This window comes from Heteronotia binoei, chromosome 12 (assembly GCF_032191835.1).
Source record: "Heteronotia binoei isolate CCM8104 ecotype False Entrance Well chromosome 12, APGP_CSIRO_Hbin_v1, whole genome shotgun sequence".
Taxonomy (NCBI): Eukaryota; Metazoa; Chordata; class Lepidosauria; order Squamata; family Gekkonidae; genus Heteronotia; species Heteronotia binoei.
Genome location: NC_083234.1, coordinates 55,539,873 through 55,664,277, shown reverse-complemented (window position 1 = coordinate 55,664,277; position 124,405 = coordinate 55,539,873). Strand labels below are relative to the sequence as shown.

At 45.5% G+C, this 124,405-nt stretch overlaps 4 protein-coding genes across 5 annotated transcripts; 3 read left to right on the top strand and 1 right to left on the bottom strand.

The window, feature by feature from the left end:
• Nucleotides 1–630: 630 nt before the first annotated feature.
• Nucleotides 631–1,367, top strand: NRARP (NOTCH regulated ankyrin repeat protein). Its single transcript, XM_060250808.1, has one exon. The coding sequence runs from the start codon at nucleotides 893–895 to the stop codon at nucleotides 1,241–1,243; it is 351 nt and encodes a 116-aa protein (XP_060106791.1). The 5' UTR covers nucleotides 631–892; the 3' UTR covers nucleotides 1,244–1,367.
• Nucleotides 1,368–27,801: 26,434 nt separating this feature from the next.
• Nucleotides 27,802–46,150, bottom strand: AMBP (alpha-1-microglobulin/bikunin precursor). Its single transcript, XM_060251500.1, has 10 exons — nucleotides 45,926–46,150; nucleotides 42,992–43,134; nucleotides 41,249–41,325; nucleotides 38,996–39,109; nucleotides 37,968–38,069; nucleotides 36,578–36,615; nucleotides 36,256–36,337; nucleotides 34,321–34,488; nucleotides 33,286–33,450; nucleotides 27,802–27,940 (listed from the first exon to the last, which is right to left on the bottom strand). Exons 1-10 carry the CDS (start codon nucleotides 46,040–46,042, stop codon nucleotides 27,897–27,899), a joined length of 1,050 nt encoding a protein of 349 aa, XP_060107483.1. The 5' UTR covers nucleotides 46,043–46,150; the 3' UTR covers nucleotides 27,802–27,896.
• A 4,418-nt stretch (nucleotides 46,151–50,568) lies between these two features.
• CCDC183 (coiled-coil domain containing 183) lies at nucleotides 50,569–71,199 on the top strand. Its single transcript, XM_060251403.1, has 14 exons — nucleotides 50,569–50,712; nucleotides 52,173–52,294; nucleotides 56,156–56,233; nucleotides 58,232–58,399; nucleotides 61,047–61,151; nucleotides 61,615–61,737; nucleotides 62,235–62,363; nucleotides 62,638–62,698; nucleotides 64,055–64,155; nucleotides 65,666–65,826; nucleotides 66,410–66,575; nucleotides 69,172–69,300; nucleotides 70,083–70,179; nucleotides 70,999–71,199. The coding sequence occupies exons 1-14, from the start codon at nucleotides 50,643–50,645 to the stop codon at nucleotides 71,130–71,132; spliced, it is 1,644 nt and encodes a 547-aa protein (XP_060107386.1). The 5' UTR covers nucleotides 50,569–50,642; the 3' UTR covers nucleotides 71,133–71,199.
• Nucleotides 71,200–74,509: 3,310 nt separating this feature from the next.
• Nucleotides 74,510–122,602, top strand: RABL6 (RAB, member RAS oncogene family like 6). Of its 2 annotated transcripts, XM_060251692.1 has the most exons (16): nucleotides 74,510–74,877; nucleotides 86,794–86,928; nucleotides 87,557–87,604; nucleotides 88,320–88,349; nucleotides 90,719–90,771; nucleotides 93,716–93,807; nucleotides 95,108–95,248; nucleotides 99,841–99,946; nucleotides 104,270–104,373; nucleotides 106,082–106,434; nucleotides 109,607–109,766; nucleotides 112,238–112,450; nucleotides 113,515–113,863; nucleotides 115,545–115,713; nucleotides 116,428–116,480; nucleotides 120,583–122,602. In XM_060251692.1, the coding sequence occupies exons 1-16, from the start codon at nucleotides 74,748–74,750 to the stop codon at nucleotides 120,784–120,786; spliced, it is 2,340 nt and encodes a 779-aa protein (XP_060107675.1). In that variant the 5' UTR covers nucleotides 74,510–74,747; the 3' UTR covers nucleotides 120,787–122,602. The 2 variants fall into 2 exon arrangements, with proteins under 2 accessions (XP_060107675.1, XP_060107676.1); XM_060251693.1 differs by lacking the exon at nucleotides 88,320–88,349 and having other exon boundaries at nucleotides 74,511–74,877.
• Nucleotides 122,603–124,405: the final 1,803 nt, after the last annotated feature.

The window sequence follows — 124,405 nt, the reverse complement described above, 5'->3', positions numbered from 1 at the left end:
TAAAGCTTTTGGAGCACTAGGAAAGCAATGTGCTTGCCCGCAGGACAAATCAACACAATCCGAAATGCAGCTCAAACGTACCCATGGATCGGGACCGCCCCCTGCGCCTTTTGGTCACCCCCTCCTTTCTCCTCCAACCGCATTCCCTTTTTCTTCTACGAGTAAAAGCATTTATTTACTCAGAAGTAAACCCCATGGAGTGCAAAGGGAATTTACTGCCTAGGATTGCAAGACGAAGGAAATAGCCTCGGCGCAATCGTGGGTTTTGGGGGGTGGGGAAATAATATTTATTTAAATGAAGGAACCCGCGGGAGAGAAATCTGCATTCCAACACACAAACTCCGAGCAATGGGAAAGAGGGGACGAGAGGCCACCCCCCCCCCCCCGCGGCCATCTCAACGTTCCATCGCGCTCTCAGCTACTTTCCCCCGTGGAGCAGCAGCCAATCAGCGCCTCCCCCCTCCCCGCGCCTCCTTTAGAGCGGCGGGGAAGCGTCACAGCCTGGCCATTGTTATGCAAATCGAGCGGGCCGCCTAAAAGGCGCCCCCGTGGGCATTCCCTGCTCAGTCGGTCGAAGCCGCGGCTCGGCAGGGGTGAGGAGACGCGCCGGAACCTTGAGAGCAGCCCGGAAGAGGGGCGCCGAGCCCCGAGGGACGGGCTGCGCCGCGGCTAGGTCTCGCCCGGCTCCCGCCCCTTAGTCCAGACGCGCGCCCCTCGCGGGGGTCCTGTCTCGGATGCGGCAAGGCGGCCGCGGAGCGCCGCGCCGTCGGGGGTCTTTCTCGCCCGGCGCGTCCCTCCCGCGGCGCTCGGCTCGTGAGCCAACAGCCCCCTGCCGCCTCTCGGCCGCCCTGGCCGCCAGCTCTTCCATGCGGGTGCCCGCCCGGGGCCGGCCATGAGCCAGACGGAGCTGTCCACCTGCGCGGCGCCCGCCCCGCCGAGCCAGCGCGTCTTCCAGGAGGCGGTGCGCAAGGGCAACACCAAAGAGCTCCAGTCCCTGCTGCAGAACATGACCAACTGCGAGTTCAACGTCAACTCCTTCGGGCCCGAGGGCCAGACGGCGCTTCACCAGTCGGTCATCGACGGCAACCTGGAACTGGTCAAGCTGCTGGTCAAGTTCGGCGCCGACATCCGGCTGGCCAACCGCGACGGCTGGAGCGCCCTCCACATCGCCGCCTTTGGGGGCCACCAGGACATCGTCCTCTACCTGATCACCAAGGCCAAATATTCCTCGGGCAGCCGGTGATGCCCGCCTGCCGGGGCAGGGATGGGGCGGAGGGGGCTGCGGGACTCGACCAGACGAGGCCGGCCGGCCCATCGGGCTGTTCCGGTGAAGGCGACGTGCCGCTGGGGCCGCCGAAGAACATGGAAGGGCTGCTGCGGGCGTTCGCATTTGGCGCTCTCTCCGCCGCCTCTTCGGACCGGGGCCTCTTGACCTTGCCTGCCGAGCTGTGAACAGAACGTGCGCCCTGACTCTTGGCTTCGTCTCCCGCCCCCCGCAGGCCTCCCTGTCTGGCCCGGGGAGCGGGGGTCTGTTCTTTTGGCGTCTCCGAGCAAGAGAAGGCAGAGATCCAAGGCGAAGACGGAGGGTGCGGAGAGGGGGGGGGGCTGTTCACTCGAGGCGGTGGGGGGAGACTTGGGGGGGGGGGCTCTTGCGAGATCCAATCCGATCTGTCGTGTTCCAGCGCACACACACAAAAAGACCTCAAACGTGCAGGTTTTGTAGGCATCAGCCAACAGGAGCTGGAGAGTGGGGGCAAAGGAGGGGAGAGGCCGCCCCCTGGCACAATTCCACATCCCCCCCCTTCCAGGACACTTGGGCTGCAAGTTGTACGCCCCTTCTCTCCCCCCCACCCCCGTCGTTGCTGCCTTAATGTTGTAGAGGGGTTGATTCTTAAGGAAATTTCAAAGCTGCTTGGAATCTTTTAATTATTTTTTTTTTTTGCGAGACGAGATGTGGGGACTTGCAGAGATTTATTGGGGAGTGTTTACTTGCTTTGGGGGGAGGGGAAAAGTTTTCATGTCTCATGAGGTTTTGGTCTACTGTAAAAAGAAACAAAATTCCCCCTCCTTTTTTGTTTTGGGTTTTTTTTTCCATCTACCTCGGTTGTTCCACAGTATTTGCTTTGTTTCGGTCGAGGAACTGGTCAGGTGCTTTAAGACATGTTCCTGCACACACACACACACACACTATCTTATTTTGACACCCCTGCCCCCCATGCCCTGCCTCCCTAATCTTAGTGTTGACTACTTGACACGCCCTCTTTTGAACAAGATGACAATTGTTCGACCCCCTCAGGGGGCTGGGTGGGACACTTTCCAGCACTCTTTCACGGTGTCTGTCAATAATTCTTGAATTTTGACTGGTTTCTGGACAGGAAATCTCAAGATTTCCTCCTTTCGGGGAGGGGTAATTCCCTCCCTTCCAAATTGTATTTAATTATTGCTATCTTGTCAGATCACCTTAAGAATTCAAGAAAAGGCCTTTTTTTTGTCAGTGATGACTTTTGGCAAGGCCCTTTCAAAAGTGGAGGGGGGGGGGGAAAGACCTGGAAATCTGTTGAATAGAACACATATGCCCCCTGCTGTCCGGAAGGAGAACTTCAAGAGAGAGGGGGGGAAACTACTGAAAGATCCAGAATTTAACTTTTTAATGCACAATTTAACTTCCAGTCCATTCTACAGAGTGAAAGAGGAAGGGGGGGGGGGAGAGGAAAGTGACTTGCCTGTGTAATTTCGATGCTGCTCTGAATCTGATGTGGCGCATGCACACAGACAACCCCGTAAATGCAGAGGCATTTGACTGCCTTCTTGCAGTGGCTTTCCCATTGGCATTTTGTTTCTGCAGTTGTCTCCTCCTTCCTTTTTGTATGCACTAAAGATATATTTTTTTACCACTGCCATATCTCCTGCATTCCCCTTTCCTCTGCTTCTTGCCCCACAAATAGCCATTAAACCTTTGAAAAGAGCGTGGCCCTCTGTGTTTGGGTTGTGTGTTTTTTAACTATTTATCTTGTACGTGTGCGCGCGAATGTATAAATATATATTTGTGAACCTGATGGGTTTTTTGTTTGAAAGGATTTTTGAGTGGTTTGGAAATACAGTTGGGGGGATCTGAATTATGCATTTTTAAAAAAAAAAAAACCCTAAAACTGTAATTTCTACAATTTCCCGTTGCACTGATCTTTTTTCCTGCTATTTCATTTGCAACACCCCTCTGTCATATCTGAGATTCTGCTTGTCTTTCAGTTGTTTCCTTGTTTTGTTTAATGCTGTAAACTTTACAAGGTTTTGTGTGCGCTTTTGCAAGACTTCTTTTGTGGACTTGGTAGTGTGGTCTTGACCACTTGCAGAGAGTGCGCCTGTTTTTTTTTAGCATCTTAGGCAGGGGAGAAATAATCTTTTTTTCTGGTTTCTTATGATAGTTGCACATAATTTCTTTTTACTATTAAATGGATTTGCCACAAATGTCATAACATTTATGACATGATATTTTTAAAAAAGTAGGTCTTAGAAATCCAAGATCTGAGGATAGGTCCTTTGCAAAAGATCTTGGTTCAAAACCCAGTTTTCTAAATGAAACCCTCCCAGGAGTGTTTTGTAAAGATGTTAACACATATTTATATTTTTGTAAAGAAAAAAATATGAAGACTGTGAAGCCTTTGGGGTGAAATGAAATATGGATTGTTTTTGTTTTTCCTTGACAAAGGGGCTCCCCCCCCCTTCCCTAGCTGTTTGGGGAATCTCTGGAGCCCCACAGTGAAAATGGGGAGGCGGATGTACAGCTGGGTAAGGGAGGAGTCTTGCTCTGGAACTGGGCAAGTCTGAATTGGTGGGGGTTTTGTTTGTTGGTTTATTTTGCCTTAATTGATCCCCACACCTTCCCAAGCTGCTGCCTGAATTAATATGATCTTAAGTATATTTGCTTGTGTATAAAGGCCACTGGATTCAGTGGCATTACTCACTAGTAAGTGCACTTAGGATTGCAGCCTTAGTCCATAGGGTTTACATTTTTCTATGCAACCCCACAAGACCTCCATAGGCGGCTGTCCCCCCCCCGCCCCCAATCTTGAGAAAAAGGAATTAATTGTTTGGCTTGGAGTACTGCTGTGACCATTCATGCCAAAATGGAGTGCCTCTTTGAGTGACACAAGAGGTGTCTCTTTTATTTCTTTGCATGATAGGGCTGTGTTCAGCAGTTTCTTAAAAGAACATTTTTCTCCAAGAATATATTTGATGTCGTTGAAATAAGCAGACATTGGAAGCTGGTTTATGGATTGCTCCAGAGGAGTCTCTCTGTAGATGTTTTACCCCCCAATCCCCCCTCTAGATGGCAAATACCTTTTTTAATTATGTTAATTAATTTGTTAAGAATGTTAGGCTTATATTGAAGCTGTATGTGGGTCACTGTATGATCACTTTTTAACTGGATAAAGTCTGTACAGATGGCGTTTTTCCTGAGTATATGATAGCATTGCGTAGCCCCAAGGTGAGAAATTTATAAATAAAATTTTTTCATTGATCTTTTTATATTAAAAAAGAGTTGCCTTGTGTTTCTTCCTTTTGCTTTTTTGTTTTCCAGAGTCTGCAATTGTGCGCCTACTTTGGTGAGAATAAAGTACATCTAGCACACTGGAACTTAACTCTGAAAGGATCTGCATGAGATTGCATTGGAAATCCCCCAAGCAGTTTTGGGCTTCCTTCCTTGCATGCCCCAGGGTGTTTTTGTGGCTTACTCCCGAGTAGGTGCATCTAGGATTGCAGGATCTCAATTTTACAAGTGTGTGAGTAGGAAGGAAACAGTTTTGTTTTTAAAACTAAAAAGCCCAAAGAGGGAACATGACCGCCATTTATACAATTATGAGTGGTGTAGATAGGCGATTGCCCCCTGATTAGAAATCAAAAGCTGCACACAAGAGACTTCAAAGGAGGAGGGGGAATAGAATTTCATACAGCGTGAAAATAACACTGTAGAACTCTGTTGCCACAAATGGTGACGAAGGCTCTTAGTTGACACAGATTTAAAAAAAAAAAACCAATTTGGCAAATGTCTGCTGGTAGTTCTGGTCCATAATAATTAAATGGAACCTCTGCGAAGCAGACAAGCCGAAGTGTCTTGAACTGGAATCCTGATCAGATCAAGCAAGGCAATTTATATTTCCATGTGTGCATGTACACACAGATGATTGGAGTGAAACAGTTTACATCACTGTGCAATGCTGACCTTGTGGCACAGTTGCCCATAGTGAAGCCTTGAAATGATCCTTGGTAGTGGGGGAGAGAATGAACTGGTGCACCCATTCCTGACTCACCCGAAGCAGGAGTTTTTTTCTTGCAGCTGCATAGCATGTGCACATTCAAGGGGAGCAGCTTCACCTACACCAGTATCTTGTTTCCAACTGGCTAGCCAGCTGCCCTGGAACTGCCTTAATGCAGGGCGCAGAGGCCAAAGCCTCTCGCCTATGGTGTGTGTGTGTGGCTTTTTATTTAGCTAATCCGTCTCTAAGCTCTTGGAGGATTGGCTACATTAGGGGTGTGTGGCCTAACATGCAAAGGAGCTCCTGCTAGAATTCCACCCCTGCCTGGAATGCATCCCTACACTTAAGAATCTTTTCTAGCTCCTTTGTGGCTGCCCTCCCCAGTCTCAATCTCCTGATTTCTTGGTTGCAGTCTCCTTTTTGGGTGATGATGAAGCCAAGGAACAGAAAATCCTGATCCATATTTGGAGATAACGCTGCTTCTGGGAGGTCCTATTTTGTCATTGGTGGAAAACTACAGATTGGGGGGTGGAAAAACTCAACCTATTTCTGCCTACTGTCCAACCATTAAAAGCCACAGCAAGAACCAAGAAAGTGGTAACTCTTTTGAGGAAAGGCGCTTGGCCTTAGTGTCCTTCTGAAATATTGTTCATTTTGCCTTTTTGTTAAGCAAAATGTGAGGCAAGGGACTGCAGATGAGACGCACAAACCTAGTAAATCTTACGACTGTGATTCAGCCTAGTCCCCAACTGAATGCCGCAATGCATAGAGTAGCCAATTGTAAGCAAATAGGGAAGGATGCCATAGAGATGAAATGGTGGCAGTGAAGCAGAGTGACTCTTTTAATGCACTCTCTGCCTCTGCTCTGACAATGGCAGCTTTAAATTGGTATCTGGAAGTTGGGGCTCCTCAATCTCTGATATGTACAAACAAGATACTTTGGGGCTTCCTCACTGACCCCCTTGCCTACAGGACTTGCTGGGCATCTTGTTCCTTTCTGGGTGCTGGGTTCAAAATTATTAGCTCCTCCCATCTTTTGGTCAGTCCAGGTAGGTCCATCTTGTCCTGATTGCTGTGTTTTCCCCAAAGGAGCCATGGCAGAGCATCTCCTTAGCATGCAGAAGGTCCTAGGTTCAAGCTCTGACTTCCAATTAAAAGGATCAGGTTGTAAGTGGGAGACCCTGACTGGAGATCCTGAAGAACAACTCTGAGTAGACAGTACTGATCTTGATGGGCCAATGGTCTGATTCAGTATAAGGCAGGGATGGTCAAACTTGCTTAATATAAGAGCCGCATAGAATAAACATCAGATGTTTGAGAGCCACAAGACATGAACATCAGATGTTTGAGGGAAGGAAGGAAATCAATCAGATGGGGAGGGAGGGGTGGCAAGGATGCAACTTTAACTTGAATGCATTCTCCAAGCCGCTGGCTGGCTTGGCAAAATAATTTAAAATGACAAATGCCTTCTCCAAGCTGGCCAAAGGGTAGTGGGAGCTTTGAGAGCCGCACAATATGTGGGAAAGAGCCACATGTGGCTCCCAAGCCACAGTTTGGCCACTCCTGGTATAAGGAAACTTCATATGTGTGAACTCTTGAAATGGAGGGCTGGTGTCTGAAATTCCCTCTCCCCTGTACTTGCTGGCTTGTGATGTCTGGCTTATGGGTAGGACTCTGCAAAGAACCAAAATGGGCTCAGGGTAGAACTACCATCTAAGCTTCCTTCTGTTGACCTCCTGTCCATTCTGATTGGTACCTTTCTAAACAGGATGAAACAAATCTATGCTTGATACTGGATTCGCTCTAATAATCCTGGTAGTGTAAATTAATCACTACAATGAGCACACACCACAAGCATAATACAGTCAGACTCAAATCTACTCTTCATCCTTGAATTAGGGCAACTAGTTCTGAATGTTTGCTGGCTGGCAAACATTAAGTTCCTACCTGCCACATGTCAAAGTTGAATGATGGAATCAAGCCTCACTGCGTTATGTTTGTGGCACCTGAGTTCCTGATGCAGTGTGAGCTACAGCAGAATATTCATGTACTGATCAGGGGACTGCTATCCAGTTTAGCTGCTCATCTGCCAATGTCTGCAATCCAGCTGTCTTTCAGCAAAAACGAGGCCATTTGGCTAAAACAAATTCCATGTAATCCTGCTTTTTTGCAGAGTTGGTGGGAATACAGGAAGTAGAAAGAGGTACCAGGGAGAAGGAAGCTGTGAGGGTTGGGCAGCCACCGGCAAAAAGGAAGTGAAGGACTGAGGAATGGGTCTCTGAGGGTAGGGCACTTGAAGGCAGCTTGAGGAAAAGAAGATGAACTGATTATCTTTTTTAACAACCCACTTTGTAAAGTCAATCCAGTTCTGCTCCCTTGTAAACAGAATGGGGATCTGAATGATCCCCACCCTCTCATAGGTTCCCCAAGCCTCCTACCACAACTTTCCTGCTGCTCCTTCCCCTTCTCTGAAGCTCACTTGCATACAGCAGTGGCAGAATGGGCTTGCTGGAGGCCTCAGCACCTGGAACCCTGCAATGGCAGGAGCCCTGGAGGAATGACATTTCCTTGGCAACTGAGCTGATGTCATTGCAAAGTTCAAAGCACCATGGAGAAAGTGAGCAAAACCTTGCCACTGCTGGGCAGTGGGGAAGAAATGGGCTGGCTTCCGTGGTGAGAATCCCCTGGTGCTGGCGCTGGCATGCTTATTATGAGGCATCCAAAGTCTGTACGAGTTTGGGTTTCATTTGTAATCCAATAGGCCGAGGGAGCCTATTATTATAGCCAGCCAGCCAGCCACCCACCCCAACTTCAGTGCTGTGGCTCCCATCATCTTGTTCAGCTGGTGGCAAAAGTATGCTGACAAGATGCTCTGTGTTGCCCAAATCCTTAAACGTTCTCTCTGGTTAACTTGCAAAGGAGCTCAAGCCTTGGCTAGAGCTCTGCCCTGGGTTAGCGGCACAGGTTTAGCAAGGCTGTTGGCTTGTGGAATAGCTATCTGGCTAGCACAACAACTGGCAATAAGGCAATGAGAACTGTCTGGTGTGGGCACTGGAACAAAGAGCAACTTGCTTAATCCAGGAAGCAAAGCAGTCACCAAACAGAATCCAGTTTGTAATCCAGCTGGCAAAGTCTAGTAACTAGTCTTGAGAGCACACTGCTAAAACTTTTGCAAAGGAGAGAATGCATCTCCACAGAAATGGGCACGCTAAAGAATATGCCAGAGGAGCTTTATTCCTCTGTTAAATTGGAATTAGTACAGTATTCGGAAAGTTCTTTGGCAGGCCAAGTGGCTCAGAAGCTGTACATGTAATTTTCTTGCTTTGTTGGCATTTTATAAATGTTTTGCTCACTCAAGCTATCAATTTACTGGCATCAAACTCTGGAATATATTACCTGGGACAATGTGGTCTGGTATATGGTGTTATAATACAGTTGGAAAGACTGGCATTTGCAACCCTGTTTCTCCCTGAATCTGACTTGGTGAGACTGAACCATTCACCCTCATTTAGTCTAACAGACCTTGCAGGTGTGTTAGGGATGAAGCTAAAGTGGAGGCTGGGGAGACCATCTGTGTGGCTCTGAGATCTCTTAACAGATACAAGAATCTGTTGTAATCCGCCCTGAGCTCATTTGTGGGGTAGGGTGGAATATAAATCTACCTTAAATAAATAAATAAATTTTAGTTTGGGCAGGGGATGGACAAAAGGAAGCATTTTCCAGGCTATTTAGTTTAACATGGAATTCACTGCCATAATTTAAAAGGTGACCACCATCCACTCAGCGGACTGAAGATGCAAAGGGTGTTGGACAGAGGCACTGAAGATGGGTTAGTGAATTAGCCATGATAGCTAAAAGGAACCTTGTTGTTCAGAGGCACTCTGTCTCTGAAGGTGAGGATTCTGGAACACCCTGCTGACCACTGTTGGAAGCAGAATGGCCTGATCCAACAAGGCCATTCTTGCTCTCTAGTCTCTTTGCTATCATAACTTATAATGGGATTAATGCCTGTGTGCCATGATATTGGCAGGAAGCCTTTTCTGGACCTCAAGGTAAAAAGGTAAAGGTAGTCCCCTGTGCAACGTTGGTTTCACATTTTCACAGCAGACTTTTTACGGGGTGGTTTCCCATTGCCTTCCCCAGTCATCTACACTTTTCCCCCAGCAAGCTGGGTACTCATTTTGCCGACCTCGGAAGGATGGAAGGCTGAGTCAACCTCGAGCCGGCTACAAGTACAAATGCAGAAATTTTTTTATCCCCAATCTTCAGTCTGATTTTAAGATACTAGTGAAGAGCTTTCCTTCCACCCTTCCTACCCTATGGTGAAGGAAGTTTCTAATCTTGTTTTATACCAGGAATAACCAAACCCTAAACAGATTAAAGGCTGTAATTCTCTAAAAAAATGTTTGGGTTATTTTCGTCACCAAAATCTTGGCTTTCTGTTGTATGCTCAGCCAGTTGTGCGTTTTTTGCCTCTCAGGCTGAGTTTCATTGTCCGCTGGCTGCCTAATGTCGCTGCAGCCAAAACCCATGGAAGAATTTGGAACTTCTCAAGTGTTTCCTTCAATTGTCTCAGGGTTTTGTTTGCACAACTGACTCCAAAACAGATGGATCAGTCACCTTTTAGGCCAGGGAGGGGGAAATGGTAAAGCAAGAGAGGTGGGAACAATTTCATTTCATGTTGGGTGCGCCTTCATTCCTCAAGAGCTTGAATTTTAAAAAAAATGGATGGGAGGGGAAGGAACTCAATGAAGGTGGGTGGAATTTGAATTTCTGGGGGCTTTTAATGCTGTAAGCAATGAGTGTGAAAGACAGAGAGAAGCTGGCAGACTGTTGGAGAGGCAGGGACCCTCTTTTCAACATTCAGGGCATTTGTAAAAGCTTGTTGTGAAATTGATAACATGTCTTTAGAACACCCATCAAGTACTGCTCAGAATCTTTTAATTGTTGTCATTTTTGGAAATCCACCCACCCACATATATTTGAGCGCAGGTCAAGAATGGCCAACTGATGGTTTACAAGCCAAATCCAGCCCTTAAAATAAATGATTTTTGGCTTCTATTCCTGTTGCCCTGACATTTTTACCTAATTTGAAATGTGGTATAGCAGCAGTTTTGCTTGTCAGTTAACTTAGAAAGCAAAATCAAGCTAAGAGAGAGAGGAAAGGAAAGAAAAGGTCCCCTGTGCAAGCACCAGTTGTTTCTGACTCTGGGGTGACGTTGCTTTCACAATATTTTCACAGCAGACTTTTTATGGGGTGGTTTGCCATTGCCTTCCCCAGTCCCCCTCCCCCCCCCCCCCCGCTACCTGAAAACCCAGCTTTCACGGGGCATCAAACTCAGGTCATGAGCAGAGCTTAGGACTGCAGTACTGCAGTACTGCAGCTTTAATACTCTGTGCCACGGGGCTCTTTGTGAGAGAGAGCGGTGGGGGGGGGGAATCTGGTGATGGGTGGGAAGCATTAGGTGGTCTTTATGATTCTTTTAATTCTACAACTCCCACAATCAGGAGTGTCAACTGCCCAGGTTGGTGTCCATGTGGAAGCAGTAACTCCTCCCCCATTCTGTCTGCCACCTTTCTGCTTATTGTCTACATCTGGCTTTCAATTCCTCCTGACTCCCTGTGAATCACCCCCAAGCAAAGAAGCCAGAAAGCTCGGCTGATTTGTCTTCCTGGGCACTCATAGGGCCTAGTGTTTTTTACAGGAACAATGAATGAGACCTTCTGGGGTGACCTGGGTGACTACAGGCAAGGCCTGTTCTCTCAGCCAGGGCCCACCCTCATCAACAATTATAAAGGGATCATGAAAATACTGGCCTGCCTTCCAGGGCTGTTGCAGGAATGGCTAAGTGAAGGTCTGTAAAGCATTCTGAACATCCTCAAGCGTTACCAAACCGTCTTGTTATTTATTTGTAAGACACAAATAATATACATGGACACATTCAAAAGGCGAATGGACTTATTTTCAAAGGCTGATTTACAGCATTACTTCAGGGATCCTTTCCTCCTACCGTTCATGGTCCCTGGCTCAGCCTACTCCAAGATCCCCTTTCCTGCAGTGGGGAGGGGAAGGGGGGAGGCTTCACTTTACACTTCCATATGCGCTTCCTAAGGTCAGATTTCCCTGGGCTCCTTTTCCCCCACCCTCCCCTCTCCGATATTTCTCCTTCCGTCTGCTTTCTCTCCCCTGAGGTAGGCCTGCCCTGGCCCTGCACCCATTGGGAGCCCCCTCTTGTTTCATTCAAAACTGCATTGACATCTTTTCAGCTTCCCTCCCCCTTCCCATTCATTGCCTCTGCCCCCCCTCCCCGGTTTTCTTTAAAGCTATCCTCTCATTCATTCCCAGGACGTCTCTGCTCTCCCCCGCCCTGGTCCCTCGACTACCCACCCTCTCTCAAGAAGCAGCTGGTATGCTAATGAACGCCAGGCAGAAAGGGACAGACCATGAAAGGGGGGGGGGATAGAAAAAGAGGGGCCCCGTGCCCTCCACATGCTAAATAAATCTATGCCAGGAGTAGCAGCTCCGAACAAAGAGCCGTCCCGCCCCCCCCTCTCCCGCCTTCCCTTCTTCCCCGGCACCCAAATCCCACCACCTTTTCACATTTAAATCTATTAAACAGGGGAGCAAAGGAGCTCCCCGGTATTCATAGCGTTGCATTAAAAAGGAGAAGTGGGGGCGGGGGGGAACCTCTTTCTGTCCATCTCCAGGCCAAATAAGGCACTAGGAAAGGCGCTGCGGCTGCAAGGGGCTCCCCCGGGCCTTTCACACCGGCGCAGGAGCAAGGACGACTGTGGTGGAATTTGCAAAACGTTCCGGTTCTCCGGCTGCCACGCTGGGCGGACAAAGAAGGCCCCCGCAGGGAGATTATCTGACTTCACCTGGGCGGCCTAAGAATGCTCGCCTTCAGGTGGGACCCAGGAATCCCCTGGAATTACAGCTCATCTCCAGGTTACAGAGATCAGTTCTCCTGGAGTCCTGGAGGAAAAGGATGCTTTGGAGGGTGGACTTTGTGGCATTGGTCCCCGCGGAGGTCCCCGTTTTCTCCAGGCTCCATCTCCAAATATCCAAGAGTCTCTCAGCCTGGACCTTCCAACCAATGTTCCCTCTAGACTGGGTATAATGGAGAATTGATCTGTGGGTATCTGTGGCTCGGGGTGGGGGGGAGGCTGTTTTTTTAGGTAGAAGCACCAAATTTTCAGTGTAGCATTTGGTGCCTCTCCTTAAAAAATCCTCCAAATTTCAAAAAGGTTGGACCAGGGGGTCCTATTCTGTGAGCCCCCAAAGAAGGTGCCCCCATCCCCCATTATTTCCAATGAAGGGAAGGCATTTAAAAGGCGTGTGGTCCCTTTAAATGTGATGGTCAGAACTCCCTTCAGAGTTCAATCATGCTTGTCGCAACTTGGCTCTTGGCCCCACCCACAAAGTCTCCAGATATTTCCTGAGTCGGACCTGGCAACCCTACACCCTCCTCAGACTCCACCCCCAAAATTCCATGGTGGGAGCTCAGCAGGCCAGGCCTACCCTGGGGAAAGGATTCCCTTACAGTAAAAGGTCACAAAACTGCTTTGCACAATATGGCCTCTTCGTGCCTGTACAACAATAAAAATGCCTTGTGCTTTCAGACTACTTAAGTATTGGGCACAGGCTGAGGGAATGTATCCAGCTGGTGGCTAATAGTGGAGATTTACCAGCAGAACCAGAAGCTATTAACAGCTGGCAGAAATGCAATCTGTCTGTGCAATAAAAATTCACCAAATTTGGGGGCTGATGCAAATCTGGGGAATCCTGACTGTGAAAAACCCGGGGTGTTTCAAGGGAAGCTGAAGAAGTCTTCATAAACTTTTGAGATGTCACAGAAGGCCTTTGCATATCTCTGGGCTCCTGTACTGAAAAATGGGATTTTGCGCTTTCATAATAAGTCCTGTGCTGCTGAGGTTCAAAAGCTGCACACGAGAGAGACGTAGTTGCTGTGACGCATGTTTGGGCTTCTTTGTTATCTCTGGTCCAACAGAATCAGTGAGCAGTTCTCATCCATTGAGGCGAGGTTACGCTGGAGCAGGAGGTGCTTCAGAAGAACCAAAGACACATCTCTTTTGGGTCTTCAGGGCATACCAATTCATACCTCTATCATAGGAGGATGGTTGGCTTGCACCTCCTGACATTCTGTGATTGCCCTTCCTATATGGCAGCCATTTTATGGCAGCCCCCACTCTCAGAATTCAACACTTGACAAAAAAAAAAATTAAAAAGCCAGCTTGGGACCAAAGAAGAAGGCCAGCAGAGAGTCAGCGGCAAGCCTCTCACACTCATACTTGACTGACCTTGATAGTTTTTAGGTGCCAGGTTAAAGCTGCCTGCTCATACAAACCTTTCACTGAGTTGATTTGCATAGCTTCCATTAGGTGCTTTGTTAGCAGCAAACTTTATTTGCATGTATTTTTTTTCCTAATTATTTACCTTGGAGTCTGTATTGAAAATTGTTTGCTATGAGTGTATTTCTAAAGCAATTGCAGTGACTAGCCATGATAATGAAGTGATAACTAAGTGGTAGTACACCTCTGAATATTAGTGTGTGTGTGTGTTGCAAGGGGTACAGAAAAAAGAAAGGCAAATTTCATCCATTCCATTTGTAGACTCCCTCGTGGCACCTGGCCAGTCCTGAAAGCAGGATCCTGGCATAAATGGACTGTGATCTGATCAAGCAGGTCTCTTCTTAATAGAATAACTTTAAGCTACAAAACACAGACTAAAAGTTGACTACTACCTGGGCCATGAAATTTGCAATCGTTTCAGGACCCCATCTGAGGCCTTGCCCCCTCTCCCTCTTGAGTGATTAAATTTGACTTTTCCCCTCTGCAAAATAAGGACATATATGTAGATGTACATACTTTATCTAGAAAAGACAATACTTCTATATAGTGCTTTGTTCCAATCACCTTGCATAAGTTAACTTGTTGGAATCATTAAAGCAACCTTGCAAGGAAGACCAGTATGATTACTGCTGAAATCTTGCAGATGGAAGGCTGGGGAAGAAAAATTGCCAGTTGCTTAAGACCACCAGTGTGAGTTCATGGCACAGGTGACTCTCAGACCAATGACTTAAAGAATTTAGGCAGAACCCTGCTGACTGCAACCATGGGTCCATCTAATCCAGCATCCTGTTTCCTGTAATGGCCAGTCAGATGTCTCAAGGAAGTCCATTAAGGTGTCCCCCTGCTCTTGCCTCAAGTAACGGCCACTGACCATGGGTCCATCTAATCCAGCATCCTGTTTCCTGTAATGGCCAGTCAGATGTCTCAAGGAAGTCCATTAAGGTGTCCCCCTGCTCTTGCCTCAAGTAACGGCCACTGACCATGGGTCCATCTAATCCAGCATCCTGTTTCCTGTAATGGCCAGTCAGATGTCTCAAGGAAGTCCATTAAGGTGTCCCCCTGCTCTTGCCTCAAGTAACGGCCACTGACCATGGATGTTCCATTTAGCATACATTAACTAATAATCTTCATGAATTTCCTTGGCATCTTTTTAAAGCCACCCAAGCCATTAACTAGCACCACATCTTGCAGTAGTGAATTCCATAATTATGCCATGTTTGAAAAGTCTTACCTTTGTCTATATGAGTCACTAAGACTGGGGTGGCCAAACATAGCACAGTGGCACGTGTGGCTCTTTCACACCTATTGTGTGACTCTCAAAGCCCCCGCTTGCCCTGTCAGCCAGATTGGAGAAGGCATTTGTCTCTAAATCACTTCTTCATGCCGTGCCAGCCAGCAGCTTGGGGAATGCATTTAAAGTTGCTTTTTTCCATCTCTCCCTCCCCCCATCTATTTGCTTTCCTTCCTTCCTTGTGGCTCTCAAACATCTGACGTTCATGTCTTGTGGCTCTCAAACGTCTGATGTTTATCTTATGTTTATTCTATGTGGCTCTTACGTTAGGCAAGTTTGGCCACCCCTGCACTAAGATATATTCGATACATGAAGAACACTGCAGGAATTGCTGATGTAATCCAAGAGAATCTTTTTATTGCCCTCTTTTGTATCTAGACATTATACATGGATTCATCCTGTTTTTATCTTCTAACAGTTCCATGAGTTAAGAAATGTAGAAAGAGGGTGACTTGACGAATGTCTTTATGACTGAGCAGTTCTGGATTCACACCCAAGTTTGCCTGATATGATTCCTAAAATCTGAGCCAGTGTAGTGGGGAGGTTAACATGTCAGGCTGGGCAGACCCATGTTCAATTTTCCACTTATCTATGAAGTTCACTAAGAAGAACAGTCTGAAGACAACCTGGATGCACCCACAGTCCAAGCATTGGCACCTTATTGACTACATTCTGGTGCACCAGAGAGACCTTCGAGATGTCTTACACACCCGAGTAATGCCCAGTGCAGAATGTCATACGGATCATCGTCTTGTACGCTGCAATCTCCGTCTTCACTTTAAATCTACACCCAGGAGAGGCGGTATCCCCCGGAGGAAGTTTCAGGTTGGCAGCCTTCAGTCAGCCGAAGTTAGAGCTGCCTTCCAGGCAAAACTCCAGACAAGAATTGAGGGCCCCAGTTGCCTCACAGATCCTTCTCCAGAAGCACTCTGGGAACACCTAAAAACTACCATCCTGTTGACCTCTGAAGAAGTCCTCGGGTTCTCCACAAGGAAGAACAAGGACTGGTTTGACGAGAACAATCAAGAGATCCAAGAATTACTGGTGAAAAAGAGATCTGCCTACCAAGCACATCTTGCTCAGCCCTCCTGTCCCGGGAAAAAAAGCAACCTCCAGCGCAAGCTTCGAGACATTCAGAACGAGTGGTGGACCAAGCTTGCAGAGAGAACCCAGCTGTGTACAGACACTGGTGATTTAAGAGGGTTCTACGAAGCCCTGAAGGCAGTATATGGCCCATCATATCAGGCTCAGAGTCCCTTGCGTAGTGCAGACGGCCAAGTGCTCCTCACAGACAAGGCATCCATACTGAACCGGTGGTCGGAGTATTTTCAGGTTCTCTTCAGTGCCAACCGCGTAGTTCAAGATTCAGCAATCCACCTCACCCCACTTCAACCAGTGAAAACAGAGTTGGATGAGATCCCCACCCTAGAAGAGACTGTTAAAGCCATCAAGCAACTGAAAAGTGGCAAGGCAGCGGGAGTTGATGGAATCCCACCAGAGATGGGGGCATAGTACTACATAGCACACTTCACAAAGCATGGGGGCATAGTACTACATAGCACACTTCACAAAGTACTTGTCACCTGCTGGGAACAAGGCAAACTACCACAGGACTTTCGCAATGCAATCATCATTACTCTACATAAGAACAAAGGGGAAAAGTCAAATTGCTCCAACTACCGGGGGATAACCCTGCTCTCCATCGCAGGCAAAATCCTTGCTAGAATACTCCTGAACAGACCGGTGCCCACCATTGCAGAAGAACTCCTCCCAGAGAGCCAGTGTGGCTTCAGAGCTAACAGGAGCACCACCGACATGGTATTTGTTCTCAGGCAGCTCCAAGCGAAATGCAGGGAACAGAACAAGGGTCTATATGTGACTTTTGTCGACCTTACCAAAGCTTTTGATACCGTTAGCAGGAACGGCCTGTGGCAAATCTTGGAACGTTTAGGATGTCTCCCAAGGTTCCTCAGTATGGTCATCCAGCTACATGAAGACCAGCGAGGCCAAGTTAGACACTGCAACGATCTCTCGGATCCCTTCCCAATAGGCACAGGTGTAAAGCAAGGCTGTGTTCTCGCGCCAACTTTCTTTACGATCTTCTTTAGCATGATGCTTCAAAGAGCCGCAATAGATTTAGATGATGACGATGGTGTCTACATCCGCTATCGCATCGATGGCAGCCTGTTCAACCTGAGGCGACTAAAGGCCCACTCCAAGACAATGGAAAAACTTATCCGAGAGCTACTGTTTGCTGATGATGCTGCACTCGTCTCCCACTCAGTATCAGCTCTGCAGCATATGACGTCCTGCTTTGCAGAGGCTGCCAAGCTATTCGGCCTAGAAGTTAGTCTGAAGAAGACAGAAGTTCTCCACCAGCCTGCACCCCAGGAAGATTATCACCCTCCTTGCATCACTGTGGGTGAATCAGTTTTGAAGACAGTCCAGCAATTCCGCTACCTGGGGTGCATCATCTCCTCAGACGCCAAGATCGACAAGGAGATTGACAATAGACTGGCAAAGGCAAACCGTGCATTTGGCCGACTGCATAAAAGAGTGTGGAGCAACAAGCATCTGAAAAAGGGCACAAAGATCAATGTTTACAAAGCGGTTGTGATGACAACCCTCATCTATGGCTCTGAATCGTGGGTATTATACCGTCATCATCTGCGACTCCTTGAGCGCTTTCATCAGCGCTGCCTTCGCACCATCCTCAACATCCACTGGAGCGACTTTGTGACCAACACTGAAGTCCTCAAGCGGGCGGAGGTTACAAGCATCGAGGCATTGCTGTTGAAGACGCAGCTGCGCTGGGCAGGGCATATCTCCAGGATGGAAAACCACCGCCTTCCCAAGATTGCCCTGTATGGCAAACTTTCCACTGGCCATCGAAATAGAGGGGCACCAAAGAAGAGGTTCAAGGATTCCTTGAAGAAATCCCTTGGTACCTGTTGCATTAACCATCACCAGTGGTCTGACCTAGCCTCAGATCGCAAAGCATGGAGGCACACCATCCACCAGGCTGTCTCTTCCTTTGAGAACACACGCATAGCTGGTCTTGAGGACAAAAGGAGGAAGAATCGTACTGCTACAGCACCAACCCCAAATCAGACTTTCCCCTGCAGCCACTGTGGCCGGACCTGCCTGTCCCGCATTGGTCTTGTCAGCCACCAGCGAGCCTGCAGCAGACGTGGACTACTGCACCTTTCTTAAATCTTCGTTTGTGAAGTCAAGCCGAGGGAGAGATGAAGCTCACTTGGGGATTCTTAGACCAGACCCCCTCTGTCATTCTAACCTGCTTCAAAGTGTTGTTGTAGGGATAAAATGGGGAAAGGGAAAACTGTCAAGCCAATCTTATTCAAGAAGAAGAAGAGATTGGATTTATACCCCACTCTTCACTTGGAGTCTCTGAGCAGTCTACAAATCTCCTTTCCCTTCTTCTCCCCACAACAGATGCTATGTGAGGTAGGTGGGGCTGAGAGAGCTCTTTTGAGAGCAGCTCTTGAGAAAACAGCTATTTCAAGAACTGTGACTGACCCAAGGTCACTCAGCAGATGCATGTGAAGGAGTGGGGAATCAAACTTGGTTCTCCCAAATAAGAGTCCATGCACTTAACCACTACACCAAACTGGCAATCACTATAAAACAGCCTATAGGCCATACACTATAAAACACAATTTAAGGCAGGGGTATTGAACTGATTTGTTATGAGGGCATAACATGACATGACATAAATGGAACCTTGTCAGGCCAGGCCATGTCAAGCTGGGCCGTATGTGTATCTATTTATTTTATTCCATTTATATCCCGCCCTCCCCGCCGAGGCGGGCTCAGGGTGGCTTACATAGACATGTATATGCATGAGTAGACATAATGGTACAACATTAAAACCATAAAACATAAGAGTAATATAAAACATAAAATGCATAAAAATATTTTAAGATTAGGTAGCAGAGATATAAACTTAATGAAAAACACAATTAATTTAAAAAAACAAAACAAAACAAATAAAACATACTTAAAACATTAGCTCTTGTTGGTCTTAAAGGTGCTTTCTTTGCATCTCTCCCATCCAAGGAACTGGGCAAAGGAAGCTCTGGTTCTTTCCTTCCTTCCCCAGGGGACCAGGAAGAGGGGAAGCCTCAGCCAATAGAAGGAAGAGAGGTTTGGCTCAGTAGCTCTGCTGTACGATTGAGAGAGCCTGGCAAAGCAAGCTCCCCCCCCTTCCTCCCCAAGAGAGGAGCCACAACCAATGGAGAAAATAGAGGCTTTGCTCTGTAGCTCCTGTGCAATTGAGCAAGCCTTGCAAAGCAAGCTATGATGCTGAAGGAAATGAGAGAGGGAGAAGGAAGCAGATGACAGCCAGTTGCTTGAGGGCCTGATAGGAGCCCTCTGGGGGCCTGATGCAGCCCCTGGGCTGCATGTTTGACACCCCTGATTTAAGAATTTAAAATCAGAGTAAAACAGAAGCTTGCCGCATCCACAATACAGCTTTTGCAGAGGCCGCTCAAAAGTAATCTTAACCCTGAGGTGTCAGAAGTGGCCAAATACTTCATTAGCCATTTTCTAAGAACCTCTCTCTGGCTGTTGCATGCTTTGGACAACAGAAAAAGGTATGAGACAGTGAATCAAGCTGTCATAGGGCAGTCACAGATGCGCTGATCTGAAGGTATCTTGAGGAAATGGCCCTTCATCTGGGCTGTTGGCAGTGCATTAGAACTTGCAATCATGTATGACTGCCTCAATTTTGGAACTGCCAGCAAATTGAGATAATAAGGCAGATCAAATTGGGTGGGGTACTTGATTCCCAGATGAAGTGGAGATCATTTCCTTCTAGCTTCTTTTTGGACAGAGTCCCGGTCCTGTTTGAGTAATCTCTATGAATAATGTTTGTCTTCTTTCTGTTAGGCCCAGTCGATTAATTTTTATATCCTCAGCCCTCTTCCATTCTGACCAACAGTGCTCAAGGGCTGCTGATCTGGAGGATCTTCAGAGTTTAACAGCCTGTACTTAAAACTGACTATGGCAGCATTTATTAATTTATGGGCTGTTTCTGATTCTGTGTCTCACGTATGGCTATGGAACAAACTACATGCTGCGTGTTGACCAAGGAGACTGTTGAAATTAATTACAAATCTCTTTACTGAAAATTCACTATGCATTAAATTAAATAATTTGGGATCTGTATTAATCCAAATACCTGTCCAAAGAGCTGTTTGTCAAGGCTGTGTCCTTGCACCTCCTTGATTCAATCCATATCTAAATGACTTTGTCCCGAGCTTACAAGATATTTCCACTGTGTCTGGGAAATTGTCCAGTACCTGCCTTGCTATTCACTGATGACCTTGTCTTGTTCTCAGACTGGTCTAAAGCACGCTATAAAAGCATTTGTCGTCTACTGTAACCGTGGACTTCTGCAGATAAACAAAGATAAATCTAAGATCAAGGTGTTTACAAAGTCAACAAAAAAATCAAGGAAAAGATGAGAAACTAGCTGTACCTTCTTGAGCTCCTTGGAGAAGAGGCAGAATAAAAATATATAGATAGACACTCTTAGAGTTTGGACCTTACTCCATACTGGCATTTGCTGTTACTTCATTTATCTTTAAAAATCCCTTTTATATTAAGAATAAGACTCAAAAGCGGATTGCAGCTGCTAAAAATATTACATAATACCAACATAAATGAAAGCAAAAATAGCCAGTGTTCCAAAACCACCAGACTAAAGCTTTTCATTAAAAACTCACAAAAAACCCAGTCATTTCCTAAAACCAGCAGTGTCCGTGAGGGCCTTATTCAGAGTATGCAAGAATGTATCAGTAGTGCCATTGCAGCAAGGGACAACATCCAGGGCTTTTTTTGTAGTAAAAGCCCAGCAGGAACTTATTTGCATATTAGGACGCTCCCTCTGACATCACAATTGTTCCGCACAGGGCTTTTAAAAAGAAAAAGGCCAGCAGGCACTCATTTGCATATTAGGCCACACCCTCAGCACCAAGCCAGCCGAAACTGCATTCCTGTGTGTTCCTGCTCAAGAAAAGCCCTGGACACATCAGAGAAATGGGATGAATGGTTCACCTTGTAACCAACAAATCAGTTAATTAAATTAAATATATCTACATGTTAGCAAAATCTTACATACAGGTTTCCTACTGAAATCCCAATGGCAGCTTTAATAAACAGGAGTCTTGTCAAATCTTAAAAGACGGAGAAGTCATCTATTATTTTTTTCCTGCAACCCAGCTACCCATCTTAAGATAACTTTTAGCTTATTAAAGCTCTTGCAGCATACCTTAGAATACGGATTGTTTGGCTTCACTGATTAAAATCAAACATCCCAGGAGGACTGATGTGAGCCAGTCCATACATTAAGGTCATCTGAAGAAGCCTTGCTGTTGTATACCTTCACTGATCTGGTGGGTGGCCTTGTACATTAGGGCCTCCTAGGTGGTGGCACTAAGACTGTGGAACTGCCTTTCCCATGAGACAACTTCCCTTCTATTCAATGGTTAAAACTCCCCCCTCCCCTTTTTAGTTTTTGATATAATTGTTGTGAGGCAGGCTGATGTTATCATTGGTTTTGCTCATTTTCTTATTTTGTTTTGTGATGAAGGCTGGTCTTCTGGATTTGGCTTTTAGGTGTGGTCCTTTCTTTTCCCTCTGACTCCTGGGTCTTAGTTTGTTGGCTGTTGTTGTAGTGGTTTCCCCCCAAATCTAACCATGTGAAATGTGTAATTGATTTTTTAAAAATTGCAAGCTTCATGGAAAGAGATTCTTAAAAATAAAATGCACGGAAGAGGCCAGCTTGGTATCTGTTAAGCAGGGGACCGCTGAAGACAATACGCAGTCCGAGCACAGTGTGCACCCCCAAATGACATTCACAGACTCCGGTGTCTCAATGCATGATGAGCAACCCCCCCCCCCCCCAATTTTGGTTGGTACCTGCAGTGGCAGGTGCCTTGCAGAGGGAGGCACTGGGGGTCTCTGGGTCCTTCTGCCTAAAGAAAAGCCCTGTTTAGGAATGCAACTCAGATGGGGGGAGGCGGAGGCGGGTCTGCTCCGGTGCCCCACTGAGACTCCATTCTTTCCCAGCCTGAGCATCTTGTATTCACTAGGCCTCTTACCAACCCAGTGCGCCTTTTAATCCTCCCCCTGTCTCCTCGGTTCCCTTTCAGGCCTCCTGGCCAATGGGAGATGAGCTCTCCTTTCCAGGAAGGAAATTAAAAAGCAAGCGCTAAAGGGTGGGAAGGAAGAGGAGGGGTGGGCTGTGCAGGGAGACAGTCCCCGGGTGGAGGTGCCAGTCATCAGGTTCTCAATGGCCCCATTCACCCTGCCCAGCCACACAGAAAATCGGGGTCACCAGCATCCCTGGCCTGCCTCGAGACAACTGTTGCTTTATTCTTTTTAATTGCTGGAAAGTGCAGAGCCGGTCCCCTTTTGATTGTGTGTGTGTGGGGAGAGGTTGTTTCATTGGGAAGGGGCTGGGGGCAGGGGCAAGACCTACACACACCAAGGAAACTGGAGTGAGTCAGGGATGCTGGAGCAGGCCACAGGGCAGTAGCAGAGCCATCTGTGGGACCTGAATGAGATCCGGCAGAGGGGCACATGTACTGCCGGCCATGGGCCCACAGAGCTATGCAGGGAACCCCCCCCCCCCCCAATACACACCTACTACTTTGAAAGGGAGAGTTTTAATTGTTGGGCAAAGGAAGCCTCTTCAATGTGTTCTTGGACACTGGGACAAAGGTGCACACAAGGAGAGACAGGCATCTGTGCACATTCATGCTCAAGCATGCACTGAGACATGGAACTTGTCAGAGGCCTTCTGTACATGAGAACACTTGCCTGGTGAAATGCACAAAGAGATTCTCTTAAGAAGTCTGTAGATTTATACCCCGCCCTTCTCTCTGAATCAGAGACTCAGAGCGGTTTACAATCTCCTATATCTTCTCCCACCACAGCAGTCACCCTATGAGGTGAGTGGGGCTGAGAGGGCTCTCACAGCAGCTGCCCTTTCAAGGACAACCTCTGCCAGAGCTATGGCTGACCCAAGGCCATTCCAGCAGGTGCAAATGGCGAAGTGGGGAATCAAACCCGGTTCTCCTAGATAAGAGTCCGCACACTTAACCACTACACCAAACTGGCTCTCTGTACAGACCACCAAAATGGTGCACTTGGAAAACAGATCACCAAAACTGTGCACATGAAGAAGATACATGTATCATTCAACAAAAAGCATTCTGTTATGTGCATCTATGGCTCTGATGTGTAGTAACAATTAAAAAAAAATGAAAGAGTGTGTTTATTGCAGAGTCTATCATTCTGCCTGCTGCCAGTTAATCAATGAAAGCTTTCATTCAAAATCTGTTGCTTAAAAATTGTTCTAGCAATGACAGAAAGTTTTGGTGGCAGAATGGATGAAGAGTTCTGAACTAGCTGAAACCTTGCACAGTCTCCATAAAAGTTATTCTGTGACATCTGTAATTTTCTTGGTTTGATACAATCTATACTTAAAAGTGACGTTTACAGCCTTTAAAAAAATAGCACAAAGGATGCACATGGCTTGTTACTTGAGCTGAAAAGACTAGTCTGTCCCATGGTGCATATGGGCAAAAGCATTCTCATCTGCATACAGAAGGGTATATGCATTGTGTATCTAAAATCCAGCTTGAGTTTAAAAAGGATTTTGGTTGGGAAAGACCTTTCTCTGCCTGAGATCCTGGAGATCAACTGACAGGCAGATTAGGCAATGCTGGGCTAAATTGTCTAACGGTATGGCTCAGTATAAAGTGACTTCATTTTAGGGGTGTATGGTATATACTGGGGTGGCCAAACTGTGGCTCGGCAGCCACATGTGGCTCTTTCACACATATCGTGTGGCTCTCAAAGCAGTTCCCATTGCCCCATTGGCCGGCTTGGAGAAGGCATTTGCCTCTTTAAATCACTTCTCCAAGCCAAGCCAGCCAGTGGTTTGGCAAATGCATTTAAATTTAAAGTTGCCTTCTTTCCCACTCTCCCTCCCTCCCCCATCTATTTGCCTGCCATCCTGTCCTGTCCTGCAGCTCTCAAACATCTGACGTTCACGTCTTTGGGCTCTCAAACATCTTACGTTTATTCTGTGTCGCTCTTACATGGAGCAAGTTTGGCCACCCCTGGTATATACTCTCTTCAATTTCTTTTTGGTTTAGATCTGTTCTAAGAAAAATGTTTCATTTCACCCAATTGTGTTATGTTCCCCATTCATTTGTGTCTGTTTGTTTATGCCATTTCTATGCTAGAATAGTGTTTTAAAAATGTGTGAATTGCATGGGCAAAATTCAATGCCTGGAAACCGAAAACAGCAGGTAAATAAAGGCTCACAACTTCATTTTGTACAAGGGAGAAACAAACCTGAAATGAGGCTTTTCCTTTTGGAGTGGAAAGGAGGCGATATTTGAAATCATCCTTCTTTCTGTGTGTCGTGCACAACACCAACAGAGGAATCTCCAGATGAGACAATATCCTGGGTGCAATCCAGAAGTGACTACTGAAACTGGAATAGAGGCAAGTTTGTGCTTGGCATATTCCAGGAATTTTTTGGTAGAACAGCCCAGCAGGAACTCATTTGTATATCAAGCCACACCCTCTGATGTCACCATTGTTCCACATAGGGCTTTTTATAGAAAAAGCCCAGCAGGAATTTATTTGCATATTAAGTCACACCCCCTGACAACAAGCCAGCCAGAACTGTGTTCCTGTGCGTTCCTGCTTAAAACAAACAAACCTGGCATATTCATTGCCTGCGGACTGCAACATCAAGAGAATCGCTCATGGCATGTTCACATGCGCAAACCTTACTTATTTTCTTTTTGCCTTTAAATACATATGATCACAAAAACACAGCATGAGCGACACCACTGAGGAAAAAACAAATTAAAATATGCAATTGCATGGGGTTAGAAGGTGGAATCCCATCTCCACATCTTATTAATGGCCCATATTTGGAGTCATGTGTGTAGGGGTGATATAGAGCTGGACTTTTGTATCTCAGGACACATGAAATAGCAGTATGTTAGTGTAAAGTGCCCTCAAGTTGCAGCTGATTTGCAGCAACCACTTAGTGTTTTCAAGGCAAGAGACTAACAAGTGGTTTGCCATTACCTTCCTCTGCATAGCCACCCCAGAATGCCTTGGTGGGTCTCCCATCCAAACACTAAGACTGCCGGTGCATCACTTCTGAGATCTGATAGATTGGGCTAGTCTGGGTGCCATCCAGGTAACGGCAAAAATACTTGTACTAGAGTCAAAATCAGAAGCTGGTCTTTATCCAATTTAATTTGGCCTTTTCAGAAAGAGGCCCTAAGTAAGCAGTAAGAAGTTGTTCACAGCTGTGCTGGTCCAAGAGTAAAACTCGAAAACACAATCCATGCAATACCTGTTATAAAGCAACAGCCTAATGTTATAGGACAGCCACTGGAAAGCAAGCTCTGGAGATCTGATCTGCTGGTCTCTTAACGCCCTCTGCTGACTCTAGTAAGTAGAGTAGAGATTTTTGGATTATGCAAATGTGCTTAATGTAAGAGCCACATAGAATAAACATCAGATGTTTGAGAGCTGCAAGACATGAACATCAGATATTTGAGAACCGCAAGACAAAGGAAGAAAAGGAGGTAGGGAAGAAAGCAAATAGATGGGGGAGGGAGAAGAGGTAGAAAGGGAGCAGCTTTAAACACAAATCCCAAGCCGTTGGCTAGCTTGGCTTGGAGAAGTGATTTAAGAGAGAAAAGCCTTTTCCAAGCCAGCTGATGGGTGGTGGGAGCTTTGAGAGCCACACAATATGTGTGAAAGAGCCACATGTAGCTCCCAAGCCACAGTTTGGCTACCCCTGAGCTGAAGATTAGTTTGGCATGGTTCTGCCTTTTTTCTGCTAAGGTATCTGCCCCTTGAGGACATGCTTTGTGCACCAGGCAAAGTAGCTTGTACTCAACAAAAGCTGCTGCCACGATTAATCAGTCTTCAAGGTGCCATGAGCCACTATTTCCTTTCTACTCTGCGGAATTTGTTTTCCACCTAAGTCTAAAACAGGGGTGGAGAACCCTTTTTCTGCCAAGGGCCATATTTATAACATCATTCATGGGCCATAAAAATTATCAAAAAACAGTGCTCTGCCAAGGGAGAATGATTCAGGCCAGCAAAATTAATGCAAATAATTGTTTTTCTATTTGAAGTCATTTGGGGAGAGCCTAATCTGACACACACACCCAGCCTGCCACCCTAGGCAAATGCATATCCAGGGCTTTTTTGTAGAAAAAGCCCAGCAGGACTCAGTAGCATATTAGACCACACCCCCTAATATTAGCATATTAGGTTGCACACTCATTAGCATATTAAGCCACACCATTTGGGATAATCAAGTGCAAACTGAACTGTGACAGTAACTTTTCCAGGCCCTGCAGCAATTCTGGCCAGCCAGCCAGGCCCTAGGGAGGCTGCCACACAGTACATCTGGGCCCTGTAATCCCTGCCTGGCCCTGGGAAGGCTGCTGCACGGCGTGGCTGGGCCCCACGATCCTCACTGGCCAGCCAGGCCCCAGAGAGGCTGCCACATGGCTCGGTTCGGTCCAACAATCCTCGAGGGTCACACCAAGTGGAGGTTCCCCAACCCTGGTCTAAAAGATCCAGGACTGGAAATGGTTATGCAAATGGCAAAATACTTTGCACGCTTATCTTTATTCTTGTAATCTCTAGGCAAAATGGGCCTGGGGCACTGTTGATACCCCTTTGACCTGCTCACACACAAAAACAACCCCCCCCCCTCCGATCCAGCTCTGGCTGCTTTTGTTTGCTTAGCTTTAATATCCTATGCAATCACAGTGTTTGGCCCCAACTAACCCTGGAGCTCCTCATGATGCAACATGGGTGTCAGCAGAGAGGCTGTGTTTGTCTGGAGAGAAACTACGTTGGCTGAAGATGAAGCACCTTGGGGTCATGGGCTCTTTTTCTCTTTTGTTATCTCTGCTGCTGCATAAGAGCTTCTCTTTGCCTCTACCTGCAGTGGTATATTTGTAAATAAAGCAAATATTACAATAATGCATAAGCCTCTAGACTTTGCTTCCCCTGGAATCTCTCGCCAATGAGGGAAGTGAAAAAGACAGGTTTCAGCAGTGGGTTTGTGTTTAAACTTAGGGGTGAATTACCTTTGGCAACAGCCTCCCCCCCCCCCCCCGAGGGTCTTTTGTTTTATAGGAGCATCTTTCCCTATACCTGTGTTCTACTTGCATATAGGGTTTCCAGGTCTAACACAAGAAATATCTGGGGACTTTCAGGGTGGAGCCTGGAGCAAGGGTGTGACTGAACTCCAAAGGGAGTTCTGGCAATCAAATTTAAAGGGATCACGCTCCTTTTAAACACCTTCCCTCCATTTGGAAATAATGAAGGATAGGGTCACCTCCTTCCGGGGCTCATAAAATTGACCCCCTGGTTCAATCTTTTTGAATCTTGGGGAGTGTTTTGAGGAGAGGCACTGTATGCTATGCTGAAAATATGGTGCCTCTAACTTAAAAAAGGCCCTCCTTAGAGCCCAAGATACCCATGGATCAATTCTCCATTATACTCTCTGGAAATCAATCTCCATAGGGTATAATGGAGTGCCCAATAGACATTGCCCTCCCTCCTCTGCTTTCTGATAACCCTGAAGCAGGGGGATGGCCTCCAAACCGGGGGTTCTCCTGCCCCCACAAGGGACTGGCAACCCTACTTGCATATGTGTAAAGAAGGGAAATGGTAGGAAGCTCCATCAGTTTCCCAGGTAATCGTTTCCAAAGGAAAAACTCAAGAAATGTTGCTTCTGGAACTCCTTACCTCTTGGGGCAGTGAGCAGCAAAACCAAAAAAGGCACTGTGGTTCAGTGTAGAAGACCATGTTTATTTGGGTTCTTGGTACATACAAAGAAGACTGAATTAAGATGGATGTTTATGTTCAGTGAAAAACCTTCACATTTACTTGGTCTTCGGTGGCAGTAGGTGGAGAAATTCCTCATCTCCTAGGAGAAAGGAAACAAATAAATAATTGAGACTGGCTTTTTACACATTGAGACTAGAGGGCTCCTATCAGGCCCACAAGCAATTCACTGTTGTCTTCTTCGTTCTCCCTCTCTTGCTTCCTTCTGCATCACAACTTGCTTTGTCAGGCTTCCTCATAAGAACATAAGAGAAGCCATGTTAGATCAGGCCAATGGCCCATCCAGTCCAACATTCTGTGTCACACAGCGGCCAAATATATATATATATATATATATATATATATATATATATATATATATATATATATATATATATATATATATATATATATATATATATATATATATATATATATATACACACACACACACACACACACTGTGGCTAATAGCCACTGATGGACCTCTGCTCCATATTTTTATCTAACCCCTTCTTGAAGGTGGCTATGCTTGTGGACGCCACCACCTCCTGTGGCAGTGAATTCCACATGTTAATCACCCTTTGGGTGAAGAAGTACTTCCTTTTATCCGTTTTAACCTGTCTGCTCAGCAATTTCATCGAATGCCCACGAGTTCTTGTATTGTGAGAAAGGGAGAAAAGTACTTCTTTCTCTACTTTCTCCATCCCATGCATTATCTTGTAAACTTCTATCATGTCACCCCTCAGTTGACGTTTCTCCAAGCTAAAGAGCCCTAAGCGTTTCAACCTTTCTTCATAGGGAAGGTGTTCCAGCCCTTTAATCATTTTAGTTGCCCTTTTCTGAACTTTCTCCAATGCTATAATATCCTTTTTGAGGTGCGGCGACCAGAACTGCACACAGTACTCCAAATGAGACCGCACCATCGATTTATACAGAGGCATTATGATACTGGCTGATTTGTTTTCAATTCCCTTCCTAATAATTCCCAGCATGGCGTTGGCCTTTTTTATTGCAAACGCACACTGTCTTGACATTTTCAGTGAATTATCTACCATGACCCCAAGATCTCTCTCTTGGTCTGTCTCTGCCAGTTCACACCCCATCAACTTGTATTTGTAGCTGGGATTCTTGGCCCCAATGTGCATTACTTTGCACTTGGCCACATTGAACCGCATCTGCCACATTGACGCCCACTCACCCAGCCTCAACAGATCCCTTTGGAGTTCCTCACAATCCTCTCTGGTTCTCACCACCCTGAACAATTTAGTGTCATCCGCAAATTTGGCCACTTCACTGCTCACTCCCAACTCTAAATCATTTATGAACAAATTAAAGAGGATGGGACCCAGTACCGAGCCCTGCGGCACCCCACTGCTTACCGTCCTCCACTGCGAAGACTGCCCATTTATACTCACTCTCTGCTTCCTATTACTCAGCCAGTTTTTGATCCACAAGAGGACCTGTCCTTTTACTCCATGACTCTCAAGCTTTCTAAGGAGCCTTTGATGAGGAACTTTATCAAAAGCTTTCTGGAAGTCAAGGTAAACAACATCTATCGGGTCTCCTTTGTCCACATGTTTGTTCACCCCCTCAAAGAAATGTAACAGGTTAGTGAGGCAAGATCTTCCCTTGCAGAACCCATGCTGAGTCTTCCTCAATAACCCGTGTTCATCAATGTGCCTACTCATTCTGTCCTTGATAATGGTTTCTACCAACTTTCCCGGTATTGAAGTCAGACTGACTGGCCTGTAATTTCCCGGATCTCCTCTGGAACCCTTTTTAAAGATGGGGGTGACATTTGCTACCTTTCAGTCCTCAGGAACGGAGGCAGATTTCAATGAAAGATTACAGATTTTTGTTAGAAGATCCACAAGTTCAACTTTGAGTTCTTTCAGAACTCTCGGATGTATGCCATCCGGACCCGGTGACTTATTAGTTTTTAATTTGTCTATCAGTTGTAGGACCTCCTCTTTTGTCACCTCAATCTGACTCAGGTCTTTCAACACCCCTTCCAATATTAGTGGTTCTGGGGCAGGCAAACACTTCTCATCTTCCACGGTGAAGACGGAGGCAAAAAATGCATTCAGCTTCTCAGCCATTTCCCCATCCTCCTTCAGTAATCCTTTTACCCCATGGTCATCCAAGGGCCCCACTGCTTCCCTGGCTGGTTTCCTACTTCTAATATATTTGAAGAAATTTTTATTGTTGGTCTTTATGTTTTTTGCAATATGCTCCTCATAGTCCCTTTTTGCCTGCCTGATCACAGTCTTGCATTTGATTTGCCACTGTCTGTGTTCCCTTTTATTAATCTCACTTGGACTGGTTTTCCACCGCTTAAAGGAGTCCTTCTTACCTTTTACAGCTTCCATTACTTTGTTTGTTAACCATGCTGGCCTCTTCTTATACCTGTTTGTGCCTTTCCTAACTTGTGGTATGTATTTTATCTGAGCTTCTAGGATTATAGTTTTAAATAGTCTCCAAGCTTCCCCAAGGGTTTTGACCGTATTTACCTTTCCTTTCAGTTTCCTCCTCACATGCCTCCTCATCTCAGAGAATTTACCCCTTTTAAAGTTAAATGTGGTTGTGGCGGTCTTTTTGGGCAACTCCCTATTTATACAAATGGTGAAATCAATAACATTATGGTCACTGTTCCCAAGCGGCACAATCACTTTTACGTCTCTCACCAAGTCTTGGGCATTACTTAGGACCAGATCCAGGATCGCCCCACCCCTGGTAGGTTCTGAGACCATCTGCTCCATAGCACAGTCATTGAGAGCATCAAGAAACTCAATCTCTTTCTCTCGACCAGAACACATATTGACCCAATCAATCTGCGGGTAGTTAAAATCACCTATTACGACACAGTTTTTACGTTTAGCCGTTATCTTTAATCCCTCCATCATATTATAATCGTCCTCTCTCTTTTGATTTGGTGGGCGATAACAAACTCCCATAGTTAAATTTCCTTTTGGGCCCTCTATTTCAACCCAAAGCATTTCTAAAAGGGAATCTAATTCTCTGACCTCAGTCTTACTGGACCGTATATCCTCTCTGACATACAGAGCCACCCCACCTCCAACCCTTCCCTCCCTATCCTTCCGATATAACTTATATCCAGGAATCACCGTGTCCCACTGATTCTCCTCATTCCACCAAGTTTCTGAAATTCCCACAATGTCTATGTTTTCTCCCAACACTAAACATTCCAATTCACCAATTTTACTTCGGACACTTCTAGCATTTGCATACAAACATTTATAATTTCCCAAGCAAGCTAGGCCCGCCACCTCTCTCCTGCCGCCTCGAGACTCTAGCAGACAGTCCATACTGTTTGTCACCATCACAGTGGACAACTCTGATCCGTTACTCGGTAGAAAAATAGAAGCCAACCCTTCATCTCTTTGAGACGAGTCCTCCCGAACCAGAGACATTCCATCTCCTGTCGGCTTTCCCCCAAGATTTAGTTTAAAAACTGCTCTGCCACCTTTTTGATTTTAAGCGCCAGCAGCCTGGTTCCATCCGGAGACAAGTGGAGACCGTCTCTTTTGTACAGCTCCGGCTTGTTCCAGAAAGCATCCCAGTGCCTAACAAACTTAAACCCTTCCTCCTTACACCATCGTCTCATCCACACATTGAGACTTCTAATTTGTGCCTGTCTCTCCTGCCCTGCACGTGGAACAGGTAGCACTTCCGAGAAGGCCACCTTGGAGGTCCTGGCCTTAAGTCTCCCACCTAGCAGCCTAAATTTCTCCTCCAGGACCTCACGACTGCATTTCCCCACATCGTTGGTGCCAACATGCACCATGACTACAGGCTCCTCCCCAGCACTGTCTATCAGCCTATCTACTACACGCGTAATGTCCGCTACCTTCGCACCAGGCAGGCAAGTCACCATACGGTCAATACGCGGTTTTGCCACCCAGCTGTCTACTTGCCTAAGAATCGAATCACCAACTACCAAGACCCCCCCTCTCCCCCTGCCCAGGGATGGTTCCTTGGCGCGAAAGGATACCCGCTCACCAACCGAAGAAGAGGTCCCTTCTGAGGGCGCATTCCCCTTATCCTCAGCAAGGTGCCCTGTTCCCTCTAGACCCTCACGCTCTCTGGCAGCAACGGGGCTGCCACATTCAGAGTGGGGCTCATCTAATACGCCCCCAAGAGTCTTCCCCAATTGCCTAACTGACCGTCTCTGCTTCTCCAGGGCAGTCACCTCGGCCTCAAGGGTACGAACTCGTTCCCTGAGGACCAGGAGCTCCTTGCATCGAGCACACACCCAAGACTTCTGTCCTGTGGGCAGATAGTCATACATGTGACACTCAGTGCAAAACACTGGAAAGCCCCCACCCCCCTGCTGGCATTCTACCTTCATGATATATATATTAAATATACAGTCCTCTTTAAATGCTGTTGTTTACGTGGCTCCCCTTCTGGAAGGTCAACTTACCTTATTGGGAGAACAAGGAAATCAGGGATCTGGGTTCCTGGTCCTTAGGAAGCCCCCAGGCAAAGAGCCACAGGCCAAGAGCCCTTTAGCTCAAGGCGCAGCTTAAAATGCAAAGAGGGTGGAGCAGACCACTCCTAAGCAATCCTCAGTTGCACAGGAGCAACAGAGCAAAGCTCCTCCCTTGGGGAGGAAGTGGGAGAAGGAGAGCTAGCTTTGCCAGGCTCTCTCAATTGAACAGCAGAGTTGCTGAGCCAAGCCTCTCTTCCTTCTGTTGGCTGAGGCTCAACAAGCCAGTGAGGTGGAGTAGGCTGAGTGTGTGTGTTTGTGTCCTTTATAAAGTTTATATCTCCCCTACCTGGCGTTACATTTTATGACACATGGCCCAGCCCGACAAGGTGAAGATCTGACCCTCATAACAAATGAGTTCGACACCCCTGAAGACAGTAGCAAGATAATCCCACCCCCCAGTGTATGTGGATGGGAATCCTGCTTAACTGTCCCTTTCAAAAGTTCTTAACAAAGTCATGTTAGTTGTTCTACTGGAGTGCAGGAAAAGTGCAGAAATGTTCCATCACACAGAGTTCAGCATATTATAAAAACTGGCTTATCTTTCCTTCCCTGAGGCAAATTTCTAACCCCTTTGTGTTGCTAACATTTGCTTGATTGTGGGTGCACCAATAGCTGCTAAGATAGCTAAAGAGAGTTTGTGCAGTGGGGTGGTGGCTTTAGAATCATGCACAGCAATGGTCCCTGCCCCGCCCCATAACTACATGATGCAGAATAAGGAAAACCATGTTCATTTGCATAGCATTAAGAGACTGGAGAAAATGTCATTTCCCTTAACATATGGTTTTTTTTAAAAGCCCACATTGCACATAAGGAACCTCTATGCTCAGAGACAGTATACCTCTAAGAATTATTCATGCAATTCATGCTGCTTATAGATACACACAACCCTCTTTTTCTTCAGTATTGGTTGAAGAAAGGGGGATTGACCATACCTTCTGAGGGTACCCCACAATATTCTTTGCATTCTTTTTCATGGTAAAACTTGTTCCCGTTGCCCCCACACCCTTCAAAGATCACGCATTTGCCCAGGTTTGAATCAAAGGCCCAGTATGTCATTTTACAAGGACCGCCAGGGACGATGGGGAGACGGCAAGATGCTGCAGGGAAGAGAAGAGAGCATTGCACATGACTAGTTATTTCCAGGATCTAGTGAAACTCAAACCCGGAACCTTTTGCTCTTGTACAAAGGCTCCCTTTGTGTTTGGCATCCCTCCCTACCAGCTGATTGGCTAGCCAAGTGCTGAGCTCATCTAGGCACAACACAGCGATGTGCTGTCAGTGTGTACATAGGAACAGACTTTCTTAGGTCTGGAAAGCTCTCCCTGTGGCTCTGCAGAAAGCAGACCTTCCCCTTTCTTTGGGAAATGAAATCAACCAGAGTTTCCAAGTGAAGTCGATCCCACCCCACTTCCAGCTGCCGGGCTTAACAACAGGTGAAGTCTGTTAGCTCCTGTGAGCTTCCTGGACCTACCTAGCTGGTTGCTGGTGGTAACTAAAACCTGAATGAGTGACCTTTTGGCCTGATCCTGCAGGGGGGATTCTGTTTTTCTCCTCCTGTCCTGATTTCTGTTTATCTTGACAGCCGAAAGTTCCTCCTTTCCCCCTATTTGACAAGGTGTGTTTATAGCAGGGACACGGCTTGCTGTATTCTTTTCTGTTCTGCTGACCTGCAAGCCCAAAGCAGCTCTTGCTATCCAAACTGATCCCATTGCCAATCATGGGGTCCAGTCGCCCTTCATATAGATGGCTTCTCAGCTGAGGAATGCCAGGCCTAGCCAAGGGTGTTAATGCCCAGCCTCCTCCAAAGAAGCATGGCTTGTCTCCAGTTCTTGCAACTTTATTTCTTTTTCCCAGGAGAGAAACTGTGGGTGAACTTTTCCCTCCACCTTCATGGAAATTCAGTGGCCAGATAAAAGACTCTCTGTAGGGACTGCATCCTGTCCACAGGCCAAGCCTGTGCTTCTTACCCTCTGTCCTGCACGTCTGGAGACAGGCCCTCTCTGAGCGGAAGTTGTTGCCGTTCCCAAGACAGCCGCCGTAGATAAAGGTCTCGCAGGTCCGAGAAGTGACATTGTAGAAATACCGAGGGGCTGAACCCAGGCAAGGGCCAGCATCCACTTGCAGTCGGCAATAATCTGGAAGCATCAAAAGACAAGCCTTAAGGTCGAGCAAAAGGAGCTACAGGTGATAAGAATTTTGATTCTGGCAGAAGCTTGACTCTCAATGAGAGCCAGTCTGGTGTAGGGGTTAAGTGCGTGGGCTCTTATCTGGGAGAACCGGGTTTGATTCCCCACTCCTCCACTTGTAGCGGCTGGAATGGCCATAGCTATCACAGAGGTTGTCCTTGAAAGGGCAGCTGCTGTAAGAGCTCTCTCAGCCTCACCCAACTCACAGGGTGTTTGTTGTAGGGGAGGAAGATAAAGAAGATTGTGAGGCACTTTGAGTGGAGGGTGGAATATAAATCCAATGTTGTCGTCGTCTTCTCTCTGCTCATTTGCCATGACCAGGGCTTTTTTTGAGCAGGAATGCAGCTCTGTCTAGCTTGGTATATGAGAGTGTGGCTTAATATGCAAATAAGTTCCTGCTGGCCTTTTTTTTACAAAAAAGCTCTCTGTAAAACAATGGTTTGGCCTAATATGCCTTGGGAATTAAGTGGGGGGGGTGGCCTAATATGCCATGACCTTTTCGCCTCCATTTGGTAACCCTGGTCCCTTCCCCTTTGCTCTTTTGCTTGGTAACCAGCCCACCTATCCTGCCATCTTAGAAAGCTTTGGCTGGCCATTTTGTTTGCCAAAGAGAATAAAATGAGCCTTCATGGGAGGATGCATGCTGGACAAAGGAGGCAAAGATTGGCTGAATGCCTGCTCTGTCTCCATTCTCCCACATGGATATTTTGCTGTGTGCATCTGTTATGCAGTTGTGCATCTTCCAGGTTTCCCCAACTCTGCTTCCCCCCCTCTCCTTCCCTGGACCTTCTCAAAGTGTACTTGGGAAAAATATGAACAGGAAGGAGTGGATTTCTTCACCCCCATGCCCCCATCTGCTGTTGTTTCTTCCCCATTTCCTCTTGAGTGTGCAATCCCCCAAGTCTTTATCACCCCCCCACCCCAGCCTTTTGACTTAAAAAAATCAGTAGTAGACAGATCACTGCCCTGACTTGGATGGCCTTGGCTAGCCTGATCTCACCAGATCTCAGAAACTAAGCATGGCTTGCCCTGGTCAGGGTTGCAGTGCAGAGGCAGGCAATGACAAACCACCTCTAAATGGCTCTTGCTTTCAAAATCCCACAGGGTCATCATATAGCCTCCAGGTGGGACCCTGGAATTACAGCTTATCTCCATAGAGATAGTTTTTGTAGAGAAAATGGATGCTTTGGAGGGTGGACTCTGTGGTCTTGTTCCCCACTGAGCTCCTGTCCTCCCCAGGCTCCACCTCCATATCATCAAGAATTTCCCAACCTGGTACTGGCAGTGCTGTCACCCCACCTGATGTCCATGGGGGACCTATCCCCATAAGTCGGCTGTGACTTGACAGCAAAAAAGAAAGAAAAAAAGAAAGATATTGCTATAGTGGTGCTGATATTCACTCTGTGGCTCACAGAGAGCCAATTATCATCAACGAAGAAAGCCACATTTGCTTCCATCACTGGCGTGGGGCTTGCCCTTCAAGGAGGATCACAGCTATGTTTGCCAGCCTCAAGTTGGGGCCTGGAGACCTCTCACCAGGGCTTTTTTTTGGTAGAAAAAGCCCAGCAGGAACTCGTTTGCATATTAGGTCACACCCCCTGACACCAAGCCAGCCAGAACTCCATTCCTGCTAAAAAAAAAAAAGCCCTGCCTGTGAGAGCTTATATTTTTGTTCCTCAAATCCTGCAGAGGAGCGATTCTGTTTTGGAAATTTACCTTCTTTGTTGCCTAGCAAGGTGTTCAATGAACCATCGGCAGATCCTTCTTCCTCAAGCAAAATAGCTCTTCGACCTCTTGACTGATGAAAGAAGTAGAAAATTGTGTAACTGTTCTCAGTCATGGAACCTTGGGTCACTGGGCAAACACCCTCCACTGATCTCTGTTTGCGTCCCCTCCACACAGTTTCTAAATCCAAGTTAGGAAGTCGGATATAGCCCTAAAAGTTTGACTTCTGGAGGTGGCTGGGATGCTTAAAGTGAGGCCAAGCCCCCCTCTCCCCTGAGAACAGCAAGATTCTAACAGTGAGTCTTTCACCTACCTGTGGTTCAGGTTCACCTGTCGAAGGATCACATTCCCCTAAGGAAAGAGATCAGTTTGAAAGGCATTACTGGAGGGCAAATAAGGGTGTTTTCTAGTAAAAGTTGGCCATTAGAAATCCTTGGGTCAAATCTGGCCCCAAAGGGTGTGGGATGACCCTCCCCCCCCCCGTTATCCTCCCCCAGTGTAGCAGGGGGTCATGACAGCAGAACACACTGGTGGTGTGGGGGCTCAGTTGGAGTCCTTGGCCCATCACTTTCCTTCCCCTTTTCTGAAAAGATATTCAGCAAAGCTAATAGATGACCAAACTAATGGCCAAGAACAGCTGGGGCTTTTGCCTTCATTGGGTATGCTGCTGTGGAGAACTGAACTTTAAAAGATCAAGCTCCTTGTCCAGAAAATCCTGAACATGGGCTGTCCAGTTTAGGGCACACTACATCCCAGAATGAAATGCCCTTCCATTATAGCTTTGGGACTGTTAGCCATCTCACTCAAGCTGATCATATTCATAGAAATTGGATTTCCAGTGCCTACTCTGTTTTGTTAGATGCAGCCGAAGTGGGAAAAAAAATACCATAAGGAACTTTATTACTTCTTGAGTGACCTTATGAAAGCAGCCCCGTGCAGTAAGTCTGACACTCTGTCTGCCTTGGGAAATGTTCAAAAACTAAGGCCCCCCCCCCATGAGCCCAGGTCAATAGTTCACATTGTATGTGATTATACAGTGGGAGTACAAGCTTAGGTATCCTGCCAACCCAACACTTGCTATGGGCTCTTAAATGAGAGTATGCATGAAGTGTGTCTATCAAAGTTGCAAATCTCCCTTGATTAAATCTGTATGGATAATACTGTTATCAGTATATCTAATTTCAACATATCCTCATTTGTGGATACTTAAATCTGGAGACTGGAGCCATGAACAGAGAAGACAGATCTTTCTACAAACTTTAGAAAAGCCCTAGGTTTGCAGGAAGACAGGAAATCTTTAGATCTTGATTAACTTACTGGATAATTAAGCCATAGCAGCTGATTAATTTACTGAATAATTATGCCATAACAGCTGATCTTCAAATAAATGATGTGATTTTAGTTTGTGGAATTTAACCTTGGGGGCATTTAGTAATGCTTTTTCTAAGCTGGGGAGTCTTGTGAGCAAAAATTCTATTTTGTGAGCTACTGCATAAATTAATTTGCTCTGGGCCCATTTTTCCTGAGCTAAGACAAAAATGTTTGTGCTGGAGGCTAAAAAACTGAGCTAGCTCACACTAACTCAGCATAGAGGGAGCACTGGTATCTAGTATCCTGCAACTTGCTGAAATGCATCCCTCCCTTCAACAGAAATGCTCTCACCCCAGCCCCTGTACTCATACCTTCCCTTAACCCGTGTTTACCTTTATTAATTGGAGTGCAGATGGAGTCTTCAGGGATTCCCAAGTCCAGAGCAAGCTGTCTGAAATCGGCCATGAGATCCTCTCTCAGTTCTTGGTTTCTTCCTGAAAAGAATTAGGTATGTGAAATATTCTTTGTTCTATATGTGGCTTTGGGGCTACAGAGTGTTTGGGAGATCTGAGTTCAAATCCCTGCTCTGCTGTAAAGCTTACTGGGTGACATACAGAAGGTTTCAGCCTAAGAAACCTCAGAAGGTTTTACGAAGATAAAATGGTGTGTGTGTGTGACTGGATGACAAGGATTGGTTCTCCTGGAGAAATGGCTGCTTTGGAGGGTGGACTCTATGACATTATACTCTGCTGAGGTCCCTCCCTTCCCCAAACCCTCCCTTCCTAAATCTCTAAGAATTTCCCAACCCCAAATTGGCCATGCTAGGAGGGGAGATTTTGACAAGAGATTTAACCTAGGTTTCATCTTTATGGTATACCATAGAATTTGCCCTCTGAAGGTGTTATTCCCTCCAGGGGAACTGATCTCTATAGTCTGGCAATCAGTTGTAATGCTGGGAGAGCCAGGAAACTAGCAAACCTAGAGAGCTAGTGCAACAACGTGAATGCCAACAACAATTTAAAAAGGCTTCCCCAAAAGGCAAAAAGACAGTAAAAACTGGGACCATGTTCCCTTAGGGACAAGGAACTGGAAACAAGTGACAGTGTATATGAAACTGCCAGCAGAGCAGACCAGAGAAAATATGATTATACTTGGTGACAGAGCACATGTTTTATATTTAGGGAGTGTTGAGTTCAGTCCCCAGCTTCTCTTGTGCTGGGAAAGGGCTTTCTCTGCTTGAGACTCAGGGCTGCGAATGCCAGAGCAGATGATACTCAGCCAAGTGGACCAGTGGTCGGGCTCTGTATAAAAAGATTTAATGTCTTTACTTAGCTAGAAATCATGATTGAGTGAATCTTGACCTGGTCTTCTCCGCCTTCCTATAAACTATGTGCAGTACTGCCATTTCGGGTTTGCATACCATATATCTTGACTGTGGTGGTCAAACCGTGAGAGCTGTTCTTCTTTATCACATAGATGGCATATTCGATGTAGTTGGTGTGAACCACAAAGGTCTCAATATTTGCATCCCATTCTAGAACAGAAGACAACATAGGTTACCTTAAGAGGAAAACTTTCTGGAAGAGGCTTAGTGATAGAACAATCCCATCTGTGGTTCTGTAGTTACATTGCAGAAACTGGGGCTGGATGCCAAACCCAACTTTCTGAGCATCCATTTCATTTTTAAAACCCAGATTTCTAGTCCTTATGATCACTAACATAAAACTGAAAATCTATGGTGTAATTTCAAAAGGTAGAGAGAGCTCTGGGCAAGTTTTCTAGTAATTAGGAAGTGAGTGGGTGTCATCCTTGTCCCCACCCCCCCAGTGATTAGCAGAAATTACATGAATTATGTCAAAGTTAGGGAAAACCATGGTGGTACCACTTTTGAAAACTGCCTGGAACTGGTTCAGGACACAGTAGTGATGACTTGTTAGGTGTGAGTTACAGGCTCCCCAGTTCATCAGTTCCAAAAGATATAGACTGGCTGTCAGTTTGCTTCCAGGCATGACTCAAAGGCTGGTTATTAGTGACATGGTCCAAGTCCAAGAGCAAGATCCATGTAATATCTTTTGTTAGGACCAACCAAGCAGAACCGGTCTGCAAATGGGGTATATGAAGGATCTCCTGTCATGCAAACCCATCTGCTGGTCAAGAACCTTGGGAGCCCTGCTCTGTATACTCTCACATTCAAAGCACTCAGGATGGGATGGTTGCCAAATCTGATTAAACTGCACTTTAGAGCAGTTTGGTGTAGTGGTTAAGTGTGCAGACTCTTATCTGGGAGAACTGGGTTTGATTCCCCACTCCTCCACTTACAGCTGCTGGAATGGCCTTGGGTTAGAGTTGTCCTTGGAATGGCAACTTCTATAAGAGCTCTCTTAGCCCCACCCACCTCACAGGGTGTCTGTGTGGGGGGAGAAGATATAGGAGATTGTAAGCTGCTTTGAGTCTCTGATTCAGAGAGAAGGGCGGGGTATAAATCTGCAGTCTTGTTTACTGTTGAATAACTCCCCCTTCCCATTTATTGAGTTGAATCCTATTCCACAGGATTTTGCCCAATAAGCAGTCAAGCCATGACAACTTTTGCTTCCAATGTCAGCAGAAGCCACAGATGCTGGGAAAAATAAATTCAGAGTGCCATGAGAATTCACTTCTTCAGTCTTGCTTTTTAGTGATCTTGGCAAATGTGTCCCTGTGACTGCCCTAACATGCCCTGATCCTTAGGGATATGATGGGGACTGCATTTACTGAAGTCCCTAAACTGTGAGAACAGTTAAATTCACTTCTATAGCAGAAATTGTTTTCTGAGCCTTAATCGAGCTCTTTAATATTTTGGTCTCCTGTCGCATAGTTTGAGAATGTCCGTGTTAGTTATACATGTGTGCACCTTTTTTTGTTCTCTGTATCTGTTCAAGTCCAAAAATGGGCTGTTGGGGAATGCTACTCTGTTATCACTAGGGAAGGAAAAAACATCCCTCTAGGTTTTTGTATGGCCTGCAGCTTCTTTCTAACTGGCATCATCATACACTTGATGTTCCTCTAGAGCTTGGAATGCCTACCTGCCAGATTAGGGCTACAAAATATTACTCCAGTTTGGATTATTGGCAGCAAATGGGAAAAACAGACAGATTTTTTTTTGCAGTTGGCTGGCAAAAGGTACAGCTTTTTGAGGCGTTGCAAGTGAATGCCTGCTGCTGGTCCTGGGGGACAGAGAGTGCCACCCTAAGCACAGTGGCACCCTTTGAAGCCCATTCACTTCAATGGGCTCCCAAAGGTGTAACTCTATTTAGGATGGCACAGTGACATCGCTTTAAAGGCTAGCGTAGGGACTGGCTTCCTGACAGCTCCCACCTATCTGAAGTATAGCTTTGTAAACATACCAATATTACAAAGACCCCAGAAGTCTCTCCATTAAGTTAACAGACTATTTAAAAGCCTGAAACTTAGAAATCAGGGTTGCCAAAAAACCTGGAGGGAAAAGTGAAGGCTTAATGGGATGATGGACCTCCATACCAGGAAAAGTCTCTACTGCGCATTTCCAAACGTTAAGTTTCCTATTAAAGGGACAGGACGTTTTTTCTCTAGGCCAGCTGAGAAGAGAGGAGTGCAAACAAAAAGTGTCAGATCAGCTGAAGAGTAAGCTCAAGTGTCTTGGTTGTTTTCAACTTACTCGGATTATAGTAGGTGAGTTTCCCTGGAATGTCTGTCTTCTGGTATTCTCCAGTGACCTGAGAACAGACACCATGCCTGCAAAGGAAGAGGGGAGGGCAGATCTGAATTCTCCTTGTAGCCTTAGACTGTCCCACCTCCCCCCCCCCCCAGTTTGTTTCATCCCCCAAAAACTGCAAGTGTGTGGCCTACACTTTATGTGATATAACAGCCCTTCATCAGCTACATGTCCCTTTTGGCACATTGACCATGCAGGCACCTTCGAGAAATCCATAGGCAGGACATGAATGCAACATTCCCCCCCTCCCCAATTGCTTTCTTGATGCAAGTGGTTAACAGAGGTACCCTGGCTTTGAATGGGGAGGGGTCCATTGAAACATCCATCCTAATATGTGTGAGTGGACTGATCCTCTACAAATTTGTCTAGTCTTCTTCTGCTTCAGCCAGTAGCATCTTGTGGCAGTTAGTTCCACAAGTTAATAATGCATCGGATAAAGAAATACTTCCTTTCCCCCCGCTGCCTTGAATCTAGTGTCCGGCTATTTCATCTGGTGAATCAATTTCTTCTGCTGCTTTCTGCCTACCAGGCACCTACTCTCCTAAATCAAAGGGCCTCAAACTCTCAAGCTTTTCCTCCTAAGGAAAGTAGTTGAGTTCCTCACTCATTACAGTTGCCCTCTTCTGCATCTTTCCCAGCTCCACAATCTCTTTTTCAAGATGCAGTGACCAGAACTGCAAACACTATTCCAAGGGCCACTATGCTATAGATCTGTATAACGGTATTGCAATGCTTGTTTCTCACTAGCAACCTATTCTTTCCACTTTTCCAAAGGTTTTTTTGTGTGTGTCAGCTTTCCTGATGCTCCCTCTGTGTTGGAAACTAGGAAAACTATTTCAAAACCTCCCTAATCTCTGTCATGGTCCTGCTGACCACTACATCATTTCTGTCTGTGGACCTTCTATAAGAAAGATGACGGATATCCATGGCTTTTTTTAGAAAAAACCCAGCAGGAACTCACTTGCATATTAAGCCACCCACCCTGACATCACCCACCATTGTTCTGCAAATGGTTTTTTATAGAAAAAGCCCAGCAAGAACTCATTTGCATATTAGGCCACATCCCCTGATGCCAAACCAGCTGGAACTACGTTCCTGTGCGTTCCTGATTTTTAAAAAAGCCCTGTGGATATCCACAGGGGCTTGCATCTGCCTGGGTACAGTCCAGCATTTATAAAGAAACCCTAAACCCAACCGATAACATGCTCCTAATCCTGAGATGAAGAAGCTTGTTAGTGCAAGAAATGTGCAGATATCTGTGTCAAGGAAGAAAGGAGAGGATGGATGGATGGATGGGATGGATGGATCAGTGGCTCTTAGCTTTCATAGTAAAATGGAACTCTCAAACTTGAAGGCAGTATACCTCTGCTCAGTTAACAGGAAGGAGGGCTTTGCCTTCATGGCCTATTGTTGGCTTTTCAGAGACTCGTGTGATGTAGTGGTTAAGGTGTTGCACTAGGATCTAGAAGCCCTGGGTTCAGATCACCTACTCTGCTATGAAACTTACTGGATGATCTTGGGTGAGTCTCAGCCTAACTTCTCTCACTGGATTGTTGTGAGAGCAAAATGGGAGGGTGGAAACCTGTGTATGCCATCCTGAACTCCATAGAGGGTGGGTAGGATAAAATATATATTAAATCAACAGCAACAAAGGGATGTTTGCTTGTGTTTTGGTGAAAGTCCTACCTGAGCCTTGTGGTTGTCATACTGATCTCCTCCCTCGATTGCCCTGGTGCCACAACCAGTGTCCCCATGGTGTAGCGGTCCTTATATTTTTTCAGCCAGGGGCAGGTGGAGCCAACAGCAATTTCATACCATTTTCCATAGAACTAGGAGGAAGGGGGAAAGAGAGCACTTTACCAAACCTTTGGAAAAGGTTGCAACAAACAAACTAGAAGCACCAGGCATTGAGCCGGGGGTGGGGGGGGATTGGGGGGAAGGGATCAGGCAGGTGCTTTGCCACTGGGCCATAGGAAAAAAGAACACCTGCAAAATTCATTCTGGCATTATTATGAGCCACCACTCACTTCATCAGCTACATGATATGCACATCCACAGCAGATATATTTATAATAGTGTAAATACTGGAATCAATTTTGTTAGGGCCTCTTGACTTCTGTTTAATGTTCCTACAACAAACTCACACGGCTGCCGCTCTGGAGTTTTTTTTTAAAAAGTAATTCTATTCCATTTTGATTGCAAAGTTTCAGAATATATAAAAATATTATACAAAACTTTCATTCACTTCTGGGAATGGATGGATTTTAATAGGGCTTTTTTTTGCAGAAAAAAATGGCAGGAAGTCATTTGCATATTAGGCCACACCCACTGATGTCCCCATTGTTTCACACAGCTTTTTTGTAGAAAAAGCCCAGCAGGAACTTATTTGCATATTAGGCCACACACCCTGACGCTAAACCTGTGTTCCTGCTAAAAAAAAAAAGCCATGGATTTTAATTTAAAAAAAAGGGGGGGGGGAATTGAAGTAGCAGAATCCATTGGCCTGCTGGCCAGGATTCTGTGTGTGACTCTGTCAAAACTGCATTTCCCCAGGACAGGTGTGGGGGGGTGTGATATGAAAGTTAAAAAGCCCTTTGATTCAAAACAGGTGACAATTCAAAGAGGTAGCTGTAGTTCATCTAAATAAGCTGATTAGGGATGGGGCGATCAGAGCATGCATAAGGGCAGTGGTGGACTGGCCAGGGTGTCAGCTTGCCCAATGGCAAGTGGGCCCCTGATGAAGTAGGGCCCCTTAAACATTAGACAATATGTTAAAAATGTTAATGACCTTTTAGTAGCTTGAAAATATAACAGAAATTCCAATATTATTACTGTAATGCAACTAAAATGTACATTGTATTTAGGGTTGCCAGCCTCCAGGTGGAGTCTGGGGATCTCCTGTTTTACAACTGATCTCCAGCTGGCAGAGATCAGCTCCCCTGGAGAAAATGCAATCTGTATTTACATTTAATATCTACTGCATACTGCCAATAAAATGTACAATGTATGTACGCTGTAATCACACACACACACACACTTATTTCACAAAAGTTTTAATTGTACCTTTTCTCCACTAATGTATTTTTTGAAAATTTTATTATTTCTTATAAAAATTAAATGATAGCCTTGTAGTTGTGGGTGGGCCCCCTTTGTCTCCTGGCAACCAATATTTTTAGACCCAGTCTGCCACTGCATAAGAGTCAAGGTTCAGGCTCTGGCATCATCTAGTTATATGATTACAGCTGTGGCAGAGGCTGGAAAAGACCTTTCTGTGCCTGAGATATCAGAATTGGTTTGCACTATTGAATTAGATGGGCCAGTGGTCAGAACTAGGGTAAGGCAGCTTCATGTGCCCACACAGCCTGTGTCTTCTCCTTTTCAAGCAGATACTTTCCATGCAGATGATTGTACATACAATCTCTAGAATCTCCAGCTATGCGATTTGTGGAAGCTGGAGCATTGGGGAAGATCTTTCTTTACAGAAAGCTCTAAACTTGCTTAACGTAAGAGCTGCAAAGAATAAACGTCAGATGTCTGAGAGTCACAAGACATGCATGCCAGATGTTTGAGAGCTACAAGATAGGGAAGAAGAAAAAATGGAAAGAAAAGTGCAAAGAACAACTTAACTTTGCATGCATTCTTTAAGCTGCTGGCTAGCTTGGAGAAGTGATTTAAAGAAATAAATGCCTTCTCCAAGCCAGGTGACGGGGATGTGGGGGGCTTTGAGAGCCACACAATATATATGAAAGAGCCACATGTGGCTCCCAAGCTGCAGTTTGGCCACCTCTGCTCTAGAGACTAGACAAAACTAGGCTGGATATTGACTAACAGACTAGGTAGCTTCAGAGATTCCTGGTTCATACAAGCCATGATAGCAGAGGGGCTGAAAGAACAGTGAACTGTGAAGTCCCCAGTTCAAATCTTGCCATTGCCATGATCCCACCAGCTGGCTTTGTGCAAACTCTGTCCCGTTTGCAATTTGGGGATAACTTTAGGGGGAGGGTTAGTGATAACCCCATGCTTTGCAGGCAGAAGTTCTCTAGATTTAGCCCCTGGCATCTTCAATGATAAGGATCTCAGTAGCAATTGCTCTGCCTTAGACCCTGGAGAGCTGCTGCTGGTCTGAGTAGACACCACTAGAATTGGTGGACCATGAGCTTGGCTACAAACAAAGCAGGTTTGTGTGTCTGAGCTAAATACCAATTGCTTTCCTTGAGGAGAGGCCTGAGGGCATTGGTCCAAATTGCTGTGCAGATCCAGTTCTGATATGAGAATCTAGAGCAGGGGTGGGCAAACTTGCTTAATGTAAGAGCCACATAGAATAAACATCAGATATTTGAGAGCCACAAGACATGAACATCAAAGGGAGGGAGGGAGGGAGGAAGGAAGGAAGGAAATAGATGGGGAGGGAGAGGTGGAAAGAAAAAACTTTAAAGAAAGAATACCTTCTCCAAGCCAGCCCATGGAGTGGTGGGGGCTTCAAGAGCCATACAATATGTATGAAAGAGCTACATGTGGCTCTCGAGACACAGTTTGGCCACCTCTGATCTAGAGTATTCCTTGTTCTAATATCCTAACAAACAAGGCAGTTCCCCTCCCCTCCCCCCTTGTAATCATTACCCTATCCTCGTCAAAATTCTCCTGGACTTGAATATCCTCAGCAGTTGAGATGGGGTTCCCTCTGGCTGGGGCAAAAGCTGCCGTGGAGATCAAGAGAACGAACGTCTGGAACTTCATGACTGCGGGGTTTGTTCTGCTACTGAATTGCTGAGAGGTAGACCAGGCTCTGGACCACAGTTGTGGTGCTGTTTGCTTGACTGTGAAGAAATGTGAACTTTGGCATTCTAACTGGCCGGGGGGTGATAAACAGTTTTGGCAAGGGCTGATTTGTTTGCATTTACATTGAGGAGCTATTGGCAAAAATCTCACAGCTATGTTAAAAGGTGGAGGCATTTACATGCCAAAAAAAATGTAACCAGATGAAGAAGTAGAGGTAATTTCATCCTAATTACTCCCTGGTCTTGATAAGTAATGTTTGCTCTTCCTTTTAACATCACCTGCCAAAATGAGTTAAAAAGGGAACACAGTTATTTTTTTGGGGGGTGTCATATTGTTTTATGTTGCCCACTTCCTTCCCACTGGAAGGAAGTTTATTGGGCAGCTTTTCATGGTCACTTTATGTTAAGGAGAAAGTTCAACAGATGCATATTGTGAGTGACAAATGGTCCTGTTTCCTACCTGTACTGTTGTAAATCAAATGTGGGTAGGAAGCAAGAACAGATGGAGATAGAATTGGTCCTCAAGAAATATCACTTCAGTCTCACAGTATCTTAGAAGCTGCCATGACCAGTCAGAAACCTTTCTTAGCAGTTCCTTGCAGCTAACTCCCAAGTTAAAACAAATCTCTCTCACTCCTGGAAAGGTGTGTGTGTTCCTTTCAACCACTTCCCTAGCAGGGTGTCTGTAATACACATTTTAGAGGCTTGCAATTGCCACCAGCCATCAAAGGCCATTAAGCAGGATTCTGTTGCCACCCATATCAGATGCCAAAAGGGCTGTTCCACAGAAACAGAAGGTGTGGTTAAAAATAGTGTGTTGGTCTGGTTCTTGCAAGCAGTGCTAAAATAGTCATGGTCTTGCCGCGGAGTACAAAAAGGTCTTTTTTGAGCACCTGAAGAGGGCACACAGTCTTGTTCCTCTCTTGAAGTAAAATCAGATTACTTTGGCGACTCAAAACCTTAAGGATATTTGCATGGTTCCTGCTTGCAGTGCTTCCTGTAGTTTTGTTTGTGACCTTTTATTGAAATAATAGGACTAACCCTGTTCCAGAAGAAGAGGAGGAGAAGATTGGATTTATACTTCACCCTTCACCTGGAGTCTGAGTGGCTTACAATCTCCTTCCCTTCCTCTCCCCACAACAGACACTCTGTGCGGTAGGTGTGACTGAGAGAGCTCTTTCGAGAACTGCTCATGAGAGAGCAGCTCTGAGAGAACTTGTGACTGACCCAAGGTTACACCAGCAGCTGCATGTGAAAGAGTGGGGAAACAAACCCAGTTCTCCCATATCAGCGTTTGTGCTCTTAACCACTACACCAAATTAGCTCTCAAGGGGGTCCCTGAACCGTGATGTGATTTTTTTCCCACACAGACATTTGTGCAAACCGGCCCAAACTGATAAGGCTGGAGATTTTGGAGGTGAGCCTGAGGAGGGTGGGGTTTGGGGAGGGGATTGGATTTCAATAGGGTATAATGTCATAGGGCCCACCTTCAAAACAGCCATTTTCTCCAGGTGAACTTGATCTCTGTCTCCTGGAGATCTGTTGTAATAGTGGGAGACCTCTGGCCAGGTTGGCAAACATACTGCCTGGAGGACATCTCTGCCCCACTCTTAACATGTTTACTCCCAAGCAATTATTAACTAAAGTAAACAGGAGGAAGCATCAGCAAACATCAAATGTTGTAAATCCACTTCAGGTTCTTAACCTCTGCTTTAAAGTACAACTGCAACAACAGGTCTGTGGCCAAAGGCCTCAGGTTGCCTGGAATCTACCGATGAAATCTACCCTTGCTTGCATCTCCACATCCCTTCCAGACAACAACCCTCTCCTCCTTGCATGTGCCCTCTTTTCCCTGCATGTAGAGTCAGGGCTATTTTTGTAGAAAAAGCCCAGCAGGAATTCATTTGCATTGCAGGCCACACCCCCTGACACCAAGCCAGCCAGAACTATGTTTTTGTACATTCCTGCTCAAAGAAAGTCCTGTGTAGAGTTATTTTCCGGCTGAAGTGGTAGCTCTTCCTTTTCCCTCACAGAAGCTATGGTACTTGTTCACATTCCATGACTGGCCCCTCCTCTACAGAAGTTTGAATATTTGTGACATCCCAGCAACTCAGCCAGTTGGCTTGGAAAGGGGTGTGCTCACCATCTAGTGGCACCATGATCCTTTTAAAATAATTTAATTCTTCGTCATAACTTGCTAAGTATCTGTGAGGACAACGTTCCTTTAAGAGATGGATGGCAAGGAACAACCAGAGACTTAGGAAGGCTGTGGTTGTTCAGCGGAAGAATGTCAGGGGAGCAAGCGTAAAGTCTTTCTATAAACAGAGTACTCTAGTTAGTAATGTTAATAAAATATTGTTAATTATAGAATAAAGATTCCTGTATCATTTACCAGGCAGAGAACACCACAATATCTACCACTACATTCAATATATGTGTAAGAGGACAGAATGAAAAGGAAAGTGAGGTTGGAGATATCGGCTGCAATGGTTTAATCAAGGCAATGTCTCAGTATACTTAAAGTCAGAATCTCAGCCTGGCAATATAAATGTGTCTCTGAACACACACATAGAGCACTTCTCTCATTATAGTAGGAATAAAATGTTAAACATGGGACATCATTTCTCTCACTGGCTTGTTCTCTCTGGCTCTTTCCCCCGCCTCTGTCTCTTTCAGAAGTGTGCAGGCATGCCAAACTTATACCAGGAATAAAACATTGATCCTAAACACAGGACTCCCTCCCTCTCTCTGGCTCTTTCCCTCCCCCACTCTCTGAAGAAGTGTGCAGGCACACAAAAGCTTATACCTGGAATAACATTTTGTTGGTTTGAAACACACAGCTCCCTCTTTCTCTCTCTGGCTTGGTCTCTCTAGCTCTTTACCTCCCCCTCCCTCCCTTTCTCTCCCCCCCCCCTCTCTTTGAAAAGTGTACTTGCACACAGAAGCTTATACCTGGAATAAAACATTGTATGCCTGCTTTCACGGGATGCCATTTCTCTTTCCCTCCCCCTCCCTCCCCGGAGGAGGAGGGGGAGGAGCCCTCAGCCAGTCCAGGAAAGGCTTTCATTCTCTCCTCTGCAAAGCAGGAAATAGGAGAGACCAGGCAAAAGAAACTGCAATGCAAGAAACAGGAAGTATCAGAGGGCCAGTTGCTTGCATGGGATGGACAGGAACCCTGCAGGGGATGGATGCAGCCTGTGGGCTATATGTTTGACACTCCTGGCCTAGAGCATCCTTGATGAGTGCTTAAAGACTGCTGGCGAGGGGGAGCTCACCACCTCCCTCAGTAGCTAATTCCACTGTGCAACAACTCTGACTGTATTTTTTTTCCCCTAATAGCCAGCTGGTACCTTCCTGCCCTTATTTGAAACCCATTATTGCAAGTCCTCTCTTCTGCTGCCAACAGGAACAGCTCCCTCCTTCCTCTGACAGCCCTTCATATACTTAAAGAGAGCAATCATGTTCCCCCTCAATCTCCTCTTCTCTAGATTGAACATTCCCAAGTCCCTCAGCCTTTCCTCCTAGAGCTTGGTCTCCAGGCTACTGATCATCCTTGTTGCTCTCCTCTACACCTGCTCCATTCTGCCCACATCCTGTTTGAAGTGAGGCCTCCAGAACTGCAATACAATTACTTGTTGTGTAAAGAACTATTTTATTTTTGTCACATATAAAGCTGCCTTCTACCGAATCAAACCCTTGGTCCATCAAGGTCAGCATTGCCTACTCAGACATTAATTTTTATTTACTTCAGAAAATTTTACCAATTGGTAGTAAACACTTTCCTTTAAAAAATCCCAATCCATTCTGTAAGCTACCGCTGACCCCTTTAGGCACCCTGCAATGCTCATTCGTAATATTTAAAATAAGAATGTTTAACAGGTCCTCTTCAACTGATAAGGGTAACAGTGATCTTAAAAAAAATACACCTTGAGCCAGGTCAAATCTCTTGTGAGCAAATCAGGTGGTACAGTTCGGGAGTGCTACCAATTCTAAGAGGGAAGGGCACAAATGTCCAGCCTTTTTTAAAATCCAGAGCTTGTTCTAAAAAACCCCAGAGCTCTTATTTTTCCAACAGAAACCTTCATGTCAATTAAAAACCCTGGTCTGTCTTTGACATTGTTAGGCAGGACAATCCAGCTACAAAAACATGCTTTGCAGTCTGTTGAAGGAACACCAAGACTCTTTTTGCCAGATTCCTAGAAACAGACCCATTCATCCTAATCCAGTGGGCAAATCTGATCCAAAAAGGGTGTTACACTAACCAAGCCTGGAATTTTCAGAATACTGCTTGAACCAGCCCTAAACAAGAGAACAGCCTGGGGAGCAGGGCCTGCCATTCTAACTGGAATTCTGGTCATGACAATGCTGGGATTCTAAGACACTACCATTCTTGAGAACTGAGTGAGGTCTAATTGCATCACAATCTCCCGTCTGATGTCACAGAGCCAAGTCAAAGTCTTGTCTGATACCTATGTTGCTTGTGGGAGCAAAGGGGATACATATCTTACTCTCTTCACAGGTTTCCATACGTCAGTGGGAGGTGTTCAAACTCGATCACCATGAGGTTCCAGAGGAAAAAAGACCTTAAGCAGCAGATTCACCAAATGCAAACAATTATTTCTCTCCAAGGTAAATCCTGCCTGTTTCTGTGACTTTCTAGATTAGCGTGCTAAAAATAAAAAATTATCTACGCAAATGTGAATGTACATCCTTTTACATAGTCTGATAAGCAGACAGCCTAGTTTAATCACCATAAAGACCCCAGTGGTCTCCTTCGAAAGAAAAAATAAAAGATGTTGTAAGGCTTGGTAAAGGAGAAATAACCAGTTATATGGGATACACGGGAATCTTCCAGGCCCTAGTGTTGCTGTGCCTGGACTGCATGGGCACCTGTCCTTTTAAGACTAGCATAACACAAAGAAAACTGTTTGCTATTGTGGCCCAGTGGCCAGAGGGAGCAGAATTTGTCCTGCTTCTGCAGTGGTTGCTGTCTGGCTTTAGAGAACAGATATTCAAGTCAAGTAGCATCTTACAGACCAACAAGGTTTTCAGGTGTGAGCTTTCAAGAGTCAAAGCCCCCATTGTCAGATACCAAGCTTGGATACCAATATAGAAGTTCAGAATAACTTCTCCAAAGCCTTCCAGGAAGATTCAAAAGGTATCTGTGCTGGTCTGCAGGAGAACAGCCAGATCCAGTTCCAGGAGCACCTTAGATGCCAAAAAGTTTAGTAGCTTTCTAGGAGCTTTGACTCTAGAAAGCTACTAAACTTTTTGGCATCTAAGGTGCTCCTGGAACTGGATCTAGCTGTTTTCCTGCAGACCAGCACAGCTACCTTTTGAATCTTCCTGGAAAGCTTTGGAGAAGTTATTCTGAACTTCTATATTGCATTGTCTGTTACTGAAGTTATTAATCAGGGTGCCCCAGGTGCATTTTTCACCACAAACTCACTATAGGTGAGTGATAGACAAGTCCTTCTCTCTGTCTCTCTCAGCTGTCACCCCCTTAGCTGCAAGAGCATGATGATAATACTAGCCTACCTTAAAGGACTGTTGTTTCTGTTACTACACAAATGCAAGGGATGGCTCCCTCCACAAATTAGTCTGGTGTTGCCACCGCTGCCATAAAGGCACAGGCTGAGCCTATCCTGTCTGAGTTTTTTCACACTGCCAAACATTAAATGGCTCTGACTGGCATTGTTTCTGCTGTCTGAGAGCACAGGGTCATTTGTTTTCAATCTCTCTCTTCTTCTTTATTAATTTACTTCATTTATATTTCACCTTTCTCCACATTAGGGACCCCAGATGGTTTATGGCATTCTCCTCTCCTTCATTTTACTTTCACAAGCACCCTGTGAGGCAGATTAGGTTGAGAGTGTGTGACTGGCCCAAGGTCATCTAGCCAGCTTCTATCACAAGTAGGGATTTGAGCCCGGGGGTCCCTGATCCTAGTCCGATAGTCATCATGACACCTTTCTTTCTTATTGTTTACGTACTGTTGAAATCACCAGTGAAGAGATGTTCAAAGTTCTAGAGATGTTCTAAGTGCTGTGCCCATTTGGACTCACTTCCACCACTTTATTTCCTGCCAGAGGAAGGGAGGAAACTGTTTGCCCAGTCGACCCAGGAGGCTATCAGTAAGAACAGGGACTTGATCAAATTTCTGCTTGCGACTGCACGGAATGGAAAGCATGATTTGAACCTTGCAGTCAAGGTAAGGGATTTTTGCCTCTTCTGTAGTTGCCTTGCTATGCAGTAGAGAGAATGAGTTGCGATCTGGGAGGTCCTTTCCCCTTCATGTCTCCTCCCAGCCACAAATCCTTCTAAGCAAACTGCTTTCTTCCCTCAGTTCCCGATATGAGAGTAATAACACTGGCCTAAACTGCAAGATCATTTTGAAGAATACTGTGATTAAGTATATGCAGTGCTTTGAGCACCCAAAATGCTATACAATTGTTTGATGTTACTTTTTTTCAGTGGGCCCTTTTCTTATTCCAAGAGATGGCCATCTGAAGTTGTATCAGTTGCTTCTTTAGGGTTGCCAAACTTCTTTAGGGTTGCTAAACCAGCACATGGGAGGGAAGACAGTTCAGTATCGCCCACTCTCCTCAGATCTTGGAAGCTAAGCAGGGTCAGAACTTGGATGGAGAAAGACCCTGCAGAGGAAGGCCACCTCTGCTTCTTACTTTCCTTGAAAGCCCCTTGCTGGGGCTGCTGTCTGTCAGTTGGTGTTGATGGGACTTGTGAACATAAACAGACACACATTAGTGGGTGCAGAGTTCCTGGTATGGGGTTGTTGGGCTATGGAAAACTGCTGCTGGATTTTTTAAATGTCCCACAGCTCTTACAAGCATGGCGGATCCCACAGCTCTTACAAGGATTAAGCAGGAATTTTTCAAATTTCCATAAGAAAAAAAAATCAAGTACCCAGCACTATATGTGTGTGCACACTGGATTCTTATCTGGGAGAACCAGGTTTGATTCCCCACTCCTCCACTTGCACCTGCTGGAATGGCCTTGGGTCGGCCATAGCTCTCACAGGAGTTGTCCTTGAAAGGGCAGCTGCTGTGAGAACCGTCTCGGCCCCACCTACCTCATGGGGTGTTTGTTGTGGGGGAGGAAGATAAAGGAGATTGTGAGCCGCTCTGAGATTCGGAGTGGAGGGCAGGATATAGATTCAATATCATCATCTTCTGCTACTCTTAATTGCAGTTTAACAGGTCCCTGACACACTTGGTATGTAAGCTGCCTCTGTTCTAGCTGCTTTGCCTCCGTGTTCGGAGAAAGGCAATAAACTGGCCTTTTCCCTCTATTTATAAATTTAGTCCAGAGTAATTTTTTAAAAGGTAATTCATAATTTTTTTCTGATAAAAGTGGAAATATTATTCATCAAGAAAACTGTATCCCACATATTTATATATCAAAATAAAACTGCTTATATTAATAATGCAATAATTTAACCTTGCACAAAAGTTAGTTGCACGTGCTGCAACACTGCTACCCATTATAGATCTGTTTGACTAACCACGTCATTTTCCGGTTTTATTAGCTAATTAATTAATCTGCTCTGGGTGTAGTTTTCCAAATAAAAACTACATTTGCAATATCAAATAGTAACAGCAAACAAAAAGAACCCCAACTCCTGCTTAATAAAACCTTGCATATTTGGTAAGATTAGAAGCAGAAAATCTGTAACTCGGCCAATTGATCAGAAGCCACCCAATCCAAAAAGGAAAGGGAAATCCTGGTAAACTCTTATCCTGCTCTTGCAAAGGAAAGAGACAGATATTTATAGTCCACTCTCACAACACATAGCCCTTCAAAGCAGCTTCCAGTTATGATGTTAAAACAATAAAGAGGATCAGTGTCTGTAGTAAAGCTATGTTTGTGAGCAGAGGTCTGCAAGGATTCAAGCAAGAAACTCAGAGCAATAAAATCAGCAATGAAACAGCATTAAAACCCAACCATGATAATTAATTCCTACGGAGGTATCAATTTCCTGTGGACATCACCAGGATCCAACACAATGGATAGGCTGCTTTGGATTTATCAGGCTGGATGGGGCTGTTCTCCAGCACCACAGACAGCAGCCGAAGGGTCATCAGGTGGCATAAGGATGTTGGATAAGACCCTTTGACACCTGTTTTTTGCCTCTGGGCTTAGGCCTGAACAGAATGTGCTGCCAGGTAGGCAAGAAGAATCCTCACCCACAGAGAGAGACACACCTTATTTGCATGCACCAAGTGAGATGCTGGAAGGGTCCTGTTTGGCTCTCCATTTTTTTTTTAAAGAACTGAATAGCCGACACCACGGACCCTGCTCCAGAGCACTGTCATAGGACTGGCACTATGTATGTGTGTGTAAGGGAAGTCTAACTCTTCCCCACTGTGCCATTTCCCAGAACTCCTTTCCTACAGAACTGCCATTTGCCCTGTTGGAGGAAGCATCCAAGTTGCCAGAGTTTGCCGTGTCTTTCCCTGCATGGGACAAAGAGGAACTTGGGAAATGGGGATTGGGAGTTGGGTAAATGGCATGGGAGAATGGCTAATACCCCTCCTGCATACATGGCTTCAACCTGAATGGGGCTTTCTGCAGCTCCCATTTATTTAAAAAATGCATTGGAGATCTGATCACAGCCTTTGCAGAATCTCAGCATCTCTGGTTTGATCCTAGGTTCCTAATTTAAAACAGGTAACCTTATGTAATGATGTGTCTTAACCCTACAGGGACTTGTAATCCAGATGGGAGTGGGGTAGCTGGCATGTTAACATTGCACACAGCCCCGCTGAGAATCTGGTTTAAACAGGCTGATAGGTATGTTCAGACAATGCACAGGTAAGGTCTTCTGCCTTGCACAGCATAACTTTTAGATTAGGTTCTGTTTTGTGTTTTCTGTTTTGAACACCAGCCCTTCCCCATCAGATAAATACAATACCAAGAAACCAAGAAATGTGTGTGAAAACCACATAAATAAATACAATTTTGCTCACTTTGCACCCCAACTTTTTTAATTTTGAAGGGCCCAAGGCAGGTTAGGGTTGAGGTTTGATAAAACATAACCAAACTGTAAAAGCCATCAAAATAAAAATATATTACAATAATAGAAATGTTTAAAATCAAGCCGCCATTTAAAACAACTTACAAGTGAGGCAGCCTCCATAAGCCTCTTGAAGTAAGCAATGTTGACTCTTCTCCAGAAGGTCACTAAAGATTGGGCTAGGCAGGCCCCACTAGGGAAGGAGCACCTACCAAGCGCCCAGAGATGCTGGAGCAGAGTGGCTGAGACCATGTTATAAATCAGGTAGGGCCTGTTTCAGATCTGACTTTAACCACAAACTCATAAGGTGGTCCTATGCAAGCTACTCTCCCTCAGCCTCCCAAAGATGCAATATGGGGGTGGGTTTAAAAGTACTGGCCTACCTCACAGGATTATTGTAAAGATAACATATGTGAGAATTTTTAAAAGTGAACACAGATGAAGCTGCCGTATACTGAATCAGGTGAGTATTGTCCACTCAGATTGGCAGCAGCTCTCCAGGGTCTCATCACCTTCCACAACACCTACAGCCTGGTCCTTTTAACTAGAGATGCTGGGGATCGAACCTGGGACCTCTTGCATGCAAAGCAGAGGCTCTTCCACTGAGCCACGGCCCCTCCTTGAAGTGTTATATAAACACCTTGACTTGATTCACAGGAGGCTGGCATCTAAAAAACCCGAAGATGGTGTGCTTTGAATGGGACTAGATGTTCCTTCCCTATTTCTTATGAGAAATGCTTTCTGTGGGTCTCCAACTGGGGACTTTGACAGCAGAGCCAGGTTCCCTGTTCTCTGGAGGGAGGTTGCTGGCCTGCTCCCCCTGCTTCACTCTAGGGCTGGTGTTTGGCATTGCAACTACCAATCTGTAGCAGGGATTAAACAATCCAAAAGGTCCCGTGAGATTACCCCTCATCCTATAACATGGCTAACTCCTGCATGGTTTGAAAGCGTATCTGTTTGAATAATTCTTTACACAGTGCTGTGGATGCTTTTCAGACATGAACTGTCTTTCCTTTTTTCTCTCCTCTCTCCTTGTAGTATGACCAAGTGACCATCAGCCGGGCCTGCCGAGATCGGAAGCACCTCAAAATATTTTTGTCCCATGAAACCATGGAGGTGAGAGAGACTCTGTGGAGCTGCAGCAGTTTGAAACATACCTCTAAAACAGGCGACAGACCTGGTGTCATCCATGGCAACACTGGGACTCTCCCAATATGTAACAACTACCACCCATCAGGCCGGGCACACACTTGGTTTGATCTTTGTGGCGGGAGTTACGGTGGACCAGATTACTGCCGAGGCAGTGCCATGGTCAGACCACTATGCCCTGAAGGCCCGCGTGGCTGTGCCGCCACAACCCTGTTTAGGCGGTGAGCATATTTTGGCTCGCCTGCGAAGCCAGATGGACCCTATGTGGCTTCAGATGGCTCTGCGGGATCCTTGGCCTCCTGGCGACTCGCTGGATGAACTAGCGGAGATGTGGCTTCAACAACTCTCCGCAGCCATCGATGAGATTGCTCCTCGGCACCCTCTTCATTGCCGTTCACGGCTTGCACCATGGTATACGCCAGGGTTGTGGCTGATGAAATGGCAACTGAGACGGCTAGAGAGGCGATGGCGCCTGCGACGAAGCAACAAGAACATATTATAGGCTGTTTATGAAGTCCTATGAGATGGCAGTTAAGGCTGCAAAGAGGGCTTACTTTGCAACCCAGATTGCATCTGTGAATTCTCGCCCGGCTCAATTATTTAGAATAATTCTGATGCTTACAGACTTGCCACAGAGCAGACCAAATGCTAAGGAATTGGAAATCGGCTGTGAGGCTTTTGCAGATTTTTTTCACAGATAAGGTCCTGCTGCTCCGCCATGATCTCCCCGCCAATCTTGTCCCAGAGGCATCCTCTTGTATGTAGGGTCCTTCAGAGGGCAGTGCTCTCCCCGATGTTGTTTAACATCTAAATGCACCCCCCCTTGCCCAGATTGTCTGGAGATATGGGCTGGGTTGTCACCAGTATGCAGATGACACCCAGCTCTATCTATTTTCGGGGGAGGGGGCCAGTCCAGCTGCGCCCTGGAAGATCTGGACCTGGAATTGCAAGCCGTAGTGAAATGGCTCAGACAGAGTTGACTGAAATTGAACCCAGTGAAGACGGAGGTCCTGTACCTGAGTCGCAGTGGCCTGGGTAGGGAAATCCCCTTGCCGACCTTTGATGGGATGCTATTAGTGCCAGCATCAAAGGTCAAGAGCTTGGGGGTTCTCCTGGAGCCTTCACTGACAATGGAGGCCCAGATAGTAGCCACTGCCAAATCCTCATTCTACCATCTTAGGCGGATAAGGCAGTTGGTTCCATACCTGGAACGCAACAACTTGGCAACAGTGATCCATGCAACAATCACCTCGAGAATAGACTACTGTAACTCCCTCTACATGGGGCTGCCCTTGACTCAACTTTGGAGGCTGCAACTGGTGCAAAATGCAGCAGCCAGGTTGTTATTGGAGCTACCTGTATGGGAGCACATTCAACCTGTGCTGAAAGCGTTTCATTGGTTGCCTGTAGTGTTCCGGATTTGCTTCAAGGTGCTGGTTATAACCTTTAAAGCCCTATATGGCCTGGGACCTGTCTACCTTCAGGAGCGCCTTTTCCCATACGTATCCCAGAGAGCACTACGTTCAGGGTCTCAATCTCCTTAAGATCCCTGGACCGAAAGAAGCTTGATTGACCAGCATTAGAGCCAGAGCATTCTCGGTAACAGCCCCCACTTCGTGGAATGCCCTCCCTGAAAACATGAGGGCCCTGTGGGACCTGCTACTGTTCCACAGGGCCTGTAAGACCGAACTTTTCAAACTTGCCTTTAATAGTTAGGGGGAAGTGGCTATTACTTTCAGCATTGACAATCTCACTGAATTAATATAATGGAAAACAGAAGCTCGCCATGTCGGATTTTTAATATATATGTTTTTATAGATCTAATTTTAATATGTTTGCTAATGTTTTTAAACTGTTGTTAGCCGCCCTGAGCCTGTCTGGGGAGGGCGGGATATAAATCTGATGAATAAATAAATAAAACATATTTGGCTCATGCCTCTTCTTGGTCTCCTTGCTGCCTGATAGAGAGCCCGAGAGCTTCTGAGCGCTTACGTCTTTGATCGGATGAACGTGCATAACGTCTTGCTGTATGAAGTGAAGAGGAGGGGGGAGATCCTACAAGAGATGCAGCTGAGACTGCAAAGAATGGAAGAGATGGAAAATGCCAGCCCTGAGATCCTGGCCCAGATGCAGGTGAGACTGGTGCAAGATGGGCTTTGAGCAGTAGTGAAGGTGGGAAGGGAAACTAGCGGATATGGCCCCCAGAGAATATTCTGGGCATGTGCCACTGAATCATGTTTCCTACTTATCTTTCTGCTGAAAAATATGTTGATCCAGTGATTATTACACACAGCCCGGAGGCTCAGAGACTGAATTGAAAACCAAGAAGTCCCTGCTTCACTGTTTGTCTGTCTCAGCTCTCTGAGGGATGACAGCATTGATGCTACCAAGAATGTCTTAAACCGTACATGTGAGGTGCTTTGACTGCTCTCGAGAGCTGCATAAAGACTTGGCATTAAGATTTGTACTGTCTAAAATTAAGAATAAACTGTCCGTGCCTGTTAGAGATGCCACCTTGCGTCTGTTGATTCATCAGCTAAGGGCTTCATGGATTAAATTGGAGGCATCCAGTCTTAATCGGTGAGGCTATGAATTCAGGGAGCATAAAACTTTTTAGTGTTGGAAGTGAAGAACTTTGTGCTGTCTCTTAGCCTCAGACTTCAGAGGAAGACTACAAGAGAGTCAGAGAGACAGATAGGCTAGGACACTGAATGTCCTTTCCTCCTCTCTCTGATGCTATCCCTTTGATGTGTAGATTGCTACCCTTAGAGGAAACTTCCTTCCTTCCTGTGCTACACCTTTTTTTCCACACAGTGACATACTTCTCCATCTTGGCACCATGATGCCTCCTATATCTCCATCCATCTAGCTAGTTAGACTAGATTAGAAACCTATCGCTACTCTACCCTGTCTAGAAATTTGAGTTCCTTAAATAAAAGGACTCCTATTAGTTTGCAATTATAAAGAGGCTCCGTGTGTAACTTTTGTTTCAGTACAGTACACAGGCTCCAGATGGGCTCTGCTGTGTTGAGTCTTTGAGCACTCTGCTTAACTACCAAAAAATCCAGCATTTAGGAGATGATACTGTCATGCAAAATCCCTCAGAAGAATCACGGCAGGCTTTTGCAGGGTGTGTGTTGGGGGGGGAGAGACATATAGAGAAAAACCTCCATGAGAAAGCAAATGGTGTAATTTGTCTTCTTGTATTCAAAGGGATTGATTTAATGTTCTGAGTAAAATGCAGCACAATCCAAAATACATCTCCAAAGGCTTAGGATGGCTATTAAACCCTATGCTAGCATAACCTCAAAGTGTGCTGATATACCCAGAGATATGCCGTGCTGGTGAAAGTGTGGTGCCAGCCTAGAATGGGGCAGAATAGGGCATGACGTGGGCAGATCAAGGCTTGGTAGCTGACTTCCAAAGCCTCTATATCCCTGGAGTGCCTTCAGTGCCAGCAGCAACTCTGGTAAAAGTTTTAAAATCCCTATAGAGAAGAAGAAGAAAAAGATATTGGATTTATATTCCACCCTATACTCTGAATCTCAAAATCTCTGAGTGGTCACAATCTCCTTTACCTCCCCCACCACCCACAACAGACACCCTGTGAGGTAGGTGGGGCTGAGAGAGCTCTTACAGCAGCTGCCCTTTCAAGGACAAGAGCTATGGCTGACCCAAGGCCATTCCAGCAGCTTCAAATGGAGGAGTGGGGAATCAAACCCAGCTTAACCACTACACCAAACTGGCTCACTATGAGAGAAAAGACAACTCGCCCATTATGAGAAAAAAGATAGGTTTCAGTCTCACAACCCATCCTCAAGCCCTAGCAGAACTAAGGGTAACAACTAAGGATGTAGCCCATCGCAGCCCTTTCAGCAGTATATAAACCTCCAGGGTGAGTGACTGGGATGGAATTATCTCTTTCTGCCCCTATGTCATGCATGCTTTGAATACACACAGGGAGATGCTGGTGATGGGCGGGGCTCATCTGTTCTGCAAGTGGTTTTTATGCATTTGTTAAATAGATTGTTGATTTGAATTTTATTAATTGTATTGGTTGCATTTTTGTTTTATTTTTGTAAACTACTTTGGGAACATTTGTGTTAGAGCAGAAGAGATATATATTAAATAAAGGAAATATTAACAGACTGTTCTTCTCAGAGCAAATATTTCATTTATTTATTTAACTCATTTGCTCCCCACCTTCTCCCCAAGGGGGACCCAGCATGGCTTCCATCATTCTCCTCTCTTCCATTTTATCCTCACAACCACCCTGTGAGGTAGCCTAGGCTGAGAGTGCATGACTGGCTCACGTCACCCTGCAAGTTTCCATGGCATGAGTGAGGATTCAAATCCAGTCTGCCACTCCTAACCACTCACCACACTGGCTGTTATACTAACTAGTGCTGGTAAACTTGTAAACTATGTGGAGATAGAGACATGAAATTGATTTGTTGGCTTAAGGACTCCAAACTCCTTTTACTAGTTAACACATCTAAAATGCACGTCCTTGTTTTGGATACCCAAGTGTGGCATAGTGGTTAGGGCATTGACTTAGGAACTGGGCAGACCTGGGTTCAAATCCTCCACTTGACCATGAAGCTTGTTGGATGACTTTGGACCAGCCCCCTTCTCTCAGCCTCATCTATTTCCCTGGGCTGTTGTGAGAATAAAATGGAGGAGGGCAGAAAGATGCATGCCACCCTGAGCTCCCTTAAGGAAGGGCAGCATGAAACTCACAGGATGAATAGATCTTTTTCTGGCTTTTCCTGCACTGCAGATAATCCGACAGCTGGAGAATGACTTTGAGAAGATGCTTGTGAAAATTGGCACAGGACAGAAGGCCCAAACCTTGTACCTGAAGATGGTGGATTTGCTGAGAGATGTGAGTAGCTTTTTTGCTGGGAACTTTGGGATTTACTGTTAAGATTGGGATTGTGCACCGTCTGCAGCACAGTGGGATGCTGGACTAGGATCTGGGAAATAAGTGTGAATCCCTCCTCTGTCGTGGAAACAAGCTTTACTTCCCTGCTGGTGAGCATTTGGCTGGCCATTGTTGGCAACAGTAAGCTGGATAAGATGGATCTTTGGTCTCACCCAGGGAGCAGGTTCTGTTGTTTTTTGCGTTGAATTTCAAACATGTCCCACAAGCTTCTTTGACCCTGAATTGACTGACAAGCATTTCCCCCAAGTTCAAAAGGTAAAGAAAGTGAAATAGTCTTTATACATTTCTCAGGGTGAGATGGGTTTTCTCTGTGCATCTCTTTGTAATGTTGTGTTCACTGAGTGCTCAACATGCATGTGTGAAGTTGCCCCAGGCATCAGGCTGCTTTTGTCTTTGCCCCCAGGAAGTGGCTCAGTTACCTCGTTTATTGGACAGCCTGGAGCATATGGTGGAAGTCTATGAAGATGAACTCAAAGGCATGCATCTGATGGCCATAGACAGCGTAGACGCCATGGAGGCTGCCAAGGTAAAAGCCAGATCATGTGCTCCCTGCAGCATGGTGGTTAGCGTGTTATACTAGGATCTGGAAGGCCCAGGTTCGAATCTTTACTCTGCCATGGAAACTTGTACACAAGATAAAAGTGCATTAGCTAGGGCAAATTTCTTTACATCTACAATATGTGGATAAATATTAGCCTGATTACAAGCTCGTTCAAAAGACGACAGGGGCAAAATATTTGAAAGATTACAGAAACAATATATGAATGCGGCATACTGTGAAATGTATTTGCACTACACTATACGTTGTCTCAGTAATCCTTACAATTCTTTATTTGACATCCCCATCCTCATCATCTTGCTCCCCATCTGGGGCAGTGGGTTGAGTCAATGGCTCAGCTGCGAGTTCTTTGAAAGATATTATGGGTGGAAACTGATGTGGCTGTGATGTGGTGTGGGATACAGTGATAAGAGGTCCCTGGCCTCTTTTCCCTTCTCCCCAATCCCTCCCTATGTTGTTTGCAGACAGAGATGGAGAATACAGAGACTGAGTTAATTGCTGAGAAAAAGTTCAGAGACAATTCACTCAGCACCCAGAAGAAACAGATAGAAAGGATCCGCACCAAGGAAGCCACTGAGAGACACAAAAGGATGGTGAGTTGTCACTGGGGAGTGAGCAGGGTGCTGCTTTGTTGTAACAAATGAGTTGGGGAAAAAACAGCAAAGGAGGGCTGTTGCTTTCATGCCCTGCTTTGTGGACTTCCCAGAAGTATCTGACTGGCCGCTGATGGAAACAGGATGGTTGTCTATGGATTTTGGGTCTGATCCAGCTGGTGTCTTTCTTTATTTTTGTTAGTCCTGTCTCATTGTAGAGTTGCTCGCCTTTGCTTCTTTTTAATGCATACATTCACTTCTAATAATTTTTCAGCTTGGCCGGCGTGATCTCACTATGGAATTTCCTTCCCTGGGGGGCTGGGAAACGATGAGAGGTAAGAAAGCTGATTAAGATCCAAGCTTGAAAAGGATCACCATTCAGATTATTCCCTAAGACCTCTGGTCCGCCTAGATCAGAGGTCCTCAAACTACGGCCCGCGGGCCAGATGCGGCCCGCTGAGGACGTTTATGCGGCCCGCCGGGTTATGGCAAAATCAGACCGGAAGTGACGTTCGACCTAAACTCACGTTAGCAACGCACACTTCCGGCACTGGGCTGAGGCGGCGGAGACAGAGTATGAGGTGATACTGAGGTGAGGTGAGTTCCCAGGCCGGGCTGTGTTGTGTGCGGTAGGGAGAGAGATGCAGAAGACGGAGAACTGACGGCCCGTGGCCTTGTACAGTAACGGCAGTCCGGCCCTCCAACCGTCTGAGGGACAGTGAACTGGCCCCCTATTTAAAAAGTTTGAGGACCCCTGGCCTAGATCATAAAGATCGTTAGAAGGGCTGGCACATTCTCTGTCTCTCCCAGGCAGCTCCAACCACCTTGCTTTGTGCTTTCTCATGTCAAGGATTTGCACAGTGCAGCAATGGTCCATGGCCGGCGCTAGGCGTTCTGCCGCCCTAGGCAAGAACCCCTGCCTCTGCCGCCCTCACAGTAGCACGCACATTGCCACCTCATCGCCTCTTTCACCTGCCCAGGGGTACCTCTGTGTGGTGTGCCCATTGCCTCTTTTGCCTGCCTGGGTCCCGGGCAGGTGAAGGGGGCAGCAGGGTGCCTCTGTGCCACTCTGAGGCTACCTTCCCCAAGGGAAGGCAGCCTCCAAGCAGCACAGAGGACATGGAGGGGGCTTGGCAGGGGTGTGTTTTCTCATCTTCAAGGCATTTGGAGCAGCTCTGAATGCCTTGGAGCTGAGAAAACAGGCTGTGCCACACGCCTCACTTAGCCCCTTCCTTCTTGGAGGAAGTAGAGCACAACTCTTGTGATTTCCTTTTGGCCATGCAGGTGTTAACAGGACTTCAAGGCACATAAAAGAGTTGTTCTCTGCTTCCTTCCCCAAAAGGCTCCACATGAGTCAGGCATGTGTTGAATAGGGACCCAATTAATAGCCAGCAGGGCACAGCGAACAGAGTGTCAGACTAGGGAGATCCCCCTCTGCTGTGAAACTCACTGGGTGACCTTGAACCAATTGCTCTTGCTCAGCCTACCTCACAGCATTGTTGTGAAGATAAAATGGAGCAGGGGGAGAACCCTGAGTGGAACTGTTACCTCCTTGGAAGAAAGGTGAGACAAATATGTAATTATAGAAAACTGAAATGAACTTTGTATCCTAAACTGGGAAATGCCTAAAGCATCTGGAGACAAATAGTTCAGGCATCTGACTTCTATCTTGTCTTTTTTCTGCTTTTCAGGTACAAAACTAGATGTTTCCAAGGCTCAGGTGGAGTACCAGGGTTTGGTGACCAGTGAAGTGGAGAAGATCAAGAGTGCAGTCCACTGCTCCCATCTTTGGGTATCATAGTTCCATGGCAATTTGACCAAGTTCTGACATGATGTTGTACATTCAGGGTAATAAAGTGGAAGTCCAGTGACACCTTAAAAATGAAAGGTATTCTTTTGGCTAGCAACTGACTTGTTTTGTCCAGTGTAGAGAGTATAGGGACATCTATTCTCTATAATACACTGGCAGGTCAGTCCCTGTGCAAAAGAATAAGTTGACGCAAATCTGACATTAAAAATGACAGTATTTTGAAATCAGTGATTAAACATTGTAGTCTTGCAGGCCATTTTGTTTCTGATCTAAAAATCACCATTCTCCTACAAAAAAGCTTCAAAGGGAGAATTCAACATGAATTTGCTAAATTAGGATTCATCAAGAAGGTCAATATTATCTGACTCCTCCACTTGGTCTTATCAGAGGTTTTGGATGTCCCACTCATTCTAGGTGCTAATACCTTGCATATCCTGCCACTTAAAGAGGTTAATTAATTCAGGTATACTTCAATAACTTTCTAATTTTGGGCTACTTTCTGATGAAGGCCCCCCTCAAACACCACAGTCTGAAATGGGAGCATCTGCATAATGCTTTGCTTATCCTAAGCACAATTCATGAGCCTTTGGTCCCAAGAAGGAACAGAGCATTCAGTCCCTGCCCTTTTAAAGCCTCCCCCACCCCCTTTCTAGCTGAGTTGTGTTATAGCTTCACTGCCTTGATCAGATTAAAAAAAGGGAAAGGAAGGGGGAATGGGATGCCAGACAGGGGTAGTGATGCTCAAAGGAAGGTTGGGGCCAGAGAAGGTTAACTGCTTATGGTGGTTTTTTTTTTATACCCCCACCCACACGCCCACACCCCTACACCTCTTGGGCAGACTTAAATCACCATTCAGTTTTTCCAGACAGCTGTGGGAACTGTATTTATTTGAGTGGGCCTGGGGATTTCTAACAGACTGTTTTGCACACACTCCGAACAAAAAATTACCAAACTTTTTTGGAAGGTGAGGGTGGAACAGCCCTGGCAGTTTTATGTTGGTATAACACTGTTGTCCATTTGTAATGCAGACGTGTCAAGGGCTTTATGAAGCTTCGTGCTTCAAAAGAGTCACCAAATTCAACAGCTGGTAATCTCTCTCTTTCTCTGTATATAAGAACTGAATTTCACAACCTATGTAAAATTTGAGATTTGGCAAAGGGAGCAGAACTTTGAAGAATGCCGACACTAGCAAGTCATGCTACCAAAATTTTAACAGGGCATTCATTAAAGTCAAAAACTGGGACAGTGATTTGCCAGTGATTTGAGCTCCCTGAAAGAGTTACATAGAAATGATTTTAATAAATATCTATGTAATAATGAAGGGGCCGCAAGGATGGTCAGAGTATATGGTAGTCCCCCAAAGAATCCCCAGCACCCCCTGGAAAGTTGTCCTATGTGCTTCCGTGGAGGAAGCCACAAGAACTGAACTGGTTTTGTGGCAATTTTAATCTTTGTTCTGCAAGCCTGATTTTTAATTTGGAGGCCTCTGCAGGATATTGCTGGGAGATTCACAGCCCAGAAGAAGTCAGAGGAGAACCTGCAGCAGCAGATTGCAGAAAGTGAGAAAAAACGCAGAGATCTGAAGGCCCAGCTGAAGCAGCTAGAACTGGAGCGGGCAGAGTTGAAATTCCACAAGACCCAGAGCTTCATCAGGTACTCACTGGTTTAAAGCTGCCCACTGGAGTAAGTAGACAGAGAGAAGTCTCTCTTATGGACCATTGACTCAGGTCTGCTGCTAGTGGGCCAGCCCTGACTTCTTGAATGTCTTTAGGCTTAACAAAAAATGTGGAGGATGTGTGGCTACTCCGGACTCTCTACATAGCTGCCTGTAATTTGGTTAAAAAACAAAGCTCAGTGTGACATTATCTAAGAATGTTGTATGTGATGATGTAGCATATTTTAGATCATCCGAATTGCCCTGCTGGTCAGTATTTTATTTCCCACAGTGGCCCACTAGATGCTTTGTTAGGACTCAAGACTGTGACAGTCAGATCAAAGCCCTCTCCTGTTTTCACACCACTCCCCTGAAACTGGCATTCAGAGAGCTACTACCTCTGAACATGGAGGTTCCATTTAGTCATTTTGGCTAATAGCGTTGGATGGACCTCTACTCCATGATTCTTAGCCCCCTCTTAGCAGTCATCATGTAGCAGCAAGTCCTGCAAGTTAATTTGTGTGTTATCTGTACTGTAATTGTCCAGCATGCATGTTTAGGCCTTTGTGAATTCCCATTCAGCTTCAATAAGCTATCAAAGGGGCTGCAAAAGAACCTGGAAAAAGAAGAAGCCAGACTTCAAGAAGTACGGTCCCAGGCAATCAAGCATCAGGAGCTTCTACTCCATTTTGAAAACGGAGTTGAAAACCTCATGATGAGGCTCTGTGGCATCACTGTTCCAGGCCAGGTGTGTGTGGCATTGAGATTTTTATTCTTCCAAGTCCTGTTCATCAGCCCCTGCTCCTTTGGGCTGCAATCCACCCATTTTCAGTGTACTAAGAAAAAATCCTGCTAGTCTGTTATGGGAAATAAAATCAGTTAAATCATGAAAGGCTCCTGTTGGCCCAAATTACCCATCTGTAAATTAGTCTGAATGTTGCATCTCTGAATGATTCATTGCTCTGGCTAAGCATCCTACCAGTCTCTGCTGGAAATGGATAACTGGGTGCAAATGGCTCAGTCTCTCCCTCAGTACAAAGATGCTGCTGAATAAACCACTCCAACAGGAGGCTGCCCATTATATCTCTGTACACATATTTATTCTGTGCTCTCCTCCTTCCAATCAGCTTCTGCTAGGGCAGGGTTTCCCAAACTTTTCTTTCCAATGGCCCGGTTATTTTTACACTTCTCCTTCGTGGCCCACTAAAATTTGGGGGTGGAGCCAGGAGACAGAAATGTCATTTCCTATGGTGTCAAGGACCAAATGATGTCACTTCCAGGGCACAGTGAACCAAAATTCCACCTTTTCCTGTGATGTCACTTCTAGGGCACTCCCCCAAACCTGCCTCTTCTTCAGAAGTAAATTCATTTTCAGAAAAATCTCTTTGAAACTCATGCTGAGCCAAAATGGAGGTGAAAAGTGGGCAGTCCTCTCTTTTCACCCCCACACCTGCATGCACCTATCTGTTTGTGTATTCTTCTCCAGCTTGCAAGCACTCCTAATGCCCATGTTCAATTGCCTGCACCACCTACACATCCCTTCTTCAACAGCACTGGCCAGTGTATGCAGTTGGGAGTGCTGTTGCCATTGCCATCAGGAATGTCAGCACTGTGTACCACCCACACTGGGCCCTGGCAGCTGCTCTACCTCAAAATATGCTGACACATTTAGTAGGCCCTTCCTTCAGCTGCTACTACTGGAACCCTTTCTCAAGCTACACCCAAGCTTGCTTAGTTTCAAGAAAATCTTTTGACAGCTATTTTTCATACTTTTCTTTGATTGAAACAGGGGGAAATTGCTGTGAAAGGTAGCGGAGAAATGTACTGCAATTAATGAATTGATTTCAAGTTATATGAAGTTCATACAAGCTTTTCGGCAGTTATCCCCAAAAGGATATTTATGAGGGACTTGCAGCTTTTTACTGGCTGTTTCCCATGCCTTTAAAAGCAACCTGTTGTGCAGATACTTAGCCAGTGAACTACTTTCATCCTTTTTAATATCTACAGGAGGAGTTTAATTTTGGTGTCAGACAGCTGTTAAAAGCAGGAGCAGTAAATTGGTGCCAAGTTCATAGTACCATCTCTTCCATTGCTGTTGAGATATACCACAGTAATCGCCAATAATCTTTCTGCCCCACACCTCTTACTCTCACTCACTCTCACAGAAATCTCATAGAAGGCCACCTGGCTACAACTGGGTGTGCTAACTTTACATTGGCAAAGCTCCTATGTCTGCAACAACAGTATGATGAACACAAAAGTTTCATCCAGTAAAAATGGAAGGAAAGAAGGAAAGAGAAAGGGAAAGAAAGAAAGAGAAAGAATGAAATTGAAGGAAAGGAAAAGAAAAGAAAGGAAAGACATGGAAAGAAAGAACATAAACATAAAAGGAGCCATGTTGGATCAGGCCAGTGGACTATTCAGTCCAAAATTCCCTCATACAGTGACCAAAAAGCACCAGAATGTCCACCAGTGGGGCCAGGGCACTAGAAGCCCTCCCACTGTTGCTCCCCCCACCCCGCACCAAGAATACAGACAGAGCATCACTTGCAGGGAAAGAAAAAAAGAAAGAAAGGGGGGGCGGGCACAGAAAAAAAAAGCCTTCCTCACCATCAGGTGACCCCAGCCAGCAAAAATTCTGTCCAGGGGTTGTTTGGTAAAAAAAAAAAAAAAGCTACTGGAATGCCCACTTCCTGCCCCTCCCAGCTGAACAAAACACACACCCAGGCCTCCCGGGGAAATCTTTGCTGCCCAGGCCTCCTGGGGAAATCTCCCCAAAAGAACATACTGCAAGGCACATGAAAGCTCATACCTTGAAGAACACTTCATGGGTCTAAAGTGCCAGTGGATGCTAGCTTTTCTCTCAGACACTGGGAGCGGGGGAGAAGGAAGGAGAGGCAGCCGAGCTCCTCTCTGCACAACACAGAGATGGGGCTGGGCAAGCTTTGCTGGGGACGGGGCTAGCTTTGGCTTTTCTTGTGACCCGGTAGTGAGGCTTCCATGGCCCGGTACTGGGTCACGACCCTGCAAATGGGAAACACTGTGCTAGGGCATATGTGATTCTGTCCTGTCTTAGTATTGGGCATAGTTAGATCATTCAGACCTTCAGGAAAGAAGCCATCATGAGAACCACCTGAGCAGGGAGGGGATGGGGGGGGAAAACATCTTAAGTTAAGTGGTTCCAGACTTTGAATACCATCTGTGGGAAAGCAACAACAGGCACTGATCTCTTTGTCCCTGCATGTGGGCATTCCAGGGCACCTGGGAAATGTAATATTGGATGAGATGGATCACTTGCCTGATTCCAGTGGCCTCTTCTTAAGTTCTAAGCTCTTGATTTCTAGGAAGATATCCGCATGGACACTGGCGATGTATTTGACAAGCTGAAGTTCTGTGAAGAGAAGCTGATGTACCTGTTAAAGACATTTAGTATCATGCCAAGTTTTGACATCAGTCAAGATGACACAAATGAGGTATGCTCTCTGGAGCGCTTTCCTAAAAGGTTTGGTTTGCTTGTTGAAAGCAAAGCATTTCCACATTCAGAAAAGCTAGACTGTGCAACTTGCATAAATTCTGCATTTAATTTGCATATATTAGTTTGCATAAGAAGAAGAGTTGGTTTTTATACTCCTCTTTTCACTACCCAAAGGAATCTCAGAGCGGCTTAGAATTGCCTTCTTTTCCTCTCCCACAGGGACACCCTGTGAGGTAGGTGGGGCTGAGAAAGCTCTGAGAGAACTGTGACTGACCCAAGGTCACCCAGCTTGCTGCATGTGGAGGAGTGGGGAATCAAACCTGATTCTCCAGAATAGAGTCCACTGCCGCTCTTAACCACTACACCACAGCTGGCTCTCAATAACATATTCTGGAGGCAGAAGGGTACTGAAGCCTCACCTCATAATAATAATAATGGTGTGCCATAAGGTCACAATTGACTCATGATGGCCCCAGAACCATGAGGCTTTCAAGACAAGAGATGAGCATGTTTGCCATTGCCTTCCTCTGCATAGCAACCCCAGTTTTTCTTGTTGGTGCCCTATCCATGTGCTGACAGTGGCACAATCAGGCTAGGCTCAGCTATTAGGCTGCACCTCACTCCATAATCATTGAAAAAATTTATCTCTGGAGCCATAAATGCTACTTGTGTTCATTGGTGTAATTCTGTGTGCTTGAGTATGGTATGATTCCTCCCTCCCCTTGCCCAGTATCAATCTGATTCAAAGTAAAATCTGATTCTAATCTCTGGTTTGTGCAGACTTTCGTAGAAGTCAGAAACTTTCTAGAGGAAAGTACCAGAGATGAGCCTGAGAATCTGAGGATCAGTTTTGAAGAAGACGAGGATGATGTCAGAGGTATGACTGCTTTGGAGACAGAAACTTTTAGGGAATAGGCATTGCAATTTGGCAAATTTGTTGCTTAAAACTGTCTTCTAGGGTTGCCCAATCAATTTTCGAAGAGTAGTTCCTCTTTCCAAAATATCACTGTTCAGTTTCACAGTTCAAAATGTGTGTCTTTTATTTTGGAATGCTCCTCCTTTAAAGAAAGCTCTGGCAGGTGTCAAAGAATCCTTTTTAGAAGGGCAGTGGTGTATTAGCAAAATGAACAGGAGTCTTGTGGCACCTTAAAGGCCAACGACATTTTATTGTAGTATAAGTTTCTATGGACTAGAACTCATTTCTTCAGATGCAAAAATGAATGTTGTCAATAAGTGCCCCTTGGTTTCCCTTGGTGTAAAAAATCTGTTCCATTATCATCTCTAAGCAAGCAGATATTACAGGGCTGGAGAGTTTGTTTTTTTTGCATCACTATGAACATCTGTAAGACACGTTTGACCAGTGATGACAGGGAAAAGATTGTACATGAATGGCAATGGTGCTTCCTGTCATTACCTTGATTTCTTTGGGGGACAAAATCTGGCACCTGTCTCTAGGACTTCCCTTCTCACTCCACTCACGCTTATTGCTCATCCTGTCTTCATCTCCTCTGCAATGCCTGATTTTTTTTCTTTGTTGCGTTATATTTACAATACAAAGTTATGCTGATATTGTAGACCACTTTAAGTGTAATAGCTCTGTTTCACTGAAGAATCTGGTAATTTACTTTGGTTCCAGCTTCCCATCTTTTTCTCCCTTTAGAGGCCAACGAGATTTTGTTCTTTTTCCTTTCTACAGAGGTCTTCAACTTTGCTGACATTGATCACAGTGTTGTGCCCAACCGGGATGAGATAAAGAAGCAAGGCTTAAAAATCATTGAAGACAAGACTAAGGTCTCTAAGAAAAAGCAGAGAGGGCCCAATAAAAAATAGCAGTTCTTTCCTCAGTTCCCCATATGACTTCCTTCCGATTAATAAAGTGTTTATTTGTTCTTCTCCAGTTCCCTGGTACCGCACAGCTTTCTCTCCTCTGCTGCATTGGCCCTCGGTAGTGGAGGTCTTGTGAGGAAACTTACAGTAAATACCTTTTGGGCTACTAGGCTGGGGCAGGGCAAGGGGTAGAAGGAGCAACTCATCCAACATTTGGTTTTTAACAAAATATAGAATGCTAGGGGTGGGGGCAGGTTAAATGGAACTGAAGCAAGATGTGATGAGTCGGGGCACAGGCAGGGTGTGACTAGGGCTGCCAAGTCCAATTCAAGAAATATCTGGGGATTTTGGGGGTGAAGCCAGGAGACATTAGGGGTGGAGCCAAGATCAAGGCTGTGACAAGCATAATTGAACTCCAAAGGGAGTTCTGGCCATCACATTTAAAGGGACAGCACACCTTTTCAATTCCTTCCTTCCATAGGAAATAATGAATGATAGGGGCACCTTCTTTTGGGGCTCATAGAATTGGACTCCCTGGTCCAATTGTTTTGAAACTTGGGGAGTATTTTGGGGAGAGGCACTAGATGCTATACTGAAAATTTGGTGCCTCTGCTCCAAAAAACAGCCCCCCCCAGAGCCCCAGTTACCCGCAAATGAATTCTCCATGATTTTCTATGGGAATAAATCTCCATAGGGAATAATAGAGTTCCCAGCAGACATTTCCCTCCCCCCCCCCTGCTTTCTGACGACCCTGAAGCGGGGGGAGGGTCTCCAAACCGGGGGATCCCCTGCCCCCACCTGGGGATTGGCAACCCTAGGTGTGACTTGCCTGCTTACAGGTAGAGCCTCCCAGAATCCTTCTGGTTTTCCAATCTCTTTTTGGACTGAACAGTAAAATACCATCTGGTTGTTTGGTCACATAGCCTGTCTCATGAGGGTTTTGGTGTGTGCAACTTGCTCTCTATAGATGCTCTAGTTATTTACCTTTGGAAATCCAGAAGATTAAGTACCTCTTGGTGGTACTGAAGTCCCCAATAATTCATCCAAAGTGAATGAGAATAAAGGCAGGAAAACTGACATAATTTAATATTTGCTTTTAGTTAAGGCAATATTCTTAAGTGCATGCAGAAGGGGTGTTTTGGATATTTTTTATTGGCAGCATACATAAAGAGTCTGAAGCATTTATTCAGATCTAGACACAGACTAAATGTTGACCAAAAGAGCTAACTGGAGTTAGTATAGACAGGGTCACTGAAAGGGGGATGACTGGGGGAGGGGGCAAAATTCCTGGGACCCAAGTTAGATGAAGGGCCTGTGAAGCCAGTGTCACACACAGTGTTAAAAAGTGTCTACGGTATTTCTTTTACTTATAATGCATTTCTGCACCTCAGCCGCTAGGGGTCTATAGAAGGCAGAGCACAGTAGATAGTCTGTTTTCTTCAGGCCCCACCTTTCTGCAAAGTTTACTACAAGGAGGCAAACAGTTTCATATCCTGCTAAACCATCACCCAAGCTTGCAGTGGAGCAAAGTAAAACCAGCCGGCACAACTGAAGTAGTAAAATAATGCGCTTCTCTTTACACGCATGGCAATGGAATATTAACCTAATAATTAGATAAATTATCATATTTTTAAACACTGTTTAAGCACTGGGGCTGCTGTTGTATTGGTGCAACATCTAATACCACATTGTAAATGCTACTTTGCTGTTACATGACAAATGACAATCTTTTACAGAAAATATATCAGGGAAATCAATCCACTGATCCCAGTACTTCTCATCCAACCACACTACTTAATCAATTTGACCCTGCTTTTGTGCTAGCTAAAGGTACGAGGGTAAACTTAAAAGTAGGTTTCTTACTGAACATTCATTGTAATATGAAGTTGTGAACTACAGCCCTCTTCAGATGTATAAAGTGTTTCCAAAAATGGTGCATGTATGTATGTACACACAAATAAAAAATTACAAAATTAGATAAATTGTTTGGATCAGGTGGAATCTGCCTGGGGGCTCATGGGGGCTTTTGGCAACCCTGTGTGTGGAGTAGGAAGACCCTCTTCCAGTCTCCACTCAACTATGAATCTTACTGAGTTACCATGTGCTAGTTGCACACTCCTTCAGCCAGTGTCTTTCAGATGGGGTTCTGTGAGGATGGACTACAGGAGAGCCATGCATTAGGGTTGTCCACTTCCAGGTGGAGCTGCTAGATCTCATGGAATTGCAACTGATCTCCAGGCAACAGAGATCAGTTCCCCTGGAAGAAATGGCTGCTTTGGAGGATAGGTTGGACTCTGTGGCATTGCATCTAACCTAGGCCCTGCCCAAACCCCGGCCTCCTTAGGCTTTTATCCCAAATTCTCAGGAATTTCCCAACTCTGAGCTGACAAACCTGACATACAATCCTGAACACCTCGGGAAAACGTGGGATTAAAAATGTATTAGATAACACAGGACAGGAGTTTGATTAGAAATGTTGTTAAACTCAGGTGAGATAGGTGGGTCATAAATGAAGTTGTTGATGATGCTAAAATCTTGAGATGCTGAGGAACCCAGATCCAAGGTATTGTGAGCTCCATCCAGAAAAGATGCGACTGAGCATGTGTAGTATTTCCCCCTTGTTATTGAATAATCAAAACTAGGCTGCTCATCTCTCACTAGGAGAAGCAGAACAAAGCAGGAATCAAGTGCACCTTTAAGACCAACCAGTTTTTATTCAGAACGTAAGCTTCCGTGAGCTCTCATACTTTCTGAATAAAAATTGGTTGGTCTTAAAGGTGCACTTGATTGCTGCTTTGTTCTACTGCTTCAGACCAACACAGCTGCCCACTTGGATCTATCTAGGCGGAGCAGAGCATCTGGGGGGAAACCCCTCTGACTTCTAGCCAAGCTCTGACTTCCTATTCTTAAAATTAAATACCGCTACTGCTGGTTGTAATAGATGATGAAGATAATGACAGGAGACACCGCGTTTGTACAATACGTACGCCCCTGCCAGGCTCCCGTATCACTTTAAATCCCATCGGGTTTGCTTAGTTGTTATGGAAACAAGACCAAGCCAAGATGGCGGCAGTTCGGTCAGAGCTTTTTTTCTGCACGTTCTCTCCGTCCGTTATACAGAGCTTTACTATGAGACATCAGGACTTTCCCCCACACATATAGATTGTATACATATTTGCTGTCATTCGAGGTAGGCTGCGGCCGAGCCAAGAGGCGAGGTATTTCGGCTCCGGAGAGCTCCCCCCTCCCCACCTTAGCCTTCTAGGTAGCGCGTATCTTCCATTATGTCCCTCGCGGCTTCCCGTAGAAGCAGTACGGCGCTATTTCCCCTTCCAACGTGTCCCTCGCGCGTTGCCGTCACCGAGCCTGCCTTTGCTCCCCCTTCTTTTGGTTGCTTAGAGAAAGAGGCTGAGCCAAGATGGCGGCCGGGGAGGCGGTGGGAGAGTCAACAGCTGGTGGAGAGCGCTTCTCTCTGTGGTTGGGCATGTAAATACCCCCGGACGCCCAGCGGCGCTGCCTCCATACCCCCGCCCTCGGAGTCAGGCTGGGGCGCGGAAGCAGCGGCAACAGCTGCCGCCGCCGCCTCCCTTCTCTCCACCCCTGTGGCTGCCAGCGAGGATGTTCTCGGCCCTGAAGAAGTTGGTGGGCTCCGACCAGGCCCCCGGGCGGGACAAGCCCATCCCGGCCGGGCTGCAGTCCATGAACCAGGCGCTGCAGAGGCGCTTCGCAAAGGGGGTCCAATACAACAGTAAGTGGCTGGCGGGAGATGAGGAGGAAGGAGGGGCTTGGTTCAACAGAACCAGCTGCTGCGACTTCTGAAAACTGGTGTAAAGAACAAAGTAACTGTTTGAAGCTGGGAAAAATGAGTGGAGCCAAGAAACGTTCCTCTGCCGGGCACATCAGAGGTGTTTCGTCAATGCGACCCATCCAGTACAATGGGCTACCTTTGTTGGCTTCCAGTTTTGAATAGTGTTTGTCGTATAATGACACAGGGATAGCCGTATTGATTTGTTGCAGCAAATATAAAAAGGAGTCCTTTGTCACCTTAAAGATTAATAAAATTGTATTCCTCTTAAACTTGTGTGAACGAAAACCCACTTTGTTAATTGCATTTCCTTAGTCTTTAAGGCATCCAGAAGACTTCTGCTTACCTTGATGCACAGAATTTCACATGCTTATGTGTGTACTTTGCTCATAACCATAACCCTTTTAGCAGGAATTTTGGACTGGCATTTGTGGTTCTACTACAACAATAGTATTACAAGGTAGATTAGACTGGCTACCCGTTGAGCTTAATTATTAAGCATTTATGTAAATCCACTTTCTCCATTAGTAGTTTACACTAAACACTACTGTATACTACCATAGGAGGGAAGAGAGTTGTGTTTCTTTGTGTGTTGTGCTGTTTTTGTTTTTTATTTGTAGGGTACTTAAAATTGGGGAACATTCCAAAATGTGACCCTCCACTTTTTGTCTGAAGTGCTGTGGTTCATTCTGCAATCTTACTTCTCTGCATATATGAACCAGGCCTCAGCAGCTTGTGAATAAAAGGGGTGGGTGGGTGAATAGAAGAATGTGGCTGTTGTAGTGCAAACTTTAGTTGGGAGGCTGAGGAGCATCTGAAACTAGTTTCTTAATTTAAAAAGGGCCCTTGATGAGTGGATGGAAAGAAGGAAACTCAGGATTTGTTGTTGGGGGGAGGGGGGAACTAAGGCCTGCCATTCTGGAGAAGGAAAAAGAGCAGGAGTTGGGACTTACAATGCAAGTGAGAGGGTGTCACCTTGTTTGGGGGGGTCTAGATGGAGAACAGAGGAAGGGTGCCTGTTCAGGGATGTGAGTTGGAATATGGTGCATGGAACCCTCTGTAGGAATGATGCATTTGCTTGCCTTTTGGGGGAGAAAGAGGATAGGAAAAGTGTGTGGGGGGAATATTGCTTGCCTTTGGAAGGGAGTTATTGAATGGAAGGCATAAGCAAGGACTGTGCTCTTTTTTTAAAAGAGGGAAATGTATATCTTGGGCAAGTGAATTGGAGTTAAAAGAGGTGATGTATAAAAATATGGGGATAGGTGGGATCTTTGAGGCAGAGTCAGAATTTTTTAATTAGAAAAATCTAAGGCTGTCATGCAATGAAGATAGCATGTAACTGCAATACATAGCAATATAAGGTGAAGATGAGATCATGTTTTTGCGGCTTTCCAGCATGTACAACTTTTCCTGTGGCAAATAATAGTTTATTCCTGACCAGCAGCTTAGTTTGACTTGTTCTGTAAGACTCAGATACAATTAGAAGTCTTACTTGGAACTGTGAATTTTTAAATTATTTTTTTTGTTTATTGTAGGGCAGGAAGAAAATCCTGACTTTGAGTATGGCTCCTGAAAGCTTGGTTTTAGTGCCCTAGAAATTAGTATCAACTATTATTTTTACCTCATTATTCCCTGCTTTTCTCTCTAGTGGGACAGACTTGCATACACCATTCTCTTCTCCTCCTTGTTATCCTCTCAACAACAATCCTGTGAGGTAGGTTAGGCCATGAGTACATAACTGGCTCAAGGCCACCCAGCAAGCTTCCATGGCAGTGTGGGTATTTGAGCCTGGTCTTCCAGATCCTAGCCCAACATTCTAACTACACTGGTTCCACACTACACCACACTGGCTCTCTGCATCTAGTCACCTTTTGCCAAATAGCATTTTTGGTCCATGAAGCTCAGTACTGCCTGCTCTGATTGGTAAGATTCTGTAGGATCTTGGGTAGGGAGAAGGGTCTTTCCCAGTACTTACCGCTGTATTTAATTGGAGAATCTGGGAACTGAACATGGAAATTTTGCATGAAAAATGTGCTGCATAACTGAGTTGTGGCCTTGTCAAAAATATTTTCCACAGTACACTTTATCTGTATGCTTGTTTTCTATGGTGCGCTCATAAGACTGTGGGAGTATAGTTGGGTAGGATAAAGTTATCAGCTGTGTGACCTCAGGCTGTGATTTGTAGCTTTTGATGTTCTTTGCTACTGATGGGAGATTTTGTGTTTCTAATCTTGGGAACCATGGAGTGAAGTTTGGTTGGGCAGACATTAGTCTTACATACAGTTACTTGGAATTATCTATGTATGCAGAAAAATGAGATGATAGCTTTCTAAGTAAAGTGGACTGAGCTGCTGGAGATCTGTAATAAATACCTTAGAAGCCTCTGTATTTCCTTATGATTTTAGAGGTAGGTCATGAGCATCCTTTTAATTTAATGATGTCACCTTTGCTGCAGAAGTGAACTAGCAGCTTCCTCCTGATTTTCATAGCCCATGCACCATTTGTAAGCACTGTGAACTACATACATCCTTGTAGACTGGGAGTGAAGTTGGGACAGTGGTGGAGACTTGAAACAGTGATTTAAGATGGTGAAATTAATTTTTGTGCAAATGAATTCTTGCAAATAGTTATCCTTTCAGAGCTTTGTACAGTGATGAAAGCTATGAGTCTAAATAAGGAATTTGCAGGCTGTAAGCAGGGCTGTTGGCTGTATAGGAAGAGTTATCACAACATATCTCAGAAAGAAGATGGCAGGTAAAAAGTAGACAAAAGACAGTTGTATAGAAGTTAAATGGGGTCCTATCTTTCACTTTGGGACTATAAGTGGGTGCTAAGAAGGCTGAAGACTCCTGAACTCGAAGAGCTTGGTGAGCAGTGATTTCTGCTTGCTTGTGCAGAGGAAGGGCCATAGCTCAGTGGTGGAGTATCTATTTTGCATGCAAAAGGTTTCAGGTTCAATCCCAGCATCTCTGTTGAAAAGAGTAGACAATACTACTTGCCAGAGTAGACATTCCTGACCTTGATATGCTATTGATCTTTTGTAAAGACAGCTGCATGTGTTCCAGCATAATTCTGGTCTCTCAGAATTTGAAATAGTCACACTGGCTCCTTTAAGTAGCTGTGGTTGATCCTGGCATTTGGCAATGGAAAATATTTGTTACTTTCCTATCTTGGGCTGAGAGCATTCTGCATGTTTGAGAGGCTCTGCTGAACAGAAGGATTGTTGTGCATACCTTATGAATGGCATAATGCTATGTTGTGTCATCAAGCTTAGTATTTGTTCTGACTAGCAGCGACTCCATCATATCCTTAAACAAGGAACCTGTGGTGTGTGTTCTACCAGACTATCATGGTCCTTCCCCAAGGCCCCTCCTTAGCAAATAACCTCTGGTGACCTTGTACTTGTGTCACATAATGCACAAAGTTCAGGCTGCATGATGTGCATTTCCCGCTGCCAGTTTGAGGCTTCAAATATGTGTGGACGATGGATATTGGATGTGCACTGGGAACATGTCTGTCTCCTTCACCTTTAGTTTTTGTTGCATTGCCCCTGAGAATGAGTTTCTCTTGGTACTTTTATCTTAACAGTGCTTATGCTCTAGCCACTATTTTTAACTGCAGCTTTCTGTTACTGCCATAGAGAGAAGCTTTCCAGTCTCCATAGCAACCCGCAGTTCTGTTACTGTACTAGTTACAGTTGATAAAATGTGAAGCAGGTTTGGGAGGAATTCATGTCCATGGTATCAGCCTTATATTCTGAAACATTTTATGACACTTGAAGGTAGAGTTGGTGTGAAATGAGGGGAAGGGGACAGATTTTAGGGAAATGGGGTAACTGTGGCAAATTTGCACCTCTTACTCTGTCTTTCTGGCAGTTAAATAACAGGCAAGAAGAGACGGTGGTACAGTGTGAAGGTTTCTTTTCTTCCCACAGAGCTAGAAAACTGATATGCTCTCAAAGACTCCACTTACAAATTTCATATAGTTTCCAACTCTTTCTCTTTGTGGCATTCCTGTGTGTCACCATCAAACTGGATTGGGAAGAGCTGGCAGCTCAATGGCAGAACATCTTCTTTGTATATAGAATGTCCCAGGTTCATTCCGGAGCACTTTCTTCAAAAAGGTTCTGATAGCAATAGACATGCAGAAGCCAGGAAAAAACTTTAAGTGGTTTTCTGAGGACCCCTTTTTCAATTGAAAATTGGAGCTTTTGGAGAGCCCTGCAAAAATCTTATTACGTACTATCTGTTTTGGGAGGAGTGGAATGCTTCTTTATATGAGGTTTTACTCAAGGTGTGTGGTATGAAGATTCTTAATGTGAGAACTGACAGCATTAGGTGTTGATTTGCTTGGGCACTGTAGACATATTCAATATATTCTTGAGGATATATTAGGTTGGAGGCAGCACAACGTTTCTGTGCCACCCTGAAATACAGTGTCTCCCCCCATCCCCCGTCCTAGTCCTGGTGTATTTCAGAAGGCATTTGGACTACTGCAGAAGTAGAGAGCAGCCGAGAAAGTACTATTGTGTAGGTGGAAGTCCTTGCTCTTGCAGAAATCCATTGTTTACACGGAGAACTGCTGCTAGATAGAGTAGTCAGTACCAGGCTAGCTGGACCAATAATCTGAGCTAATGGAAGATAACTTTGTCTATATCAGCCATCCCCAGACTTGAAGTTGTCAGCTCCAGGAGCCTGAACCTCCTTATTGAGACCAGCCTTAGCAGAGGTTTGGCTGGTGGAAACCTGGAGGAGGGCTTTTCGTGCTGTTTGCTGTCAGCTTTGGAACTCCTTCCTGATGGAGTTGAGAATGGAAAGCAGCCAAACACCTTCCAGATGCATCTGAAGACTTGCCTTGTCTGGAAGGCTTCTGAGTTAAATCAATGTGGTGGTACAGCAGGAGTGTACCTCTGTTGAGAATCTGTTTTTTTAAAACTGTGAATAACTGTTTTTATTGGCTTATGCTATTGTGCTGTAATCCACCTTGGAGACTTTTTTAGTTGAAATGGAACTGACACATGAAACTACAGTGCAGCTATGTATATTAATAAAGAATTGAAATGATCTTTAAAATTCTTTGAGCTAAAACTGGTGCATTTAGACCAGAGGGATTCTAAGTATCTTTCCATGTTTAGAGCCCACTTGTCAGACTGGGAGCAAACAGTTATTTTATTAATGGAACTAATCAATGGAGGAAAGCCACTAATTATATGCGGGTTTTTCTTTCAGCTAGATGGTAGAACAGCATTGGAGTGTTGCATTAAATCCCAGCTTTATGAGCTTGAGGTACTACTGAGAGCAATATGCATCCAGTTGGCTCCCTGGACTTCACTTACTAGTAGGAGTGACTCCAGTTTGATTGAGACCTTCTCTGTCTCATAGTGTACTCTTTCCCTCATCATCGCCTGTTGGTTTGTCCATCCCTGTGTGTATACACTCCCATATTTTTTGAAGCTTCATTCATTTACTTCATTTATAGTCTACTTTTCTCATTAAGACTCCAAATGTTGCTTCTGAGTTCCATTTTGGGAGAAATATTAGAAATATTTAAATACATTCTGATGGTCACTGCATTACTCTTTTAATTTGCAGCTTCTCTTTTTCTGCCACATTCTTGTTCCTCGAGTTGTAGATTAATCTGTTATGTTAGCCCCTTTTAGGTAACCAGAGAGAAACTAGAACCTTGCACAACTTTAATTTCCTGTTTTAAACTGAAATCTGTCACTGGTTCTTGAATCTTTGTAGCTGTAGAGAGGTTTTCCTCTATCCCTGGCATCTCTGCTTTTGAATTGGCAACAAATGGCAATAATGTCAGCTTATGGATTTCACTTGGCATGTATTGATTGGTCCCTTGTGATTCAGGATATTGCTGAGTTAACTTGTTAACTGAGTTAACTGAGTTAAAGAAGCTGGCTACGTCTCTGCAGGCTGATAAGTAGCGCCTACTTTAAGTGAAGACTAATATTTGCATAGTGATTAGTTCTACATTCAGCACTAAGGAATCAGCCCAGCCGTTCCCTTTTTCTCCCTTCACCCGTATGCTTTGAAATTGCCAGGTAAACAGGATTGAGGTGGGATTAGGATAGTTTAGGAGGGTCTGATGCCTGATGGGCTCTGTGGTCACTGCTTTCAGGACAAGTTGAATTGGAGGTGACCAACCCTTAGGGGAGGGAGCCGTGTTCCAGGGGGTGTGCTTCACACTCAATGGACTGGTTTTCTTTTTGATCTGCTGAGCCTAGAAGCTGTTAGCTAGATGGAAGGCCACCTTGGGGAGGGTCCACAGGTCAGCAGAAGAGCATGTACTTTGCATACTGACAATTCTAGGATTAATTCCTGAAGGCAGTAGCAGAGCTAAGGAAACTCTCTGACTGCTACTGCCAGTCTAACTATACAGTACTCAGCATTTTAAAGGAAAGCAAACAGTACTAGGCTTGGTAGACCCATGAATTATATGGTAGGTTTATATATTCAGAGTAGGCCTGATTCCTGTGTTGTCACTCGGTGCTCTATGGGTTATCTGCCTCCTCCTGTGCTTGTGTGCCCTGGATTCCATTGCATCATACTGGTCACTTGTGAGCTGAACATTCATGGTAGCCTAAAGACCTTGAAGTGTGACTAGTTTTTAAATAGTGTATACAGAATGAAACTTGTTGCCTTGCTCTTGAATATTTGATAAACTTTGGAGGAACATTGGTTGTATCAGTTACAAGCACTGGACGCTCTGGGAGCTTTCAGGGTGGCTTCTGAGAGAATGTGTGTGCTTTTCCAATTCAGTTGGCTTTGCTATAATCTTCTCTCTGAACCTAAAACTCTCCATCTGTGTTGGTGATACAGCAGATTGCATAAGAGGCTTGGTGTGTTTGGCATTGTGAATATTGCTGGCCTAGCTTTTCTTTCCTGTACCCCTCCTATCACTGCAGAATTCTTCTCTCAGGGAAGGTGGCTGGAGTAGCTTTTGCTGCAGTGTTTTAGTTGGCAACAGTGCCAAGTGGCTGAGAAGATATAGCAGTAATAATATTTTTGGTGAGAGCCATAGTTTGTCTGAACTGTAAGGAAGTTCAGTCAAACTAGTCATGTTCTAGTCATGATGGTACTTGATTTGGGGTCAGGTATACTCTGCTTATGCAAGAGCAGTTGCACGTTTAAGGCTAGTGGCAAATTGTCCCTGTTCACAAGTGCACAGATTCCTAATTCATGTTTTAGTAGTCTTGTAGTGGGTATTAACATCATCAGCTAACCACCAGAAAGTCCTCAAATAAAACAATTATATTTGTTTGTATTTTTCCCCCAAACCTCTTTATGTAATTTGTGGACATTAATACTGGTTTTCTTGCAACCATTAGTGTGATGTTATATGGCATGGTTTTTAACACTCGAAAGCACAATAGTCATGTTAAGTAATACTATCTAGGAGTGTGTTGGAAGAGGAATTCTATTAACTTACCCTGTTTTGGTCAAATCATGATGATAATAATTGGCAGCAGTGGCCTCCTTGAACAATGGTTTTGGAGAGAAGTTTCTGGGCAAGCTGAAATTCTGTGCTTGTGCTCTGCTGTGTTTTGCATTGGAAAAAAATGCCCAAGGCCTTTAACTCCCTTTTAGTGCATTCTTAAATATCTGCAAGACTCTCCTGATGTTTGAAAGCACTGTTGAAGTATTATGCATGATGGCTTGCCTTGTTGCCTGTATTGGTTCCTTTTTTAAAAAGGGTGCTGGGCCAAAAGGAATTGCAGCATTTGGGGTTGATTAGCCATGAGATGCTGCAAATTAGCCCTTGATATGATTTTTTTTTTTCAATTCCCCAAGAGTAATTTTTGCAGTCTTTTAAAAATAGCTTTGCAATATGGTATGCACTGTGCTGGGATCTATGGCGTGAATATTTTCCTGTTGATATTTATGAGGAGTCAGGCCAACAGAACAACTCTGCCTCAGCCCAGTTTTTATTTTTTAAGAGATAGGATTCTTGGCTTTGCCTGTTGTGTGTGGTGCTTTACATTACAGGCTGTCAAAATTGGTTTGGCCAGGCTACTTGCCCAAGGAAGTGTGTTCTTCAGCAAATACCATTGCAAATAAGCCTACAAACCTGTATGTGGAGTCATTTCTAGCCTTTCTAAAAAAATTTAAATTAAAAAAAATATATTTGCCTTCTTGTACCTACTTGTGCTGGCTGTGCCCCCAGGCTTGCTAGATACTGTCCCAGCTCTGCTTCCCTCATGTACTCTTTAAGCTCTGGCCTGCCTCCACTGCAAGCCCTTTTGAATTCTTTTTCTTAAAAAATTCATTTAAAAATATATATGATCAGGAAAAAAACCAGGTGAGGAACAGAAATAATTACACCTACATAATAAAAGAAAGGCAGGTACCATACTTTAACTTTTAGGGACATTAAATCAGTATATAACTTCAACAGAGAAATTGTTAGCAACCATACAGTCAGAATTCCCAGAAGTGTATATTCAGTGGAATAATCTCATTTTCAGCTAAATATTGCAGTATCAAGAACCAGGTACCTACAAAGCTGCTGTTCGTATCATCACAGGAGTGAGGGGTTAGACCACAGTTTCCCATTACAAACTGTGTCCATGGTTTATTTGGACCAAAGTTCTAAAGTTGGTGCTTCATTTCTAGCCTTAAAGAACCATGTTCTCTGTTTGATTGCCTGGAGCCCATTTTTATTCATCATAGGTTTACTAGGAGAAAAGCCATTTAAAAGTCTGGGATGGAATATTACTATCATTGCACTATGCAATGATGGGCCCACAACATTGCCAGTTTGGTGTAGTGCAGGGGCAGCCAAACTATGGCTCTTTCACACATATTGTGTGGCTCTTGAAGTCCTCACCACCCCATTGGCCAGTTTGGAGAAGGCATTTCTTTCTTTAAATCACTTCTCCAAGCCAAGCCAGCTAGCAGCTTGGAGAATGCATTTAAAGCTAAAATTGCCTTCCTTCCTTCATTCCTCTCTCCCTCCCTCCAAACATCTGATGTTCGTGTCTTGCAGTTCTCAAACATCTGACATTTATTCTGTGTGGCTCCTACATTAAGCAAATTTGGCCACCCCTGGTGTAGTGGTTAAGTGTGTGGACTCTTATCTGAGGGAACTGGGTTTGATTCCCCACTCCTCCACATGCAACTGCTGGAGTGACCTTGGGAGAGTCGTAACTCTGTCAGAGCTCTGAGTCCCACCTACCTCACAGGGTGTCTGTTGTGGGGAGGGGAAGGGAAAGGAGATTGTAAGCCACTCTGAGACTCCTTCAGGTAATGATGGGTGGGGTATAAATCCAATCTCTTCCTCTTCACTAAGTATTTGTTGTCCAATTAATGTTTTGTTTGTTTAAACATTTATGTACTTTCTAAGTTCTAGGCAGTTTAAAATAATGCAAAAATCCCAATAATACAACACAACTGCCTTGGTCTGGAGAAAAAGACGTCATTTCAGTGGAGTGCATGAAAACAGTTCAATGAAAATTTTATTTAGAGCAAAACACTTCCAACCCTTTACAAAAATTGGCGAGCTATCTTTCTCTTCTAACTTTTTAAGGAAGTTTATTCTAGAGGAACTATGGAGAGACTTCTTATCCCAGATATGTTACAAATTAACGTGTTAGAAAAGTGGAACAATCAAAAACATTCATTGGACTGACCAGCTGAGCCACACACAGAGATAGTCAATAGTCAGGTTTGGCCCATCATCTTGTATTACCTGCTCACTAACACACATGTCTTCCTGCTCCGTTGTGGGCTTGGTATGGTAGGGACAGTCCCAAAAAAGCTGGGTAGAAGACTTTAGTTCTGTAAAATACTTAATATTTATTAGTTCCCTTTCCACTGATAATGCTTGAGGCAGCTTACAACAATCATGAAAATGTATGCCAAAGCAAAACTTAGTAGTGAACAGGGCTTTTTTTGAGCAGGAATGCATAGGAACGCAGTTCCGGCTGGCTTGGTGTCAGGGGATGTGACCTAATATGTAAATAAATTCATGCTGGGCTTTTTCTACAAAAAGCCCTATGTGAAACAATTGTGACATCAGGGGGTGTGGCCTAATATGCAAATGAGTTCCTGCTGGACTTTTCCTACCAAAAAAGCCCTGTTAGTAAATAAAGATTGATAAAAACATAAGAAGCCATGTTGGATCAGGCCAATGGCCCATCCAGTCCAACACTGTCACACAGTGGCCAACAAAAAACATTTTTTATACACACACACACTGTGGCTAATAGCCACTGATAAAATTGATGATAAAATTGAGTAAAACTTTTAAAAAATTTAAAATGTAGAACAATAAACAGTATCTAATTTCAGCCAGCAAGCGATTATATTACCTTTTGCTGGTAATCATGGCCACTTATTCTGTTTGTCCAATGAAGGCTGTAGGTTTCAAAGATCTTCACCCTCCCTATAAACTAGTCCTAGACTACTAGGTGGTTTGAACAGACAGAGTCTTCTCAGTTGCAATACCTTGACTTTGGAGTACCTTCGCAAAGAAGATCCCTCAATGACATCCCTATTGCAGTTTTACCCAATACAGCCAGTTTGGTGTAGCGGTTAAATGCACGGACTCTTATCTGGGAGAATCCGGTTTGATTCCCCACTCTTCCACTTGCAGCTGCTGAAATGGCCTTGGGTCAGCCATAGCTCTTGTAGGAGTTGTCCTTGAAAGGGTAGCTGCTGTAAGAGCTCTCTCCGCCCCACCTACCACAGAGGGTGTCCATTTGGGGTAGGGAAGGTAAAGGAGATTGTGATTGCTCTGAGATTCAGAGTATAGGGCGGGAAATAAATCCAGTATCATCATCTTTAGAGGGGGCCTTTGGTAGCACAGTAGTGGAGCTATGTTTTGCTGTGCCTCTGTGGATTGGTTATGCCTCTGGTAATTGTTGTGATTCTTATTTTACTAATGTCATAGCTGTTGAGTTGCTCAAGTTGACTTGTTTTAGGGGCAAGGCTGTCTTGATTATTTTAAAAGTTCTGTTCTGGTGTGTGTGTGTATGCTGTGTAAACATATATTGCCCTGGGGATCCTGCTGTAGGATGGAGTGTAAATCTGTTTATTACAAATGGTTCAGAACTGTCTTCAGTGCTCTGAAGTAAATAAAGTATCACTACAAGCAAAAATGACCATTTGTCATTATTTTCAAGTTTCTTTGAGGCCTGTTTTTCCCCTTCTTGGACAGTGGGCTAGTTGAGTAGATTGCTAAGCAATGGTATGGGACTGTTGATTGATATGAGCCAGTGTGCTGGACTAGGAGTTAGGTAACTCAGATATAAATCCTCACTCTGCCATGGAAGTTTGCTAGGTGACCTTGCCAATCATGCACTCCCAGTCTAGCCTACCTCACAGGATTGTTGTGAAGATAAAATGGAGGAGAGATGAACAGTGTAAGCTGCTTGGGGTCCCCATTGCAGAGAAAGGCAGGATATGAATAAAGTAAATTAAACATCTCTTGAGAAAATGGACCTTGCCAAGGCAGATACTTGAGACTTTTCATATTCATCTTCCCCTCCCCTTCATGTTTATGTATAGTTTGATTCTTAAAATTTTATTACTCATTTACACAACACATAACCATACATTAACAAAACATGAGAAAATAAGAATGCAAATGGCAAATACAAAGCAAGAAAAGGAAAAAAGGGAATTAAATTGTTTACACGTAATGTTCTGCTTTAGTTTTAACAGGTTTTGGCTGCTTTATTGCCTACAGCAACAGTATTAAGTTACATATTTCTCTAAGTTCTTAGTATTTAATAGAGGATGAAGTGTTGTTAGTGATGGCTGGCAAAAGATATAAATAGATTCCAAACAGCATAATGTTTGCATATATTTTTTGTTCTTTTTCCTACTTCTGCTCCTCGGCTAGTGAAAATTGTCATCCGGGGAGACAGGAACACAGGGAAGACCACTCTTTGGCATAGACTCCAAGGAAAGAAATTTGTTGAAGAATACATTCCTACTCAGGAGATTCAAGTCACCAGCATCCATTGGAATTATAAAAGTAAGTTCTTGAACCTGTTGCCTTATCTGAAGCCACTGGGTACAGTGTGTGCTCTTTTGACAGCCAGTTATCTGTTCAGAAGATGAAGGTAAAAATGATTATTCAGGCCAGGAATTTTCAATTAAAGATGCCGGGGATTGAACCTGGAGCCTTCTGTATTGCTCTGCTGCTGAGATGCAAGCTGTCCCCATAAGAATCTGTCTAACAGTGAATCAGACCTTTGAACAATTTTGCCCAGTACTGTCTTCTGTTTCACTAGGGTCTTGGGCATTGATCTTTCCTAGGGGTTGATTTTAGGCCATTCTTAATGTAAAGCAGGTGCTCTACCACTATCCTGTTGTCATTCTTGAAGCTGAAGTCACTGTTGTTCTGCCACATATGTGAGGGTAGAAAAATAGATTCCAAATACATCCTTTTATGAGTTATTTATAAATCTTCTAGCAGTGATTTGGGGCTTGAAAAACCTTTTGATGGGATGTCATTGCAAAGTATGCCCGAGATTAGTTTTTAAGAATTTCTTCATATATCCCCTCCCAGCATAGGAGGTGCATTGTGATCAAATTTTCTCCTGGCTTCAGTTTGTAACAGTTCTTTCTTACATTATGTTTTTTTAATCTTCCATTTGTAGCCACTGATGATATTGTGAAAGTTGAAGTCTGGGATGTAGTTGACAAAGGTGAGGTGATCTTTTTCTCCCTTTTCGATAGTACAATGTTTCTTTCTCAGTGTTCAGCTTATATGTGCAACATCTGGAAGCAGGTTTCTGCTGCTATCACCTCTTCCTTTTTTTCCAACGGTTTAAATCTGTGTCAAAATAGCTTAAAGCAAAAAATCATAAGGGGTTATATGACTCCAAAGTAGCTCCTCACAGTGGAAGGCTGTGTGCTGCATATCTGAATGATTTACTGCTTTGTTCTGGCCTCTGTCCAGTCATTGTCTGCAGAGGATTCTGTTGTGTGTCTGCATCAAATGTCATCACATTCTTCAGCCACACTCAGTACAGTACAAAGATGCAGAAGAATTGCTCACCTTTAGAGAAAGTTGCCTGTTTTATCCATCCAGTCAGGAAACGTACTTGAATCATCAGCTTATGCAGAAACCTGGGAGGAGTGGGCTCTTTAGAGGGCATTTAATTTTTGTTTTGGACACTGAAATAGTCTGTCTTTTTTGGATGCAAGAATAAAGAGCATTTCTGTTTTTTAACTATTGGAGAAGGATATCTTTTATCATTAGAGTTCTGGGATCCTTGTTTAAGCTTAATAAAAAAGAACTGAGTACGCTTAATATAACACCTTTAGAGAGGAGAAGCTTAACATATGAAGCTTGCAATCTTTCATTGTTGTATTCATGTTTTTTACATGTTGTCTTTTCTCCCTCCCCAATATGTTCAGGCCAAAAAATCCAGCTGCGTGACACTTTGGGTGAGAGTGAATTTAGAATAGAACTTAGCAGAACCTCTTGATCCTTCTGTAGCTGAATGTGACTGGGCAGGCGGGTTCCTTGCTTCATCTTTTCTGTCTCTTATGTGCATTCTTGCAGAGTTGTGTGTGGCGTGCTATACTTTGCAAGGCTGAATTTGAAACGGCAAAAACTGCATGTGTTGCAAAGTTGCGTGTTCATTTGTGAACTGAAAATTTGCTTTTCTTGCCCTGAAATTGAACGAATCTGAACTGGTAACTCCCATAATTTGATTTGGAGCATCTCCTATGTATGTAAGATTATGCTGAGACATTGGCTAAAGTGCACACATTTTTCACAGTGCATCTTGCTGCAGCTGTGGAGCCTGTACTTGCTTCAAGGGCTCTTATGCAAGTTCTGTTTAAATGAGTGGAGATTGCACAGCTACAGTTCTCAGAAGATTGCTCCAAAGCATCCCAGTTAAATTTATTTGTATATGCTGCCTGTATCAGTAAAACTGGTGTCATTTGGCATGCAAGAGATTTGGGGTTTTTGGAATTTTGAGCCCCAAAGATCACCTCAGAAGAGGGCACTTCAGAAGCTGTCAGATGGAAGGCATTTCACTACCTTGCACATGTGAGAACCTATGAAGCTGCGTGAATACTGCTCCATCTATCTCTGCTGTGGTACGGAATGTCTCTTCATGATACTGTGGAGATTTTCCCCAGTCCTGCTGCTGGAGATACAGGGGTCAGAGCTGGAGACTTTCTGCATGTAAAACATCTAAGTGAGAAGTTCTCCTTGACAGAGTTCTTTCACCTTCCTCCTGTTCCTACAACCCAAATACCATTTCTTCTTTCATTCTCTTAGCCCATCCATTAAAGAGCCTATGAAATGTAGAAGAGTATTGACTTTGAGGCTGTGTTACACAGTCCTAAGTGGAAAGTGTTAGTCTGCACTGCAGCAATTGTGGGCCAATCAAATATTCCCCTTCAGGGCGTACCTTTATCCTCTGTTATGTTTTTAGAATGTGGGGCACGGGTAATATAGTAAAAACTAGAATGTTCAGAAGCCCTTGGGCTTTGGGAGACCTGTGTTCAAATCTCCAGCTTGGACTGGAGCCTACTTTGGTCATCTTAACCTTGATAACTGTAAACATTTGCACAGTGCATTTTGATGATGGCCATGGGTAGCAGTGGGCTGAATTTGAGGAGACATGTACCCACCCCTGTTCATCCTCTGTATGAGACAGGATGACTTTTTTCAATGTTTTTTTTTAAACTGTGCCTTAAAATTATGTACTGGAAATGTCACAGCAGTAGCAGTGGTGTAATGTTTTAGAACTTGCCTGTTAATTTCTTGAAAAAGTTGTTGCCATCCAGCCCTTTTTAGCACAGTGGGGCACTGGATCAGAGTCTTTCAGAAATGAACTTTGCATGGCCAGGGAGTGTTGAATTGGCACTACTTTGTGGTTGGCAACCTCCATGCTAGCTGCAAAGCACCACTGATCCAGAGCTCTTTAAATGTGCAGCCAACTTGCATGGCCTTTGCTGAAAACATCTGGGACATGATGCTGTACAAAACAGTACAAAAGGTGGAATGATTGGGTATGATGCTCTGTTTTTTGAGGGGGCAGCTTCCCAACAAGGGTCCATTTCAGTGTCCTAATAAAATGGTCCTGCCCCTTCTGTTCCGGATCATGGAATGTGCGTTTTCTCCCCTGCCTTCAGCTCTGTCTTACTTGATCTTTGGGCCTTAGTTTCTCCCCCCCCCCCCCCCCAACTCATTCATCTCTGGCACAGCTCCCCAGTTTGTTCTGTACAATGAGTGATTCTTTGTACTAGTGAATGTTAGTAGGTTTCTAGAAGCTGCTGTTATCATGAATATAGTTAGATTCTACCAATGCATATTCTCCCAATAGACATACCCAGTAACCATCCTTCCTAGCCACTTCTCTTGGCTCTGGTTGCCCTTAGCTACCCTTGTCTCCATTGACCACCAGAAGGAGCAGTTGTGTGGTTTGGGCAACAGCCTTGTAGCAACAGTTTGGAGTTACATCATCTCATAGCTTCTGCTCCTCTGCCAGCACAGTCTTTGCTGTCCCACATAGCAAGTCCCTTTTGTCTGATACTACTGCCACCACCAACTCTGTAAAGTGCACTCCTAGACAGTTGCCTGGGGTTTGCCTAGCGTGCTCTTTCGGCTGTAACAAGAGGTAATGCAGTCCCATTGCATTGCTGCGTATTTGCTGCCAGCCTGTGTGAACTTCCTGTTTGGACTTGCAGGGAAAAAGGTGTGTGGTGCAGGAAGTTAAAAACAAAACAAAACGGCATGCCCTGGATGCTTTTCTGCTGAACCTTTTAATTGGACTCTTTCTTGTTGCTTTCAATAGGCAAATGCAAAAAGCGAGGGGACAGTTTGAAACTGGAGAATGACCCTCAGGAGGTAAGAGGAGCACTTCGGATTGATATTTGGTAGTCTGTCTTCTGTGATGTTTGTTGAACTCCAGTAAAAGGTTGGCATATGAATCTGGGAAGCCCTTGACTTCAGGGATTTGTGGAGAGGGCTTGGGCAAGGGTGGGCCTGTGTCCCCAGCAGGGAGGTCATTCTGAATGCCTGTTGGCTGAACTCTTATTAAAAGGCTTGAAAGTCTGGAACGGAAGAGTGGAAGAATGGGCAGCTATTCTGGTTGTGTAACAGCATGAAGCATGGCACAGTATATTTGAGGTACTGCTAAAATACCTCCATGCTACCCACTCCTCATGCCAGTCTCAAGGCTCTGGTATTTTGCTGTCCATGAAGGCAAGGCAGAGTAAATTTAAGAAACAAAAATCATTTTATTTATTTATTTATTTATTATTTTATTTGATTTATATCCCGCCCTACCCCACCGAAGCGGGCTCAGAGTGCCTTACAACACAGAGATTCTAACAATAAAATTTGAATTTTAAATACAATAACAATTTACATAATTAAGAGATTAAAAACATTTAAAAACATTTAAAAATTCAGTACGTCAATCCAACAATGTGCTATCTATAAACTTCCTTCAGTATTTTCGTAGTTTTGGTGCCGGTCAGTTATAGGCCAACCGGAAGAGGACTGTCTTACAGGCCCTGCGGAATTGTCCAATATCCTGCAGGGCCCTGACCTCTTCCGGTAACTGGTTCCACCAGCAAGGGGCTGTTATTGAGAAGGCCCTGTCCCTGGTTGACTTCAACCGGGCCTCCTTTGGCCCAGGGATTACGAGCAGATTTTGGGAGCCAGATCGCAGTACTCTCTGGGGAACATATGGGAAGAGATGGTCCCTAAGGTAGGCAGGTCCTAGACCATATAGGGCTTTAAAGGTAATAACCAGCACCTTGTATCGGACTCGGTATATTATTGGCAGCCAGTGCAGTCCCTGAAGGCCTGGCTGAATGTGCTCCCGTCTAGGGAGCCCTAATAGCAGCCGAGCGGCGGCGTTCTGCACTAGCTGCAACTTCCAGGTTTGGCACAGGGGCAGCCCCATGTAGAGGGCATTACAGTAATCCAACCTTGAGGTGACCGTTGCATGGATCACTGTTGCTAGATCGTCCCGCTCCAGGAAGGGAGCCAACTGCCTCACCCGTCTAAGATGAAAAAATGCGGACTTAGCAGTGGCTGCTACCTGGGCCTCCATAGTTAAGGCAGGCTCAAGTAGTACCCCCAAGCTCTTGACCCTGTGCGCCATTGTCAGTGGCACACCATCAAGGGCTGGAAGGGGAATCCCCCCCCCCCCCAGACCACGGCAACCCAAGCAAAGGACCTCTGTCTTCGCTGGATCATGTTTTGTCTCGAAACCATTAAAAAGTGTTTGATGCATACTACTTTCCTTAGTTCTGTCATCACTTTAGAATTCAGGAAATTTAAATATAGCCTAGTAAAAAATCTGTTTGCTCAACTAGGAGAAGGGCTGATAACTAGAATTCCTCTCCGGGAGTGTTGAGATATGCAACTCCCCTCTTCCGCTGCATTGAGTTGCACTGAGTATACTCTGTAAAGTGTAGCTCATGTTGGTGGTGCTAAGTAAATACACAGTACAGTTCTGATTAGGCTCTGTTGCACATCCCCTTGCCCCTTAGCTTCAGTTCCCTATGGAAGAGGAATCATGTTACCTCCACAACATACTGTAAGAAGCAGCATACTGTGAGAATGTTTAGGATTATGGTTAGGATTTTTGTCTTGGTTTCATTTGGAGCAAAAGCAATTTCACCTTTGAATTGTTTGTTGGGAGCGAACAAAATATAGTTCCTTGCACTGGTGCTCCAACAGTTTCATGGGCTGTGTACATCTCTGGGCACAATCAAGATGTTAGTTTTTAGTCCATGAAAGCTCAAATTACCCTGGGGGCTGGTTATTTTAATGTGAACCCATTCTTTCATCTGTGCCACTGAGGCCTTGCTCAGAATTCCTTTGCAGGTGGAAAGGGCCTTTTAGTGGTCACTTCTCAGTGACAGCTGTTTCTTCTGCTTCCCCAGCTTGCCATATTTTGGAGGCAGGTAGAAGGCTTTCCTGTTCTGCTGGGCCATTAGAGATGAAACTTGACCAATGTTGCTGGATTTGCATATTTTGGTTATTAGTTTTTAGCATTTGATTTTTGTTGGCTGTGAATTTAAGAATTAGCAAGCTAAATAGTGACATAACAGTGCTGCGACTATACTTGGGATCAGGGGCAGGAAACTGCTCTGTGATGGGGCGAAGAAGCTGCCTGCACATATAGCAGAGCAGCATATCCTGCAGTTGTGTCATACTGTCTTTTCTAGGTGTTGGGAGGTTTATTCATTGAAATATAGATATGTGCAAGATTGTCACTTCCCTCTTGCATGCAGGAAGTTCTTTGCTATCTTGCTTCTGTTGATGGCGTAACTTAGTTTAATGAGACGGACATGGATTTTTTGTGGGTAGAACAAAGCATTCCAGAGAAAGCATGTGAGTCAAAGTTGCCTTGTGGGCATTAAATTTACAGCCTCTCTCAAGAGATCCTTGTTTGCTCTGTTACATCAGCAAATGTTTTGGGCTTGCAAATTGTACATGTGGGCATGGTACTGCTTATATGGCCTCTTTGGTTGTGATATCTCCCACTTTGAAGTGAGTGGTGAGTGGAGTAGAAACAGCTGGAGGCAAGGTCTTTATGTCTAAAAAGTCAGCAGATCGAGCAAAGTCTGTCAGCTAGTTCCACTTTAACCTCACCTCTGATTGTTAGGCTGTGACACAAACTCAGTTTGACCTGATGGTTGGTTTTTTGTTGTTGCTGTTTGTTTCTGGTTATCTGCTTGCTGGGGAAATACGTTTGCTCAGGAGCTTTGGGAAACCTCACTACAGTTCTGAACCAAACTGTACATGTTTTGTTCTTTGTTTCCCATACCAGGCAGAATCAGAAATGGCTTTAGATGCTGAATTCTTGGATGTGTATAAGAACTGCAATGGTGTAGTGATGATGTTTGATATCACCAAGCAATGGTAAGAAGCCAGTGTTGCACTAACAACCTTTTACTCATTTTTTATTTGATAACCAGCTCTGTGGTCTCTGTCAGCTTTGCACTAAAGTTGGGAACTTTGTGCCAGAAAAAGCTGAATCCTATGTGGACTAGACAATCTGCTTAATTTGGAAAGAATGCAGGGCTGTCGCTTGGCTTCTTTGATGCAAGGGACGGTTACATGCTTAAGAATTTCTCCTGCTCCTGGAGAGCTCAGAAAATCTTTAGTCAGAATCCTAAAGTTCATTAAGTATGAACGTTTATCCTGCTCAGTTCTTCAGAGTTTGAATAGGTGTCCAAATTACTACACTAAAGCAAATACGGTAAAGTTCAGGGTTTAGATGAATCCAGTTGATTAAAAACATATCCCGACAGCTCGTGTCTCAAAAAACAAACTGTTTTTAATTACAAATACTTACAATGGACAGTAGACTGTGCCTTAAAGAGTTCCCCCTTGGCTCTTGCACAGAAGGAAGTACAGCAGATACAGATGTATGCAGATTGCCAGATGGTGGGGGACTGGTTTATTGTCAGACAAAGCCCATATGTATTTAGCCATACAGGTTTCGTCAGGAGGATCAGAGAATTCACCTAGTGCTGGACCTATAAAAGAATTTAATTGCTGTGAATAGGTCCAACGCTAGGTGAATTCTCTGATTCCCCTGATGAAGCCAGCACAGCGAAATGCATAGGAGGTTTGTATAATAACAGTCCAGTCACCCATCACCCTTTTGTTCTGCTACACTAACTAGGAGCAGTTCTCCAGGGTCTCAGACAGAGGAAGGTCTTCCCTGCCGTCCAAGGTTTTTTAACTGGAGATGTTGAGGAATGTACCTTCTGCATGTACAACTTGTGCTGTAGCACTGAGGTAGCAGGTCAGTTAGGTTCATTGTCGAACTGTTGGCAGATCTACCTCAGTATTGCCTGTATTGGCAGTAGCTCTCCAAAGCCTCAAGCAGAAAAAGATGTTTCTCAGTGTCTTCTGTCTGCAGATGCCAAGGGCCGAACCCAAGATTTTCTGTGTTTGTTAAAACATTGCTGTACTATTTTTCCCAAGCTCAAAGCAGTTGCATGTGAGGCTGAATAACATCCCTTCCCCACCATTGTTCTGTTCAGTGTGTAGTTTTTGTGCACCTTTAATAAATTCTCTGCTGCGTTCATACATATTCAGGCCCAGCTGTGCTTACTGAGATAATATCTGTTATTTGGAAGTGGATGCAGTTTGGTTGCAGGCTTACAGGCTACCATAGTCATGATTGAAGCCTATTTTCTGTTTCATCCAGGACCTTTAACTATATCCTGAAGGAGCTTCCTAAGGTGCCGACCCATGTTCCAGTGTGTGTGCTTGGGAATTATCGGGACATGGGGGAGCACAGGGTCATCTTGCCAGATGATGTCCGGGAATTCATCGATAACCTGAACAGGTGAGAGCAAGCTGACTGCAGGTGCAAAGAGTTTCACCATTGGACTATCTGACACTTGTTAAATTGCTGCCCCACAACTGTCTGGATATAGTGGAGCCCCTTTGGAATGAGAACATGTGGGAATGAGGTGGATCATTCAAGCCTTGTATTTTTATGATGGTATTCTCCCCTGGACACAAGGAGGAAAGTATCACTTTTGTTGGAACAAACTTACAGGCTGCAACCCAATCACATTATTTATTTATTAATTTCATTTATATCCCGCCCTCCCCCACCTTGGCAGGCTCAGGGCGGCTAACAACAATCCATAAAAACACACCATAATAAATAAAACATTAGAATTACAATATAGAACAATAAAACATTAAAATAAAAACCAGTCTAGTAAATACAATTATACTGCGGTATAGATCTTTAGGCCGCCTTGGCGGATCTTTAATTACCATTTTTCTTAGCAGTCCGAATATGCTGATTTAAAAAGGATGGTCTTGCAGGCCCTGCGGAACTGTTCAAGGCTCCGCAGGGCCCGCACCTCCTCGGGGAGTCGGTTCCATAGGGTAGGGGCCGCGATCGAAAAGGCCCGTATTCTGGTGCTCTGATATTTAACTTCCTTCGGCCCAGGGATAGTCATTAGGTTTTTCCCCGTTGACCTCAGTGCTCTCTGGGGTTCATATGGGGAAAGACGGTCCCTCAGGTAGGCAGGTCCTCGGCCATATAAGGCTTTAAAGGTAACGACCAACACTTTGTACTGGACCCGGTATATAATCGGCAGCCAGTGCAGTTCACGTAGTCCCGGCCGTATATGCTCCCGTTTCGGGAGTCCCAACAACAGCCTGGCCGCCGCGTTCTGCACTAGCTGCAATTTCCGGGTCCGGCACAGAGGTAGCCCCAAGTAGAGGGCATTACAGTAGTCTAGTCTTGAGGTGACCGTTGCGTGGATCACTGTTGCGAGGTCCCGGCGCTCAAGGAAAGGGGCCAACTGCCTTGCCCGCTTCAGATGGAAGAATGCTGACTTGGCAGTGGCTGCTATCTGGGCCTCCATCGATAATGAAGGCTCCAGTAAAACACCCAGACTCTTTACCTGGCGCGCTGCTTTCAATGGCGCACCATCGAAGGCCGGGAGAGCTATTTCCCTTCCCAGAGCGCCGCGACCCACGCATAGGACCTCTGTCTTCGCTGGGTTCAACTTCAGCCCACTCAGCCTGAGCCATGTCGCAACAGCCTGTAATGCCCGGTCGAGATTCCCTGGAGCGGGGTCGGGCCAGCCATCCATTAATAGATAGAGCTGGGTGTCATCTGCATATTGATGACAACCCAGCCCAAACCGCCGGGCAATCTGGGCAAGGGGGCGCATATAGATATTAAACAGCATCGGGGAGAGAACTGCTCCCTGGGGCACCCCACAATCCAGTGTGCGCCTCCGGGACCGCTCGCTCCCGATAGCCACCCTCTGTCCCCGACCTAGGAGAAAGGAGGAAAGCCATTGCAAGGCCAACCCCTCGACCCCAATGTCGGCGAGGCGGCGCGTCAGTAGCCGATGGTCGACTGTATCAAATGCAGCCGACAGATCTAACAGCATCAGTACCGCAACGCCGCCCCGATCCAGTTGCCGTTGGAGGTCATCCACTAAGGCGACCAGCACCGTCTCCGTCCCATGGCCCGGCCGGAAACCAGACTGACATGGGTCTAAGACAGAAGCGTCATCCAGAAACCCCTGTAGCTGCAACGCCACGGCCCTCTCAATAATTTTACCTAAGAACGGTAAATTGGACACCGGCCGGTAGTTCGCCAATTCGGCCGGGTCTGCTGTAGCTTTTTTCAGGAGAGGGCGGACCAAAGCCTCTTTCAGAGGTGTTGGAAAATGCCCCTCTAAAAGGGATCTATTTATGATGTCCCGTAAAGGGCATCTAAGCTCCCCTTGGCAAGATTTAATCAGCCAAGAGGGGCAAGGGTCCAGATCACATGTTGTCGGGCGAGCAGCAGAGAGGATTCTGTCGACTTCCTCCAGGCTGAGTGGGTCGAAGTGGTCCAGCACTAAACCTGAAGACAGGCACGGAGCCTCAATTTCACTCACTGTATCTAATGTGGTAGGCAGGTCTTGGCGGAGCAGCGAGATTTTATCTGCAAAATATTTCGCAAATGCCTCACAGCCTATTCCTAATTCTCTAACATTTGGTTTGCCTTGTGGCAACGTTGTAAGATCCCCAATTATTCTAAATAATTGTGCTGGGCGCGAATTTGCAGATGCAATCTTGGTTGCAAAGTAATCTTTCTTTGCAGCCTTGACTGCCACCTCGTAAGACTTCATAAACGTTCTATAGGATGTTCTCGTTGCTTCGTCCCGAGTATGCCTCCACTGCCTCTCTAGTCGTCTGAGCCCTTGTTTCAGCTGGCGTAACTCCAAGGTATACCATGGAGCCAGTTTCGTGCGAGGGCGCAGAGGGCGCCGGGGTGCAATTTCGTCGATAGCCCTGGACAGCTGGCCCTGCCAGATTTCCACCAGGTCATCGAGGGAATTGCCAGTGGGCCAGGGATCCCTTAGGGCCGTTTGGAACCGTTCCGGGTCCATCAAGCCCCGAGGGCGAGCCAAAATAGGCTCTCCGCCCATACAGGGTTGGGGCGGCTGTTATGTAAATCAGGGGTGTCAAACTTGTTTGTTACAAGGACCGGATCTGACATAAATTGAACTTTGTTGCATCAGGCCACGTGTGACATAAAGTGTAATGCTAGTTAGTGGAGATAAAAACGTTATAAAGGATACAAACACAATTAAAGATGTATATTTTTAATTAAAATACAAGCATGCTTAAAACTTCTGCAATATTTTGTTTATTTAACTGACACCTCCCAAACCTTCTTCCCCCACCCTTAAAAGATACCTGCCTAAAATAGAAAAGTGGGGGAACAGTGGGAATTCGCAATGCAGTTTTAAAAATAAAACATCAAGAAAAAACATAAAGATCACAGCAGAAACTAAAAATATAAACTAAAAATATAAAATCCTCTGAGCCTAGGAAAACTTAAAATGGCTGGGCATTGCAGGTTTCTTCCCCCCCCCCCCACCCCAGGACTACTCAGAGTGGCCGTGGCACTCCAGTATAATGTCCCCTTTTGGTTGTGGGTTTCCAAGTTAGAGTACTCACTTGGGCATCCATTCTCAGGTTCATTCAGCAGAGACAAGCTGTTTCAAAACATCAATCCTTTATTTACAAAGAAACAACTTCATCGAGCAACAAGTTCAGCTGGCATACAAACACTGGAAACTGAAACAGCTTGAGCTCCACTCCATTGAAATACATTGCAGCATAGACAAGTTGCAAAGAAAATGCCAAATGGATTTTCCTCTAAGGTTTCTGGGCCAAGGTAGACTACTCTGGGACTGGAATGACAGCCCCCAGAGTGGAATGATGGTCCCTGGGAGTAGCAGAAGCATTTTGGGAGTGGAATAAGGGCCCCCAGGGTGGAATTCCATTCCCAGAACACTGCTGCTACTCCCAGGGGCTGTCGTTCCACTCTGCGGCCTGTCATTCCAGTTGCAGAACACAGATTTTACTGCTAGGGACTGTCATTCCACTCTGGTGGCTGTCATTCCAGTCCCTGACCACTGTTTCTGTGTTAGTTAGAGATAGTATTGCTAGAAACAGTCCCAGAGTAGCAGTATACTCTGGGGAGGGACGGTGGCTCAGGGGTAGAGCATCTGCTTGGGAAGCAGAAGGTCCCAGGTTCAATCCCTGGCATCTCCAAAAAAGGGTCCAGGCAAATAGATGTGAAAAGCCTCAGTTTGAGACCCTGGAGAGCTGCTGCCAGTCTGAGAAGACAGTACTGACTTTGATGGGCCAAAGGTCTGATTCAGTGTAAGGCAGCTTCATATGTTCATACTCAGAATCTGTCCCAGAGCAGTATATCGGGGCCCAGAACCTTAATGGAAAATCCATTCCACATAGTCTTTGCAAGCACAGAAGAGCTTTTAGCGGGAGCAGGCAAAGACAAGGCAGAGGGAGCTGGGAACTTTGGCAGCCTGGAACTTCAAAGAGTGAGGACAGGAGGAGGAGAAGGGGGTGCAAAGAGCTGCGAGCTGAATTAAAGCCCTGTGTGGGCTGTTTCTGGCCAGTGGGCTGTAAGTTTGACACCCCTGAAAATGAATTTGAATGCTGCTTTGTAAGCGCACCAGTCAAAAATGAGACTCCCTTGGCTGCCTTACTGATCCACAGAGTGCATTTTTATTGCCAGAGAAAACTGTACTGAAAGCTGAATGTGGGTGGATTCAGACCCCACCCCCCACTTCAGTGTGCATTCATTTTTGCATCTTTTATGTATTTGCCTTCAGACTTCCATTTGACTCCCAAGGAGTGAGCCATTGTTCCATCCTAGGAGGTCCCCAGCTGTCTACTCAGCAGCTGCATGCCAGCTTTTCAGCAGAGCTGATATATTAATTTGCCTCTTGGGAAACATAATGAGCCCCCTGGCAAGTTAAACTGTCAGCCTAGCTGTAATCTTGGAGAGATTACTCAGTGAGCGATACTTTCTTCCTGTACCACTCTCATCCCCTCTCTCATGCACAATATTCTTTCCCCTTATTTGATGCTGGGCAGACCTCCTGGCTCTTCGTACTTTCGCTATGCCGAGTCTTCCATGAAGAACAGCTTCGGCCTCAAATACCTGCACAAATTCTTCAACATCCCCTTCTTGCAACTGCAGGTAAGAGTGCTCCCTTCCTTGAAAGCTCAGGTGGTCTTGTGACCAAAGCCCTTACCCAGTTGACTGCTAACCTACTCACTCTTACAGCGTGGGGGAAGACTCAGTGGGATAGTGTGGTGGGCCAGTGGTCGTGTGCCGATGTTCGTGTGCATTTTGTCATTTTCTGGGAGAGCTCTGCGTCTCTTTGGGGTTCATATGCTGAGAAAGAATTTAAATACACATATTCCAACCGTGGAAGATAAACCTGTCATTGCAGTTAGACATGAGACCTAATCACTTCTTAGCGTTAGTTGCTAAAGGACAACAGCGGACATTTTTGCTTGCTACCTTGCCTTTCTTGTGGGTTTCTTGGAGGCTTTGAGCCACCAGAGGAAGGAGGGTGTAGGATTAAATGAATCTTTGGTTTGATGAAAATCACATTACCATCGACCGTTCTTCCATGTGTGACAGTTGAATGAATGAATACTTAAGAAACTTAGGAAGCTGAATTCTGTCTAGTGTCTTGTCGCTTGCAGTATATGCATTTGGTGGTTCTTGTGCCTACCTTGATGCACTTTAACTGAATGTAGTGGGCTCAGCTAGATGTGATGGTGTCCCTGTGTCTGTTGCCATTTAAAGGCTGGCATTTTCATTGCTTGGCAAGCATCACCCCTCATCTCTGGTGCTGCTTTGGCTTCAGTTTGCTTCCCCATGCCATTTACAAGCATCTTCAGCTGAGGCGCTGTCAGGCTTTCAAGGTCACCCCTCCCCCAGCATTTTTGAAAGAAGAAAACTCCAGTCTTAAAATAGTTGACAGTGTCCCCAGGTGGACATGGGGGCACCATCACATCTAGTTGAGCCCACAAAAATAGAGGCTGAAGAACAGGAAATTCTGCTGTTTACTCACCTGCCTGTTGTTGTTCAGTAAGATCTGATGCTTTGTTTTACAATGTGACCTTTGCTGTCCCTGAAGATAAGGGGACATAGATAGCTTTACAAGGGAAGTTGCAGCTTCAAGTGGCCAGAACACATAGTGGTAACTCTGGCATCTTGACCATACCTGCTTTGGCTGTGAAGATGCAGCTGCAGATAGTTGAAATCGCATTTTTGAGACCTGGGAGGCATTAAGTGCCACTCCAGGCTGGGCAGAATTCACACAGAGTGCCTGTTCTTTTTTGTTCCTATTTGGTTGCCAGTGCCTTTGAATGATGAATGCGTTGGAATTTTCTGCTGCAAACCCAATACAGAGCAGCTGGCCTGGCTTGTGGAACAGAAGCTATATAAAGCTGGCATACTCCCGCACAGCCTGTTGGATGTGAGGAGACAAGACTCCCATGTTGGGTCAAAACAATGGTTTCTGTGATTCAGCATTCTGCCTGCCAGGCGTGGCCAGGCGTATGCCTTGGAGTGGTTCTTAAAGAAATCAAACGCTGATATAGAACTGCTTTTGACATTCCCTGGCATGTGACAGTCAGAAGAATGTAGTCTGAACATGGAAGTTGCACTTGGAATTACTAAACTCTGAGGGGACTCCAGGCAGTTTTGGTCTGAAAGCCAGTTGTAGTGTAGCAGAGAGTGTCAGACTTGGATTAGGAGGTTCTGGATTTGAGTTTCCTCCAAATGTCTTGGTTGCCATTGTCTGTGTTTGCTTGTCTCTGCTTTCACAGTGTGCTTGTGGAATAATGTGTTCCCTTTTGTGCTTGTGATAATTTTCAGGGATTTGAGCTGCCTAGGAAGTTTGGTTGCATAGATTAGGAAAGGCAGTTCTCACAAACTACTGCTGCCCTGGCCTAGGAGACTGGGCTAGGAAGGTATAATGTACTTAAAAAAAAAAAAAAAACAGCGGCTCCAATTTTGTATAATAAGCTCCACTCTTGACCAGTATGTCTGAGAAGCCTTTGTGTGGTATGAATTTAATGCTTCCTTTTCTGAAGGACCCTAGAAGAAATGTTCCTCTGAAGAGGTTTAGGAGTTGGGACACACTAACCGAATTCTTAGCACCTTTGGCAAACTACAGTTCCTTGGATTCCTTGGGTCAAGGCATGACAATGAAACCAGTGTAAAATATTTATAGTATATTATTATTTTGACTTTTGTTAGGCATATTTTACAGAGCACTTCATGCTTTTCTTGGTAGAAGTTATGGCTAGAAACCTACATCTTTAAAAATAAAGAACAAGTGTGCCTGGTTTTGTTTAGGATTCTGTGCACTCCATAGCAAAAAAAATCGGAGCCCTAGGCTAGTTTTGTAACCTTTTGTGATGATTTTGCCAATCATGGGAGGGATGAGAAGCCCTGTTTGCAACTGCTTGGAACTGTACTCAGAAGTACTGGACTTTGAGATTTCAGCAGGCATTGCTCACACCAGTCTTGAGAGCTGGAAACTTGCCTTCTGAAAAAAAAAAAAATGAAAGCCAGGATTTTCAGGGAGCTGAATTCTTTACCCATCTCTGCCCTTAGTGTTCCCATGGAGTTGTGGTGTACACACACAGCCTTGGTTTATGTGGAACCTGGTTTCTGTGTTATGTTTGGATATTGACTTATTCTAAGGTTCTTGGATGTGGTTGTGTCAGTTTTAAGTTGCATGTTCTTGTCTTTGTGTTACGCTCATGCATGTTTTATTGTGAAAGTGGAAGACAAAACACATGCTGTGGCTGACGTAGCCAGCTTTCTTTGGAAAAGGTGACGAGAGGCCTCTCAGTTATCAATCCCTGTCTAACTCAGGTCTTACAATTTGTTGGTCATCTGTGTGCATGGCATTGTATTAAAGTACAAGCAGGCAGTTCCTTGCTGGGTGGGGTTTGCAATCTAAAACTGGACGGAAGTACGCACAGCAAAGGGAGGAGCAGAAGGAAGGTGGGAAGAAAACGTATGTGTGCTGCCATGAGTTTCAGCTTAGCATCAGCGCAAACTGAGTTGAGTTCCATCAGCACACTCTTGCGTAAGGCAGCATGTAAGCATGCCTAAGTGAGAGAGTAGCAACCAGAAACATGCAGGGTTGTGCTTCAGATAAGACCCTTATTCATGGGACAGTGCCATGAGCCAAATCTTTGGTTGAGAATGGGGCTGCTCACAGTCTGTGTACTGAGCACAGCAGCATTTGCATTGTGGCATAGAGCCTGGGCTTGGCACCTCTGTTTTCCAGTTTCAGAATGCACAGATAGTGCCAGACAATCTTGAAAGCCCCAGTGGCTAGATTTTAGGATGCTTCCTAGCAGAATAAGTTGTGCACTGAATAAATAATGCACAAGTTCAGCATCGTCTTTATGTTCCAGTAGAGGGTGTGTATGTTACATACTTCATTAAGCTAGGAGGTTGTGAATCTTTGTACTGCAGCCAAGGTCCAGAGAACAGTGAAGTTAGTACCATAAGCCCACAGGATTGGTCTTACTTTTAAAACTAATTGGTTTGAAATCACTCCTAGAAGGTTTGCACAATTTTAAAGGCATAAGACAAGTGCGTCAAGCTGATTGACAGATGCATCAAAAGATCAGCCAAAACCCAGTAATGGGCTGTGAATGTTAAAAGAGTGGTAACCAGGAAGAATTTCATTTGTGCTCTCTTCAGAAAGCACTGATGCTTCAAATTTTAAAAGTTCACAAGTTGGATGAGACTGCCTCTTTTTCTTTTGAGCAGCAGACATAGTGCAACATGTGTCTGCCTTTGAAACTGAGGGGAGCTCCAAAAACATGTTGTGATCCAGTACAGCAAGAGTGGAGTCCAGTGTTCAGTGATGGAGAAGAATTTTTCCAAAACCATTCATATGAACAAGTTCCTCTAGTGCCTTTACCTGGATAGCTAAAAGCCCCAGTTCAGATCAAATTGGAGAGTGAAGTTATGTTACTGTTTTATTTGCTGTCCTTTTTATCTTGTCCTTTCTTCAAGAAGCTTTGGGTGGCATATGTAGCTCTCCTGTCCTCCAGTTTGTTCTCATAACAGCCCTGCGGTTACCAAGGAGACTAGAATGTCAGACTGACTGTCATCTAGGGAGCTTCATGGTTGAGTATGGATTTGAAACTGAGTCTTCCCAGTCCTGATCAGGCTAGTCAGATACTCTAACCATCATCCCATCCCATGCAGTTGTTCTTGCCCACAGGCAAGGTAAGGTCGCTGCTGCCTTGAGGTTCTGTCTCATACGGCTTCTCCTGTGGGTCGTGTACATTTCTCTGTTTTGCTTGGCTCCCTTCCCCTAGGCTGAGGCTGCTATTTAATTCATGGCCCTCTACTGGGAGCAGTGATACCTGGGTGCTGACACGGGATCATTCGGGTGGCCCGGTTGAGAGATCTGTTACATGGATGACCTGTCCTGATCTGAACTGCTCTTGTCTCCATCTCCCTCTTCAGCGAGAGACCTTGCTGCGACAGCTGGAGACGAATCAGCTTGATATTGATGCGACGCTGGAGGAGCTCTCCGTGCAGCAGGAGACTGAAGACCAGAATTACGAAATGTATGTCTGTTGAGTTCTCTTGGCTGGCCTTCCTCCTCCAGAATTTGTTAATACGGTGGCAGGGTTTGAAGTCCAGCATAGCAGGATTTCTACAGTATGGTCTTCTATCCTGCTCTGTTCTCCTTCCCCCTCCCCCTGCAAAATAATACAGCTTAGAGTTAGCAGCATGAGCAGTGAGGGAACTGGGTTTGTCAGCATTTTTAGATTGCTGGCGTGGAGAATGCAACAGGAGAAATTAGTCAATAGATATTAAATCTTAGTTTCCTCCCCCTCACCTTTCAGGAGTGGGATAGTTGAGAATAGGTGCTTATATGAAAAGCTAAGGCCACCACCAGCCTGCTCTGTTGCATTCTCAGAGGACGGGAATCTGAGGATGTCTTCTTCAAGCCATCCATGTGCCGGATAGAGAGCTGTTTTTAATGGCTGCTCTGCTTTGGAGAACTCTAACTTACTCTACCACCACGCCATGCCACTTGGGGCCTTATCTAAACTTTTTCAGCTCTGTTAACTAGCATGGTACCTCGCAAGAATTTCTGAGGATTATATTTCGGCAAAGAGTGCTGAGCATCCCATTAGAGATACTTAGCCAGCTCTTGTTTCCCTCCCACACAACACTTTTAAGAGCTCCCAGGGTTCTCTGGAAACAGGGAAGGACTGCTGACCCATGTTTTTGTCTAGGGTGGCTCTGCTTGGAGCATTCTTTGAAAGTGTTGCAAGGTTTTGGGTCTGGCTGTTGAGGGAGCTGAGGGGAGGAGTGCAGATAAGATGGTGTTTATCATTCAGATGTTGCTGCCATCACATTTAAGCAATGCATGTTTATTTCCTGGTACAAGTAGAGATTTAAAATCAGGAAATTTTGAAGCCATGGGAGGAAAAAAAACATTTCTTCCTCTAAGAAAAAAGGTAGTTTGGGGGAGAAGTGAAATAAATGCAACATTGACTTTCTCATCAAACCAAAAGTTATTTTATTACTTCAACAGAAAATGCATTTGGCATACAGGATTATATGCTTGGTATGTTAATGAAATATAGATAAATGCTTTCGGAAGCAATCCTACATAGGTTTACTAAGAAATAAGTCCTATTTTATTGAGTGGGGACCTGCTTCCCAGAAAAGTGTATTTAGGATGGCAGCATAAAAATGCCATCCTTATCACCCTTCTGAACCCATTGGCTCAAAAGACTTAGAAGGGTATAACTATTTTGGATTGCACTGTTAATTTTGTAGAACTGTGAATGCACCCCATAATAGAGAGCTTTTCATTGTCTTGTCCATGCAAACGGGGACAGATTTAAAGAAATTTAACTGCCAGTAAACTCAATTTTAAAAATTTCTTTGAGGGATCTGAAAAAAGCTTGTCCTGGGAATTTAGAGAGATTTCTGTGTGAGCTCCCCCTAGTGGCATTAATGTTTGGGATAGCTGCGCAGGCTTTAGAGAGGCCCCGTGGGAAAAGAGGATGTGGCTGTTACTCAGGCCTGCAGACTTCCATTTACCTGCTCTCTTGCAATGACTGTGAAGCAGCCTGCAGATGATCAGGTAGGGAAGCATTACAAAAGGGCGTTTGTTTCTTCCTTCCAGGTGATAAATAACCAAGAAAGATGCATTTGGTCAGGCAAGGTAATGAAAAGTTCTATAGGCTAGTATTACTGTAACAGATGGGTTAAAATAAGAGTTTTGGTTCTTATTTTTACTTTGGACTTTGACAGCTTCCTTGAGATGATGGAGGCTCGCAGCCGAGGACACGCTTCCCCCCTGGCAACCAATGGGCAGAGCCCTTCCTCAGGATCCCAGTCACCAGTGGTTCCACCAGGCAACACTTCAGGGAGTTCGAGCCCCAGCACCCCCCAGCCGCCGCTTCCGCTCCCTCAGCAGAGCCCAGCCATCCCAGCTGCTCCCCTGGAATCACTTACACCCCAGTTGCCAGTGCTTCTGCCAGAGACCCAGCTACCCACAGCGACAGCTGCCCCTGTGCCTCCCCCTGCAGCCCCACCACAGAAGCGCAGCATCATCTCTCGGCTTTTTGGGACAGCTGCTCCCGAAGCGCCCCCGCCTCCACCAGGTAAGGACAGCAGGTACCAGAGTTTCTTTCCTTCTTTCCTCCTGCACCTATTTATATAAAAAATTATATCTCATTCCCCCTCAGGGGACCTCAGGTGACTTACAACAATAGAAAAACACGCAGTGTAAATTAAATCCATAAACAAAGAAAGTTGCAAATTGTATTCAAGTCTTGGGATCAGTTCCCTCTAAGTTGTGGAGTCTCGTGAGCAGAAATTCTACCTTGTGAGCTACTGGCATTAAGGTTGTGAGTGAACGATTTAGCCACTGCATAAATTACTTTGCTCTGGGGCCATCCTTCCTGAGCTAAGACAAAAATGTGTGAACTGGAGGTTAAAAAACTGCAAGCTAGCTCTCACTAACTCAGCTTAGAGGAAACATTGCTTGGGATGATCCTCACTGTGGCTGACTCTTATGAAGGTACAGGATGTGAACCATGGGCTTCTGCCTTATCCCTAGAGACAGGCAGCTGAGATAGTGTGCAGTAGCCAAGATGTTCTCCAACTCCAATTCCCTTCTCTGCTTCCACATAATGCAGGCTGCATTCTTTTGCTTCAATGTCTTCCTTTGCTTCAAGGAACAGCATAGTAGAGTGAAAAGTGAAAGCTCTTTGCCAGGCCCAGCTCAACTGCCATTGATTGAGTAGGTAAAAAGTCACTGTAAGAGCTTGAGGGAATGCCTACAGATAGTGTAGGTTCTATGGGACAAATGAGGCATCAGTTCAGAAAGTCTGTACCGATGAGGGCAGAGGCATGTAATATTGGCAGAAAGGATGAAAGAGCTAGGAATGCTGGGCAGAGTCTGAGAGCAGATATTTGAGAAGGAAGCAGTCCAAATAAGTAGGGAGTCTGAGGGACAGGGAATCTAGAGGCAGCCTTGCTAAATAGGAGGGGGACAGGCAGTGTGATGAAAAAGGAAGACCACAGGAATAAAATGGGTTGTGGGGAGAGGCCTCAGAGATCACCATGAGGGCAAGGGCACCCCATAGCAATATGCTGTTGACAGGAAGGGGAGCTTGGAAGGCTGAGGACAAGCCAGTCACAAAAGCGCCCCCTGCTTTAAAAGTGGATGGGTCTTCACATGAAGTTGCTGTGGGCCTCCAGGTCTGAGGAACTGTGCTTTGTACAAAATGGTCGCATTTGAATTTTTCATGCTGAACTTGGACTGAACCCTGGATGTTGCATTTGGAGGCTCAAGTGACTGCTGTTGCCAGACCCTTCCTTGAGCTGCAGCTCCATAATTGATGTACTGGAGGGAAAGTTTCAGCTGGCTGTTCCGGCTTCTCCCATTCATATATACCTTACATTGTTGATGCTCTAGCTCAGTGATCCCCAACCTTTTTGGCACCAGAGACCAGCAGCCCGCCCACTGCAGCCCCAGGGCTGGCAGGATGGGGAAACTGAATTTGGCCTCCCCCCTGCGCAGCCTGGTCCCTGCCCCCCGTGGCGCCTCCTCCTCCCTCCGTTTTTATGATGTTAAGCCGGGGAAAGCGCCTTCTGGGTTCTTTAAAAGCTCCCACATAGCTGATCCGCAGGGGAAACCGCAGCAGCAAGCAACCCGCTGCTGCCGTGGTGTGTGTGTGTGTGTGTGAGAGAGAGCTTTTAAAGAGCCCGGAAGGCACTTTCCCCGGCTTAACATCGTAAGGACGGAGGGAGAGGAGGAGGTACCGCCAGGGTGTGGGTGGGGAGGCTGGCGGCCCGGTTGCTGACGGGCCATGGACCAGTACCAGCCCAGGGGTTGGGGACCCCTGATCTAGCTGGAAGACAGGAATGAGAAGGTGTGCTTGGAGTCCCAAAAATGTGAGTTTGTCTTAAGGACAGAATAATCTAATTCTACCTGCCTTCTCTTTAGGTAATTTCTGGATACACAGTACCTTTGAGCTAGGATATACAGGCAGGGTTGTGTGTGCTCTGTCCCAAGAAGAGCTGACTTCTACAACCTATCTTATGCCTTGCAAATGTTTCACCTAGTTCTTCTTCCAGGCATGTTGGAGCGCAAGGGAAATGGGGCCCTGCCTGAAAAGTTGGAAAACCATTCCTTAGCGAAGGGGTGTCAAACTCATTTCTTATGAGGGCCAAATCTGACATAAATGAGACTTTGTCATGCTGAGCCATGTCAGGTTGGGCCGGGCCATGTGTGTACCTATTTATGATTAGGTAGCAGAGATATAAACTTTATAAAGGACACAGACAAACACAAAGATTTTTTTTAAAAAAACCTTAAAACCTCCTTAAAAAATTAGCACTCAGTCTTAAAGGTGCTTGCTTTGTATTTCTCCCATGGAGCCCAGGAAACTGGGCAAAGGAAGCTCTGGCTCTTTCCTTCCTTCCCCAAGGAACCAGGAGGGGGAGGAGCCTCAGCCAAGAGAAGGAAGAGAGGCTTGGCCCAGTAGCTCTGCTGTGCCTGGCAAAGCAAGCTCTTCCTCCCCCCTTCCTCCCCAAGGGAGGAGCCTCAGGCAATGGAGAAAATACAGGTTTTGCTCTGTAGTTCCTGTGCTATTGAGCAAGCCTGACAAAGCAAGCTGTGATTCAGAAGGAAGCAAGAGAGAGGGAGAAAGAAGCAGATGACAGCCAGTTGCTCAGGGGCCTGATAGGAACCCTCCGGGGGCCTGATTTGGCTTCCGGGCTGCATGTTTGACACCCCTGCCTTAGAGCTTCTGAGATTTCAATAGCCATTGCTTCTCTACTTTCAGTTGTGTCATTAGGGCTTGAAAATTGCTTTTAAGAGAGATTCTAGTTCCCATGTTCCTTGTGGCTCCAAAATTGCCATGTGCACACAGTCCTCTAGGAGCTGCTGCGGGGCATGTAGGCACAGCTCTCCAGGCTTGAGATACAAGTGGAAGGAAGGGCTGTCTTTTTCTAGTCAAAGTTTTTCTCTGTACAGCACTGAAGCCAATGTGGTAAAATGGCTGAAGTGTCAGAGTAGGACTTTTGAGGCCTGGGTTTATTGTTATTATTTATTTATTCAGAAGATTCACATGCCACCTCTTTTGAGACCAGCTCAAATCCCCACTCAGCCATTAAGCTCACTGGGGGACCTTGATGCTGTATCAGTGTAACTTAACCTGTCAGGGTTGTCCAAGTTAAAGAGCCATGCCTGTTGCCCTGGCTCCTTGGGGAAAGGGCGTCATAACTGTCATGGGAAAAGGAGTGCCTCTTTTGTCCCTGCTCCAGATCCTGCAGCTGCTACTCCTGCTCCTGAGGTTCCTTTGAACGTGCAGAGCGTGGAAGACTTTGTCCCTGAAGACAGCCTGGACCGCAGCTTCCTGGATGACCCCATCCCACAGAAAGACAAGGGGAAACTTCAGCCTAAGCTGCGCACTGATAGCGATAGGTGAGGAAATGCAGAGTTGGAGGGCATAGTTTGTTGCATGGGACTCGGGGCACCTTTTTGTAGTCTTCTTGAGAACATATATTTCCTACTTGTTCCTTACAAGGAAGGATGATTTTCAGGGAAGTTGCATGATTATAACTGGAAATTCTCTGCTTTCTGGAGAAGGAGTGGTCCACTTTACATTCTGTGCAGACCTGCACAACTTGCAACCCACCATGCTTGAATGTAGATAGACAGCTCTGTTGTGCCCTACCACAAGTGCTAGAGCAACCCTTCCTTCCTGTCCCAGACAAGTCCCTGGTGTTCTGTCATGTGCTCCTGGTTGATTTTGTTTGAAGTGGTGGTTCTTGGGTTGTGCAGGTACCTGCTCTTTGTACTAGCACCCTTTTGGAAGGGATGAAACAGTCCATTTTCAGGTCAGTCTGAACTCCCATACCCCTACCTACCAGTCACATATTCTGTAAAGGTTTTGCATTGCCTTGTTTGTTTGACCATTTGGTGGTTGGTTGTATCACACTTTGACTTTTGTGCTTCTTATGCTTGTAGGAAGCTGTTATTTTTATTGTGGATAGTTTTCATAGTAATCAACCTCATACTGGGAGGCAGAGAGTTTGTAGGACACAAATCAATAAAATACTAACATGCATTAAGGGTTCCCTCCTCACTTGAACTCTTCAGACCTAACTTGCACTTTTAGAACAATCACAAAGAAACCACCTAGGCAGTGGTGTATGAGTACCTTCCTGACATCAGTAACTCCCTTCACATGGATAACTAGCGTATTGAGGAGCTGCCTAGTCACCATGATGTACTACTCTTCTAAATGCAGGGTGTTGTTTTTTAAAATGTGTGGGAACATTCAAGTATGCCTCAATTTGCAGTATGGTGTGCACTAAGGACTGTATCATGTGATGTTTCTAAAGATATAGTTCTGTCTTTGAGAATAGCAGTAGAACTAAAACATGTTTTAAATAAAAGTGGCCAGAGGGTGGAATCATGGATGTCAGATTTCTCCCCCCCTCCCCTTGCAGACCTTTTTGGACAGTAGCCCTGCTTGTATCTGAACAGAGGAGTCTCATCTGCTATTGTGGGTCTCTTGCTGTTGAAGGCAAGATGGTTGCCAAGATCCTGTCCTCTGCAACGCAGTTGGGTACTAAAGCTATTCCATTACAAACTTGAAGTTGGTGATGAAGGGAGGGAGTGTAGTGCTGTCGCTGAGATGGGGGTGTTGTCTCTGTACCATTGCTTGGTGCTTGACTTATCAAGAAACATGAATTTCCATTACAACACAAAGACTACTTATTGTTAACAGGGTATGTTCAGGACATTCCTCCTTCCCCACATCTTTTCCTGGTTGTACACCTGCACCAGAAGGTGATGCTAATCCATTATAGTCACCAATTTGGAATGTTCTGAGGTGTTCTTGTCTGTGTAGTTTGGCATGCTGTGGGCCATTGAGTGTTAATTTAGCCTTGTCAGATCTTGTTTGTTGCTGTGCTAATTCTCCCCTCCTCCTATTTCATGGGCTTGCTTTTCCAAGCAGAAGCTAGAGAGGGAAGCAGTGAGCCTTATCATCCATTCGACATGGATACTGGCCAGTTTGTAAACCACAGCATTGAACAGACCTTTTCAAGCTCATTTTCGCAGTCACAAAATCTTTTATATAAAGCCAAAAGAAGCAGGAATCTCTGGCATGCTGAATTCTGCCTTGGGCATAAAGTGGTTGCAGATGGCAGCAATAACACAGCCTGTGTTTCAGTGGTTTTTGTTCTGTCTTCTGGAGAACCCTCATCATTCCTTGATGAGATCAGTAATGGTAGGTGAGCTCCTTGGGGAAAAACTCTGGGTCACTGCTTCTTGATCTGTCCCGGCAATGTGCAGCCACAGCGGAGCAATGTGTGCATTCGCTAGGGTATTCACTCAGGTCAGCTGTGGCATGCACAGGTCTAAATATTTAGGCATTTAGTGCTATTTAAATATCTGGCCAAACCATGCTTTTGCACTAACTGTAGTTCAGATCCCAAATCATGCTTTGAGCTTCTGAACCTACGGCTGGCAACCCAAAGTTTCGAGCTGTTCGTTCGCTTTTGTTTCCTACCCTCCCAGTTTAATTCATTCATGCTTGGTGCTGCAGGAGGTAGGAGCAATTACTGTCTTTATGGTTCGTTCATTCTGAGGTCCTGCCAAGCTTTCATTGGTTCAAAGTGCATTTTGCAAACCAACTTCAAATCATATTTTCTGGTTTGCAAACTGATGGCAGACCATGTTCTACCAATGTAGGCAGCCTGCTGAACCTTAGTTAAACTTTCTTAACCACGATGGGATAGGTTAGGTGATGTGGAAAAGCTTCCTGGAAGGAAGAGATTTTGAAAGCTGCTGTCCTAGGTCACAATAAAGCTGTTGCTTTTCATTTTGCAGGGCAGGTGAGGTGTTTTCAATCCTGCCTGTTATGTCTTTCACATTTCATACAGTGACAGAGATGCCCCTGGAGGTAACCCAATGGTAGCTGGCTTCCAAGATGACCTGGATGTAGATGATCGCATACCCAGCAAGCCTTTGCCAGCAGCAGAGAAGGTACCAAGCAAAAACGTTGCCTTGTCGAGTGATGAGGAAGGGGAAGAAGAACACTCCAAATTCACCATCATGGCTGATGAAGATATTAGCTCTGAACGAGAGACAAAACGGTATGAGGCAGTCAAGAGTCTAATTTAGGAGGATTGTGGGGGAGAGTGAGCCTTGAAGTCCAGTAGGCTTGTCCTTTCCTTTGGGATAGGCAGTTAGGGCCAATACAAGTTTGATTATGGGACAGACCAGTCAATTCTTTGCCTGTTATGTTGTGACTGCTGCTGGTTCCATACATCTTCTCTTCACAGCTGACATTTCCATTCCTGTTGATATGTTTCCTCTTGAAAGTACAGATCTGATTCAGTAACACTCGAGTCAATTTGTTCCATTGGCAGAATAGTGGTGAAGTTTTTGCCAGATCATACCACTGCATGGGCAAAGTCCTGTCAGGAAAGCCTTTGCTTTTGGTATGAACTATATACATCTCTTTGTATAAACTGGCCTTTCAGGCTGCCTGCAGAGGCCTTGTCTCAGGCTCCCACTGCCCTGTATCTTTCTCACTTGCTCTGCTTAATTGTATGATCCCAGGTTTGCAGAGTTTGTGTCTGTGGTTTGCACAGGGCTATTTGTCTTCATACCAACAAAAATGTTTAAATACTGTGCCTGGGCAATCCAGATTCTGGGTGAAGAAAAGTGGCTTTCTGTGTCCTGTATAAATTATGCAAGTATGCTTAATTCTGGGAGGGGTGTGAAGTGTGCAAATGCACACATATTCTAGAAACTGTCAGTTCTAAGGGTTAGTAACTTTCGTTCTTTAAAGCAAAAATTGAGATTTCAGGAACTAGAATTTTACACCTGCTTCTAAGCAGTGTTCCCTCTAAGCTGAGTTAGCATGAGCTAGCTCACAGATTTTTAGCCTCCAGCTCACGCATTTTTGTGTTAGCTCTGGAAAAATGGCCCCAGAGCACAATAATTTATGTAGCTCACAGCTTTAATACCAGTATATCACAAAGTAGAATTTTTGCTCACAAGACTCTGCAGCTTAGAGGGAACATTGCTTCTAAGCCCATGCATAATCACACCAGGTGTACATCCCTATACTTTTATTCTTAAACAAGGCACAGGAAGTGGAAAACCAGGGAAAGGAGTCTTTAAGTTTGTGTGTATTTTCCTCTTTTTTCAGGTCTTCCAGAAAGCCCTTGAAACCCTCAAAGCCAGTAACATCTCCCAAAACAGCAGACCTGAAGTCTCCCATCAGCTTACCTGCTCAGCCTGGGCTTGAGCAAAATGGCAGCACCAAGCTTCCTACTGCTGCAGTTGTCACGGAGGCTGCCTCTTCTGCATCAGCCACGCCATCCCGTCCCCAGAAGGCCACCCCCATGGCTAAACCCTCTGCTTCTAAGCCAAAAGGGGACAAACGAGAGGAGTCAGACAGTGATCCAGAAGGACCAATAGCTACACAGATGCTCTCATTTGTCATGGATGATCCGGACTTTGAAAGTGAGGAATCAGATGGCCAGAAGAATAGAGTGGTAAGCCCACAGAAGTTCACATAGGGTGTGCAAAAGATGGACAGACATATTTAGTATCCAAAGTTTAAATTGCCAAATTCCGCAATTTTAAAAAAGTCCAAATCAACATAATTTTGATTTTGTTAGGGCAAGCACACTGAAACACAGACCTGCCATTAAAAGTCTTACTCAGCTGCCTTCTTGGTTCTGAGAATCTCTGGTACACACTTTCCAACATATCTTTGAGCCACAAAGGCCAGCAATTTAAACAGAGACTTTAATTTCTCCAGTAATGGGCTTGTTCATATTATGTCTACAATTGACGGGATTTACCATTTTCATTCTTTTTGGACCATTGCAGTGCCCTCAGAGTGGGACCCATCCAACAAAGTAATCATTCTTTCCTGACCAGTGGATGCTTGTTGGTATTGAGTTGCCTTCAGTACCAGTTTCTTCAGGCTTTGCTGATTGACACCTGGCAATTCCTTCTTGCTTGCCAAAGGCAACTGTTGTTTTGGGTATGGGGCTTTCCTGTAATAATAGGTCTGAGCTTGTCTTTTGACCTCTCTCATACAGCTTTGTACTGCAGCCTGGCTGTTTTCTAGTGCATTAAATGCAAAATGTGGGCATGTCTTGTATCCCAGGTGAAGATGTACATATGAAATATGCAAATATGAACATATGATATATGCAAATATGAACTGCACCACTTCTGTGCAGGTTTTCAGAGGGAACTTCTCAGTCATGAGAGCACTAAAATAGGGCTTTGGTTGAGATGAAGCTGATGCCAGCTGAGCAGAAGGCAAAACCTTTTTGAGTGGGACTCATCCTGCTGTTCAGTGATACTGCATTTCCTACCTTGGCTGAGCCACCTTGCTTGGCTTCCTTGAGCATCAGCCCATCTTGTCTTTTCTGCTTGTGCCTGCTGTTTTTGGAACTGGCAAGGCAGACGATCTCTCTCTGGAACCAAGGCGATCCTGCTGCCTCAAGATGAGGAACAGCAGGAGCTGCTGAGAAGCGCTGCATTGCAGAGTGTCAGCAGGACACCTCTTGGCAGTGAAAGCCCTTTGCTTGTAGTGCAGAAGCAGCAGGAGCTTCCTTCCCGAAAGGAAGGGGAGGGCATTACAAGGCATGGAAAGTGGGTCATGCCCTGACCCGCACTGAGGAGGTGGGTTAACCGGTTGGATAAATGTAGCTGTGTCTGAAGACTGCCAAACGGTGGATGGTTCCTCCCATCAGGCATTGCGGAGAGGTGGTTTCTATCAAATGCAGTTCCCTTTTTAGATCTGTCAGTGGCATAAGGAAGACTACATTGAAAGTGATTGACACTTGAAGGTAGACCTCCGAATGTCTTGTAGGTCTGGATTTCCTGGCTCAGGTCCCATTTTTCTGGAACAAAGCTGTGTTCATAAAATTTCCAGATAAAAACATCTTCAAAATACTTGCATAGATTTCAAATAGGGAACCAAGAACCCAGTAGTCACAAGGCATCTAGTTGTCATTCTGGTTGTTTTGAGAAGGCTGTGGCAGGGGTCATTCCAAAGCAGTAATTCTGCTGCTTGTCCCTTGGTGCCTGCCACTGTCCATGCCACTCCATGTGGAGCAGGGTTGATCCTTGTCTCCATGGCCTCAGTGTGTCCAGATCACAGGGTCCTGAGCAGCATCTTTGACATGCCTGTCTTCGCCATGTTTCCCTCTCTAGGATGAGTTCCCAGTGCGAGAAGATCTCTCTGACATCTCTGATGAAGATACCACGTCAAAAACCCCCCAGCCATCAAAACCAGTGATCCACTCCTTCAAGCCAAAGAACGATTCAGATCTCTTTGGCCTAGGCTTGGATGAACCAGGTCCCAAGGAAAGCAGTGAGGAAGGTGAATAGAGATGGGCCTCGCTCCTACTAAGCAAGTCTGTTGGCCAGCAGTGCCTTTGCAAGTGAGACTGGGACAGATAATACCTAAACTGCATGGTGCAAACTTCAGCATTATGTGGGGCTTTTCCTCCAGTTGATACGCAATGATTTCTTGACAGAACTTGTCTTTTTGTCTGGCTGACTCTGTCTTTAAAACCCTTTTTTAGTCCTTAGGCAAAGGAAGTTCACTTAAATTAAAAACAGACCATCTTCGTTGACGTTTCCTGTTTATTTCTATCGCTGTATTTAAGCTGTTAAATTGGAGCTTGCAAAAATACTGCAGCAGTCATTAAGAGCACCCCCCTCTTCCTCCAGCTGGGTGTGTTGGCACTCCTTTGCAAAGGAAATCTCCGCCGCCCCCTCCTTTGGTCCACAGCAATAAAATTCCAGCTGTTAAGGTAATGATGTTGGTAGCCATTAGTTCCTTTTTTTATAAGGTGGTAATTCCTCCTGCTGCTAGAGAATGCAGAGTAGCGATAGCAACTGAGACTGGAGTATTGGCAGCCTGACAGGAGATTGTGCCCATTCCTGCCCCTCCATCCCAGGGTCAATAGATAAAGGGACATCCTGGCCTTTCCTAGGATGCAGTTAACATTGCAGTAGTATGTGGTGCTGGCTCTGTGATTGCTGCTTGCAAATGCATTCATAGGTTGTTTCTCCACCTCTTCTCCCCCAGATAAGGAGAAGCAGTCCTCCAAAAAGAAGAAGAAGAAGAAGAGCAGCAAAGAGGTATCTCACTCCACGTGGTACCCCATAATTGCATTTGTAGAATCCTGCATTCTTTATCCTTGTCAGAAGGGCTGTGGTGATGGTTGAATGTTAGGTGGAAGGGTCTGTGTAGCAAAATGAGGACACTTGGATTCAGGGGCGACCAGACACCCTATGGCGCCCTAGGCAGACTCGCTGCCTGGCGTCCCCCCAAAAAAAATGCCCCCTGCGCCTCCCCCCTTGGTTCCATGCCTCCCCCCCCTCCCCGATGCGCCGCCTCTTCCCTCCTGACCCTTCCCCATGCCACATGGATTTCAGTGCCGGAACCGGATCTACCACAGCATTCTGCTTCTCTAAAGCCCCCCTCCTCTTGCCTGATCACTGGGTTGCCGGGCAAAACCATGCCGCGGTGCCTGGCCGTGCTCAGTCTGTCACGAGCAGTGTCCTGAAAGGGCACCTCAGCTGCCGCTGGCTCCTTTCCCAGCCAGGAAGTGGGGAGGGGAGGATTCAACGGCAGCCGAGGCGCCCTTTAAAAACACTGGTCGTGACAGACTGAGCGTGGTCTGGCCCTGCAGCGCGGTTTTGCCTGCTGACCCAGTGATCAGGCGAGAGGAGGAGGGCTTTAGAGAGCCTGAACGCGGCGGTAGAGCCAGTTTCGGCATTGAAAACCAGGTGGCATGGGGAAGGGTCGAGAGGGAGGAGCGCAGCGGGGAGGCACAGGGGCGCAGAGCTGCGGCGGGGGGGAGAAACAGATGGACGGGTGGCGGTCTGTTGTAGCGGCCAGTGGGGGAGGAGGCAGGCAAACTAGGTGGTTGCCAGGGGCACCGGGAGGGGGTGGGGAGCCCAATTTGCCGTCCCCACCCTCCCAGCGCCCTAGGCAACCGCCTAGTTTGCCTAGTGGGTGAGCCGGCCCTGCTTGGATTATGCTGATGCATCTCAGCAGCTTTATTAAAGACCCACACGTTCCCCTGAAAAGACCCACGTTCAAGGATGTTCATGTGGGACTTATCCCTTTTATACTCACAAGAGCCCTAAACTTGAGAGAGCAAATTGTCTAGGTCTACCTGGTTGAGTGGGAACTTGAACCTATGTCTCTTAAGTCCCACAATCTGTTGAACCCATCACAGTAAGGTCAGTTAAAAGCCATTCTGCATTTCATGTTTATTGGGAGGATAAGCAGTTTCTCTGGAACCTGTGTGTGAGGTTCCAGGGCGATATTCATTTTTCTTGGTGATGATTTAAGGGTGTATTTTTAAATGTTTGCTTGGTGTAATGTAGGGGATTCTTGGGATGGGGTGGGGACTTCTCATTGGTATTGGTGAATGATCTTCCCTTCAAGACATTACCTCCTAGAACGTAGCTGCAGGGGAACATTTGTTGTTGGGTGATGTCAGATGCTAGCAAGTCCCAGCAAGCCTCGTAAGCATACCATGGGTTATGATTGGGGGATCCTGGAACCCTTCATGGAATGTTCTTCAGTGTACTGAGGTCTCACGGAAGGCAAATTGAAACCTGGGAAAGTCATGGCATATTACAGCAGCTGGGTGTTCCAGGAAGTCACTTTTTCCAGATCTCATTGTCGCCTTAGTCACGCTGTACTGTCTATCTTGGCCCTCCATTTTCAGTTAGAGGGGAAACTGATATGTGTCTATCATGGTGTAAGGAGTACTGAGATAATATAGTTTGTGTAGGATGACATGGTCCTTAGTTACTGATTAAGGACTTTAAACTGTATGTGTGGGTGGAGAGCATTAGGTGTTGAGCCTGTACCACTTCAGATACCAAGTGGAGCATGAATGCAGCTGCATACACACAAAAATCCCCTGCATATTGTGAAGAAAGTGAAATTAGAATCTCTTTCTGTAAACTACTAGGTTTTTGTGCAGAAAACCTTAATAAAAATTAAAGGTGCATGAGAGTTGAATCCCCCAGAATAATAGAAGAAGCAGCTGTACCTTTAAGAAATTAATTCCCTCTGTGGCCGTTGCTAGGCAAACACAACAGCATTGCCAGCCTTCAAGCCTTGGTTTCTGTCAGTAAAAGCCAGGAGGAGGGGGCAGGTCCTTTTCCAAGGCTGCTTTGACCTTTGAAAGAGGACTCATCAGGGCCAGGCCTGGCAGCAACCACTGGATGACTTGATACCACCATGATACTTGATACCATGATCTCCGTGACTTATCCAGGGCTGATTGCTTCTGCTATTCAACAGCAGCCGCCCCAAGCTAGTGTAATCTAGGATCTGGGAAATCCAGGTTCAAACCCGTATTCTGCCATGGTGCTCATTAGGTGACCTTGGATCCCTCACACTCAGTTTCCTTAACACTCTCCCAGGGTTGTAGTAAGGATAAAACGGAGGAGGAGAGAATGATGTAATTGGTTTTGGATCCCCAATGTGGAGAAAAGCAGCGTGAATAAATGTAACTGAAGATGGGGGGAGGGCAGATAAAAGGTAGGTTGTTGGAGTGAGTGGATGAAAAAGAAGCAGGGAAAGAAGGATATTGGTGTTGCCAGGAAGAGGAAAGGACAAAATGATGTGGGGGGTGGGATACTGGAGAGAATGAGGTGTCTCCTATAGTTCCTTTTCATGGGCCTAGCCTAGCAGCTGTAACCCCATGGAGTTTTCCTAGACAGAGGCCACCAGGGGGACAAAAAAAAAAAAGCTACAGACCAAGTGATGGGTGTGTGTGCAGATAATGATAGGCTGGCTGGTAGATGAGAAGGAGAAAAGGAAGCAGCAAAAGGGGGATGCTGTAATGGCTTTCAGGGAAGAGAAAGAGGAAATATTATGTGAGGGAATTTGCAGAGTAGCACTTTCAGAAGGTTCAGCTCACATGAGTAAAGCTGTTGAGATGGGGCATAGCGGGAGAGACAGGTCCTGCAGTGGTATGGGCCCAAGGTCATTAAGGGTTTTGTAGGTGATTACTGGAGCCTTGAATTGGGCCTGGTAACTGATTGGTAACCATTGGAGTGCCTGCAAAATGGGTGTGAGATGCATGTCCTGGTTAGCTCCTGATAGTAACTAGGCTGTGGCATTCCGTACTAGCTGGAATTTGAATTGTCTTGAAGGGCAGACCAAAGTAAAGTGCATTGCAGTAGTCAAGCCCTGAGGTAACCAGAGAAGGACCCATCAGGCCAGATCAGCCAAGTCAAGGTTAAGAGGCCATCTTTTGGACTAAACTAAGCTGGAAGAATGCCTTTTCTTTGTTTTTGTAGCTGCATTAACTTGCTTCTCTAGCAGTAAGGTTTTTAGCAGAGTCAGTGAATGTCAGTTGGACCCCCATCAAAAGCGAGAAGGACAATGTCTTTCAAGACCTCATCTTTCCCAACCAACATTAATTCTGTCTTGTCAGGCTTCAGTTTCAGCTTGTTCTTCCTTAGCCATTCAACCACAGCAGTAAAGCACTTGCTCAGGACCTCTATAGGAATAAAGAGCTGTGTGTTATCAGCATATTGAAAGGCTCCTCCAAAACTCCAAGTGATTCCCCTGACAGGTTTAACATAGTTTGAATAACATTGGTGTGGGAGGTTAGGACTGCATTGGAAGCCCACGTAGTAGGCCCCGCATAGATGACAGCTGGTCTCCCAATAGCAGCCCTCTGAGACCAACCTGTAAGGATTGATTTAAGCCAGCCTAAAGCACAGTGCAGGCGAGGAAAAGGAATAATTTCCCCAGAAAGTAGAGACTTGTTCTGAATAAACCAATGTCTTCATTTTTGAAACCAAAAATTTCTTTCCATATAGCAGAAGGCTCAGATGAGCCCCTGCCCCTCCTCCCCCCCCAGCAGACATGGTAATAATGTTGTTTGTTGGGGAGGGTGAGCTGTCTGTGAGTAGAATTCTCACCACCACAATGTGCCCTGGGCTTCTTGTTGGCTCAGTTTCTCACAGCATGTGCTCAATGTAATTGACTGGCCTGCGGTCAGCTGTAGGCAAACCGTCCTCCCAGTACCAGCTGTGGTGCACCAGGCATCTTCTGCTTCTCTCTGCTGCCCTGCACTGCTGCTATTGACATATTGAAATAGAACCTTTCCGGCCCTTTGGGATTCCTTCCTCCTCCAGGCGTTTTTGCAGGCTTCAAGCCTATAAAATGAATCCTCTCTCTCCTGCTTCTTCTCTTGTGCAGGAAGAAGAGAAGTCAGCAGCAAAGAAGAAAAGCAAGCACAAGAAGGTCAAGGAGAAAGAGAAGGAGGAGGGCAAGGAGGAGAGGAAGAAGAAGAAGAAGCGGAGTAGGGAGAAGGACAGCGGGATCGATGAACTGGAGGCCTTTCTGGGGGGTGGGGCAGGCGCCAGCAAGCTGCGCGGGGGCGGAGACTATGAGGAGCTGTAGCCCTGTCCTGCTGCTGCGCCCACATTCCGCAGATGCTCCTCGTGGTAGGTTGCTGGAGGGGCGGATGGGTGAGACTGTGGCCCTCTCTGCCACGAAGGCTGCTGGAAATGCAGAAGGCTGGCAGGATGAGGAGAGGACTTCTGCCTGGGAAGAGGCATGGTAGCAAAGCTCAGCCCTGGAGGCGCTCGGGGAGGGGACGGGCCAAGCAACGGCTTGTTGGCTATCCAAGGCTTCTGAGTCCCTGCTTTGCAGCCTCCTTCCTGAGAGACCCCCTGGGTCAAGCTTGGCCAAGAGAGAAGCAGGGGGTACACCCTCCCCATCCCGATCTCTCTCGTGCTCACCACCTGTCTCACCAGAGGAATGGAGTGGATGGATGGGGGCAGAGCATTGCTCTCACCCTCTGAAAGGAACCACATCTAATTATGGATTTGTGCTATTTTTTTACCAGAGAAGCGGTTATTGACTGGCTCAGCTGAGAGCTTGAAGGAATAATGTGGTTGAATTTCTGAAAGCTGCAGGGTTTCGGCAAGGTGGGGAGGCAAAGGGGGGGGAAGGGAGGTCATTCATATTGCACTGCAGCCCAGTTACCCCTTCCTGCTGCTGCTGCAGGGGTCCTGAGGACCCTGCTGATTTCTACAGCCCCTGGTGTCCCTGACACTGCTTGTAAGCTGCTGTGCAGTTTGGGAAGGAAAGGCCAAGTTGCCTGTTAAAAATGTAGGAGCAAGCCCCACCCCCCAGCCATTTGCCCCATGCCTTCCTTCAGTGTTGTATTTTGCGTATCTTGGAAACCAGCCCAGGAAAAGTACCTCTCAGGGACTGTCTTCAGCACAGAAGCGGAGTTAACAGAAACCCAGAGGGTTGCTGGAAAGATTTTCTTTTCATAATAGGAGCGGTTTGAAAATAGCCCCCTCCACTGTCAGCTGCCTCCAAGCAAAGAGCTGGGGAGACCGGCAAGAGGAGGGGGATGGTTCTGCTTGTCCTTGCCTCTGTGCTAGCGGCGCTGAGCATCTGATCAGGTGGCACATTGTCCCCTCCTGCCAGAGCGGAGCACGCCTCATCACGTGATTTCGGAAGCATTTTTGAAGTCTGGCCCCCTGAACTGGTGCATGTTTTTGGCCGGCTCCCGATACCAGTTTGCCTGCCTGTCTTGCCTTTCTGTGTTCCAGTGCGTGGCTCCTGTGACCCTCTGCACACCTCCTTTGCGTTGCTGTACTCCCCCCCCCCTTCCCCCAACTGCCCTATCCAATCTGTCCCAAGGAAGACCGGTTGTCAGTTCGTAAGCCTCCCATTGCCTTGTTGTGTGTGGATTGGACTTGGGTTGTTTTTAACATTCCGCCCCCTTCCCTCCCAGCCCACCTGCAGAGGAATCAGGGTGATATCCAAGCTGAGTTGATTCCCCAGCTGCTGCTTTGGATCCAGTCGCCTCTTCAGAGATTTATTTCCCTTTGAGAAACGCACTTGTGATAGTTTGCATATCAGTCCAGCTGCCACGAGTCTTACTTGCATGAACCGATCATCTCAGGAACGTTCTCTCACTGACCCATCCTTGGTCTCCCGGTACATGAGGCGCTTGTTGGGGTGGGGGTGAGGACTGTGCATGGGACTATCTCGAACCATCATCATATCCTGGGAGGAGAAGCCTGCCAGGGTCCCTTGAAACAGTTTCCACAAGCCCCTTCTCTAGAAACTCACACATGAGCCTGACTGAGTTCCATAAGAGTGTCTTGGTATTGTTCCTTTTTGTTTGTTTGTTTGGTTAGAAAACAAACCCCCCAATGGTGAGCTCCATTCCAAACCTATAAAGCTCTCGGTTGTACCACTGTGTCTGTGTGTGGTTTGTACATTTGGGTGGGGGAGCCTTGGCCCACTTTCCCTGTTCTGTCTTGGTTTAAAAGTGGCCCCATCCTTCTGGGTGAGCTGCAATTCAAGGGTTGTGTGCACAGAGTTGAGAGTTGTGGTGATTTGGGATTTTGTTTTGTAAAAATATTTAGCTGCAGAGAAGATGCTCAGCACTGTGTCCACAATGTTTCTGAAAACTCTGAAGCCAGAGAACTCATTGAGATTTTTCTAGGGGTGGGATTTTAGGGCATTGGCATCCTTGCCCTTTTCATGACTAGAAAAAGTAGCATAAATGATGCAAAATAAGAGATTATGCAAATATGAGCAAATTATGCAGGCTTCATCTTTTTCTTGGTTTGGAGTTTAGGTTATTTGGTTGAAAAATTAGCTTCTTATTACTATTTACTCCACATGGTCTTGTTCATACATCAGAATCAGTATCTTGAATCCTGGCCCTGGGTTGGAGCACATGATTGGTGAGGCTGCCTGGGTTTGCACTGGATGACGCTCCAGGAAGCTGTGCAACTGCCTGTCCTTAAGAATGGCTCAGGGGATGTATAAAGCAGGCCCTGCAAGGTCAACTTAGGATCCTGTTTCCCACTGTGGCCAGCCAGATGCCTTCAAGAGACCCAGGACTTAAAGTGAGTAGCCATCATCTCTCTTCCCCCTCCTCCCAAATCTCACAGCAACTGAGGAATGTTCTGCTGAGCTATTGTGTCTGAGAGCCACTGATCAACCTCTCCTCCATGAATGTGGTGCTTTCCTGAGTCAGTTGTCTGAACAGCTGTATCTAACAGGGTATACTGAGAACTTTGTTCTAGATGTGTACCAGTGTGGAGTTCCCTGGAGTTTGGGCAGACCAGTGTTAGCTACTTAATATACTGCTTTTTTCTTTCCATTGGGAACCAAGAGCAGCCTGCATGTGAAGTAGGTTAAGGTGACTGGCCCAAGGTCGCCCAGCAAGCTTCCATGGCAGAGTGGGGATTCAAACTTGGGTCTCTCAGATCCCTGCATCATGTTTGAAGTGGAATAAAGCGCGCACAATTACTGAAATGCACTCAGTGGTTTGTTGCTTGATACGTAACTTTGAGCTTGCCGATCAGAAAAGTCTCTGCCAGCTGAATCTGAATTTTGCATTGAATAAGAAAATGGGCTTAATTTGTTCTAGTTGCAAAAATCCTTTTTTTTTTTGCAGGCTTCCCATGACTAGAGTCTGCAATCATCTGCATATAATAGATTAAAAACTGGCTGCTGACTGGCAAATCGCTCTGGCTGGAATGGGGCTCATGCAGCTATCCTCAGAACTGACTTCTGAGGGCAAAGAAAGAGGAGAACAGGGAGCAGCAGGGCAGTGTGTCTTGTTCTTAAACATTATTTCTAGCAGGGGCTTGGGTATTTGGGGTGGGGAATCAGCTGGTTTTCTGCCCTTGCTTTGTCTGCTGTCAGTACCTATATGTATGACTGCTGGGTGAGAGACTGCAGTATGTCCTTCTCTTGTATGACTCCTTAAAAAAAAAACAACTAGGAATCTTGAGGATGGGTTATGAGGCAGTCCCTTTTCAAAGCAGTAAATTCAGCTGTTCTCTATGAAAAGCACTCCATTGAATGCAGACATCCAAAAGGAATTCGTCACACATCCTTGCAACACAATTATGTGTTCCAAGCTCAAACCCTTGCCCACCTGTTTTCAAGGTGGCTGGAATCCATCTACTCCAATCCACTTTCCCTTTAAGCAGTGAGATACTGTAAGAAAACACAATATCAGTTTTAATGTTCAGAA

Bases quoted from the DNA above. Each gene is read 5' to 3' on its own strand.
- AMBP (XM_060251500.1), bottom strand. From the start codon at position 46,042: ATGAAGTTCCAGACGTTCGTTCTCTTGATCTCCACGGCAGCTTTTGCC. The intron at 41,326-42,991 runs GTAGGACTTTCA...CTTCCTTTGCAG, and splicing joins ATGACAACCACAAGGCTCAG to GCATGGTGTCTGTTCTCAGG. The intron at 39,110-41,248 runs GTAAGTTGAAAA...CTTCTGTTCTAG, and splicing joins ACTCACCTACTATAATCCGA to AATGGGATGCAAATATTGAG.
- NRARP (XM_060250808.1), top strand. From the start codon at position 893: ATGAGCCAGACGGAGCTGTCCACCTGCGCGGCGCCCGCCCCGCCGAGC.
- RABL6 (XM_060251692.1), top strand. From the start codon at position 74,748: ATGTTCTCGGCCCTGAAGAAGTTGGTGGGCTCCGACCAGGCCCCCGGG. The intron at 74,878-86,793 runs GTAAGTGGCTGG...CTCCTCGGCTAG, and splicing joins AAAGGGGGTCCAATACAACA to TGAAAATTGTCATCCGGGGA. The intron at 104,374-106,081 runs GTATGTCTGTTG...GGACTTTGACAG, and splicing joins GAAGACCAGAATTACGAAAT to CTTCCTTGAGATGATGGAGG.
- CCDC183 (XM_060251403.1), top strand. From the start codon at position 50,643: ATGAGGTTCCAGAGGAAAAAAGACCTTAAGCAGCAGATTCACCAAATG. The intron at 56,234-58,231 runs GTGAGAGAGACT...GCTGCCTGATAG, and splicing joins TGTCCCATGAAACCATGGAG to AGAGCCCGAGAGCTTCTGAG. The intron at 58,400-61,046 runs GTGAGACTGGTG...CCTGCACTGCAG, and splicing joins AGATCCTGGCCCAGATGCAG to ATAATCCGACAGCTGGAGAA.